A 144,179-nucleotide genomic window follows, 5' to 3' on the forward strand; every position below is an offset into this window, starting at 1 on the left:
CACAGATGGAGAATTTGCAGGGAGGACTCTACCACAGGTTGGCTGCTCTGCTTTGGTTGCAAAGCAGTACATCAGCAGAGAAGTTACACAAATGCTAAAGGTAGAGTGTACTCCAAAAAATGCCAGAATTTAACAGGATCTGGCTACACTCACCCAGCACTGGAAGTGACTCAGCACAGACCACAGCACAGCTGTGCAGCTGCATTCTGCAGCCTGGGGCTTTTGCCTGGAGCAGCCACAAATCTACACGGGGTGGGGGTGGGGGTGGGAATTCTGCCTGGGGCAGCCACAATTCTACATTTGGGGAGGACGGGGAGGGCTCTGCCTGGGGTAGTGTAACTTACATAGTGCGACCATACTTGCCAGGGCAAAGACACTTTCACTGTAGGGCTCTTCCCAGGGCTTTATGTATGTACATAACAGAAATACAGTTCTCAAGAGTTCTTTTTACCTTTTCCGTAGGTCTGCCATTTTTTGCAGAACAACTACTGTCCATCTATCTATCCCTGTTCTGTAGAGGAAGCTGGTAACTTCCTTGCCCTGAGGGCAGACCCTAAGGGCTTTTAAAAAATGAGTAAAAAAAACCAAAAGAACTCTAACCATTGATAGCTTCTATACAGAAAGAGAACAGGTTTTCAACCTCCAGGAGACTAATAGCAGTCTCCAGACAAAACCCCAAAGGGGGATGTAATCCAGTCCCCATCACACAAGGCTTTCCTAGAAGAAATTATAAAAGATCTTAAAAAGAGAGCTAGAAGTAAAATGGGGAAAGAAAAGAGAAACTCTGCAAGAGAGTATGAAAAAGGCATATAATTCACTTAAAGAAAAATTTGATAAAGTGGAAAAAGAAAACAACTTCCTGAAATGTGAATTGGAAAAGGTAAAGAACTTCCAGGGAAACAGAATTTGTGAATTGGAAAAGATAAAGCACTCCCAGGAAAGTAGAATTTGTGAATTGGAAAAAGAAAATCACTCAGTTAAGAAAAATTAGTGAAATGAAAAAAAAATTCCATAGAGCAAAAACAACTCATTTAAAAACTCAATTGGACATATACAAAAAGAAGTTAAAAAAGCTAATGGAGAAAAGAACTCATTAAAAATCAGAACTGAACAAATAGAAATGATTTGTTAAGACATCAAGAATCAGTCAAACAAAACAAAAAAAATGAAAAAATAGAACAAAATGTCAAATATCTACTTGAAAAAAATAACAGACCCAGAGAACAGATCTACTAGAGATAATCTGAGGATTATTGGACTTCCTGAAAATTATGATGAAAAAAAGTCTAGACACTATTTTACAGGAAATCATCAAAGAAATTCAATAATCAGGTTCTTTGGCAAAAGATATGTTTATTTATTTATTTGGCATTTTAAATTCTTTTAAAAAATTTTTTAAATAACTTTTTATTGACAGAACCCATGCCAGGGTAATTTTTTTAATAACATTATCCCTTGCACTCTCTTCGGTTCCGATTTTTCCCCTCCATCCCTCCACCCTCTCCCCTAGATGGCAAGCAGTCTTATATATGTTAAATATGTTGCAGTATATCCTAGATAAAATATATGTTTGCAGAACCAAACAGTTCTCTTGTTGCACAGGGAGAATTGGATTCAGAAGGTAAAAATAACCTGGGAAGAGAAACAAAAATGTAAATAGTTTACAATCATTTCCCAGTGTTCTTTCTTTGGGTGTAGCTGCTTCTGTCCATCATTTATCAGTTGAAATGGAGTTAGGTCGCTTTGTCAAAAAAAAAATCCACTTCCATCAGAATACATCCTCATATAGTATCATTGCTGAAGGGTATAATGATCTCCTGGTTCTGCTCATTTCACTTAGCATCAGTTCAAGTAAGTCTCTCCAAGCCTCTCTGTATTCATCCTGCTGGTCATTTCTTACAGAACAATAATATTCCATAACATTCATATACCACAATTTACCCAGCCATTCCAATTGATGGGCATCCATTCAATTTCCAGTTTCTAGCCACTACAAACAGGGCTGCCACAAACGTTTTGGCACATACAGGTCCCTTTCCCTTCTTTAGTATTTCGTTGGGATATAAGCCCAGTAGTAGCATTGCTGGATCAAAGGGTATGCACAGTTTGATAACCTTTTGGGCATAATTCCAGATTGCTCTCCAGAATGGTTGGATTCGTTCACAACTCCACCAACAGTGCATCAGTGTCCCAGTTTTCCCACATCCCCTCCAACATTCCACATTATTTTTTCCTGTCATCTTAGCCAATCTGACAGGTGTGTAGTGGTATCTCAGAGTTGTCTTAATTTGCATTTCTCTGATCAATAATGATTTGGAACACTCTTTCATATGAGTGGTAATAGTTTCAATTTCATCCTCTGAAAATTGTCTGTTCATATCCTTTGACCATTTATCAATTGGAGAATGGCTTGATTTCTTATAAATTAGAGTCAGTTCTCTATATATTTTGGAAATGAGGCCTTTATCAGAACCTTTAACTGTAAAGATGTTTTCCCAGTTTGTTGCTTCCCTTCTAATCTTGTTTGCATTAGTTTTGTTTGTACAAAGGCTTTTTAATTTGATATAATCAAAATTTTCTATTTTGTGATCAGTAATGGTCTCTAGTTCATCTTTGGTCACAAATTTCTTTCTCCTCCACAAGTCTGAGAGATAAACTATCCTATGTTCCTCTAATTTATTTATAATCTCATTCTTTATGCCTAGATCATGGACCCATTTTGATCTTATCTCGGTATATGGTATTAAGTGTGGGTCCATGCCTAATTTCTGCCATACTAATTTCCAGTTATCCCAGAAGTTTTTATCAAATAATGAATTCTTATCCCAAAAGTTAGGATCTTTGGGTTTGTCAAACACTAGATTGTTATAGTTGACTATTCTGTCTTGTGAACCTAACCTTTTCAACTGATCAACTAATCTATTTCTTAGCCAATACCAAATGGTTTTGGTGACTGCTGCTTTATAATATAATTTTAGATCAGGTACAACTAGGCCACCTTCATTTGATTTTTTTTTTCATTAATTCCCTTGAGATTCTCGAGTTTTTATTGTTCCATATGAATTTTGTTGTTATTTTTTCTAGATCATTAAAATACTTTCTTGGAAGTCTGATTGGTATAGCACTAAATAAATAGATTAGTTTAGGGAGTCTTGTCATCTTTATTATATTCGCTGGGCATATCCAAGAGCACTTAATATTTTTCCAATTATTTAAATCTGACTTTATTTGTGTGGAAACTTTTTTGTAATTTTGCTCATATAATTCCTGACTTTCCTTTGGTAGATAGATTCCCAAATATTTTATGCTGTCAACAGTTATTCTGAATGGAATTTCTCTTTGTATCTTTTGCTGTTGGATTTTGTTGGTGATGTATAAAAATGCTGAGGATTTATGGGGATTTATTTCGTATCCTGCTACTTTGCTAAAGTTATGAATTATTTCTAATAGCTTTTTAGTAGACTCTCTGGGGTTCTCTAGGCATACCATCATATCATCTGCAAAGAGTCATAGTTTGGTTTCCTCATTGCCTACTCTAATTCCTTTAATATCTTTCTCAACTCTTATTGCAGAGGCTAGTGTTTCTAATACAATATTGAATAATAATGGTGATAGTGGGCAACCTTGCTTCACTCCAGATCTTACTGGGAAAGGTTTCAGTTTTTCCCCATTGCATATGATGCTTACTGACGGTTTTAAATATATGCTCCTGACTATTTTAAGGAAGAGTCCATTTATTCCTATCCTCTCAAGTGTTTTTATTAGGAATGGATGTTGGATTTTATGAAATGCTTTTTTTTTTCATCTATTGAGATGATCATATGGTTTTTGTTTGGTTGGTTATTGATATAGTCAATTATGCTAATAGTTTTCCTAATATTGAACCAGCCCTGCATTCCTGGTATAAATCCTCCTTGGTCATAGTGTATTATCCTGGGGATGATTTTCTGTAATCTTTTTGCTAATATTTTATTTAAGATTTTAGCATCAATATTCATTAGGGAGATTAGTCTATAATTTTCTTTCTCTGTTTTCAATCTACCTGGTTTAGGTATCAGTACCATGTCTGTGTTGTAAAAGGAGTTTGGTAGGACTCCTGCAATCCCTATTTTTTCAAATAGTTTATTTAGCATTGGAGTTAATTATTCTTTAAATGTTTGGTAGAATTCACATGTAAATCCATCTGGTCCTGGGGATTTTTTCTTAGGGAGTTGGTTAATAGTTTGTTCTATTTCTTTTTCTGAGATGGGACTGTTTAGGATATTTACTTCTTCCTCTGCTAGTTTGGGGAAGCTATACTTTTGGAGGTATTTTTCTATTTCATTTAAGTTGTCGAATTTATTGGCATAAAGTTGGGCAAAGTAACTCCTAATTATTGCTCTAATTTCCTCTTTGTTAGTGGTGACTTCTCCCTTTTCATTTTTAAGACTAACAATTTGATTTTCCTCTTTCCTTTTTTACATCAGATTTACTAAGGGTTTGTCTATTTTGTTGGTTTTTTCATAAAACCAACTCTTAGTTTTATTAATTAATTCAATAGTTTTTTTTTTTTTACTTTCAATTTTATTGATCTCTCCTTTTATTTTTAGAATTTCAAGTTTAGTGTTTGACTGGGTATTTTTAATTTGTTCCTTTTCTAGCATTTTTAGTTGCAAGCCCAATTCATTGAGCTTCTCTTTCTCTATTTTATACAAATAGGCCTCTAAAGATATGAAATTTCCCCTTATTACTACTTTGGCTGCATCCCATACATTTTAGTATGATGCGTCATTATTATCGTTTTCTTGGGTGAAGTTATTAATCATGTGTATGATTTGTTGTTTCACCCAATCATTCTTTAGCATGAGATTATTTAGTTTCCAATTATTTTTTGGTCTACTTCCTCCTGGCTTTTTGTTGAATGTAATATTCATTGCATCGTGGTCTGAAAAGGATGCATTTACTATTTCTGCCTTAGTGCATTTGAGTTTGAGGTTTTTATGTCCTAATATATGGTCAATTTTTGTATAGGTTCCATGAACTGCTGAAAAGAATGTGTACTCCTTTCTGTCTCCATTACGTTTTTTCCAGAGATCTATCATATCTAATTTTTCTAGTATTCTATTTACCTCTTTGACTTCTTTCTTATTTATTTTGTGGTTTGATTTATCTAATTCTGAGAGTGCAAGGTTGAGATCTCCCACTATTATAGTTTTACTGTCTATTTCTTCTTGCAGCTCTCTTAATTTCTCTTTTAAGAATTTAGATGCTACACCACTTGGTGCATATATGTTTAATATTGATAGTGCTTCATTATCCATGCTACCCTTTAGCAAGATATAGTGCCCTTCCTTATCTCTTTTAATTAGATAAATTTTTGCTTTAGCTTGATCTGAGATCAGGATGACTACCCCTGCTTTTTTTGACTCCATCTGACGCATAGTAGATTTTGCTCCAAGCTTTTACCTTTAACCTGCATGTGTCTCCCTGCTTCAGGTGTGTTTCCTGTAAACAACATATTGTAGGATTCTGGCTTTTAATCCATTCTGCTAACCGCTTCCTCTTTATGGGGGAGTTTACCCCGTTCACATTTATGGTTAAAATTACCAATTCTATATTGCTTGCCATCTTGTTAACCCCTGTTTATGCTTTTCTCCCTTCTTTCCTCCTTCTCCCCCCCTTCCCAGTATTTAGCTTGTGAGCACCACTTGCTTCTCACAGCCCTTCCTTTTTAGTATCCCTCCCCCCACCTTAGAATTCCTCCCCCTATCTTACCCCTTTCCCTCACAGTTTCTGTATTCCCTTCCGCTCAGCTTATTCCTTCCCTTTTCACTTTTCCCTTCTCACTTTTCAATGAGGTGGGAGAAGTTTCACCATAAATTGAATATGTCTAAAATTTTTCTCTTAAAGCCAATTCTGAAGGCAGTAAGATATTCACTATATTCATCCCCCTCCATTCTTTCTCTCAGATATAATAGGTTTCCTTTGCCTCTTTATGAGATGTAGTACCCCCACTTTACCCTTTTTCTGGTACAATGTCCTTTCCACATCTAGTTTCTAGAACAAGGTATACATGTATTCTTTATACATCTTTATAGCAGAAATATAGTTCCCAAGATTTCTTTTCATCTTTTTAGGTTTCTCTTGAGTTCTATATTTGTAGATCAAACTTTTTGTTAAGTTCTGGCTTTTTCATCAAAAATAGGTGAAATTTGCTTACTTCGTTGAATGTCCATCTTCTTCCCTGGAAAAAGATGCTCATTCTGGCTGGGTAAGTTATTTTTGGTTGCATACCATGTTCCTTAGCCTTTCAGAATACCATATTCCAGTACCTTTGATCTTTTAATGTGGATGCTGCTAGATCCTGGGTGATCCTTATTGTGGCTCCTCTATATTTGAATTGGGTTTTTCTAGCTACTTGCAGTATTTTTTCCTTCATCTGAGGGTTCTGGCATTTGGCCACTACATTTCTTGGTGTTTTGATTTTAGGATCCCTTTCAGTAAATGATCGATGAATTCTTTCAATGTCTATTTTATCCTCTGTTTCTATGACTTCTGGGCAGTTCTCTTTGATAATTTTCTGGAAAATAGTGTCCAGGCTCTTTTTTTCATCATACTTTTCTGGGAGTCCAATAATTCTCAGATTATCTCTCCTGGATCTATTTTTCCAGGTCTGTTGTTTTCCCAAGAAAGTATTTCACATTCTTTTCCATTGTTTGATTTTTTTGCTTTTGCTTGACTGATTCTTCTTGTCTCCTCAAGTCATTCAATTCCATTTGTTCGATTCTGATTTTCAATGAAGTATTTTCTTCACTCACTTTTTTAGTATCTTTTTTCTAATTGTCCAATTGAGTTGTTTTGTTCTATGGAATTTTTTTCCATTTCGCCTATTTTATTTTTTAGAGAGCTATTTTCTGTTTCCAGTTCACTAATCCTATTTTTCAAGGATTTGATTTCTTTATCCACTCTGTCTTTAAATGAGTGGGATGACTTCTCCAGACTCTCTTGCCAACCCTCCCTCTCCTTTTCCCATTTTTCTTCTAGCTCTCTTGTGAGAGCCTTTTTAATTTCTTCTATGAGGTTCATCTGTGCTGAGGGCCAGATGAGCTCCTCCTTTGGGGATTCACCTGGAGACAGTCTGTTTTTAGTCTCCTCAGGGTTTAGAGTCTGCTCTCTATCCATAAAAGCTGTCAAGGGTTAAGGTCCTTTTCAATTTTTGCTCATTTTGCCAGAGAAGAATCAAAGACAAACTAGCAAAGAAAAAAAGGAAAAAACCCCTAAATGGAGCCTGCTTTTTTGGGGGGAGGGGCTGGGTGGTGTTACCGAGCTTCCTCTACAGACTGCTGGGGCAGCAGCGAGGCACCAGAAGGACTGTGCTGTGCCTGCGTTCTGAGACTCCAAGAGCATGCTGAGATACTTTTGAGGAGGGGTGGCCAGGTCTCAAGAGACTCCAGCTGTTTGGGGTTGTATTCTTCATTCTCCCCACCCCCACCCCCCCTTGTTTTAAGCTTCTCTGCTGGGCTATTGACTTGCTGCCAGAACAAAGTGTCCAATCCTGTAGCAAAGCTCCCCCCCGCAGAGACGGCGGAGATCGCATTCCACCCCGCTCCAGTCTGCTCCGCTGTGAGCTACCTGCCATGCTCTCGCTGCTGCTGCTGCCTGTCCTCAGACTGCACCTGATCTAAAACCGTCCCAAAACAGACCTTTCCTCGTGGAATTTCAAGGATGTCTTTTCTTGGTTACTATTTGTGGGGGTTTTTTCAGTCAAGCATTAATTGAGAGGCTTGTAATGAAATGGATTCTGAGAGGAAACACTAAGCTTACACAGCTGTGTGCCTCCTCTCCGCCATCTTGGCTGGAAGTCAAGATATCCTGATTCAATTTCTAAGGAAGCATTCTATATGTACAATTTAATACAATTATCCTTAAAGAATCCTGCAAGTTCTAGAAAAAAGAAGTTTTAAGAACAGCCAGATGAGAAGTGTGAGGAGAAAGAAGAAGAGAAGGGAGAGATTAATGGAAATCTAGCTGGAGCATATGGGGAACTAAGTGAACTTAAAGAATGTGATTCCCACTCTCACAGCCCAGCTTCAACTCCACCTACACCCAAGCAGGTTCTTGATGCTTCCCCATCAACTTCACCTTCCTGATGGAGGGAGGAGGAAGAGTGAGAGGGGCAGTGATATCACCAGCACCTCTCCCCCCAACAATCACAGTCTCCTATGACTCAGTTGCAAAAGGTACTACTTAAAGCTTAAGAGAAAAGGCACAATATTGTTGATTTGAGAATAGAAATGTATCCTGTGATTGAATAGCTTAACTCTTCAGGTCAAGAAAGTAGAAGATATATCCTTTTTGATCTTGAAATAATCAAAGACCTGAAAAAGGCTTGCACTCTTTATGGGGCTATGTTGGAATCCTTATTAACTGTTAACTAATTAGAGTTGATCTAATCTTACAAGAAGATGTTTTGGGCAGAACCTGAAACAAGGTACTAAGTAGAACTAATTAATACAAGGCTTGTGTTCACACCTTTACTCATTGGAGTTCAATGAGTTCATACCTCCCTTGAAGCTCTTTGGGCCAGAGAGCACTATGGGAGAAAACCCATAATCCCTCTCTCTGGAAGGAGCATAAATAGGCCAATGGGCCAGTCGAAGAAGTTCTTCAGAGTGAAGACGCTACAAGTCGAGATTTCACCGGAATGACATGAAGAGTTGGAGCTGGCTGGAGGCTGAAGAAAGCAGAGGCAGAGGCTGAAGGACCAGACCTTTGGATTTGGCAACATTCGGAGAGAACTCTTGGAACCAAGCAGAGAGATAGGCCTCTAAGCTAACCGGGCTATATTGGAAATAATAAAAGATCTGAACTTTTATCACCTGGCTGCTTTTTGAGAAGAAAAAGCTCACCACATTTTGGCGCCTGAACAGGGACCGACAAAATCCTGATTCCAGGCACCCAGAGAGAACTCCAACATTTGAACTCCTAACATCTGAACTAGATCACAACAGGGCTACATCATCTTATGTTAAGATGTTATTACAGAATTTAGCTTATGAAATTTTAACCCCTAATGACTGGAAATCTATAGCAAGGACATACTTAGAACCTGGACAAAACTTGTTGTGGCTTTCTAAATATAGTGAGCTCTGTAGGATACAAACCCAGTGAAATAGGCAAACTGAAGTTAATACTCCAATCACCTGTGATGAACTAACAGTTATAGGTTCTCATGGAGACATTTCAGCACAGATTAATCACCCCATAGCAGCCTATGAGCAAATTGCTTCTGCTGCTATCAAAGCATTGGGTTTATCCCAAGTAAACAGGACAAAGGAAAGGCCTTCACAAAAATAGCACAAGGGCCAAATGAATACTTTGCTGATTTTGTGGGATGTCTGCAGACAGCTGTCATACAAATTATTGGTGAAAATGCAGCAACAGAAATTATGATAAGGCAACATACTAAAGAAAATGCTAATGAGCTTTGTAGAAGAATTATGCTAGGACTAAACAAGGATTCTCCTTTAAGACGCTGTGCCACAGTGGGCACAAATACCTTTTATAGCCATGCTATGATGCAGACTTTCCAAGATCTGAACATGGGAAGACAGGATCCCTTTTGGCAAGGGACTTCCAGAGAGACTTGTCAATGCTTTCAATGTGGTAAAGTAGGGCATTTGAAAGCTCAATGTTGGCATAGAGACAGAGTGAGAAAAGGACTGGAGAAGAAGACCCAAAACCCCATGTCCAAAGTGCAACAGAGGCTTCCATTGGGCCTCAAAATGTAGACTGATTCTGGGAAATGGGATGAGGGGCCCAGCCTCAGGGTCCAAAACAAAAAATACCTGGGCCATGATGGCAGTCGAGGCTACACCCAGAGAGTTTTTAGAAATTCAGTACTCGGACATGACCAATCAGCCAAGAAGCAATCTGATGGGAGGAAGGGATTACAGTTGGGGAGAATAGAGTTGTATGCAGCTGGGACTACTGAGATATCACTTGGAGAGGTGAAATCTGTTCCTCTCCAGCCTATGGATCCCTTGCCTCCAAGCAGAGTAGGCTTGACCATTTCACCTCCTTAGAGTACTTACAAAACAATGTTCATCCATTAGGATGCTTACAAGGTGTTAAGTAAATAGAATTGAGGAGACAATGGTTAAATCTAATTTAGCATTGATTTAACCCACAACAAATAATGGTATCCTAGTGATGTAATGATTGATGGATACTCAGTGTACAGCATATAAACAAGAAGCTCTGGGGCCAGCCCACTAGAAGCTCTTGCAGGAGGAGACAGATTAATTGCATCTTCTATCTTTGTGCTGGCTGGAGGCTAAGCTGACAGAGGTAAAGGACTAACAGCAGGAGCTCTCAGAACCAAAGAGAGAGATAGGCTTCTAAGAAAGCTAACTGATGTGTGTGGAATATGTAGATAATATCCCAGTTACTAATACAGATAGACAATGTGTGACTCATCAACCAGGAGAAGTAGTAGCATCAGGTTTATTGATACAGACTCCTAATAGGTAATCTGGTGATCATTGCCCAGAATCTGACTCCAAGCAATAAGTCACAGAAGCTGTGACAGCTGACTATCCTATGCTCACTATCTATATAAATGACATACCATTAGAAGGATTGGTAGACACAGATGCAGATCATACAGTCATTAGAGGTGCCAGCTGGCCCAGTCACTGGCCAAAGATTAAGGCAGACATCTACATGTCTGGTGTAGGAGGATCAATAGCAGCTGAAGTTAGTGCTGCCCCTTTGAGATGGACATTTGAAGGCAAAATAGGAGTTTTTACACTTTTATAGTTGAAAAAATCCCCATCAGTCTGTGGGGAAGAGACATTTTAAAACAATTAGGATTACAAATGAGTACTTTGGTTTTTTAGGCAGGGCTGCTGTTGAAGGCCTGCCAACACTTTCACCTGTTCCTATTCAATGGAAAACTGATATACCAGTGTGTATAGAACAGTGGCCCTTAGCTAATGATAAAATTCAGGCCTTATTAGATATAGTACAGGAGCAACTTGACTAAGGACCTTCTCTAAGTCCTTAGAATTCACCTGTATTTGTTGTAAGAAAGAAATCTGGAAAATGGAGGATGTTGACTGATTTAAGAAAAGTAAATGAACAGATGGAAACTATGGGAACTCTTCAGCCTGGACTTTTATCTCCTACTTAATTGCCTAGAGAATGGCCTCTTTGAGTTATAGACATTAAAGATTATTTCTATTCTATCCCTCTAGATAAGGAAGATATGAAAAGATTTGCCTTTTCAGTGCCCAGCATTAACTTAGCTGAGTCTAATGAAAGATGTGAATGGACAGTTTTGCCACAAGGGAATGAAAAATAGCTCTACTATATATCAAATGTATATTGCTACTGCTCTTACTCTAGTAAGAAAAGCATTTCCAAAAGTAATGTTATCACATTACATGGATGATATACTGGGATGTGCACCTGAGGAGCAAATGTTAGAAGCATGTCTACAAAAGACCATAGAAATACTAAGGAATTACAAATTGTATATAGCTCCAGAAAAATTCAAAGACATGCTCCTTTTCAATATTTAGGACATGAAGTTATCCTAAGGTGCTTATAATACAAAAACTTTCATTAAGAATAGAGAAGTTGAACACCTTAAATGATTTCCAAAAATTGATAGGAGATATCCAATGGATGTGTCCAGTGTTAGCCTCAACTACCCATCAATTACAACCATTATATTACATTTTAATTGGAGTGCTTTAAACTCACCATGCCAGCTTACAAAAGAAGCTCAAGAGGCTTTGAGAGACATTGAACTGGCTTTATCCAATATGGTTGAACGAGTCACTCAAAAACCCTTGGAAATATCAGTTTTTGCTACAAAAGAGGCACCCACAGCAGTTCTTCTTCAAGGACACAGTGTGATAGAGTGGATGAACTTCTCAGCACAACCAGAACAAAGCCTTACTCCTTACCCAGTGCTTGGGGCTAGAATTTTATTAAAGGCCATTAAGCCAGAGTACAATTATCTGGGATAAGATCTGACAAGATATACACATTTTATACTATTGCACAAATTAATGTATGCTCTGAAACCATCCCAAAGTGGCAAATTTTATTGGCCACAGCTCCAAATTTTACACATAGATCTCCACACAGATCTCCATTAAAGATAACCAGACTATTACATAATTGGCATTGGATTCTTGAAGAAAAGGTTTCTAAAAGTTCCTCTTAAAGAAGCAACTATCTTTACAGATGCATCCAGACATAATATTTGTGCTGTATACTCTCGTGACTTAACTATAAAGAGAGTAGTCAGAACTCCTTTTCAATCCACTCAGCAGAATGAATTGTATGCAATCATTCTAGTTTTACTTATTATCCAGGAGATATAAATATAATATCTGATTAGGACTATTGAGTAGGTGTGGTACAAAGAATTGTCACAGCCCAAATAAAACTTGTAGCTTCCAATATATATCAGCTCTTTAAGGAACTTCAAGAGCAAGTGAGAAAGCGTCCAGGTAAGATTTATATCTTGCATGTCCTCTCTTATAGTGGACTTTCAGTCCTATTTTTGATAGCAAGTGAAAGGCAGATAGCCTTCTAACTATGTTGTTCAATACTCCTTTATTTCAGAAAGCCAAGAATCTCATTCTAAATATCATCTGGCTGCCTGAGCTTTATGTTTACAACTTGGAATAACCGAAGAGGAAAGTAAGAGCATAGTAAAAGCCTGTACACCTTGCCTTTTTTTCCATGCTTCTATGCTCCCTCCAGGGAAGAAGCCAATGAAATTTGACAAATGGATGTGACCCATTATAAGTCTTTTGGTTGCCTGTCTTTTATCCATGTTGTAGTAGACATCTTTTCAGGATTCACTTTTGCTATACCAGCAGCAAAAGAGACAGCCCAAGTGGTCACTGAATTCTTTATACAAGCATTTGCAATTATGGGTGTGCCACAAGCAATAAAAACAGATACTGGACCTTCATATACTTCTAAACATTTTGCATACTTTTGTGCAAGTATAAGATTTTACACACCACTGTCATACCCTTTAATCCTCAAGGACAGGCGATAGTAGAGAAGAGAAACAGAGACATCAAGACACAAAAACTCCAAAAACAAAAGAAAGGGAGAGCCACAGGTAACCCTAGAGAACTTCTAAATTTATACAATTAACTTCTTGATTTTTGACAAAGATGCACTGGCTTCAGCAGACAGGTTTTATAATCCACCAAAAGAGCAGTGTCCAGTGCAATGAACTCCACTATCTTTAGATAATCGCCAGGTGATGTGGAGAGCTCCAGAAAGTGGTAAATGGAAGGAACCAGATAGATTAACTGCTTGGGGAAGAGGGTTTGCTTATATTTCTACAGTGGAGAAAGAATCAGATGGGTGCCAACGAGATGTATTTGCTTTGTCCATTGAAGAGAGACAGAGCAGACTCTTGAAACGAAGGAGAAGACACAAGAAACATAGGGTGGTTCCATTGCTGATTGTGCCCACCACTGAAAGAGCTTGACAATTATGGCAATTTACTCATGGAAATCAAAAGTTGTTCATGAGACTGATGCAAGATTTCAAAATCCTCAGGAATCATTGGAATCCCTGAGACATGATAAGACTGTTGGAGGACTTGGAAAACCATCAGGAATCACTGGGTTCTCTGAGACATGATAAGACTGTTGTAGGACTTGAAAACCCTTAGGAATCATTGGATTCCCTGACATGTAATGAAACTGTTGTAGGACTTTAAAATTTGCAGGAATCATTGGATTTCCTAACACATAAAAAGACTGTTGCAATACTTCAAAAACTTGCAAGGATCATTGGATTCCCTGACACGTGAAGTAATGGACAATAGATTGGTTTTGGACTATCTCTTGGTTGTGGAAGGAGGCTTGTGTGATTGTTATTTACATACCCTCCTTCTAGGACTTCTAGAAATCTTTTACAATACCATGTTGATTGATATTGTTTGTTATATCACTATTTACATGTATAATTCATGTTTATTACACCACATTGAGCTTGCACTGGCTATGGGGAGAGTCATCACTACTAGCCTATACTTTATTGCTATGTACTTCTGTAACACCTCCCATGCTGATGGATTTGTGTATACCTGTTTCTAGGAAGACCCTTCAGCCCAGAAATCCGCTAACAATATCTGGCTTGAATCCCCACTTCCATTTGGTGTTTTTCATCTCTTTTTTGGAGAAGTCACTGGGGATGTGATCATCTCCCTTTTAATGCTTTCACCTCCCTTCCTGAGAAGTCAGGGATGGTGTGACCACCTGTGTTCTAAAACAAAGGAAAACAGGAGTTGTAAAGAGCTGAAACTCTGAAAAAGGTATGCTTGAACCAGACAACCTAGCCCTTAAAGCTAATTACCTATTTGATATGAGACAATGACTCTATTAGCATATATATGGGAAAATGGCTCTTCTTACAGTGTATGCTGGCTCAATGCTTGATGTTAAGATAATTGTAGGCAAGAATTAAAAGGTGGGGCCAGAGACTCTCTTTGTAGTAGGACAAGGAGGAGAGAAGTTGGTGACTTTGGATTCTAGAATCAAGTCTTTGGCATCTTTGGCAAGCCTATGGCAGTTTGTCTGTCTCCTTCACTTCTCCCCCTAAAGACCAAGGACTTTAATTTATCCTCACTCTGGCTGACCCTAAGGTCTCCAGGGAGCTAGCTTGGACTTAACAAAATTCTCTTGGAAGAGTTCAAAAAGGATCTGAAAACAGAGAAGAAAAATGGGGAAAACAAAAGAGAGCATTTCAGAAGAGTTATGAACATTTTGGAGGAAAGCCACCACCTTGAAAAAGAAGCACAGAAATTGACTGAAGAAAACAACTCCTTAAAAATGAAATTGATGAAACGGGGAAAAAAAATTCACTGAGCAAAACAATTACTTTAAGAGCATGATTAACCAAATGCAAAAGAAGATAAAAAAAAAAAAACTAACTGAAGAAAACAATTCACTAAAAATTAGAATTGGACAAATGAAAGTGAATGAGTCAATGAGAAATCGAGAATCAGCCAAACAAAATTAACAAAAAGAAAATGTAAAATGCCTCATTGGAAAAACAACTAATCTGGAAAATAGATACAGGGAGACAATCTAAGAATTATTAGACTACCTGAAAGCCATGATGAAAAAAACCTACACAAAATCTTTTAAGAATAATCAAGGCAAACAACTCTGAGATACCACTACACACCTGTCAGACTGGCTAGAATGACAGGGAAACATAATGTGGAATGTTGGAGGGGATGTGGGAAAACAGGGACACTAATACATTGCTGGTGGAATTGTGAATACATCCAACCATCCTGGAGAGCAATTTGGAATTATTCTCAAAAAGTTATCAAACTGTGCACACCCTTTGATCCAGCAGTGTTACTACTGGGCTTATATCCCAAAGAGATCATAAAGAAGGGAAAAGGATCTGTATGTGCAAGAATGTTTGTGGCAGCCCTCTTTGTAATGGCCAGAAACTGGAAACTGAGTAAATGCCCGTCAATTGGAGAATGGTTGAATAAATTGTGGTATATGAATATTATGGAATATTATTGTTCGGTAAGAAATGACCAAGAGGATGATTTCAGAAAGGCCTGGAGAGAGTTACACGAACTGATGCTCAGTGAAATGAGCAGAGCCAGGAGATCATTATATACTTCAACAATAATACTATATGATCAATTCTGATGGACCTGGCCATTCTCAGCAATGAGATGAACCAAATCAGTTCCAATGGAGCAGGAATGAACTGAACCAGCTACACCCAGTGAAAGAACTCTGAGAGATGACTAAGATCAATTACATTGAATTCCCAATCCCTATATTTTTGCCTGCCTGCATTTTGTATTTCCTTCACAAGCTAATTGTACAATATTTCAGAGTCCGATTCTTTTTGTACAGCAAAATAATGGTTTGGTCATGTATACTTATTGTGTATCTAATTTATACTTTAATATATTTAACATCTACTGGTCATCCTGCCATCTAGGGGAGGGGGTGGGGGGAAGGAGGGAAAAAATTGGAACAAAAGGTTTGGCAATTATCAATGCTGTAAAATTACCCATACATATAACTTGTAAATAAAAAGCTATTAAAAAAAAAAAAAGAATCATCAAGGCAATTTATCTGATATCTTAGGACCAGAAGGCAAAATAATCATTGGAAGAATTTACTGATCACCTCCTAAAAAAGACCCCAAAATGAAAACTCTAGGGAATATTATTGCTAAATTCCAGAATTATCAGATCAATACTGCAAGCAACCAGAAAGAAACAATTCAAATATCCAGCGACCACTATCAAAATTACTTAAGACCTATCAGCTTCCACATTAAAGAATTAGAGATTCTGGAATATGATATACTGTAAGGCAAAAAAGCTTGGATTACAGCCAAGAATGAACTATCCAGCAAAATTATGCATTATCTTTCAGGAAAAACAATGGATATTCATTGAAATAGATGATTTTCAATAATTTCTAATAAAAAGACCAGAGCTGAACAGAAAATTTTATTTCCCAATACAATACTCAAAAGAAGCATAAAAAGTTAAATGGAAGAAAAAATGTGTTTTTTTAAAGTTGCAAAGAAGACATATATAACTTTTGTGAACTGTATCTTTGTCAGGGCAGTTAGAAGGGTTAACTTAGTTATAAATTCATTTTAATGTGATCTTATTAAAAAGAAATTAGCAATAGAAAAAGAGATTATGCTGAGATAAGAGGAAAGGGAAAACAAAATGGGGCAAATTATGCTACATGAAGAGGCACAAAAGACCTTTTATAGTTGAGGGAAAGAAAGTTGGAGAATAATCATTGTTTGAATCTTAATTTAACCTCATCAGATTTGGCTCAAAGAGGAAATACATGCATGCATTATTTGGTGTAGAAATTTGTCTCACCCTAAAAAAGTAGGAGGAGGACAAATGGGAAAAGAAAAGGCTAACAGAAAGGAGGGCAGAACTAAAAGAGGAAAGGGATAAGAAAAGGGTGAAGACTGAAAAAGGGAAGGGCTAATTGAGGGAAGTGGTGGTCATAAGCAATGCATTGTTGAGGAGAGAAAGGGTGAAAGAAGAGGGAAATAATTTAGGAAAAATAGGATGGTGGGAAATACAGGATTAGTATTCTTAATTGTGAATGTAAACGGGATGAACTCTCCCCTAAAATAGAATTTTAGAAAAGTTAGATACGATAGCACTTTGAAGAAAATTGAATGGGGAGAGAAAGGAATATACCTTTTTTTCTCAGCAATACATGGCACCTATACAAAAACTGACCATGTATTAGGGTAAAATTTTTCACAATCATATGCAGAAATGTATAAATAGTAAAGATATTCTTTTCAGATCATGATGGAATAAAAAATTATGTGGAATAAAGAGCCATGGAAAAACAGACCAAAAATTAATTGGCAACTAAAGAATGAGTGGGTGAAACAACAAATCACATAAACAATTGATAATTTCATCCAAGGGAATGACAATAATGAGACAAAATGTAAAATTTATGGGATGCAGTCAAAATAATTCCTAGGGGGACTTTTATATCAGTAGATGCTTACATGAGTAAAATAGAGAAAGAGAAAATCAATAAATTGGGCATGCAACTAAAAAAAGGTAAAAAAAGAACAAATTAACCCCCTCAATTAAATGTCAAATTAGAAATTCCAAAAATCAAAGGAGAGATTAATAAAATTGAAAGTAAGTAAACTATTGAACTAATAAAACTGAGTTGATTTTATGAAAAATCAACAAAATAGATAAATTGCTAATTTGATGAGAAAAAGGAAAGAAGAAAACCAAATTACTATTTTCAAAAATGAAAAGGGTGACCTTACTACCAATGAAAAGAAAATTAAAACAATAATTAGGAGCTATTTTGCCCAACTATTTATCAATGAATCTGATAATCTAAATAAAATGGATGAATACTTATAAAAATATAGATTGCCCAGATCAACAGATGATGAAATAAATTACTTAAATAGTTGCATTTTCTAAAAAGAAATTAATTAATGAACTCCCTAAGAAAAAGTCTCCAAGCTAGGTAGACTTACAAGAGAATTCTAGCAGTTCATTTAAAGAACAATCAATTCCAATGCTATATAAAGTATTTGGAAAAATTGGGGAAGAGTCCTACCACAGCTAAATCAGAAACAACCAAAACAGAATAAGAAAATTATAAACCAATTTCTTAATGTATATTGATGAAAAAATCTTAAATAAAATGTTAGTAAACAGATCACAGCAACTTATTTCTAGGATAATACACTTGACCAAGAAGGATTTATGCCAGGAATGCAGGGCTGGTTCAATATCAGGAAAACTTTCAACATAATTGACCATATCAGTAACCAAACTAACAGAAATCATAAGATTATCTCAATTGATGCAGAAAAAGCATTTGATAAAATACAAGAGTCATTCTTATTTTAAAATGCTAGAAAGCATAGGAATAAATGGAACTTTTCTTAGAACATTAAGTAGCATCTATCTAAAACCATTAGCAAGCATTATATTTAATGGGAACACATTTGAACCATTCCCGATCATATGGGGTGAAATAAATAGTATTTGGGAGTTGACCTGCCAAGACAAAGCCAAAAACTTACATGAACATGATTACAAAACCTATTCACACAAATAAAATTATATCTAAACAATTGGAAGAATATCAACTGTTCATGGGTAGATCCAGCTAATAAAATATAAATGACAATTCTCTTTAAATTAATCTACTTACTCAGTGCCATACCAGCCAAATTGCCAAGAATTCACTTTATAGAGCTAGAAACGATAATAACAAAATTCATCTGGAAGAACAAAAATATCAAGAATATCAAGGGAATAAATGAAAAAAAAATCACAAAGGAAGGTAGCCTAGCTGTACCAGACCTAAAACTATATTATAAAGTGGCAGTCATCAAAACCATTTGGTACTGGCTAAGAATTAGAGTAATGGATAATGGAATAGGTTAGATTCATACAATACAATAGGCAATGATTATAGTAATTTATTGTTTGATAAACCCAAAGACTCCTGCTTCTGGAATAAGAACTCACTATTTGACAAAAATGGATGAGAAAACTGAAAAAATAATATTGCAGAATTATTTGTGGGAAGGTCTAAGGTGCATTTCTTCCCAGTCTGGTATAATGATTGGTTTCCCCACTTTTTTCATTACTTTTCTTTGAGATTCTTGACTTTTTGTTCCTCTAAATGCATTTTATTATTTTTTTGTCTAGTTCTTTAATGCAATGAAAGTTATTATCTAGGGGAAATAAATTGTCCAGAGTCACCTAAATTTAAAATTTAAGAGCTGAAATTGGCATCCTTGCACATCAAGTCCAAATTAAGTCATCTTTCACTGTATTATATTGAATAAAATTCAATGACTTAATATTTTGTTTTCTTTTATCTTAGTATGACTATTACATCTTTTAAATCAAAGCTACATATCATGCTACATGATTTAGCATTTTTTTCTGCTTCTAATGTAAACATTTCAAAGAGCAGTAAATATTTAGTTTTGTAAAGTTTGGAAAAACCTCTATGATTATAGTGAAATATATATGTTGCACAACATTGTGTGGAAGAAGAGGAGTGTGAATATAAAGAAAAACCTTATAAATGTAATAAATTTGGGAAAGACTTCAACTACTGCTTATACCTTATTATACATCAGAGGATATATGCTTGAAAGAAATCATAGAACTAAAATGTAATAAACACAAGGGATGAGGAAGTTGACCTCTATTTGGTAGGTAAGAGAAAAGTGTTGAAAGCTCCTGAATTGAGAAGAATGAGGTGAAGATGTTATTTTGAGATTTGTTTGACTCTGACACAAATACTGAGCTTCAGGGGAATGACTCATGTTAGAGACAGAGTATGTGAAAATTCATTTAAAATTTGTATTTATAGGTTTTCTTGAAGATTAATCTATAGGCCTCAAGTATTCCACAAAGATCAGATCACAAGTATGTGACCTTAGTATGCAGTGATGAAGAAAGGATATGGATTTCTAATGAGACTAATGAGAAAATGAGGAGAACATCATAACTTTATTTCATTTTCAATTTCTATACAAAATACATTGTATTTATGATATACACTTTGATTCACTCAACACTATAATCTGAATTTTATTTTTAGAAATTCATCAATTCCTCTTCATATGATAAACATAAATGACAAAATAACAACAAAAAGTAATCTAAGTTCAAAAATTGGCAAAGGTCTTTGAGTTGATCAAGAGAAGAAATCCATATTTTCCATTTTCTCTGATCTCTAAATCAAACAGATTATTTTAAGAAAATCAGCCTGAGCCACAAGTTGCTTTGTATGTGAATGGGATAACCTGAATAGAAGTAGCAACTCTGCTTTCAGGGTGGAAGGGTGTTATTAGTTCTTCATCTGTTTTCAGTCCAAGAAAAGAAAAAAAAAAAACACTATTTCTGTGACTTTAACTCACCACCAATTTTGTAAAGATAATGACTGGATGGAGGATGATGTGGAGGCAAGCTGATCAACACTCTGGAAACTATTTCAACTTGTGAAGGGGGATAGAGGTTTCACAGGAAGATCTCATTTCTTTTAATCTCTCCTTTCCAGAGATTGTCAATTCAAATTTTCTGTGCATGGTTTTGTTCTTTTTTCTTTCCCCCAGCCCTCACTTTATCTACTTAGCCTATATCTGAGACTTGTAGCATTTGCTCTACTTCTTTAATAATTGTCTCTGACATCATAATGGATATAGCGTCAGCAAATTCCTTTTGTAAATCTGTCTGCACAATACCATAGTTAAAAATAATCTAAGTATGATGTGAGAATAATTTTTAGAACATATTTATTTTGCTGGCAGTGTGGTGATTCAGAGGATAGAGTATTGTGCTTGGTGTCAAGATTACTGAATTTAAAATTTATTAGCCTATGACTATGTATGACCATGGGCAAATCATAAAACTTTTTTCTGCCTAAATTTCATGAGGTGTAAGATGGGAATGATAATAGTGCTAATCTCACAGTATTGTAGTAAAAATTAAATGAGAGAACATGTAAGTGAGTTGGATATAATAAAGAACCATATAAATGCTATTATTTTTGTTATATTTGCTGAGAGGGAATAAAACATTATTTGGTCTCATCATACCTCCCTTCACCCCCCCCCCAAAAGTCTATTTCATCATAGATATTTAGGACACTATATAGTAGTTGATTGGTTTTGTAACTTTATGCAGTCAGTAACAGAATATAAGGTCAAATTTCCACATGTTTTTATATGGTCTGAGAGCAGAGTGGTTTGTTTTGTTTTGTTTTGTTCTTTTGCAATGCAATAACATTTTATTCTATTATCAAAAAAAAAAAAACTTTTGGTTCTACACTTTCTGTTCTACAGGTTGCTATTGGCTGCATTTGGGTTTTAGAATGAGGAGTTTCTAAACTTACTTCCACTCTTACTAGCTGTGTGACCATTTGTAAGTTGTTTAATGTTTCTGAGTTCTAGTTTATTTATCCTCAAAAAGCAGCTTATAGGATCACTGATTTAGAGATGGAAGAGATCTTAGAGGTCATATTCTATACCAGTACCTCATTTTGCAGACAGGAACTTGAGTCTTTGAGAGGAAAAGTGATTTTTTCCCCCAAGGCTATATAGGAAGAAAATGGAAAAATCAGTATTCAAAATTAACTGCACTGATTTCACAGTGGATACTCCTACTGTCCTTTACTGCTGAATTTACTGAGGTTTTAGGAAAGCATTTCTTAAAACTTCAAGAGCATGTAGTTGTTACTTATTACTAGTGTAATGCCAGAGAAACTGAGGCAAGATTGAGATTAGAGAATTTTTAATATTATATTTGAAAGGGAAGATTGTGTGCTGGGACTAATGTGCTGGGATCCATGGTTTGATCCCGGTGCTGAATGAGACTGTCATCTCCAAGAATCCAGCAACCAATGTGAGTTCTCATTGACATATATATGCACGTGGCTCCAAGCTACCAAGGGGTAGACCGAGGCAGGGGCGGAGTCATAACACTGAGAGCAGGAATGGACTATCGATCTGGTTCTGACTGGCTGGGGGGAGGGAGTCAATATTCTGATAAATAGAGAAAGTCTGGAGTCATGATATCTGAGATAGAAGGTCTTTCTCCTTATCTGGATCATGATGATTAGGATGGAATGTTGCAGGATTGAGCAGAATAATTAGGAACTGAGGCAGAACAATTCAGGGAAACTGAGGCAGGACAATTTAGCAAAATTGAATCAGGACAATAAAAAGGACCTATGGCACAATACTAGTATTCAGTTAAGCATTCAAAGGCTTAGCTAGCTAGACTGAGTCAATCAAAAGTGTAAACTAGATGTGAAAAAAATCCTAAATCTATCTGAGAGAAATAAATATTTTGCTCACTGGTTAAAAATAACTAAAACTATATATAGAATATTTTGTGATTGGTTGATAGAATCACAACTAGATTGATCTATTTGTGAAAACAGCTTTGTTAGATAAGGAATGTTTAAAAATCATATGGAAGAAGAAAATCTCCCTCTCTTCCTCCTTGTGTTCCCTTCTTGATCAGGTGAGAATTTTATCATTTTCAAAAAGTAGAAAGATCAGAAGCCCCATTAGTGTCTACAGCAGTATTCCTTAAAAAGCAGGGGTTATTGGTAGCTTCTGCATTAAGAGTTGAGATTCATTATTGTTTTTCTCTTTAACCATTTCAGTCATGTGTAACTCTTTGAGACTCCATTTGGGATTTCTTTGACAAAGATACTGGAGTGATTTGCCATATCCTTCTCCAGCTCATTTTATAGATAAGAAAATTGAGGTAAATAGAGTTAACCAACTTTCCAAGAGTCACACAGCTAATAACTGCCTGAGGCCGGATTTGAACTAAAGTTTTCTTGATTCCAGGATGGGCAAAATATTCACTACACCTGAAAACAAAATAGATATATTGAGAAAAGAAAGTCAGGGAATATGACTCTGTGGGCAAAGAGAAGAACACATTATAGATTCTACAAAAGCACAGAACAATGAAGCCCCACAGAAAGCCAACCCCCCCCAAAAAAAAAAAAACAAAAAAAACTAAGGAGAACTGTGTAAGTACATTACAAAAGGGGGAAGGGGTTCTCAGTCATCAAAGGCTGTAACTTGTCCCTATGTCACTTGTGTTCTCTGCACACATACCTTAAGTTTAAAGGTAACTTCCCAGGAATCTTGTGAATACAAGGGGAGAGAGTAAAACCCTATTTAGGGAGATTGTATTGTAAAAATAGATCTTGCTCTACCAACTTAGTGTCTTTTGAAAGATGGAATTAATGGAAAATATACTGATGGAAGATGTAAGTGACAGTATTTGAAAAGTCCAGCCCTCCTTGTTTACCCAACAAGAATGCAGCACCTTAGTAGTTAACAACCTTCTGGCCACTTAAGGTACCAATGTGAGTGGGAGTTGGAGAAGTAGTCTTAGAAGGAAGGATTTTTTAATAGTACCAAGTCTTTCAAATTCTTGATGTAAAGTTTCCTTACTTTACAAGAAGGAATGAAAATGAAAACCACAACAAAAGCATATGTTAAGTACTTCTTTGAGGGTAAAGCTTTATGTTAAACTCTGGGGATACAAATACAAGAACAAAAGACATTTCCTGCCCTCAAGGACTTTATATTCCAGTTAGGAAGAAAATACAGATTATAGAATGATGGCCTGGGACCAGAACTTTGGTTCTAAAGGGTAGTAGAGTAATACAGTCCATCCAGGAGTAATGGCAGAGTAGATGATGAGTGCAGATCTGGAGAGTCAGGTGTAGGGCAAATAAGGAGAGGAAGGAAAACTCTTTTGCTACCAAAAAGTTCCTCCATAAAATATTCTTTCATTTGGGAAGTGAGGAAGTTCATGAGGAAAATATAGTAAGGTGGAGAGAAGAGAGAGAGAAGACCAGGTTCTTCAACCCTAATTTTCTTCTTGAAATAATTTGTATTTGCTGCTTTTTCTTATGTTCCTGAATTCCAACAAAGTAAAATTTATTTTTTTTAGGGTTGAAATTTTTAAATTTATTTATTTTAATACACATTGCTTTATGAATAATGTCGAAAGAGAAAAATCAGAGCAAAAGGGAAAAATCATGGGCGAGAGAAAAAAAATAGAAAAAAGAAGTGAACAAGGAATGTATTGATTTACATTCAGTCTCTAGTTCTTTTTCCAGCGCAAATGGCAGATTCTATCTATCTATTGTAATTGGGATTGCTTTGAATCACTGAACCACTGAGAAGAATTACATCTTTCATAGTTGATCCTCACACATTTTTTCTGTTACTGACAAAGGGACCCTAAAACTCTCTGAAAACTCCTTGAAGGACAGATTTTCCTTAAATCCTGCCATTGTAAAGGCCCCACCTGAGGATAAACAGCTTTCATCTGTTATCTAGGTGGGTCTGGTTGAGTCTTAAGCTGGAGAATTCCAACTCTATTCAATTGAAGATTTTCTATTCAATTCCAGCTCAAGCTGAAACCCAGCTTGTAGATAAAAAGAGCCAACTTGGAACTCACTCTTTGCAAAGGAGCTAATATGCCATGCCAATGAAACTCTCTCTCTTCCTAGTATAACAGTCTCTGCCCACTAAAATAATATTCCCTTTCACTGTTACCCTCTCTTTATCTTCCTCACCTTTTTCCCTAATAAGACTATATCTCTTTGTCAGGATTTCTCTACTAGAAATTTTACTCCCATGTTGGAATCTTACCACTAAGGAATTCAGCCTTTCTATTCATGCATAGCAAAGGCTGACTTCCCAATGCCTATTCTTAAACCTTCTGTTTATCAGTCTAGTTATTCGGGTTCTTAAATTCCTTTACAAAGGACCTCTGTGCCAACCAGAAGGGGGTTCCCCAAAACCCTCTACCTTGCACCAATACCCAAGGGTATTTAGGGGAGCCAAACATCTTCATTTGGTTCCCTGAACTCTGAACCTGCCACTAACCTCATCATTTAACTCTCTGACTACCAGGAACCCTAATCTCATCATTTGGTTCCCTGAATCTAATCTCATCAGTATTATGTACAATATTTTCCTGGTTCTGCTTGTTTCGTTCAGCATCGATTGATGTAAATCTTTCCAGGATTTTCTAAAATCAGCTTGTTCATCATTTTTATAGAATATTAGTTTTAAGAGGGGTATGGCATGAAGCATTTTTTTCTTAATATGATATACTTTCCTTCTTCTTACTTGTCATGTTCCTTGTTTACTTTCCCCAATTGTTCTCTCTTTATATGTGTGTCTATGTGCATGTGTATGTGTATGTGTATACATACATAGATATATGTGTATATATATATATATATATAGTAATGTTCTTCTCTAAAGTGTAATCTTTTCTGGGAGCAGGTTTCTTGGGGGCTTTTGGAGGCAGTCTTCTTTTCAGTTCACCTCAAATTCAGCCAGGAGTTAAAGTCCAGATCCTTTATTGTCTCCTTCAAAATCTTATCTCTTTCACTTGGGGCTTGGCTAGTTTTCTGGAGGCCTTCTGGATCTTGGTTTCAGTGTTCTCCACAGGACAGCCTGCTACCACTTCTCTGTCTTCCTCCATTCTGCCCGACTTGTGAATCTCCTAGACTGAATCCTGGAATCTACCGAAGTGCATTCTGGTGGAGGCTCCTAACTTATATATGCTCTCTTAAAGGTGTGAACTCTAATAAGTACTAAGTACATTTAGAGAATTTTTAAGCACCCTGCTGAACAACCATTGTCTCTATCGATTCCACTGTCTTAGCATCTTGTAAGAATTCTGACATATACATATACATACACACACACACACACACACACACATATACACACATATATACATATCGATATGGATGGATGGACAGCTCAATGTATTCTATAGGCCTCATTCATTCATCTAGTTAGGTTTTCCTTTCTGGATTATCCTGCTTTAGTTCCTCATTGTGGAATAAATTATATTTATTTTTAAGTTTATATTATATGTGATATAATATATTATTTTATTTATTGTATTTATAAATATAATATTAATAATAATATAAATTTATGTTCTAAAAGATTGTACCATTAGCATATATGTGTGCCGTGGAATTCTATTAAGTTGGAAAGACTTTGAATATGAAAGTGATCACATTCTGAGTCTATTGTCCTGAGATCAGTCTACAGAAGTAATTCAACCATGACTATGAAAAATAGATTGACCTAATAATGCTGTCATAGGATAACATATGCCTGGGAGGATAAATATCGCCTACTATATCAGCTATATGCAGCTATATTGGCACGTCCATTTAGTTAGTCTTTTAGTACTATAAATATCCTTCCATTTAATAAAGAAACAAAATTGAGTATTCTTCATGAAGCTTTTCTTGGCTCAAAATATGATAAATTTCTCTTTCATTAACTAAAAGAATAAATCACACAGTTCAGAATATCAAAAGCATGCACATGTTTTTTTTTTACATAACATTAAAACAAAAGGCTAAAAAGTAAATAATGCCACAAATGGATTACTCTCAAGGTGCCAGCAGCTAAAGAAAGATAAGTTAATACCTCTGATTTCCACCAAATAAAAAGTTTGAGTGATTTTTGTTTTTCACCAAATGACGAATTTATCTATTTGTTTTGCTAGATAAGCAATGATATATCTATGATAACAAGCTAATTGATCAATTAAGTTTTAAACCCCACAAAACCATTTAAAATTGCTGTTTTTTGTCATGTGGACATAAAACATGTAGAACTGTTGGCTGACGGGAGATTTTTCAGTTTTAATCAGTTGTCTGGGTGTCTTATTTATACAGTTACAATATAAACATTTATTTTTTCTAATGCAGATCTTATCATTTCTTAGGCTAGTTCTTTACATGATTGTTTTCTGGTTGTGTCTTTTCTGGCTGCCTAACTCTTTTTATTTCCTTTGTATGCTACAAGATAGCTTGAATTTAAAAAAAATCTTTATTCTTGAAATTCATTTTCATGTAGTTGTTATTCATCTTCTTCTTCCTTTTTCTTCTTCCTCCTCCTTCTCTTTTTTCTTCTTCTTCGTCACCTCTTCCCACTTCTTCCCTATTAAATATTAGAATCCATCCTTGTTTCACTCATTTTCCAAATTTCCAAGAAGGAAACAAAATTAAGTTTCCCATCTCACATATACAAACAATTATTCAATATTTTTGAGGGCCTTTTTTGCACAATGCAATGTGCTGTATTAATGAGTACACAAAATTATGTCACATAGTCACTATTCATATTCAATTAAAGGAGATAAAATGCCTGCAAAGATAGTTACATTACAAGTAGTCCTTGTTAAGTGCCACATGGGAAGGAAAGAATATTATAGCAGTTCAGGAAAGGGAAAGAGTATGTTCACCTGATGTGATAGGGAAAGTTTCTGACCAGATTTCTTCTGAATGGAACCTGGAAAAATGGAAAAGAATTCAATAAGTTGAAGTGTGAAAGGAGGACATCCCAGAGAAAACAGACAATCTTAACAGGGGCATGGAAGCAAGAAAGTGAAAAGTTGTTAAGGGTCACAGACAATAGGAAAACTCTGGGTGAGGTATAAGATCCTTCAGCCCAGAGAAAACCTGCTGACAGTGTCTGGTTCTGCTCCCCATCTCCCTTAAGAACTCTCGGCCTTACTGAGAAGACAGGGGGCAGTGACAACCTGTGTTGTGATTGAAGCAGAGTGATAACAGGTGGAAGAGTGATACCAGGTAGCAAACTACATAAAATAGCAAGTTGTTTATGTGGTCCCATGTGCCAATACATACTGGGCACATGCCCCGTGTTTTTGTTACAAAAGAATATGAGGGTATTAAAAGGGGAAAGTCCTCGTAATAAATGAACTCTATTTTCTCACTATCCTCAGGAATCCTGCCTCATCACTTCTCCACTAGGAAGGTATATTTTAATCACTCTGATGTGGGAGCTCTAGAAAGCAATGGTACATTTTGCCATTCCAATTTTGGGGCTCTAGAAAGCAGGATACAATAAAAGGTGTATTAATAAACCTCACTAAGTAACCTGTTTCAAAATTTAGTAAGAATATATTTTTCATTATTTCAAAATAATTATATGAAATCATTTTCTCCATTTAAATAAATTATTATTATAATCAATATGAGGCTACTGTTTCCAAAATGCTAAAATAGGGAAACAGAGATTCTATTTCTGCTCTCATTCTTAAAGCCTGCACTCTAGTTTGGGAATCAGAGTATCTACATAGAATATCCAAAATAGCATCTGACTTATTTTGTATTTTCCACATTAAAGTATTGTGCTGGCCTAGAAGGGGAAACAAAGATAAACTTAAATGTTGCCTTGTCTTTAAAAAAAAGAAAAAAAGAAAGAAAGTAAAAGGTATATTTGGAGAACCAAGAGTAAACTAGTTTGGCTCAAGTGTAATTTCCTTATGATGAAGAGTAATAAAGTTGTATAAAAAGGATGCTACTAGATACTAGAGGATTTCAACATTGTCAGGTTAAAGAGTTTGGATTTTATTGTCTAGACCATATGGGATCACTGAAGGTTTTGTAATAGAATATGTCATGATTTTGATGTTTTGAAAATATATATTTTGATTCTACTGTACAGGATAGCTTAGAACATTATTGTTTTTTGTCCTTCATTCTCAAAGAGGACCATGATATCACGGAAGTGACATGCAAGTGAACTGGATTTAAGTGAGAGAGGGCTGTGCAAGATAATCTCCCTCACTTTCTTCGCCAGAGCCATTTGGGTCCTGTAACAAGATATAGATTAGTACCTTGGGTATAGTGGGAGTCCTTGACCTTTTTAGGATAAGGTCTTTAACAAGTCTCAGTTTGACTGAGGCAATCCCAATAAATGATTAAGGCTAGATTTTAAAAAATTAAAACTGGAAAAATGACATCAATTAAGGATTTATTACAATATTCTAATCACGACATAGGGACCTGACAAAGTGTCAGTGGTGACAACAGGAAAACAAAGGAGAGGAGAAAGGAAGAATTAAGATCAGAGACTGAGTGGTTATGGTAGACCAAGGAAAATAAGGAGACAAAAACTGCACTAAAGTTTAAACCTAGAGATTGGGTAAATGATTATCATTAGCAATCATTGAGAAGTTAGGAGGATTGGCAGGGATGCTAGTTTGGAAGAATCAGAAAGGAATCAAATGATTTTAATTTCAGATATGTTGAATGGGAATTGCTGTTGCAGAGAGGTGGAATTATCTCTCAAGCAGTCAGAAATTTGGGCTTCCTCAGGAGCTGCAAAATGGGGATAATAACAACACCTATTTCCCATGACTTTTGTGAGGATAAAATGAACTAACATTTGCAAAGTGCCCTTCCCAGTGCCCACACATAGTCAGTACTTCATAAAAGATTGTTGCCTTTATTGTCTCTGAAGCATCCCTCTCCCAGGCCTGTGGTTCAGTAGAAAAGTCAGAGCAGATGACTGATATTTGAGGGCTGCATAATTTATGCAAGAGCCGAAGCTTGCTATCCAACTTGCCAGAATATTCTTCATACTTTTGCGCAAATGTGCTCTATGCTTTTTCACTGCCGATTTTGCTTATATTAATTACACTCACCCGAAATGGTCTGCACTCTCTTCTCACTTTCTCCCAATCTTATTTGATACATAGCTCCCCTTTACTAGTTCCATAAAACTTTTTCTGTCTTCATTTGAAAAAATTTCTCCCGTGTCTTAATTCACATAGTGACCATCACATATGCAATTATTCTGATAACTAGATGAAGAGGTCCATCATCCTGTGGAAATAAATGTAAATTATAAATTTATTTTATAAGCAAGGGTACAGAAAAATCAAATGGCTTGCTGAAGATCATGTAATAAGTGTATGTAAAATAGGGATTATACTCCAAGTGCTTTAAATTCCATTTCAGTCCCTTTTCTACAATATTGCCTTGTGGCATCTCTTCTATCATCAGTTTGAACTGATTTAAATCTTATTTAAGTTTTGTATTTCTTATTTAAGTTTTGTGTCTTATTTTACCCATCAATTTGTAAATTTGTTGAGGGTAGAGATCATGTGCTGAACTTAATTACATAGTATAGTTATGAACACATAGGAAAAACTCAATTTCTTGAGTTCAACAAAACTTATTGAATTGCTTTACCTCTAAAAGTTTCTTCAACCTTCTGGTCTTTTTCTATTGTTTCCCAATTTTCTTTTGGCTCTATTATGCTTCCTTTATTTATGTGAAGAAAAACTTCCATTGGATCTCTTGGAGTAAGCAGTTCCAAACTTTCTTAAATTAGTCTAGCTTTTTTCCTGTCCTTAAAGAAATCTGAACTGTGAGTAAAAAAGAAATAAAATAGACACTCTATGGAAGAAGCCTACAGAAATGAATAATAAACCAAAAGTTGTTCAACACAGAAAAAAATAAGGAATTGAACTTTATTGACTTTTATTAATTATTTTAAACTTTGCTTCAAGTAAAACTTCAATTTTTAAATTTATGTTATATCATTGAGCAAAAGTGACCTAAAGAAATAATAACTAAGAGAAACTTTAAAAATGTATTTTATACAACATAAACTATATGTATGTACTACAGAATATAATACATGCATAATTGACAGTTAATTGTATGAGGAAGGGAGAGAAAAGAGTCAAGGCTGACTCTGAGGTTGACAACTTCAATGTCTGGAAGAATAAGACAAAAATAATGGATTTAGGAAGAGGGTTGAGTCTGAAGAAGGGATGGGAAGGAAAGAGAATAATGATTTATATTTTGGACTTGTTGAGGTGCCTGTAGAATATGTAGTTAGAGAAGACCAACCAATAGGTTCGTGGATTGGAGCTTAGGAAAGAGATGATGAATATATAGAAAGAGGAATCATCTAATGCGATAAAAAAAAAGAGAGAAGATACAGAGATAGACATTAGAGACCTTTGACAAATATTTATTACACTGTTTTCTTTTATGTGCTATCTTAATATAAGAATACAAGCTTCTTGAGAGCAAGGACTGTTTTTCTTTCTGCTTATTTGTGTCAGGCCTAGTCTATTCTTCTCAGACCTCTGTCTATTCTTGGACTTACTCCCATCAATACTTTTTATCATATCATGTGCATTGTAGATTATATGTAATGTCTTTTGTTTTTCTGTTATGCCTTCTTACTCCCTTACAAAATAGTACTTCTTGGAGTCAAAGGAACTGATTAACTCATGCCTAGTGAAGTAAAACTGTGTGTGAGGGGGCAACTTCTTAATCTTCAAATATAGGGACAAGAAGAAACACAAAAGGAACATTTTTCTCATGGCAACCACCAAGGTAGAGATTATCAGATCTCTTTACTTTTTTCCACACATAATAAATTGTCAAATTGAATCAACCTCTGAATCTTAGAATTCACCTAATCCATCTCTTTTAATTTTTGAATGGTTTTTGGTAACAACAGACAATTGATGCCTGGAAGAGACTTGCTGTAATGCCTAAGGCAATGAAATTAGGATTCTAAAAAATTTCAACAACAGAGATTTCAAGAAAGAGAGAAAACTGAGGGAGGAATTAGAAGGAAAATTAAAAGAGAAGAAATACAAAGAAGCAGTCAACCTTAGTTGTTGCTGTGATAATTTGCTTTTTAGTTGTATAAATAATCCACACTATCTTAGTTGCTTTATAAGGAAATATCTCAAATTAGTTTGCTAAAATGTAATACATTTCTTCTAAAATATTAAAGTTTAAAGCATTCAATGTCTGTCATTATGTCATCTCTTTGGCCTCTTTTATACCCATGTATTGGAGTGAGTATTTTTTCTTTTCATTTATGAGAGATTTCAAATGCAAATTTGAAAGCTTACTAATTAAATCAGAAGTTGAATTGAAAATACTGGACATAATTGGATTCATGATTAATTAGATCAGAACATAAGAAGACCTATGTTCTATATACAAAGTACTATGTTAAAGCCTCATTGTGGTGTAGAGATAAACCTAGGATCTTAAAGTTTACAGCAAGTTCATTGGATGAGCTTTTTAATAGTCATCTGAGGACCACCCTGTTAAATTTAAAGAGGTTTGTCATAAAGCTGGCCATAGGGTAATTTTTTTTGACTAAACTAAACTCTTGAGAACTATTTTTGTTTGTGCTACTCTTATTAAATTGAATTTTATAATTTTTTTTTGTTTTTAGGTTTTCTCCAGCATTTTTCTGTTGCTTTTCTAGAGATTATATCTTTTAGTAAATAATTCTTAAAAGAAAAGAGGAAGAAAAAAATTTAGATCAATAAAACCAACTAACGAATCAAAAAACTTCTTATGCTATTTACAATGTGTCATACTCATGTACCTACTACACTTATAAAGGAGTGAAAATGGATATCTTTTTACATTCTTTCTTTTAAGCGAAAGTTATTTATAATTTTGCAACTTTTTTGTCATTTGTTGTTCTAATTTACATTATAGTAGTCATTTTGAATATTTTTTCTGACTCAGCTTACTTTGCATTAAATCAGGAAAGTTTTCATCATATTTATCATTTCTTACAGCACAATATTATTTTATTGCGTTCATGTACCACAATTTGTCAAGCCAAACCCCAATCAACTTTACTTCATCTAATTTACAGCTTACATTTACTTCAGTTCTTCATTATCACAAAGAGTTATTTTGTATGTTTATACATATATATGTACATACCCCGCTCTTCCCCTCCCCCCACACACACATACTAGAGATGATGGGGGATTTTTCTATCTCATGAGACAGTTCATTCTTTTTAGGATGGTTGGAGAAAATTGTAAGAAATTTCTTAAATCAAACAAGAATCTGGCTCTAAACATTTTCACTGGTTGCTCCAAGTTATGACCTCTAGGGATAAGCAAAACTAGTCTAATCCTTTTTCCATGTGACAAGTCTTAAAATATTTGAAGACAATTAGCAAGCCTCCATGAAGTCTTTTCTTCATGCTAAAAGGTTCTTACTAAATTGCATTCCAGATTACACTGTGCCTCCAAATCCTCTTCATCCTGGAAGGTCATGTCAACTCTGGAATTTACATCTTGGAAGTGTCCTCCTTCCCTAAGTCTCTTCCCTAGGATTGGATACCCTTTCCCAGAACTTCCTTTAAGAAAAAAAAAAAAAAAAACATGCTAGCCATTTCTTCCTTTCTCACCAGGTTGTAATCCAGAATTCCCCAGAGAAAATGCCATGACTAGTCAATTCCTTTTCTCATTCCTTTTAACTTCCTTTTATGTATTATCTTCCCACATTAAAATATAAACTCTTTGATGGCAAGGACTCTTTTTGGCTTATATCGTTATTATTATTATTTATTTCTAGCTTTTAGCATAGTGTTTGGCACATACTACATGCTTAATAAATACTTGCTATTAAAATGATCCTTGTATGACATGATTTGGCAGTCCCCTTATTATACTGGTCACATTTCTCTAGCTGTGCTCTAATTTCTCATTGTCATTAATATAGTGCTCAGAATTAAACCCATCATTTTGGATACTGTCTAAGCATAGTGCAATGAAACATTACTCTAAATCTTTTTATTTTGGATTATAACTTTCTATAAATGCATCCCACATTTATATTAGCTTTTTTCTGCAACCCTAGAGATCATTACTTGGAGCAATGGGTGAAAATGTTTAGAGTCAGATTCTGGTTTGATTTGAGAAATTTTTTTTATAATCCTGTCCAACCATTCTAAAAAGAATGAATTGTCTCATGTAGTAGAGAATTCTCCCATTATCTCTGGAGTTCTTCAAGTGAGACTTCTCAGGGATTTTCTTATAGCAGACACAGGTTGAAATAGATGATTCTTTCCAACAATATGATTCTGTATTTGTTTTATAGTCTTACTTAGAAAGTGCTACATTGACTTGGGGCTACATTGAAAATATCCTCAATATTTTCACTGGGCCTTTGATTGAAGAAAGAAAATTTAGTTGCTAATCACTCCTCAGAAATTTGTTCTTTTGGCAATTACTCTTATCTAGTTGGGAATACCCATCACTTTAAAATAATGTCTTTAGCTAGCTACATGAATCCCCATTATACTGCATTGACCCTCTGTCCTGAGTACCAAAACAACAATTTGTCAAAACAATGTGAAGCACAGCAGTTCCTAATCATACTCATTAACCATATTTCATAATAGCATCCCAGCTGCTTCAGCTGATATTATTTAAACCTAGGTCTCTTTGGGGACCAACAACTTGAAAATTCTTCTTTTATAAAATTAAGTACTTTTACAATCCAAACTTTTTCAAACAATAAATTCAACTCCATTTTTGGCAGCTTTCTATCTGAAGAAATGATTTAGTGCATTTATATCATTGTTTTCATGATAAAGTGGCCTTTACAAGCTGACGATTGTACTTTTAAAGTAATTTGGAATCTCCACTTAAAGGTTCAAACTCAAAATGCCAAAAATAAGATTATCTATGGAAAATATTAGCAATTACTTAACTACCATAATAGACATTCTGGTCTATTGCAAATACCTTCATGTTTGGCACACAAAGCAGGCCAAAAATTAAAATGTTATTTGGACTGCAACCACTAGATCCAACATGAAAAAAACTAAAGGCACATTCTATTGGGTCATGTTTTCTGTGAAGCATGCACACAGGGTGACAAGTTAGTTATACTCCTTCATGAAAAAAAATTAGATGAATAGCAATTTCTTTCTTTAAATTTCAGTATTTTCAGAGATTTGAGACTGCATAATGAACTTAACTAATAATGAAGATAGTTAGTTTTCCACTAAATGATCTTCATAATTTTGCAGGGCCTACAAATTCCTCTCTAAGCAACCTATAGCATCTAATTCCATAAGCAATTCTGAACTTGATCTGACTCTTCCATAGATACATACTCTGCTGCTAGAGTCAGAACCTTTCCCACTTGGTAGATTCAATCAGAATTTTTGTTTTGTTTACATAACCTTAGAAATTCCAGAGTTATTTGAACCTATGAGGCATCATTGCAAAAACATATTAATAGAAACTGTCTATTCCACATATGGAAATCCAAAAGGATTTTTGTAATTTCTTAAATACAGTAATGTTTTGGAGGCAGTATTTTTTCTAGATATTCTCTAAGGACAATCTTTTTTTTTTAAGATCCTTTTTTTCTTGATAGAAGCTCTAGACTAATAATAAAAATAATTTTACTAGGGTTTATTTTTTAAATAATAACAGTAATAACAGAAAAGAACTTTAAGATTTACAAAGCACTTTAAATAATGTCTCATTTGATCTTCAGAATAACTCTGGGAGATAGATGAAATTATTATCTCCACTTTATAGATAAGGAATCAGAGACCTGACTAGGTTCATAGAGCTAGTTAAGTGTCTGAGGACATATTTGAACTCAGATTTTCCTGACTCTAGATCTCCTGCTCTGTCCATTGTGCCCACTTCTTGTATTTATCACAAGAGATAAGAAATCTTGGAGCTGATAAGGTCAGACACCAAATGATGAGATTGGGGTATTGTTGGAATCCTTACTAACTGCTAAGTAATTAGAGTTGATCTAATCTTACAAGAAGTTGTTTTGGCCAGAACCTGAAACAAGGTACTAAGTAGAACTAATCAAGACAAGGCTTGTGTTCCCACCTTTACTCAAAGTCCACACCTTAAAGCTCTTTGGGCCAGAGAGCACTATGGGAGAAAACCCATAGTCCCATTCTCTCAGAAGGTTCACATATAAGGCGAGACAGCCATTCCAGAATACATTTTTCCTCTTGGCTGGCTGATCGCGCTAGACTCGAGAGAAACGACTCTGCTGCAGAGAACACTTTTGGGATTTCAGTGGAGCTACGCCAGAAGCCCTCTCTCCGCGGCAAGTTGGTGCTGGGCTCCCCAGAAGGAGATAAGAGAGATCTTCCATCTCTGTTGGAGGCAGAAGAAAGCAGAGGCAGAGGCTGAAGGGCAGAACCTTTGGATTTGGAGACATCCGAAGGGCTCTAAGCCTCTAAACCGGCTGTGCCCTGAGAAGAACAAACTCCAACATTTGAACTCTTAACAGGGTATCAATTCCTAGTTCAAAATATGGGGCACAAACATAAGACACATGTGAAACATTTGCAATGGTTTTCTCTTTGCCAAAAATTACCTTTAAGAGAAGAGGTTATAGACAAAATAGAGAGATAGAATAGACACTAGAAGTAGCAAATATGACAGAGAGGACATATTTAGCAAGGACAGCATTTTAACAATTAACAAAGAAGAGACAAATTCTTTAATAGAGCTCACAATTAACAAGAGAAAGAGAATAAACCATGCCATTGACTGGCAGGCAAAGTTCATAGAGGAATATAGCACCCTAAAAGAGTTAGTTAACTATAACTGGGAGAGACACCACAAGGCATGGGGGAAGGGAGTGAGAATGCTGTGTGGCACACTAACCCCAAAAGGGATTCAACAAAGATGGCAGAGGCTATCAGTAATTTTAAAGGGATAAGTGTCTGAGGTCAAATTTGCACAGGCCTGGTGCTCTATCCATTGGGACACCTAGCTGACATTCCTTCTTTTCTCTCTCCTTCCCTCCTTCTCTCCCTTCTTCCCTGCCTCCTTCTCTTCCTCCCTCCTTCCCTCTCTTCCTTCCTTCCTTCTTTCCTTCCCTGCCTCCCTTCCTTACTCCTTTTCTTCCTTTGTTCCTTCCTCTTTTCTTCTCTGTTCTCATAAATACTATGCTCTCACCAGTGAATGCTCTTAAAGTTTTACTTTATTTATTTATTTGTTCGCTGAATCCTATCAAGAAAACAGGGTGAGATTTAGGTTAGATTTCTTTCTTAATAACTATGTGTTAAACCCAAATCACTGTGACTCTCATGTATTGGCCAACTAGATTCTAGGCCAAGCCCCAGCTGGTCATTGTTTGGGTCTTGCTTGACTCAGAATGAATGTAAATAGAAATCCTGGGGTGGGGGTCTTCCCTCTATCTATCTATCTATCTTTCTATCTATCTAATGAAAATCTCATCTATATAGAGCAGAGCAAAGAAACAGAAAGAAGCAAAAATGAAGAACCTTCATAGAGCCAAAACAGATGTTAGAAAGCTTATTCACTTCCATGATAAAAGAACATAATCCATCCCTCATTTTACACACAATTCTAATAAGTTTAATGATCTTGTCTTCAAAATTATATAATACATTGGAGTCTTGAAATTAATGGTGTAGAGAGAAAGGGCCGCTAAAAACCAATAGATCAACAGCATTTAGAAGGAAAGCAACATATTCTCAATAAGGAAGAGCATACAAAAACCATTTTTGAAAAAGACACTGGAAGTAAAAAATAATAATAATAGGAATCCACTTAGATTAAGGTCTAACCAAAACAACTCTATAATGCTCTGAATTATACCAATTTGTAGGCAATTTATGTTCATAATAATTATCACCTGTTATTGAAAAAAGTTAAATTATTTTATTAATCTCTGATTAATAAGAAAGGAAAATATATAATGCATTTTAAGGAAATACTACATCAAAAGTGATTTTTTAAATATTCATCTAATTCTAATCATCTAATTCTCTAATAATTTCAGGGAAATTATTTAGTTCTGAATTTAATAAATACATTTTTATAGTTGATCTTGTGGGAGCCATAAAAATGACATAGTTATACAAAATGAAGAGAGAGTGATGGGTTTCTGATTTTTTTCTAAAGCTGTTTCAGTTGTTTTTCAGTCACTTCTGACTCTTCATAATCCCATTTGGAATTTTCTTGGCAAAGACACTGGCCATTTTCTTCTCCAATTCATTTTACAGATGAGGAAACTGAGACAAATAGGCTTAAATGACTTCTCAGAGACACATAGGTAAGTGGCTGGGGCCAGATGTAAACTCATTAACATCCTTCTGGATTCCAAATCTAGCACTCTATCCGCTTCACAACCTGGCTGTCCCCAAAAGAATCATATACTTAAGTCTCTTCATTTTACAGATAAGGAAATTGGGATATCCAGATAAAAAATGACTTGTCCAAACTAAGTAGTAAGAGGCAAAATTGAGATTTGAATTTGTCTCTTGGCTCCAAATGAGAAGAAAGGATGTACAATTTTCAGGTTTTTGTGGGAGTTTAGTGTTGGGGGAAAATAATTTTTAATATTTTCATGTAGAATATCTAAGGACATGTATACATTTTTATGCATAAACTGTTATGATTATTTCTTGTGAGGGCAGCTTTAGGCTTTATTGACAAAAACTAGCTATTCTAGAGTACAATTCTAAAAGCTGAAGCAAAGCATTGCATTAAATCCAGGCTTCCCGTCTATACTCTGATAAAGAAGGACCACTTCTTCCCTTTTATTCTGAGGAATCATATGTTATGCTGGCAAAATCTACCTTTGTATCAACTCTTATAAGCCCTTGTAACCTGAATGGAGACTAGGCAGTAGAATACAGTTCCACTGAAGGTATACTTCTTATAATTCTTATTGTGAGCAAATTCTAGAAGGCTGTAGGCAATTTTTTAAAAAGTTTTATTATTTTTTTTATTTTTATTTTCCTTTGGGAAAAATACCCAAAATAATCCTGAGAAAGAGTCCCCATTATCCATTATTCTGCTTGTTCTTCCATCCAATCTAATTCAGGTATCTCAAGGATAAATGTGGAGGTAAATGGCTTCTTCATAGAAGCATTATTTGGCTTTCTATCAGTTCTTATTGCCATCTACCTGTGCATTCAAGACTTTCCTCTCATTAACCAATTCAACCCTTTAAAAGGCCTAATGAGGTAAAACATATCACAGAAACAATAACAGATGAGAGCATTCCACATCTGGTTCTAACCAGTAACATAAAGAGGACTTAGATGGTGAAGCATAAAAGATGAAAATCTTGAGAGGCAATAATTAGAGTATGTTAGCTTTTGTCATTGATAGGGGAACCTAGGTCATATTTTGCCATGAAGAACTATTTATCATTTAATATCAAGAACCAACTCATCATTGACTTTACTATGACATATTTGAAATGTCAGTTATCTCTGAAATCAGAAGACCTGGCTGGATTCAAGTGCCATTTCCAATATTTGGTAACTCAATCTCTCTGGGTTTTAGCTTTCTCATCTGTAAAATGTAAAGACTGGATTAAAGAACTTCTGAAATCCTTTCTAGTTCTAGAGCTAAGGTTTTCCATGTGCTAGAGTTTAGAAAAATCCAAATTTGAATAGTTCAGAAATGGCCTGAGAAATTAACTTGAAAGAATAGGAAGCTTTTAGAGAGGAAAATTGTTTAACATAACTTATTCTTAGAAGAAAGAAAAATGGCATTATATAAGGAGGCTGAAAAAGCTACATGGGGAGCTCTTGTTATTTTAGAAAGGACATATAAAAAATTTAAGTGAAAGAATTGAAATAAAGATGAATACAATATGGTGACATGGTCCTATAAGAATCATAACAGGAATGATAAAGTAGGGATGAGTTGGTTCTTGCTGCTAAATATTTATTCCAAAAAAGACTTAAAAAACTCAAGTACCTTAGAGCAATAAAAGATCAAGGTAAAGTTGGTGAGAATATTGTCTAGGACAAGTGGAAAAATAGTAATGGATGCAGAAAAAGTGGAGCAAATTTTCTATTGTTTTTCTCTATCAAAGTAAATGAGTTTTGAATTGAGTGTAGAATTAAATAGTTTAAAGAAAATTGAAAATGAGGATCACCAAAGAGATAGAAAAGAATATTATTGTCCTTAGTAAATTCAAATCATCTAAGTGAGACAAATTATATTCCAGGACAGTGAATAAACTTGTGGATATAATTGCTGGATCTCTCAGTGATCTCTGGGTTAAAAAAAATGTGTGAACAGAAGAGCTGAAGTTGGAAATATGAACAAATGTTAATGTTTTCAAAAGAGGGATAAAGGTTAATATTGCAAGCTATATGTTAGTGAATTGTATTTATTATTTGATAAAATTGTAAAATGCATTGTTAAAGGGTTGGACATCCTTTACTTAGAGAAATGATCACCAAGAGATAATAGGACTGCTTTAAACTAAACTTATGTAGGAATAGCCTCCATTCCTTTTTTTCAGAGTTAATAAACTGTAGATAAGGAGAATGTTATGGACATAACAAGATATGTAATTAAGTCTTCCAATCCTCATGTACAAGGTAGAGTGAAATATATTTGATAATTGTAGCATTTGAATTTGAAGTTTATCTCATAATAGTTAACATGGAGAGAGTTCTCTAGTCAACATGGTATGAATTCAGTCATAATACTCTACTTCATTATTTTTACCAATGATTGTATAAAATTATAAATGATATGCCTATAATTGCAAATGAAAGGAATCTGGAAAAGATGACTGAAGAATTGGATGATAGAATCAGAAAGTAGAAATATTTCAATGACCTGGAACATAGACTAAAAATAGTAAGATAATATTCAATGGGGATAAATGTAAAATACTCTACTATGAAAATACATTAACTGTAGAACACATAGGATAAATATGACTAGAAAGCAGAACATATGGAATTCTGATGAAAAAGGAAGTAAGATTTTAGTGGAATGAAAACTCAATGAGTTAATAGTGTGATATGGCCACCAAGAATCTAATTGAAACTTATTCTTTTGTTCAAATTAGAATAATCTATTTTAATTGTTATTTATGTAATGGAATAGAATAATACAGAATAATTTTAGAACTGTATTTTTTTAGGCTTATTCTCTTAGAACTATACATTTTTAAGCTTATTCTTTGTTTATTTTCCCCCTAATAAAAATACAAGAAATCACTGAAGGAAGATCTTCATCCTCTGAGAAATAAATTATCATAATAAATGAAGTGTGAGAAATAGGAAGCAGCTTGGAATAGGAGAAAGCTGTCTGGGTTTTGTGTCAGATGGCCTGAGTCACAATTCTGGCTTTGCCCCTTACTAGCTGTATGACTTTATAGGCAGAGACCTCTTCACCTCCTTGGATTCCTTCATCTTTTTAGGCTTTAGTTTCATTATCTGTGAAGTCAAAGTTTTAGACTACAACATTTCTAGAATTCTTTCCAGCTTGAAAGAGCCAGTGAAAGAGCAAAATGAAATGATCAATTTCTCATGTACTTCTTTACTCTTAGTAGGGTTAGAGGTTTCTCTTCATATCATTTATTTACAGGAAGATTGAATACAAAGGTTACAAAACTGGTCAAAGATAATCCTCAAAGATGCAATAGATCCCTAAAATTATAGAATTTTGCCTAATTTTCTCATTTGTCAAGTTTGGTGATAGATTTGGCAGCTTACAAACTCACATTCTGAACAACCCCCTTGAGAAAGAGGGGTTCCTTTATGCATTTTTCTTTGTTTCCAGATGTCACTAAGGTATCTCCCTGTAAAACAAAACCAAGAATGTTTCACAAGGCTTGGAATATCTAGCTCCCTGGGGATTTAAAGAATGACTCTTCTTATGTTAGAAGTAAATTGATACACCTACTCTTCACATCAACACTTCACATTTTTCAAAGTCTCTTTTCCATGTATTGTTTCATCTGTTCTTCGCAACATTCCTGTGGGATGAAGGTATATTATCTCCATTTTACAGATGAAACAACTGAGGCCTAAGATGAAATGAGTAGATCTAAGTCATATAAATAGGGATTGGCAGAAATAATATTGGAATTGAGAATGTACTCTGCACTCTGGGATTCATTCAACTCCCCTGTCCTTTCTAATATTTAATATGGAAAGTTTTATTTACAATTCTTCTTTATATTTAAAATCAATAATGATGTGAATATTATGATTAAAGACAATTAAAAACCTTATACAGATATATATATATATATATATATATATATATATATATATATATAATCCTTCAAATATATAGATACATGTATTTATTTGTGGAATGATTTCTGTTTTAGTAAGAATGCAAATATATTTGCATATTGACATACATACATGTGCAGAAGCATATTTACATTTTGTTGTAGTTGAAAAGTGTCTAACTCTTTGTATCTTTATTTGGGGTTTTCTTGGCAGAGATATAAAGTAATTTGCCATTTGCTTTTCCAGATCATTTTACAGATGAGAAAACTGAGGCAAAGAGGGTTAAGTAACTTGCTTGGAATCACAAAGCTAGTGTTGAGACCAGATTTGAATTAATATCTTCCTGAATTCAGACTCAACATTCTAATTGCTGCATTTTTATATATACCTCCACAACATCTCTCATAACATATATATATATATATATATATGTCTTCTCTACCTTCTCCACTCACACAGTCATTTGTTCAGGCCCTTGTCAACTCTTCACTACATTCTGATAATACTCCCTCTGTCTTTAGTGTGTCCTCTCTTAAATTTATTCTTTACTAATCTACTAATGATTTCCCTATAATGTATATCTATCCATTTTTCTTCTCTGTTTCCACTCAGTGGACCAGCTCCAGTGATTCATTATTATATCCAGCATCAAATATAAATCCTCTGTTTGGTATTTAAATTCCTTCACAAACTGCTCTCTTACTGCCTTTCCAGTCTTAAAAATTTTAAATTTTAATTTATGAAATAAAATAAGCATTTCTATAACAATATAATTTTTTTAAAAAGATGATTATACATGAAACTACAAACCTATTATGTATAACTTGCTATTTATTTTAAATATCTAATGAAGCTATCATGGAAATTTCTTTTTTTTCCCTTTTTTATCCTTCCCTTCTCCTTCCCTAGAGATAGCTACCATTAGACACAAATGTGAGTGTGTGTACATAACTATATAGCATTATTCTATACATATATCTAATAGTTCTTTCTCTGGATGCAGATAGCATCTTCCTCCATAAGTTCTTTGTAATTAATTTGGGTATTTATAATAGTCAAAATGAGTTACTTGCTCAAAATTTTTCTTAAAACAATACCACTATTACTATATACAATATTCTCTTGGTTCTCCTTATTTTGCTCTTTATTATTTCATACAAAGTCTATTCATGTTTTTCTAAAATCACTGAGTTCATTATTTCTAATAGTACAGTATTCTATCACAATCATATATCACTTCTTTAGCCATTCCCTTATTGACTAGCATCCCTGCAATTTCTAGCTCTTTGTCATCACAAAGAGAACTTTCTACTCTTCCTACATTTTTACTGCCTTATGCACATCCTATGATCTAGATACACTGGTCTATATTAGTCAGTTTTGCTGTCCCAAATAGCATTTTATGGACCAAATATAATTTTCCTAGATATGATTATTTTCTCAAAGCTTAAACATTATACAAAAATGTTAAAATGGTGGGAAAACAAATTACTTCCAAATGATTTCATGGACTTTTCAACAAAACTATCATTGGAACTATTTTCTTTCTTTTTGCAATTCTTTTCCCCATTTCTTATAATTCTTCTGGGATATAATAGGACTTTTCATTCAGAAAACATTATTCGGAAGCTCCTCCCTGTATAAAAGTGACATTATTCACAACCTTAGTACTCCAATTTTCTACTGGATCAGTTATCTTAAAAATGTGGGTATTTTTTTCCAACTATGCAGAGTGTATCCCAACAATGCTTGCCCACACCCTTGTCTTCCCATTAATTCACCATGATGGTGGTGGGAAGGGATTTCTATTCAATATGTGGAAGTCTTCCTTTTTTATTTTTATTTTTTAATAGTCTTAATGACTAAGAGGAATGAAAGCATGGCTAATGAATAAAGAGTCTGCTTGGGAGTCAGAAAGATCCAAATTTCAGTTTGACCATTGTTACACACTTCCTTTTTGATCCCAGGCAAGTCATTTAACCTTTCACTGATCCAAGAAACTCTTAAGACTCTAAATTACAGTGCTGGCACCCATCTACATTCATAGAGGGGATTTTCTCAAAGGGAATCCCCTATGCCAATAAAACAGCATGTTTGGAGAAAAATAACACCAATTACTATTGTAAAAACTCAAGGAATATTTTCATCATGATCTTTTGATTTCAGATTTATAAGACAATTGAGTAATAATAGTTCACATGTGTTTAGCATAAACAGTCACAATACAGTACAGTTTTACTTCGGAGCATATTAAATGGATTAGAAAAGATCTATAATCATGCCTCAAAAAGATCTGTGAATGACAATGTCGGTGACATGGTGGTTCAGAAATGTGGTCTGATTGCTATACTGTTAAAAAAAAAAAAAAAAAAAAAACATCAGTAGCCCAATCATTCAGTAAGTATAAAGTGATTTAAAAACTACACAGACTTAAGCAAAGTTGAATATAATAGTCTATCATCACTAAAAATAGTATGAATTTTTATGTATGTGTTTTTTAGCAACATATGCTTTCTTTCCAGTCCCTTATCTATGAAATAGATGATGTGATTATTTAATTACTATTTTATGGATAAAGAATGTCTTACTGGGGTTAAGCTTTTTGAGGAAGGTCCATCTTCTAGTTAGTATCAGATGCATCTTGAATTTAGGCCTTTTGACTCTAAACCCTTTGCTTTTCCCTATTAATCTTATTGTACATTTTTTAGGAGACAGCATGTTATAGCAGACAGATTTCTAAACTTAGAATCAGTAGCCCTCAGTTCAAATTCTCATCCTGTTTCATGTGTGAATTTGGGTAAGTAACATCCTTTTGGATCCTCAGTTTTGTCATTTGTAAAATGAAAGGTTAAGTTAAGATAGTCTCTAAGGTCCACACCTTCTCTACTTCTATGATTTGGCTCATTCTAAGTTTGTGGGATACTTGCTTAAAAAGCTATAGTTTGAGTTAAGGAATAATAAAGTTAGAAACATGAATAATTTTATTTTTTAATGGATTTCATGTTGAAGAAACTCCTTCTACCAATTTAAATAGACTCTTGTTTTATAATTTATACTCTTAGAAAATTGTCTGAGGGCACTAAGAATTTGAGAAACTTGGGTCATCCAGTCAGTATGGATCAAAGGAGAAATTCAAAGCCAGGTTTTTTGGACATCAAGATTGGCCCTCTACATGATACAAGATAATACTTGATCATTTTATGTTGTTTTATTTTATTTTATTTTAAAATTTTAATGATTTTTAATTAAAGCTTTTATTTTTAAAACAATCATTTTATATTGTTAATTATTTCATTCTCTATTCTTAATATGGTAAAATCATCTGAGTCAGTTCTTTCTCTATGTTCTTTCATGATATGCTTTTCTTACCCCCAAAGTGTCACCTTTTATCTTTTTTTTTTCTTCTGGACTTATGCAAAAAAGCAGGTGAAAGAAAAAAAAAAAAAAAGAGCACCATATAATTTGATTTCCCCAGGTTTGCACCTTACAGGTTCCCTCTTGAGATATACTTTGTCTGGAGGACAACTTAAAAATTCTTTATTTGTTCAGTTTATATATTGTTAGATTGATAAATTCAGAGATCTCAGGCTTACTGAGATCTGAAAACAGAGGTACTTTGTCTACCTTCCCTTCATTTGAATCTTTTGATCTTTAGGTGTCCAGGTCTCTGCACTCTTCCACATTCAACTCAGGATTACCCATTCCCATATTATCAAGCATATAATAGTATACACTTAACTTCAACTTTCTTTGCCCAGGAATGTGTAAAATTTCATAGATTATGTAGGAGAAGAATCCTATTTCTCCCCTCTCCTTGAACTCTCTCTTTTATTTGGAATTATGTTGAGCAAAAGGGAAACACTGCTGCCTGTCCTCATGAAATCACATTCAAGTGACCCATTCTCAGCCTTGATTGCTAGCCTATCAATACAACAGTAAACACATACATATTCATATATATATATATATAGCAATAACTCATTTTTAATTGTTTTCTTTCCTCACTGAGTACCCTGTCAGGATGTCAGCCAGGTCAATGATGATGAAAACCCAAATCACTCTGGCCAGTCATAAGTCCCAGCCCAAATCCCACTTGGTCATTTTTGGGGCCTAGTTTGGCTCAGTTTTGGTTCTGTTCTGGCCACATATCAAAAGGGTTTGTTAATTTGTTTTTCTCTTTTCTTGACTAGGTAAAACAGAACATTCTCAGAGAAGAAAAAGAGACTAAAGTAATTCCTAGAGTAGGTAATGAGGAAACCAAATTATTACTCTTTGCAGATGATATGATGGTATACTTAAAGAATCCTAAAGAATAAACTAAAAAAAACTATTAGAAACAATCCACAACTTTAGCAAAGTTGCAGGATACAAAATAAATCAACATAAATCATAAATATATACTTCACTAACAAAACCCAACTGCAAGTGATACAATGAGAAATTCCATTTAAAATAACTGTCAATAGTATAAAATACTACATAAATTAATATGTTTATTTAGTGCTATACCAATCAAGCTCCCAAGAAATTATTTTACTGATTTACTGGTTATTGATATAGTTACTTATGCTAATAGTTTTCCTAATATTGAACCAACCCTGCATTCCTGGTATAAATCCTACTTGGTCATGGTGTATTATTCTGGGGATGATTTTCTGTAATCTCTTTGCTAATACTTTATTTAAGATTTTTGCATCAATATTCATTAGGGAGATTGGTCTATAGTTTTTTTTTTTTTTCTCTGTTTCCATCTTACCTTAATTAGGTATCAGTAAGATGTCTGTGTAATAAAAGGAATTTGGTAGGAGTCCTTCATTTCCTATTTTTCCAAATACCTTATATAATATTGGAGTTAATTGTTCTTTAAATGTTTTGTAGAATTCACATGTAAATCTATTTGGTCCTGGGGATTTTTTCTTGAGGAGTTGATTAATTGCATGTTCTATTTCTTTTTCTAAAATGGGACTATTTAAGTAATTTGTTTCCTCTTCTGTTAATCTGGGCAATCTATATTTTTATAGGTATTCCTCCATTTCATTTCTTTTGTCAAATTTATTGGCGTAAAATTGGGCAAAGTAACTCTTAATAATTGCTCTAATTTCCTCTTCATTGGTGGATAGTTCTCCCTTTACATTTTTGAGACTAACAATTTGATTTTCCTCTTTCCTTTTTCTAATCAAATTAACTAAAGGTTTATCTATTTTGTTGGTTTTTTCATAAAACCAACTCTTAGTTTTATTTATTAATTCAATAGGTTTTTTTTTTAGTTTCAATTTTATTGATCTCTCCTTTTATTTTTAGAATTTCAAGTTTGATATTTGATTAGGTATTTTTAATTTTTTTTTTTTTAGCTTTTTTAGTTGCAAGTCCAATTCATTGATCTTCCCTTTCTCTATTTTATGCAAGTAAGCATCTAGAGATATAAAATTTCCCCTTTTTACCACTTTGGCTGCATCCCACAAATTTTGGTATGTTGTCTCATTATTGTCATGCTCTTGGATGAAATTATTGATTGTATCTATGATTTGCTGTTTTACCCATTCATTCTTTAGAATGAGAATATTTAGTTTCCAATTATTTTTTGGTCTATTTTCTCCTGGTCTTTTATTGAATGTCATTTTTATTGCATCATGATCTGAAAAAAAAAAAAAAAAACATTTACTATTTCTGCATTTGACCTTGAGGTCTTTATATCCTAATATATGGTCAATTTTCGTATAGGTTCAATGAACTGCTGAGAAGAAAGTGTGCTCCTTTCTTTCTCCATTCAATTTTCTCCAAACATCTATATATCTAGCTTTTCTAGTATTCTACTTACCTCTTTAATTCTTTCTTATTTATTTTGTGATTTCATTTATCTAGTTCTAAGAGAGGAAGGTTGAGATCCCCCATTATTATAGTTTTGCTGTCTATTTCTTCTTGCAACTCTCTTAGCTTCTTCTTTAGGCATTTAGATGCTACACCACTTAGTACATATATATTTAATATTGATATTTCTTCATTGTCTATGCTACCCTTTAGCAAGATATACTTTCATTTTTTATCTCTTTTAATTAGCTCAATTTTGCTTTTGCTTGATCTGAGATCAAAATGGCTGCTCCTGCTTTTTAAAATTCATTTGAAGTATAATGCTCCTGCTTTTTAAAATTCATTTGAAGTATAATAGATTCTGCTCCAGCTTTTTACCTTTAGTCTGTATGTATCACTCTTTTAAATGTGTTTCTTGTAAATAACACAAAAAATTATTGTAGGATTCTAGCTTTTAATGCAGTCTGCAATGCCTTCCATTTTATGGGAGAGTTCACCCCATCCACATTTACAATTAAAACTACTGATTCTGTATTTCCTGCCATATTATTAACCCCAAAATATACTTTTCTCTTTCCTTTTCCCCCTTCCCTCTTCCTCAGTATTTTACTTATGAGCACTACTTGCCTCAAGCAGTCCTCCCTCTTTGGAGACCCTCCTCCTTTCTTATACTTTTCCCCTATTTTTTTCTGTTTTCCCTTCTATTTAGCCTACTCATTCTCTTTTTTTCCCATTCCCCTCTTACTTTTATATAAGGTGAGAGAAGTTTCTCGGTGAAACCAAATATATCTAATATTCTTTTTTTGAGCCAAATCTGATGAGAGTAAGCATCACACAATATTCGTCACCCTCCCTTTTTCCCCTTAATTATGATAGGTTTTCTTTGCCTCTTCTTGAGATATAATTTCCTTCATTTTATCTTCACTTTCCCCTTTTTTCTATTATAATTCCTTTTCCACCTCTAGTTTCTTTTTAATATTATAATAGTAAAATCAGATTATACATATATTCTTTATGTATAGGAATATTGCTTTCTTTTTACATTTTATCAAATCTATCTTTTAATGAATTATATGCCTTTTCTAAACACTCTTGCAGGGTTTTCATTTCTTTTCCCCATTTTTCTTCTAGCTCTCTCTTAAGTACCTTTTTCAATTTCTTCTGGGAGAGCCTTGATAGATGGGGACCAGGTTATATCACCTTTTTGGACTTTATCTGTAGACAATCTGCCTTTAGTCTCCTCAGGGTTTGAAATCTGTTCTTCTCTTTCACCATAGAAGCTATTTATTATCAGAGTCCAATTTACTTTTTTACTCATTTTTTAAAAAAAGTTAAGGTCTGCTTTTAGGGCAGGGGAGGTTTTCCAAGCTGCTGTGGCTGCATTAGACCACTGCTGATTTACTCCTGGTGCTGGGTGGGTATAGCCAGGTTCCATGAGATTCTGGTATTTTGGAGTTCACTATTAACATTTGTGTTTGAGTTGGATGTTTTCTAACTTCTCTACTGATCTACTGATTTGCAGCCAGGGCAGAGTAGCCAACACTGCTGTAGATTTCTCCCTTTAGATTTTCTGCTAATGGAAGGAGAGAAAAACTAGAGTTCAAGAGAGATATCCAAAAGAGAAAGCATGAATGGAAACCCCTCCAGTGACAGACATGTGGGGGAAACCATCCCCTTTTCAATAAATCCCTTGTTTCTCAGAAAATGTTTGCCATAGCCTGGAGAGAACAAACTTATTGAATATGTCCCTTTCTCTTTGGGCCACTGAGATTTTATCTTTTTCATGAATCAAAGAGCCCAAAGCAAGGCATCTTTACACTTCTTTATTCTATAGCACACAGTATAATCCAAGTTTGAACTTCAGCTCTCATAGTTAGTATCATGTGATCATGTGGAAGCCATGGCATAGATAATACTGAATTTAAGGTAAGCTTAGTAATTGATTCTAATTTCATAATTTTATGGAGACACCAAGGCTAGAAGAATTTAAGTGATTTGCACAGGAATACTAGTAATTTGATATTAAAGCAGAGATTAGAACTCAGAATCTCTGACTACTAGATCAGTAATTCCTCTATAATATCATCAGATCCTTACTTTCCCACTTCCTGTTTTGACTACTTGTCACCTTGGGAAAGTAAGTCACTTTTCCATTTTAGATCCAAATTTCCTCATTTATCAAATGAAAGTGTTGGATTAGATGAGCTGAGGGACCTCTCTGATCCCTTTTCAGCTCTCTTTCTTCTTTTCCATGATCGTAGCCATGACAGACAGTGTAATTCCAGATTCTTTGGAAAATTTGATAGATTTTATTTTTATACTATTGAATATTATGTCCTTAATTCACACACTACTGTATTCTCCACATTGCACACTTCCTTTTTTGTCTGTTTTTACATAGCTAATTACACAATTTTAACAGTTCTTTTGCTCTAAAATCTGTTTGCTGTTAAGTTTGAATTCTCAGATATCAAGACCTCATAATAACCTTATCTATCTCATTCTTGTTGGTATTCTGTGCTGCTAAAATTCTGTTCAATGATGTCCATAATTTACATTCAGCTTTTTAAATCTTATGCTCTTATTTTAGAAGATAAAACATATGAGATCCACTTTTATTGTTTATATTTCAGTTATGTTTGCCTCTTAGTGATCCTATTTGGGGTTTTCTTGTTACAAACATTGGAATTTCCATTCTCCTTTCTATTTCCAAGTTGCTCTCTTCTTTAAGTCTATTTCAGCTGATCCCTTTCCCTTGAACCCTTTCTTGACCTTGCTATCTCACCACCTAGGTGTTAGTGAAATTTTTCACATTGTTTTGCCTAGGAATATGCTTTGCATTTATATTATTTTATTTTGAATTACAATTATTTGTACATGAATGCATATATACTTTATTTTGTATTAGATTATAAGACTATTAGACTGGAATGCAGTGAAAAAGTATTTATCACTATTTGCCAAGATAAAAATATAAGAAAGTGTTCACATTTTAATTGGGAAAGGCATGTAATGGTAGAGAATTTAGTTTTAGGAAATATGGAAAGGCCCAGTGATTTTTATTGTATTGCAGCAAGGGAGATGGCAAGACTAGAACTCATAAGGCTAGAAGTTGTAACTGAATTATGGAGGGTTCCGAGACAGTATAGATAATAAAACCTAATCATCATTAGGATCCTATGGCAGGGCTAATGTTAGAGCCAGAAAGAATAATTCTAACCTGAACGAATTATAATCAATGGCTTCCTCATTGAAAAAAATCTGGGCACTTGTATTTGTAGAACAACCAGGATTCTGGAACAATCCAAGACCAAGTCATCTTGAAAAGGAAAACTTGTTAAGATCTGGGTAACAAACTTTGGGGCCATTAGAGGAAAGGATTCCATGTTGGTCCATTAAATTCTCTGATACCCATACAAACATTCATTGTGTATGCATACATGCACCTACATGCATGTGTGTATATTTCTTTGTTTCCTTGGTCTGACATAGTAAGTTACACAAAGAAGATGCTTAATAAATCTTGAGTAAATGAATGATAACCCAAGGTTCACATAAGTAGGAAGTATTTGAACCAAAGCTCAGTTCAAGACTTTTGAGTGAGGGATTAGTTTTCTTCCCATTATTTTATGTTAATGTCAATGGCTATCTCTAGCCAATGTTAAAGTAACCAATTTACTCTCTATTCCATAGTTGTAACATAATTAGAATGATGTTTAGTAAAATTTTACTAAGTCTGAATTTATTTTTCACTTTAATCTTAAATGACACATTTATCTCAATATTGGCTATATGTTCTCCCCTACCCTCTAAATCTGTCTTAAATCAAATCTTAATATGACCTATAATTGGTGTCATAAGTAGGATTTTTAGTGAACACACACACATACATACACACACCATTAAATACTCCACCACACTTGGACACATACATTCCTCCTAAAATAGTAGTTAATACTTGTAAGAATACACTCTAATTAGTATTTAATGGTTATGATGATGATAGCTATCATTTTTCTAGTACTTTAGTTTGTAAACATTTACAATGTTCATTATTATTATTATCTATTTTTAACGAGAGAACTGAGGCTGAGAAGCTACATAACTTCTCTTAGGTTATGCAGGTAATAAATATCTGAGGGAGAATTAGTACTCAGAGTTGTAATTTGCACAGGTACTTTGCCCACTATTCCATTTTTCTAAGGTGCTGAATTGAGAGGGTCCTGGAAACAAATGAGAATCTCTGAGTATCACAGACAGAGCAGATCTTAGCATTTAATATAGATAGAGCTAATTAGCATGGAAAACAATCAGATGTCTAGCTATTGTAACCATTCCATGTATTCCATCCTTATTCATGCTCATCTGTTTCTTTTCTCCTGAACAATATTAGTAGCACTTGTCCTGGACACAAAAATTTCCAATTACGTTTATGAGCATGTTTCAATGTTTTGAATCTTATGAAATATAGATAGATAGATAGATAATTTTGCCTGTTAGTTGCCTAGAAAAATATAAGGTAGCTGACCTAATGGTATTTCACTAGTGAAATCCCCTGGCTAATAGGTTCTCAGAGTTTGGGAACTGCTTAAGAAATGGAGTATTAACAGGAATGAATATCCCATCTCAATAAGCTTTCCTGAATCTTCAGGGATCTTGTCCCTAGCTACATCTTTCAAAAGCCTCATCTTTGCTGTGATTAGATTTCCTGTTTCCTAGTCCCTTAATCTTTACTCTTTTTCTGACAGTGGCATCTGATTCGTGACTTTGGTCAAACTTTTTAACCCCATATTCCTCAACTTATTGCTTTTTGACTGATTGTTTGGAATTATTTATGTTTTTTAAAGAAAATTCGAATCTCATGATGAAAGGTGCTTGATAATGAAAAATTATTTACTTGAATCTAATCCTACCTTATAATAACAATCTCATGGAACCTGGGGTTAGGACCAAGGAGAGCGGCAGGCAATCTGTGAAAGAGATTAGTTTCACACTGATTACTCATGTTCCTTGTGGTATGTGCAAGGACCCCTAACTTGATCAATGGTGAATGGATTGGGACTTACTCCTCCCCTTGACTTGCTCTTTTTACATACAAAACAAACAGTAACCCCATCTTCTGTATTTGCTTTGGCTGACAGATATAGAGTAGAGCTAAATTGCAGATACATTTGGGTTGCAGTGACTCAGAGCTGTCAGAAAGGGAAAACCCCAATTGCCTTCCAATGACCCTTGAAAACTCTGCTTCTTCTAAGTGATGCTAAATTAACCAAGGAAGAAAGCATTTCCCTTAGGAAATCACTAATTCTCAGCTTGATGTGATTCTCAATAGCCCAGTGGAACTCTATCTCCTTTTAGCTTACTAGTATATTCCTGCTACATCAACCACTCATGTTTGGTTATAATTTTGCATAGCATTTCAATGTAACATATGAATTGTAATGTAACATATCATATTTTACTTTTAGAGGAGAAAAAGTCAATAACAAAATCTCACTCTGACTATTCATGGAAGAAGTAAAATGTTTGAGTAAAGCCTTATTAGCAGTTACTTAAAGCAAAAAGGAAAGGTTTGAAAGGTGAATGACTATCTGGTATTTGATATTTAAGTTTCTTCACTTAAGGTATACTGTACATTTCATGTGTAGTATACCTTACTATACTTTTATGTATGTATGTTATACATTTCATAAATACTTTCTAAGGTATCATGGTGCAAAGGAAAGAATATTTAACTTGTAGTCAAAGTCTTCAGTTCAAACCCCAGATGTGTCTCATTCTACCTGTGTGACAATGGAAGTGTCATGGAACTTCTCTGGCCTTCAGTTACCTCAATTATAAAATGAAAAAAAAATTAAATGCTGTTTCATTTTTCCAAGTATATAGAAAGACAGTTTTCAATATTCATCTTTGCACAACCTTGTGTTCCAAATTTTTCTCACTCTTTTTCCCCCTTCTCAAGATAGCAAGCAATCTGATATAGGTTAAACAATTCAGTTCTCCTAAACATATTTATATATCCATTATAGGTATGTATATACCTATATATACATTTTTATATACACATGCTCACTTAAGGAATGACCCTAACTACATATTTCCTAAAAATCCTTGATTCAGGTAAATCAGAACTCTGTGGGACTTCCATGATGTAAGAGAAAAACTTGGGAACAATCTTTTAAGAAATATTTCTTGTTTCTAAGTATTATTTGATTATTGTTACATATTTAAAAACAATTGTATGCAGAAATTGAACATGTCTGATGTTACAGAGAGCTAACTCTATTATGAAAATGTTTTTATGACTATGATTCATTAGAATAGAGAATGCCTAGGAAGCAAGTGAGTATAGCCAGTGTGTAGTGACTCATAATCTAATTTTTTTGAGCAAATGCATAAATCCACACAATTCTTAATAAAGATTCTTGTTGCTTGGAAGAAAGACTTGAAGCTGAGGAAAATAGAGTTTCTGACTAAAAACCAAAGAGAACTTTTCAATTTACTTTGCACTATGGACAATAATGGATACAAAAACTAGTGAAAAAGCAATAAGAGACTGCCCAGGATGCAGATTCTTTTGCTAGGCCAGATGTGGTTGGTGAATGACTTTCAGTGTCTCCTGGTATTTAAGAATAATCTCAGATAAACACATTGTAGAATACCATTTTTTCAAAAAATAGATTAAAATATCTACTGAAGGAAATATAGTATTCATAAATTTCATATTAAAATATTTCTGTAACATTTTTAAGAATATACATCACATTTCTAAGACTAGGAAAATTACCAGGCTACCTAAACTTTCACTTAATGAATAATCCCTAAAAGTAAGAAAATTAAGAGGATTTTTAAATGTATTATGGAACACAAACCACAATTTTATTTTTTCATCATTAGGTTAAGTTGATTTAAAATTTAATACTTTCAGAAAAGAGTTGACATGTAACTAAATAATAAATAAATAAACTAAATAATATAGGATCATAAGTTTAAAGTTGAAATAATAAAATGAGGCTTTCTAGTTCAACTCCTTCCATTTACAAAGTCAAGACAAATTAATTGACTTGTCCATGGCCACTCTGCTAATTATTGCAGAAGTGGCCTCAAATCCACATTGTCTGAATTCAAATCCATCACTGAATTTTCATAGAATTCATAGATTTAGTTATTGGAAAAATTCTGAAGATAATCAAGACTTTCCATAAGTATTTGCAGCCTCACTTTTCTTTACTCTTTACTTTTAATATATATTTATATTTTCATTTCTCTTAAGTCACTGCTAGTCCTCATTCTCTCCCTTCTCCTTTATCAAAACCAATTCTCAGGAAAGTATTATCTCATATATTTATATGTATCTCAGAATTTAAATAAAAAGGTAATCTCTCCTCTCTGATATTTGCATTTAAGTTTTATGCCTAACTACAGAATAAAATCTTCTAAAAGGAATTTCAAACATATAAAAAAGGTAAGAGAGGTACTTTTAATATCAAGATCTTCTTGATATACCTGGATTAGCATTGAGTAGTAACCACCTACCTACAAGAGCACTTAAAAATAAGTAATTACATACATTTATTTATTTTAAAATATATTTAATTAATATTTTAAAAATTATATTTCCCAGACTATTCTTTATCCCTTTCCCTACCAATCAGCCCTAAAAATAAATTTAAAAATGAGAGGAAATCAACAAAACAATTTATTGAAAAAGTTTAATTTCAATGCATTATTCCATACTAATAGAGCTTCACTTTTTCAAGAAGTGAGGAAGAGGTATTACTTTCCTTATCTCTTCTTTGGGGCCATAATGTTTCAAGATGTCATTTTGATTGTTAACTGTTACTTTGTATAGTACTACTTGCTTCACTTTGTATCAATTCCACTAACTTTCCACACTTCTCTGAATTCCTCACATTCATCATTTCTTAAAGCACAATCATATTCCATTTCCTTCACATACCACAAATTTGCTTATATATTCCTTTGGGTGATGGCCATCTTACTTTATTTTCAATTCTTTTATTACAAAAAATTACTTCTATTAGCATTTTGGTGGATATGATGGAAAGGGGGGAGAGGAAAGAAGATGCTTTTTGTTTGTCATTGACCTGTATGACGTATGTAAATATCAGTGGAATTTCTGAGTCAAAAGACATAATATTTGTATGACTTCCTTCACATTAATTTCCACAATGTTTTCCCAGCTTTTCACAACTCTCCACTATTGACTATTCTTTTATTTTCTCATCTTTCCCAATGAATTCCATTCCTTCACTCATATTTTTATCACTTTCAATATGGATATAATAACCAGAGATTTTCTTAAAAAACAAAAAAACAAAAACAAAACAAAACTCACATTATTAGAGAAACACAAAGTAAATTTAATGCTCATGTCCTTTTGAAATATACTCAATCATAGTGAAATTTTAGAACTGAATTGAAGTGACCTTATTGATCCCAAATTATAAGGAGATGAAGATTTAAATTCTCTTCCTTTGGACTAAGGATAACACTATTCATTCCTACTTGAGAAAGAAAAGAGCTTCCTTCTGTCCCTCTGTCACATTCATAGTTGTGCTGTTGGCTATGATTGACATAGATATAAATTATAAGCTCAATCAGGCTTGTCATTGTACTCAAGTAGATTATAATTCTTCATGTTTCAAATCTGTAGCTTCAAATTCTTTTGTGACCTAGACAGTCCTATATCTTGAATTGAAGAGGCACTTGCAGGCCATCTGATATAAAAACAAGAGAATTATATCTCTTGAAGAAATGGAGAAACCAGAGATGAATGAGGTGAAGTGGTTTGCTTAAGGTTATACTCACCCAAATACTCACCAATTGGACCAAAGAAATCTATATGATTCCAGAACCATTGTACTTCTCAATGTACTTTACTGCCTTCAATATGGAAATGATATATGAAGAGGTAGTTAGGAAAGAGAGAATTCAAATCCCACTCTCAATATTTACTATCTATGTGACCATGGGCAGGTCACTGAGCCCTCTCAGCCTAATTTTCCTTAGTTATAATGAAATTAAGTAGTTGCAACAAGTAACTTTGATGTGTGTTTCAGTTCTTTATCTTTGGTCTAATAAATAGGCATTCAGTACAACATTTATTGATACAGCTAGATACAAGGTATATGCAAGCTTACAGGGAACTTAAAAGTATAAAAATGAAAAATGTCTGTTAATGCTCTATGTGTTATAAACAGAAGCAACATCACAGTGGAAATGATATTAGACTGAAAGACATAAGAACTAGGTTGCCATTTTGGCATTACTAATTATCAGCAATTCTCAAAGACAGATAATTGGCACAGCAAGTTGTATACTAGCCCTCGAGTTTAAAAGACCTGAATTTAAATCTGACTATAGTTCCTTTCTAGCTTTGTGATTCTGGGCATGTCATTTAAGTACTAGTTCCCCAAGATACAAAAGAAGGATAAAAATAACACCTATTTTCCAGGGTTGTTGGTAAGGATATAATGAGATATTTGCAAAATGCTTAATAGAGAAGTTGGCACGCTGTAAATGCTTAATAAATGCTTGTCTTCCTTCCTTTCATGTGATCCTTAGAAAAGTCACTTCACCTGTTCATTCTTCCATTTTTTGGTCTGGAAATAATATCAAAATAATCTATTCCAGTCCATCACTGGGTTGTTATTAGTAGTAGTTGGTGAAAGCTTACTCAGGGGATCTGAAACAGCTATTTTCCTGATAACGCTAGTAGAAATTTCCAAGACTTCAAAACAGATAGCATCTGTCCACTTCTGATGATTCACATGAGAATACATGATATAGCCAGAAGGAATATGAAAAATATTACCAATGATTTCCAAAGTCTTGGGCAAGAAACTTAAGATTATGGGGGATAGATTATGTTTTCTTCACTTGTACATTGGAGAGAAGAGATACAGAAAATAAAAATTGATTTGGAAAATAAAGAGTTAAAAAGATTGTATGTGAGAGTGAAAGTTGATCTTCTGGACCAGGGCTTACAATACAGTGTTGATAATCTACTGGCAAGAGATGGCAAGAATATGTTGGCTAGATGTCTATCCAACCTAATCAAACTGGCTTTAAACTACAAGAAATGAAGGGATAGGAAAGAGAGGGAGAAAAAAGTTATCTATGTATATTTTCTTAGGTACAATAGAGCAAAGAGAGAGAAGAATGTACTTAGATGCCCATAAATTCACATAAGATAAAATTCAAGGAAAAGGTCACTTGTAAATTCCATGGCTTCAAATGTGTGTTTATATACAAATGCTCCAAGAGGAATGAGTGTAAAGAAATAAATTAGACTTCAAAGACAACACTGAAACTAGAAGGGATGAAGCTTGTGACTAGATCATGGATCATTATCAATTTTAAACAGTAGCAATGTATCCTTAAAAGTAATGGAAGATTAGTTTTTAAGACTTAAGACTTTTATTCCTTTCTTAGAATATTATCTGTTCTTAAAAAAACTCTTGATGGCTTAATTAAAATAGATAGGACTAATAAAAGAGAACAGGTGTAGTATATTTGATATGGCTGATCCCCTTTCATTATAGGTAATGGTACACTGATAAATGTTTAAGAGTTAGCTTCTCCCCCAAAAGTTTAAACACAGACACACAACTTAGACCTTCAAGTTTTATTAATCATGTGGTTTTTCCAAACTCTTTGCTATACAATAACCATCAAATATTTCCTTAAGATGAAAACATAACATTTAGTATCATATGGAAAGTGTCCGTTCTAAAGCATGGAAATTGTGTGTGTCTCTTTCTGTGTTTCTCTGACTCTATCTATCTGTATGTGTGTGTGTGTGTGTGTGTGTGTGTGTGTGTGTGTGTGTGTGTGTATCTATAGCTATCTATCTATAATTCTGTTGATCTTTTTTGCACAGAAAATTATCTTGATTTTTAAAACATACTTTTACCTCAGCTCATTTCAGGTTCATTTTCTGTGTTGAGTAATATTTCTTCCCCAACTTGTTTGTTCAGCTTTCCTCTAAATATCTTCTTTATGCCCCCTTTCCCTTCGAACTCCTATTAAACATTTTTAAATAGCCTTTAGATAGTTAAGCATCCTAGGATACTTAGGAAATGACACATAATATTGCTTCATTTTGTGATCTATACATTTTCATTTAATTGAATTACATCATAACATTTGCACTTTAATCTTTAATCTTTAGCACTTTAATGAGCTCATTGGTGTGAAAATTTCACCTATCAACATAAAGAATAATCCATATGTAACCTAGAGAATGGAATTTGTTTTGGACAACTTGACTAAGTTGAATTCAGCTAAGTAAGATATACTCAAGTAAGAGATATACACCATTCATCCATGAAGCTATTCTAGCTAGCTTGGTAGAATATACCAAAGCAAGGCCTTGATTTCACCTTTGTCACGATTTGACTCAGATGGATCTAGTATCTCCTGAAGGTGGATTAAATCTACCCTCCTACACGCATGAAGCATAATATAACTCATCCATGTCTTTTCATTTTTATGCATTTCTTGTTAATGTTCTACCATAAATTTACTGGCAGAATTCACCCAAAATACTCATGGAGTCCTGATATTATAAGACTACCCATGGAGCATACAAATTGCTACACATTATTCTTAACATGTGACTAGTCCATTTTTTCTTTTCATATATTTATTTTATAACCTTAACACCATTTTTTCTCAATTTCTCAATTTCTCATATATTGCTGTCTGCTTATAACCATCATGTGCCTTTCCATTGTCCATTGAGTTATCCTTAGCCTTCTTTTTCTAAAAATAGAGGAAAATTATTTCTATATTTTTTTTTAAATGTAGTTCTGCCACCTTAAACTAAAGTTTTCTAAAGTCTAAATCCTGCTTTATTGTAATGAATTATTTCTCAATTCCAATATGTATTTCATACCTTCTGTTGTATTTTATCAACCACTGACTAACTTTGAAGGGTGCAAATAAGTTGATAACAATTGCCTCACAGATGCAGATGATATTTTCCTTTATGTCTCTTTTTTCTTCTACTAATGCAAACAATAAAATCCTGAAAATGAAAAAAAACAACAACAAATTTCTTGAAAACATAGCTTCCTTAGGTACAAAGTGTCTGACAATAATCTAGTTTCATCCTGCTTCTGTACCTTGGCTACTGTAAACATTTCTATTTAAAAACAATTCCTGTATTCTTTAGAAGACAGGTTTAAATATATATACATTTGCATGTTTATTTTAAAGTAAATTGCAGTGTAGTGAGAAATTATAACATATGGGGCAAAAAAACACATTTTTGAGCATTGCTTAAAAAATTTAGACAACTTTTTCTTCAAAGCCACACTGATTCTAATACTTAACCTGTTTGACTTTCCTTGACTTTAACGATCAAGATAAATACCACCTGTTTATTCTAGCTACATCAGACCTTTTGAACTCCACAGTGCCATTCAATGGCTCAGTGCAGTTTATGGTCTCACAAGCCAAAACTGTGCGTGTCATTCAGGAAAATATAGGGATGTACATGGTCTTATAAATGTCACAGTCTGATAACTTCAGGATAAGGTTAATGTGAGGCAAAGAAATATCTCTTTAAATAGTTCACTTCAAAGAATTAATTGCCTATCAATGGTAGAATAAAACAAGAATATATTAGTTCTTTTGATATTTTGTTGTTGTTAAATATAAGGTTAGATTAACTGTATCATTAAATCTATAACTCCTATGGTTTGCTTGGATAAGTAATGTCACCAAAAAAACAAACAAACAAAAAAAACTTCCTCTCCCATCTGCTTTGTTATTTAAAGAATCCTAGGGATGAAATAAGCAGAATTTTAGATTTGGAGTCAGAGAGCCTCAGATTAGAAAACAAGTCTGCCACTGATTACCTGTGTGATCTTTGAGAGGTCACATAACCTTTTTAGATTATAGTATTTTCATCTTAATAATAAGAGGTCTGGACTAGAAGGATCCAGTTCTGAATATATGATTCTAAAAAAAAAAAAATTAGGAGACAGGCTGTAATGTAATGGTCTTTAAAGCGGATGTTGTATAGAATGACTACATGGGATAGGTCACCCTTGAAGGTCCACCTTTTAGGTGGAGTCTCCCATGCAGTCTCCCAACCAGACAAGGTCTTGTCTCCAACACAACTAAACCACTTTCTTCAACATTTCCCTAGTTCATCCTCTCTCACTTCTGGACTTGTCTAACTATTTCAGGGAAGGCATTCTCAAGAGAGTTATAACCTAATCTGACTCCTTTTCAGAAGCTCCTTATTTCTTAGGAGAACTTCCAATTTGTAACGTGCTTAACACAGTATCTGTAACATATTTGGAACTACATAAATGCTTATTCCCTTCCCCTCCTCCAGGTTCTCAATTTCTGCTTTATCCTTGTTGTTATTACTATTTACTACTTTGTTCTTAAAGAAGGTTAATGACACAACAAAGGTGAGGTCTTGAATCATGCCTGATTTTTAAAAAAATAATCAATACTTAAAATGCTAAGATAAAATATCTAATTAATGAAAAGCACACATCTGCTTCTTGGCTGATACAAATTTTTATATTTCTTTACACACACACACATATATGTACACTTTAATTTTTTCATAATCACTCTTACCTTCTTTTCCCTTTATCTCTATTCTAATGAATTTGAGTAAACTTTTTTTTTTACTATTTCAGTGAAAGTCATTCTTTTGCTCTGGAACTCTATTCCCTTGATGCTTTCATAAAAAATGTCAGACCAAACAGAAACTCTTCAGGAAATTCCTCAACCCTAACCTTTCAGGGTCAAAGAAGGCAGCAGACAGTTTGTTGTCTTGGAAAGTGACCTCGGTTCAGTTCTACTCCAAACAAACTTTCAGATGTTATCTATGCATTGTCACTGGAGAAAGCAGTGCTAACCCTTAAAGAGCAACAGTAGCACTTCTTGTACCTTTTAAAAAAAAATGACTTCATAGGAAAATGACATGGTAATAAGTAAATATATATGTGTATATATATATATATATGTATATATATATATATGTGCGTACATATTATAATAATGACTTAGTGTTTACTAGAGCAACTTGATACCTATAAATCTCCTACTCTAGATATCCTGAAAAATTGCAAGAAATATTCTGTTATTGCAATGAAACACTCAGATTGTGTAATGTGATACTTCTAAATTTTGTTGACTTCACATTTTCTTATAGATATGTTCAATTTGGACAGTTAACAATACAAAACTTCAAAAAACAAATATGAATGAATTATCCGATTCAGATTTGACTGATAATTGTGTTGATTTTATAATTCATGTATTAATCTAGTCTACACCATAAATTGAACTTGTAAGCATTATTTGACAGATTTAAGAAGGCTCTCATATAAGCAATTCAACAATTACAGACAAGTTGTAAGGAAATTTAACTTCCTTTGTCTTTGCCATTAATAATATAAGGATTTGTTTAAGGGCTAGAGTAAAGTCTTGGAGATTTATTATAAAAACAACTTCTTCACTTCTATCTATCCAAGAAAGTAATTTGATGAAGGTAGTTGCTGTTTTAATGCATCATTTTCCTCCCAAGAGTCCACACTTAAAGATGTTCAGTATAGGTCCAGCTGTAAAAGCATATCTGTCAGTTTTAATGAGATTGGCAGCTTCCTATAGTTAAGGAGGCAACCTTTAAACCTTATAAGAATATTTTGGACATTTTAATATTCAAATATAATCTACCTAGTAAGTAAATTTAGAAACAATGAATAAAATATTTTTAGAAATTAACTTGTTAATTACTAATAAATCCAAGTCTGAAGTAAGTAGGAAATGCTAGTTTAATGCCCTGTGCTAGCTAAATGCTGAGTGTAAACCCTCTCCCCCCAAAAAATAAACAAATAAAAACCAAAAAACCTCACAATGTTTCCTGTCTTCAAGGAGCTCATCTTTTGCTATAAGATAACATGTACACATAATTTTTTTTAAAATTCAAGATAACACATAAAGTAAATGCTTATTATCTCTCTGCAACTGTAGATTCTCTCTTTACTCTCACTCCCTACAAGCAGGGACTTTGAGTTGGAAGAGGGAGAAGGAGAAGAGGCATGACACAGTTGTTGCTCAACTACCTGGTAAGGTGAAGAGGAAACAAAGGAACTAGCAATAGCAGTATCAGTTATCTTCTGTTATTTAGAGTGGATACTAAATAAACTCACCCTCTTCTGTGGTAGATTATTTGTATTTGGAATTTTTGTGTTTTAAAATATTATTCTGAGAAAGTCTTCATAAGCTTCACCAGACTGCCAAAGGAGTCCATGACAAAAAAAAAAAAAAAAAAAAAAAAAAAAGCATGCACAAGAGTGGGAATGAGGTTAAGAACTCAAGCTCTAGAGTTTCTAGAATTTTAATAACTACTAGAAGTTTGAATTGAACATTTTGGGAAAACTTTTGATCATACTATTTTTGGCTATTCACAGTTGGCGCAGTCATGAGCAACTAAAATTCAAACTGTATATTTCCTAGACCTTCTGCTGCTAGTTTGATTTTATGTCTGGGAAACTAAAGGAGATTAAGACAGTCAAAGACTTAGAATCTTTTGTGGTAGATTTTTAAAATTATTATTTGTTTTCCACTTTATTAATTATTAAACATTTGTTTATTGAGAATCTATTTTTTTTTTTTTGGGGGGGAAACTATACACATCATTTAAGTATGTAAATTAACTTTTATATAGAAAAGATTCCACTAATCAACATCTATGAAATACAATTGGGAAAAGGAGGGTTTTCATCAGTGGCTGGAAATTCCTGGGTAAGTTCTAGTTGACGAGATACACAAATTTACATAGCCTTGGCATAGAGACAATAGAACTGAGAAACACAAAGCCATTGATTCTTTGAAAAAATAATACAGAAGTATAGCCTTTATTTAATACTTCAACTCATCAAAGGATCTGCATAGGTGAGCTTAGAATTGCCTATCCCATGAGTGGCTAAAAACAGACTATGTTGAGAAGAAGGAACAGAGAGAGAGAGAGCATGAATAGTTAGAATGATCAGGGAAGGTCTTTTGAGGAAATGATATCTCTGGTGGACTTCAACGAGAACTATGGATTTCAAGAGGTGAAGCTAAGGGGGAAGGGCATTCTATGCAGAGGGAACAACTAATTCAATAATATGGAAATAGAAAATGGGCTATTATTTAAGGAGAACAACAAATGGGCTAGTTGGCTGGAACATAATCTATTGCAGGGAATCAATTTGGAAAGATAAACTGGATCCAATTGTGAAGAACTTTAACTGTCAAATAGAAGAGTTTGTATGTTCTCTTGGAGGCTAAAGGACGATTTTAAAGATTCTTCCTCAGGTTACTGATATAGTAAAATCTCTATTTTAGGAATATTAATTCAGCAGTTGGATGGAGGTTAGAGAGAAGATAATGGAAATTGGAATTTCAACTGAGAGGAAACCATAATAGTAGTTCAGATAAAAGGCAGTGGTGGCCTAAACTATGGTTATAATAATGTAATTTAAGAGAAGGGCAGGGAATAATAATCACAAACATCTGTATAACTTCATAAAATATTTTATATGTATTATTTTATCCTCATAACAACTCTTTAAGATAAGTGTGATTAAGTGACTTTCCAAGGTCACACATCTAGTGTCTGAGGCAAGTTTTGAATACAGTGCTATTCCAGCTCCAAGTCTAATACTAGATATTATACAACCTAGTTACCTCTAATGCTTTGCAGATGTGTAAACAGTGTTGTGGAGTCAGAATTAAAAAATAATAATAAACCAAAAACTTTGATAATTGATTGGATAAAAATAGGTGGTAGTCTTGGGTTAAATAACTTAAAATTAGACTCTTTAAAAGATGTCTTTGTATGTCATCTTAAAGCTTATTTGGTTAGGTAACTAGCCTCCTTATAATTATGTACAATTTCAAAGAGAGCATGACTTATTTGATTTTGCCTTTCACATTTAGAAAGGAGAACATTTAGATGTGCCAAAGAATTGTGGGTATAATTTGTTCTTTTATGGCACATATACCACAGAGTTCAACCCCACGGAATAGCCTTTGTGATTCAAAATTAAATTCTTCAAAATTAGATATCAGGAGACCAAATCCTTGGGTGTTGTTTCAGAAATTGCTGCCAATCTCTCCTGCCTCTTTTATTCACTTAATACTACTGTCATGTTCTTAATGAAGCATTAATAATATCATACTGTTTCTCTCTCTGACTTGTTATTCCCAAGTACAATGCTTGATCCTACTGCGGAACTCTTAGTTGATAGCCCTAGATTAATGAGAATAGGTGGGATAAAGTTGGAAACTAAAATGACTCAAAAACACCATGGTGCTCAGTTTTCATAGCATGAAGCAACCTGATGATGAATACTATTTGTTTTAAAGTATTTATAATTAAAATACATTTCTGAACCCCTTCCAAAATCAAAGGAGAATTTATTCTTCTGAATCAGTCAAGAAGCAAATGATGATCATTTGAACTTGAAAATCTCTTGACTACTTTATTTCATCAGTATATTTTTCTGGTCCTTTCCGATTTCCTTCTCTTTTCCTCCCTTTGAATGAATATATTTTCATGATCTGCCTCCTCCATTTAGGAAGCAGGAATTGCGACAACAGCGTCCTCCCTCCACTCTGCAAAACATTCTCATTATAGCCTGCTGAGATGATTTTGTAGCAGAAATAATTTGCAAGGCCTCACCTCTAGTCAAGAGGTCATTGCAAAAAAAGTTCCTTTCTTTTCAGCTTTACACATGGAGCAGGATATTCTGACAGTGTCCTCAAAACTGAAAAGTTATAAATTAGCTCTTATTTTTAGAAATACTTATTCTTTTCTTTCTTTTTATTCCTTTTAAAATCATTGAAGTAAAATTATATCCCAAGTACTTTAGAGTATGTCAAATTGCAAGGCCTACTCAGATCATTGAAAAACGAAAAAAAAAAAAATCAATCACATGAATGTCTTAAATTTGGAAGCAGTGTGAGGCTATATCATACAAATAACTGGCTTGACCATTTCCCCCTCCCATTCAAATTTCTGCTTGCCTAATTTAACTAGTTAATTTTCCCCATTATTCTCCTTCTTGCAGATTCCAGTCTAACTTGTCTCTAGTTGCTCATGTATATCCAATTTCTCATGTTCCTACATTGGTATTGGTCATTCCCTACACCTTGAATGAACTCCTTCCTACCTCTGACTTGATAGAATACCTTACACCTTCTTGGATTCAGCTCAAGTTCTAAAAGGAAGTTTTTCTCAAATCCTCCAGTTACTTGTGCCTTCCTTCCCTAACTACTTTGGGTTTATTTTTATATTTGTTTTCTCTTATGTATGCTTATATTATCTCTTCTGACAGAATGTAAGCTCTATAAGGGCAAGGACTCTCTCACTTTAAAAAGAATAACCCAGTACAGTGAGCAAAGCCAGACCCAGAATAGATATTAAGATATTTGTTGTTTCAGTAATTGATTAAGACAGGCAATGAAACCAAATATATGTAACTGAATTCCTCTCTCGAGCCTCTGATCCCAGAGTAGCAGGATGACCTGTAATATCCAGGCTACCTTTCTGAAGGTGTGGGGACCAGCCTTGGGTTCAGCAGAATAATCACCATGAGAATAGTCAGGGATAAAGTCCAAAGCCTTTATTGTCTTCTTCAGTCTTCCAGTCTACATCAGCAGTCTGCACATCTCAATGTAATGTCCTGCTGTTTAGAGCCCCCAGGTTAGGGTGACAAAATGTACTGTTGCTTTCTAGAGCCCCCACACTGGGGTGGATTAAAATATAATGTCCAGACTAGCTCTCTGGAAGATCTCTGGACCAGCCTGAGTCATTGGTCTTACTGGAGAAGTGATGAAGGCTGAGAAGCCCCTGATGACTTTTCAGGGAGATAAGAACCCCCAAAAGGAAATGATCATACTCTCTCTGTCTTCTAAGAAAGGGGAGTGAAAACACCAAAAAAGGAGGTATCATGCCTTCCCTGAAGTCTCAGGAAAGAAGGTGAAAACACCAAAGGGAAATGGGAAGTCAAACTAGATTTTGTTAGAGGGTTTCTGAAGGATCTCACTTGAAACAGGTATATATAAATCCATCAGCATGGGAGGTATTACCTATAGTAATATAACACAAACTAGTAATGATGATTCTCCCCACAGCCAGCACAGGCTCAATGTGGTATAACAAATATGAAATATACATGCAAGTAGTAATATAACAAACAATATGAATCAACATGGTGTTGTAAAAGATTTCCAGAAATCCTAGAAGGAGTAAATATAAATAACCATCACATATATGCCTCCTTCAGCAGCCAAAAGATAGTCCAAAACCAATCTATTGTCCATTACTTCATGTGTCAGGGAATCCAATAATTCCTGCAAGTTTTGAAGTCCTACAATAGTCTCATCATGTGTCAGGGAATCCAATGATTCCTGCTGGTTTTAAAGTCCTGCAACAATCTCATTATATGTCACGCTCCTTCAGTGTCAGAAGTTTCTTAGGTCTTCTTTTTTGTTTTGAGGATTTTTCTCTTTTTCTGTCTTTCTCTGATGGACAAGGCAAATATGGCTCCTTGGCACTCATCTGATTCCTTCTCCATCTGTAGAGATACAAGAAAACCATCTCCCCAAAGCAGTTAACCTATCTGGTCCCTTCCATTCACCACTTTCTAGATCTCTCCATATCACCTGGCAATTATCTAAAGATAGTGGAACTGCTCACACTGGACTGTCCTTCTGGTGGGTTATAAAACCTGTCTGCTGGAGCCAGTGCATCTTTATCAAAAATTAAGAAGTTAATTGTATAAAGAGCTAAATTTAGAAGTTCTCTAGGGTTACCTGTGGCTCCCCCTTTCTTTTGTTTTTGAAGAAGTGAATTGATGTTTGTTTCTCCTCTCTATACTATTGCCTGTCCTTGAAGATTAAAGGGTATGCCAGTGGAATGTAAAATCTTATACTGTGCACAAAAGTGTGCAACATGTTTAGAAGTATATGCAGATCCATTATCTGTTTTTATTGCTTGTGGCACACCCATAATTGCAAAATATTGTAGAAAGGACTCAATAATCACTCAGGCAGTCTCTTTTGCTGTTGGTATTGTAAAAAGTAAATCCTGAAAAGGTATCTATAACAACATGGATAAAAGACAGAAGACCAAAAGATTTATAATGGATCACATTCACTTGCCAAATTTCACTGGGTCCCAAACCATGAGGGTTCTTTCCTGGAGGAATCATAGGAGTGTGGAAAGGAAGGCAAGCTGTACAGCCTTTTACTATGCTCCTAGCTTCCCCTTTTGTTATCCCAAATAGCAAACTTAAAGCTTGAAGAACCTGATAATATGAGATTCTTGAGCTGCCTGAAATAAAGGAATATTGACTAACATGGTTAAAAAAATGATCTGCCTCTGAATTTCCATGAAAAATAGGATCTGGAAGTCTACTATGTGAGTGGACATGCAAGATATAAATCTTACTTGGATGCTTTCTCACTTGCTCTTGAAGTTTCTTAAAGAGCTGATGTGTGTGTGTATATATATATATATATATATATATATATATATATATATAATGTATAAATTAGAAGCTACAAATTTTATTTGGGTGATGGAACTTCTTTGTACCATACCTACTGAATAAGCCAAATCAAATATTATATTTATATCTCCTGGATAATAAGAGCTAGCATGATTGCATACAATTTATTCTGCTAAGTGGACTGAAAAGGATTTCTGATTACTGTCTATATAGTTAAGACTTGAGAATAGATAGTACAAATGTTATGTTTGAATGCATCTGTAAAGATAGTTGGTCCTTTAAGAGGCACCTTAGAAACCTTGTCTTCAAAAATCCATTGCCAATTATGTAATAGCCAGATTATTTTTAATGGGGACCTGTGTGTAAAATTTGGAGCTGTGGCCAATAAAATTTGCCACTCTGGGATGATTTCACAGCATACAATAATTTGTGCATTGGTACAAAAGGTATATATCTTGTTAGATCTTATCCCAGATAATTATATTGCTTGCTTAATGGCCTTTGATAAAATTCTAGCCACAAACACTAGGTATGGAGGAAGGCTTTGTTCTGGTTGTGCTGGGAGGTTCGCCCACTCTAATACACTGTGTCCTTGATGAAGGACTGCTGTGGATATCTTGTGTATAGCAAAAACTGATATTTCCAAAGGTTTTTGAGTGACTCTTTCAACCACATTGGATAAAGTCAGTTCAACTTCTCTCAAAGCCTCTTGAGCTTCTTTTGTAAGTTGGCATGGTGAGTTTAAAGCACTGTTTCCCCTTAAAATGTAAAATAATTGTTGTAATTGATGGGTAGTTAAGCCTAACATTGGACACATCCATTGGATAGCTCCTATCAATTTTTGGAAATCATTTAAGGTGTTCAACTTCTCTGTTCTCAAAGAAAGTTTTTGCATTGTAAGTAATGTAGTATATACTTCATATCCTAAATACTGAAAAGGAGTGTGTCTTTGAATTTTTTCTGGAGCTATATGCAATTTGTAGTTCCTTAGTGTTTCTATGGTCTTTTGTAGACATGCTTCTAGCATTCGCTCCTCAGGTGCACACCCCAAGATATCATCTATGTAATCTAATTCCAAGAACTTAAAGAAGGTTGTAAGTTCCTTGGTCAAGCTGCTCCTGTACTATATATAATAAGACCCATTTTTTTTTTCACTTGCTAAGGGCCACTGGTCTGTCTATACTAGTGTATCAGTCAAGCAAACACAAATGATTATGGCAGCTGGTATATAGCACTTTAAGATTTTCAATGCACTAGACATGAATTATATCATTTAATCCTCCTAACAACCTGTCATCTTATTAGGTGAAATTATTATTCCCATTTTACAGATAGGGAAAGTGTGACTCAGAGAGGTTAAATGACTTCTGTGACTCAAGATCACATAGGTTCTATCAAAAATAGACCAAATTTTTTGAACTTATGTACATATAGCCATATGCACATGTGCACATATACTATATATAGCCACAAGCATGGGCACACACCCTGCATCTGTGCATATGCAGTATAGATACACATGTGTGCATGCATCATGGATGTGCATAAAACACACTGTATTTTCATACATGTACATATATGTAGCTGTGTACTTATGTACACACATAACTATATACATAAGTATATGTACCCTATATGTGCATATATAGTGATGCATATGAATCACATGTGCACTTATATAAATGTAGTGGTATACATATGTACATACACCATAGGTGTACACATCTATATGACTTGGGTTTGATACCTGCTTTTGATCCATACTGACTGGGTGACAGTGGACAAGTTACTTAGTCCCTCAGTGTCCACAGAAAATTCTCTGCTTAGGAGCTGGCCTGTTTTAGTAGAGGTAATTTCCTTACTTTGTAATTCTTCCTAATAATAAAATATAATAATAACAGTACAGATCCAATTCTATACCAACTCAAATAAATGTATATACACAGATAGCAGATGTAGTAGTTTATTATTTATAAATAATAATTCATTTCTTCTTAAATACATAGGTATTTTTACTCTGGCATGGATATACCTAGGAATGTAGAATAGACTTCAAGAATCTATGAATTTATGTGTGTGTTTTTATAATATTTTGATAACTACATGCCAATATAACTGATTTCCTTTGCAACCCTATGGATTTGATTTATTTATTTAAAGACTTTATTCTAAGCCTAACAATGGCATCTATGCCTACACACAAAAGATTAAAAACTCTCATACTACTTGACCATAGTGCCATTAGAATTCTCTAATTATTTGATATCATCAGATTTTACATGTTTATTTCCAGCTGTTTCTCTTTAATAAAATATTATTTTTAAATGAAAACATCTTCTTGCCAGGTAGACAATTAATGATAGACCTTGTTTAGTTAAGGAAAGAAAGTTTCAAGTTTTGAGATGCTGTTGCTTAATGGGAATGGAATTTTTATGAATCTCTTAGAAAATATTGATGATACTGGATGGAATATGTCTGTGGTCATATTACCCACAATTCAGAGGCAACAGACAATGTCTTTTGCCTTCTTTCTCAATAGCTTACTGCTTTAAAATCATTAATGCTGTTAATGAGGCTTCAGAGATTCCTTGCATTAGGTCAGACAATGATGTATGCCTGGAGTTGGTATCTCATTAAAGGTTATTCATTGATTACTCTCAAGTCTCATTTAATTTTCCACCTAAGCAACTAGGGCTTGAAAAGGATCGAAACCTAGGAAAAAAAGTGGAAAAGTTTTTATCATTAGCATACCCTGTAAATGAGAAATTGCAGCTAAACATGGTCCCTTTGGGCTGAATCAGTGTGTGTAGGAAACAAAGGCTGATAACCATCAAAGGAAAAAGTTGAGATCATTTTGAAGGCTATTGTTACAAATGGAATGATAGAATAAATGGTCAAAAGGAATTTTTGGTGATGTGATATAGCGTACTGAACATGTGCATTTATTATTGTTGTTGTTTGGGGCCTTTTGGTTACCAGATCTTGCCCAGGCTAAAAGTGAAACAGCCACTTCTGGTCCTGATCCAGGGCTTTTACCATATTGGACCAAAATTAGTTCAGACACCAGATTAAGCTTTAACACAATGATATCAAACTTAAAAGAAATTTGTACAAAAGGAACCCTGTGGACTATATATTGACATGGTTTTAAAATATAGTATTGTATGTTTCATTTCATTTTTATTTAATATTTAAAATATTATATTTAATTTTGATTCAGGTTACAGGTAGATATGTTGCAAGGGCATGTTGTAAACTTTTGCCAGAACCAATTGCAGTGAGCTGAAGAGACCTAAAAGCCTCAGCAGTGATTACTGCATATGCCATCATAAAATTTACTTTAAAAACATAACATAAAATGTTGTGATAGATATGATAGAATCTTTATTTTCATCGTATCCCCATTTCAAAATTAAAAAATAAGGTCTCCAACAGATGATTTCAGAAAGGCCTGGAGAGACTTATACGAACTGATGCTGAGTGAAATGAGCAGGGCCAGGAGATCATTATATACTTCAACAACAGTACTATATGATGACCAATACTGATGGGCCTAACCATCCTTGGCAATGAGATGAACCAAACCAATTCCAATGAAGCAATAATGAACTGAACCAGCTACGCCCAGCGAAAGAACTCTGGGAGATGACTAAGAACCATTACATTAAATTCCCAATCCCTATATTTTTGCCTGCCAGCATTTTGGATTTCTTTCACAGGCTAATTGTACAATATTTCAGAGTCTGATTCTTTTTGTACAGCAAAATAACAGTTTAATCATGTATATTTATTGTGTACCTAATTTATACTTTAATATATTTAACATCTACTGGTCATCCTGCCATCTAGGGGAGGAGGTGGGGGGAAGGAGGGGAAAAATTGGAACAAAAGGTTTGGCAATTGTCAATGCTCTACAATTACCCATACATATAACTTGTAAATAAAAGGCTATTAAAAAAAAGAAAATTAAAAAAAATAAGGTCTCTTAATACATTAAATTCCTTTCCCATTTCCCAGGCTTTAACATCCAAACCAAAGGTGTGTCTATATTATAAACATATGTGAAAAAATCTAGAAATACAATTGATAAGTCTGCTTTGTTGACCATCTTGTACAAGAAATAATGCTACTTGAGAAATAACTAGTTTCTCTGAATAAAAATTCATTTTTTTTCTATTTAAAGCTTTTTCCAGATTGTTATGTGTACTGTGGGAATCTAACATTAAAATGAGCTTGGATTCCATTGAGTCCAACCTCTTTATTTTGTATAATAAGAAACTGAGGCACAATGAGCCTGTGATTTGTCTAAACACACAGCCAATAAGTGACTGAGTAAGAATTTGAACTCCAAGCTTTCTGATTTTTTCCTCTGGTTCCATTCCACTATACCCCTTTACTCTGTGTGTGTATGTGTCTTTCTGGCTTTCTCTTTGAGGAGATACTTTGCTAAATTGGTATCTATTTGTAGTAGGTTATAAAAGGCATAATCTTCATGAAAGGAGTTAGCAGAGAACCAAATGTTGCCCTAATAGATTATGCAATAATATTTTGTTTTCACATAAAATCCAACCTAGGGATCTAGGTGGTGCAGTGGGCAGAGTGCTGAGTCTAAAATCAGGAAGACTCATCTTCATAAGTTTAAATCTAATCCCAGACAATTCCTAGCTATGTGCCACTGGGAAAGTCATTTACCTCTGTTTATGTCAGTTTCCTCATTTGTAAAATGAGCTTAAGAAGGAAACCACCCCAAGAAATCCCAAATAAGGTTATGAAGAGTCTGAAATGACTTAACTATAAGAAGTTTTCTGTAGAAATAGAGAAGTTCCCTCTCTTATAAAACCACACCCATAAGATTACAATCATAAAATAATCACACAAGAACACTTTGTTATAATAATCAGCTCACTTTAAGCCTAGGCAGCAAGAGAGTATGTCTTAAACTCTCCTCAGCTTCTTTATGGAGTTTATTTTAGAAGTTCTAATTACTTCTTTTATTTACTTTACTTTATTTTTACTTTAAACTACCTGTTAAGGAAATTTCTAACTACTAAGTTTGGACTCTTTGCCTAAGTTTACAATCATTCACATATGTCTATGTAAAATGCATGTCTATTTTTATCTAATCAATGCTATCAATTACATTATGTCTATATCCAAATCTATATCTATAATCTCCATTCTTTCTATCTGTATCATCTGTAGCTATATCTATATTTATCTATATCTACAGTATCTTAATCACTACATCATCTCTATCATTTATAGATATGTGTTGAACAATCTATCCATATGCTTTTTTCCTATCTCTCCAGTTCTATCATCTACCTTTATGTCATCTACAAATATAAATATTTACTGATGAAATAGGCATAGATCATTCCTTCTTTTCTTCTTTGTGGGTAAGGCAAAATTCATTTGGCTAGAAACAGTTGGCTAAGAAAACAGCAGATTATCTTATAAAAATCTATATTATATGCATACATACATGTAGAGAGAGGAAGGGACAGAGACAGAGAGAGAGAGAAAGACAGAGAGACAGAGAGAGAGAAAAAGAGAGAGATACACACAGAGATTATAATGTCTATAGATAGCTTGGCATCATGAAAGGAAGTTGGGGAACGTTGGGGAAAGAATTTTCTTGGTACTTTCCAAATCCTGTGTTCTCATTTTCTAGATATTTAGAAAGTTAATAATTCTTTTATCTGTTCTTTACCATAGCTCAGTTCTCCCTTTGCTCCATATTTGCTCCATCCTCACAACTCTAAATACCCAGAATCTCTTTTTCATCCTGATTCTCTGATAGTTTCTCCCTTTTATGTAAATTGCTTAGTGCATGACCCAGTCTCTCATATAATAGCTTTGTTTGATGAAAGGTAGTATACATGTCTTATTCACATTTAGTTCTGATATTTTTAATGAAAAAAAAAGATGAAAAAATTGTTCTTGATCAGTTAAGGTATTAGAGCCAAATGGGAGTGGTTTCAATCCCATCTTTACTCTAGACAAAAAAAAAAAAAAAAAAAACCTCATAGTTTTACTTTCTTATTAGTACAAATATTGTAATCTTTCTTTTTAATGTTTTTTTTCTTTGATTTGATTACAAGGGCAGTTTTGGGAGAAGAGAGTCAAGGAATAAAGAAGAACAATAGGAACTTCTGAGGGCAACATATTTTTTCTGTCTCCTAACATAAAAAATGAAAAGGTTGGAGATTCTTTCCATTTCAGTCTATGAGCCTAAACTACCCATTTATATAGGACTGTGATTTAACAGTGTTAAAAAACACAATGGGAGGAACTCTTTGCATTGTTTGATCTTAAAATATGACAATCATGCTGTAGATTATTTAATAAAGTTAACAAAGTGCCAAATAATGTGGTATACAATGACAACCACTATATCATGTCACTGTCTGACATAGTTAAAAGTAGATGGTGTTGGCTCAGTATGTTCTTGTTTCATGAAAGTGAGAGGAAGTTTATACATTACAACCACTTGACATGTTATTTCAGCTGGGGATACTGCCGTGTTTGATGAATGTGGATTTTCTCAGCTGACAAGGTCGATAAACTGCAGTTTCATAAATGAGTTTTTAACAGAGAGGATGAATGTATGACTTACTTAGATTGTTGGATCCCTGCTCCTTTAGGAAGGCATGGTGGTGTGGAATGGGCTTGACAGGTACTGGTGATTAAGGGCAACCCTAAGGCCTGAGGGAAAATATTTTTTAAGGAAAAGAGAAGTGGTCAAAGCAGTGATGCAATAGGGGAGAATAACATAATGGTCATTCTGGGTCAAGCCAACATTCATCAATAATCCCATATCCTAAAAGGGGGGGGAAGGAGTGGAGAGGCATGAAATGGCATATAAATAGCAGCTATTTGAAGAGTGGGGAATTAGCATAGGGTCAAGGAGAACACCTTGTTCCAAAGAGGAATAGTAAGTGAGATAGAATATTAATTTGCCTGATGTATGTTCCTTGCTCAAGCTCACATTTCTTTATAGGGATGGGAAGGAGTATGGCATGCCCTCTATGACCTATTTTTGGCAATACTTTTTCACTGCTGTTAGGGGCCCAGATATCAATAACTCTTGGTGGCATATTAGGTAGAGTATTGGCCTTGAGGTCAGAAAAACTTAAGTTTAAATCTTGACTCAGATTGACTAGATACAGAGCTTTAAGACAAGTTGTTTAACCTCTCTGAGCCTCAGTTTCTCCATTTATAAGATAAAGAATTATAATATTGCCTACCTCACAGAAATATTGTAAGAGCCAAATGAAATAATATGTGTAAAGTTCTTTGCTCTTTAATATGCTTCATTATTAGTTACTATTATTATTACGAGGTACATCTTGGAAACTTCAAGACTATGTAAGTATAAGATTAATAAGGTAAATTTGCAATGCTATAACAATTCAGAATTATTTACTACTTAATGCAAAATATTATAGATCACTTAAATATTGTGAACATTTAAAATAAGATCAATCTATACAGAAGATGGCTCATAAATTTAAAAAATATTGGTTATTTTAAAAAATGTGAATAGTTAATAAATCTAGAATATTTATATTTTAAAAAAATAAAATTTGGAGCCTAAATGAACATTAATCTAGTTGACAACATTGTTATCAGTGATAGTGATTTACAAACATAATTCTTCAACAATGACAATGTTTTAAAAACTTGCTATGTGTGATGTACAATGCCACACACACTGGGGGAGATAGATTTATGACATGGAGCCTGCACTCTTTGGACTAGATTCCACCATGATCATGCCCTCAGGAAACTTTATCACCAGGAAATTTATCATGCTGTGAGTTTGTATCAGCTTTAGTATTTATTCCTTCCCATATCATCATTACTACTCTCTGCTTCTCTGGTTGGAAGGCTAAAAGACAGAGCAAGGAATTCCTCCCCAATCCTCTATTTAAAGAGAGTTCTCAGACTAGTTATTTCTTCACTTTCCACTATCTTTTGCTCCTTGGACTGAACTCTACTCCATTCAATATTGGGTAATCCCTCAACCTCTTTCAATTTCCATTTTTATGTTGCCTTCTCCCATTAGACTATAAGTTCTTTGAGGATCACAAGTATGCTACTTTTTATTTCTTTACCAATAAAACTAATTGGACTTTTAATACCCTGAGAAAAAATGCTACTGAAATGACAGTGGACGTGAAGGTCTCTCTAAGTAATTAACCTATTTCCTCTATAATTGTAGTAAAATTCTTTAAATATCATTACTTCAAGGTACTCAATTTCATATTTATGCTAAAATTTTATTTTTCCAAATCTCTTTAAAAGTTTCATTTATACTGAAAGTTCTATTCTTTTATTCATAAATTGAAATGTTAAATGGAAAAGAGTAAAAAAAAAAAGATGACAAGTCAAATTACAAAGATGCTGGGTTTTTTGTAATATTTTAGCTCAGAAAGAAAGAGATCCAAGATTTCATTTCTAAGAAGCCTGTTTGTATTAGTTGTAAAAGTTGTAAAGGTCAAAATTTCAAGTTCAACAAAAATTATTATTATGTTGATTTTGGTTAAAAATTTCTAAATGACAAATTCTTATGATCTTTCTTTTTAACTCTTTAATAAAAGAAAATAATATATTTTAAATTATGTGAATATCATTAAGTTTGAAGTTTTGATATCTTACATGAAAAGGTTGTTAAATCACGAAGATTTGAAGGATGGGATGGATGGATGGCTATTATTTCTTCTCCTTCCCTTATTTTGTGATTATCCTTCTCACAGTTTATAAAGAAAACACTGTAAAACACACATATACATATATTCGTGTACATCCACACACATATATCTATCTATGCATGCACACATATGTTTTGCATAAAAAAGTTCATATATATATATATATATACACATATATTGACTTTAATGCTATAGTCATAAGAAACATACAAACATTTTCCTCTTTTAATATCTCAAGACATATATTCCTCTATAGTATCTTGGTCTCTGAGAAAATAGCACCCCTCCAAAAAAAAGAAAATAGGCCCAAAACTTAGCTTATAAGCATATATACATATGTAGATGTGTATATATATATGTATATATTGCTGTGAGTTTGTATCAGCTTTAGTATTTAGTATTTATTTCTTCTCATATCATCATTACTACTCTCTGCTTCTCTGGTTGGAAGGCTAAAAGAGAGAGCATGGAATTCCTCCCCAATGTTATATATATATAACATTGGTGCTATGAAGTTCATACCTAGATGTGGCATCTGGGATCAACTGCTGGATTAGCCTGTGCCTCAGTAATTATTGGGCTGAGATCCCAAAGGACCTTTTAAAAGGTCACTCTTTGTATTTCAGGACATTGAACTGAAACTGTAACTACACCGGTTACAAAATTGAACTCTGGAGTGATTGGCTGTAAAAGGAGCCTCACTAAATGTCAAATGTAGAGAATACTGAGGCAAGAGTGAGGTTGAAGCTTATTGAACTTTTGTGAATGAATTGTTCCACTCAAAGAGTCTCATGGAAGAGAGGTGGCAGAAGGAATTAAATTTGTTTTTTTTTTCTTTTTTAATGGGGTATGGTGGGAGGTTAAAAAAAGGTATTTAAATAGAGAAATGGGTATGATTACAGATATAAAATGTTATATACACTTCCTGATGAGGCCATTGCATTGTTTTACTTAAAAATTTTACTTTGTTACAAGACAGCTCCCCTGAAATGTGAATGTAAATTTTAATTTTAATATTATTTTATTTACATGTGAATACATGTAAAGATAGTTTTCAACATTCATTTTTGTAAAACTTTGTTAAAGATTTGTGTTAAAGATTTTTCTCTTCTTTTCTTACCTTCTCCCTCCCCAAGACAGCAAGCATTCTGATATGCATTAAATATATGCAATTCTTTCAAACATATTTTCATATTTGATATGTTGTGTAAGAAAAATCAGGCCAACAGGAAAAAAAACAGTAAAAAGAAAAAATAAAACAAACAAAAGATGAAAGTACTAAGTTTTGATCCACATTCAGTTTCCATAGCTCTCCTGTTGGAGGCTGATGATATTTTCCATCCTGAATCTATATGAATTGCCTTTCACCCCATTGTTCAGAAGAATCAAGTCCATCACAGTTGATCATCAATGTTTGTATTTTTTCAATAAAACACACCTATAAAACTTTAAAAAAAGATGAGATCTGCAGGCTTGAATATAGAGCCTCAGTGTATAATATTTCTTTGGATCAGAGGACCTGGCCAGCCATGGTAAAAGATAGAGATTCCTCTACCTTTATAGGTAAAGTCTGACTAGTTCTATTCATTCCCCAATTCCTACTGCACCAAATGTCATATAATAAATATGGAACTTTACCTTGACCAACATCTGAATTTTGCTTGGAAAAGGGGGTGTGAGAAGGTTTGAAACTTTTACATTGTCATATTGCTATCATATTTATTAAATTTCTACAATTTTTTAATGTGTACAATTTTGAGCTATCTACTTCAACTCCATTTTCCCCATAAATTTTGGGCCTTTTATTGTGCAATTTTGCAAGAAAAGTATATCAGGAATAACTCCCTCTATCTCTCTCCCTTTCTCTATCTCACCTTCTCCATTCTCCTCTCTTTCTATCCTCTCTTTTTTCTATTTCTCTCCCTTCCTTCCTCCATCTTTTCTTTTCTTTTTCTGTTTTTCTCTGTCTCTCTTCTTCCTTCCTTCTCTCCCTTTCTGTCTTTCTATATATATGCACATATATCATATTTATGTATGATGCAAGATGATATCCATGATAGAAAATTGATAGATTCAGGTGCAGAATGTTATATTCATGCATGCATATATGTATGCTTCATATATATATACATAAATATGTATATATATATATATACTCATGTCATCAAAAATATTCATTTTGAAGAATAAAACTATAAATCAATATTCCTAATGAACACAGTTGCAAAAAAAAAAAACAAAACCTTAAATAAAATGTTAGCAGAGACTAAAGCAAATATGTGATAAAAATTATACATTATGAGCAGGTTGGATTTATACCAGGAATTCAGGGTGGTTTAATATTTGAAAAGCTATGAACTTGATTAATCACATTAATAACAAAACTAACAAAAATATATAATTATATCAATAGATGCATAAAAAAGTTTTTGACAAAATAAATCCATTTTTGTTTTAAAATGCTAGAAAACAAAAGAATAAATGAACTGTTCCTTAAAATGATAACCAAGATATATCAAAAACCAAGAGCTACTATTATTTATAACAGATATAAATTAGACATCTTTCCAATATATTCAGGGATGAAACAAAGATTTTCACTGTTACTGCTTCTATTTGTCATAGTATCAGAAATGTTGACTATAATAAAAAGATAAGAAAAAGACCTGATAGAATAGCTACAGGAGAGAAGAAGCAAAACTACCATTTATTTATTTTTTTTTACAGATGATATGATGATGTGCTTAATTAAAGAATCCTTAGATCACCTAAAATTAAGCAAATATCGAGTGTTTTCACTAAATGTTCCCCATTCCTGGAATACTCTCCTCCTCTCCTCTACCTCTTAGAGTCCCATGTCTTCCTCAAAGTCAACTCATCTTCTGCAGTCTTTCTTAATCCCTCTTAATGTCAGTACATTATTACTATTGATTAAATCTGATTTACATGTATATGTGTTATTTGTTCATAGGTATTTACATAGCCTCACCTGTTAGACTGTGAAGAAGCAATGTTTTATACTTTTCTTTGTAGCTCCAATGAATAATGTAATGCACAACACATACGAATTTTATAAGTGCCATTTATTTAATTGTTTGATTATGTTGTCAATACATAATTGTAGGCTATAAATACATAAAATGTAGGCTATAAGGTCTTTGAAGATAGTGACCTATTTTTTTGCCATTGTATCCCCTGTAGTCAGTAGCCTATCTTATTGTAGTTAGCAATCAATAAATATCTGATAATTTATTGATGAAGAAACCACACACACTAATGTTGTTTCTATAGGATGATAATCCAGCAGCATGGTAAAATGGGGGGAAAGACCTAGATTTGGAATTATAGGATTTAGGTTTAAATCTTTGCTCTGTTACTTCCTATCCTTGGGATTAACCTCTCTGGGTCTCAGTTTCCTCATCAATAAGAGGAGGGTGTTGGACTAGAGAGTCTCTTCAGTCATCTAAATCTATGATTCAGTAAGAAAGACAAAAGAATGACCAATTTAACTAATCTCATTGTCAAAATGGAGAGATTGATGAGTTCACTCTTTATGAGCTTTCATGACTAGCTCCTAAATCATCAAGTTCACAAAGAGTCCCATTGTACTAAATATATTCTACAATTCCTGTAGGTTTTTAGGAGCAACAAGTTTATTCTGGTAAAGTTGCCAAGGCATCTCTACTTACTTATGACTGGGGTGAAAAGGGGACAATTGGAATGGCCAAGTATTTTTTTTTCTTTTCTCTAGAAAATTGGGCTATAATAAATCATGTGTTATTTGTGTGTCTGTTTCATATATTGCATCAATTTTTTAAAAATGTAACTCAAAAATGGATGCAAGTATTTAGACAAATGAGCTTAAGGTATGGTTTCTGATAGAGTCTTTAATAAATCAATTCTTTTCTATATGCCCCTTTAGAAAGAAACATCATTTAACTTCTTATTTTAGACATAGTGAAAGAGACAATATATCACAACACATTTACCTTTGAATGAAATACTTTGAGTGAATAAATCTACCCAAATAGTCTAACACCATACTGGGGAATGAGATAAATCATAGTGTAGTCTATATTGAGTTATCTTACTCAAAGAGACCTCAAATAAGTCTAATACATTTCCTGTGCTTGTCAGTTAGAAAACTTTCTTTTGCATTTAATAACGTTCCTAAAATCTCTTTAAGACACCCAGGGATGCCTTCATTGTTAAACCAAGTGCATCACCCAGCATGGGCAGGATCATATTAGATGCTACTTATTCACCTACTCAGCCTTAAATTTTATATTCTTTTTAGTGATTATATGAAAACCACTAACAAGATAAATATTCCTCTCAGATATCAGAACTCAAACAGTTCCAACTGATTGCTTTTCCTGATGTCTTTAGCATTAGGAGTTGTTGCTTAGAAGTTGTAGCTTACACCTTGTTTTTAGAATAAAAATTTTGTCTCACATCTGCCTAGTACTGCACAATTTTAAAATAAAAAAAAATACTAAATATTTTTGTTGTTGTTATGACTGGCTGTGCCTCAATGTCAGTGAGTATATGTAAAAATCATTATAGCTTTTGTAACCAATAATCTGAATCTTATTTTTCAACAACATTTTGTATAAGATAGTATATATTTCTCAATTTTCATTTTTAAATGGGAATAATAATAGCCCCTATTGGCAAAAAAAAGTCATTTTGATTATCAAAAGAGACCATAATTGTAGAACCCTTAAGCACAATAGCAGCATATAGTAAGTGGTATATAAATTTTATAAGCAAGTATAAGCACAGAGATAAAAAAATTCAAAAGTCAAAATAAAGGCTAAAGTGGCATGTACATAGTGTACATTTGATCAAACAGAAAAAAATGCAGATAAAATTAGCAATGGTAACAGTCAACCACTGTTGAACATAAATATAGAATAGAAATGACTGACAATTTGGTTTAATACCCAATACCAAAGAGTATACTTGATGGAAGGATGAGAGGCAGTGTTAATGGAGTGCTTCCCTTGGCCTCAGGAATACCAGGGTTTAAGGCAACCAGTGGTGTGGGACCCCTGAGCAAATCTTTTAATTTCTCAGGATAGGATTATAAATAACAGAAAAAGTGGTGATCTGCGCTGACAGAGGGAATTTCCTCACTGGAAGTTCTTTGTATCCATAAAATCACAAGGATCATTTGACAGAAAAAAAAAAATGTATAAGGTACCATAGCAGGAGTGCGAGTGTGTGTATTTCTAAGGTGAAATGTGAACTTCTTGGCATCTATATTTACAAGTTTAGTTTTTGAATCCTAGCAATCCAATTCTTTTAATAGGTGAGAAAAATTACAAGTGAGACCTATTAACTTATTATTTAAAGGAAGTTATGCAATGTACCAGGCAGTGTAATTCTGGGCAAGTCACTTCATCTCTGTAAGTCTGTTTCTTCATCTATAAAATCGAGATAATAATAGTATCTCCTTTCTAGGGTTTTGAAAAGAATAAATGGGATGATAAACATAAAGCTCTTTGCAAATCTTAAAGAATCATTTAAATTCCAAGTATTACTATTATTATTTCAGCATAATTTGGTTCCTCTGGTTCATCTGCTGAACTGCTCCCTCCCTCCTTAACATTTAGCTCTACCTTTGTTGCATTCAGCATTTGTCTCTAGTTCCTTTAACAGATTTGATATCCTTAACATCAATTCTGAGTTATCACTTTGGCACAAACATTCTTCAGTGCCTGATTATAATTGATGTCTTTGGTATCTTTTTCCCTCTATTGTTCCTGAATTACCTGACAATCACTGCTTACGTGGGCCAATCAGTGGGTCCTAGCAGGTAGAATACTCTATGCTGTTAACTTTGATTTGTACTATGTAATGGTAGAGTATAATTTGTGATGATCAGCCAGTTTTCATGGATAAGATCTTTGGCATAATTATATTTTAAGACATTCTTATTTTATGCCATTGGTTGCACATGCATGATGTGATCTGCATCAAAATACAAATAAAAACCAAGAGTAGAAATCCACAATTAGAAATTTCATATCTATTTCACATCATATCATAGAAATATCATAAAATATGTTAACTTCTCAGTAATAATAGTATCATGGTGGAAAGAATAATGAATTTTGAGTCAAGGTCTCATGTTTGAATACCTGGTTTTGACTCACTGGTTTTGTGACAGTGGGCCTTTTAATTTTTAACCTCTTTAAATGTTTTAATTTCTCTGGAACTCAGAGAATCATAAAATTTAAGAACTGAGGGACCTCAGCATCTAAATCTATTTAATTATCTAAATCATATTTAATGAAGAGTACTTTTGATGAAATCCTTCATAAATGGTCATCACTTTTCTTTTAAAGACTTTCAAAAAGAGGAAATCCAGTAGCTCTTAAGTCATTACATTCTACTTTTGTCTAGCTCTAAATTTTCAGGATTTTTTTCTCACATCATCTGAAACTAAATTTTCCCCAAATATTTTACTTTTGTTCTGCTGAAACAAAAGAACAAGATCAATTCATCTTGCTTGTGTTAATCTTTCTAATGTTTAAAGATGGATAATATGTACATTTCAAGTCTCCTTTCCTCTAGATTAAGCATCTTTAAATTCTTTAACTGATAATTGTATAATGAATTCTAAAATCCCCTCACCAGCTAGATGATTTCAGAAAGGCCAGGAGAGACTTATATGAACTGATGCTGAGTGCAATGAGTAGAACTAGGAGATCATTATATACTTCAACAACAATATGATATGATGATCAATTCTAATGGATGTGGCTCTCTTCAACAATGAGATGAACCAAATCAGTTCCATTTGTTCAATAATGAATAGAACCAGCTACACTCAGCAAAAGAATTCTGGGAAATGAGTGTGAACCACTACATAGCATTTTCCCTCTGTTTTTGTCTGCCTGCATTTTTGATTTCCTTCACAGATTAATTGTACATTATTTCAAAGTCCGATTCTTCTTGTGCAACAAAATAACTGTATAGATATGTATACATATGCTGTATTTAACATATACTTTAACATATTTAACATGTATTGGTCTACCTATCATCTGAGAGAAGGGGTCGGGGTAGGGGGAGGAAATTGGAACAAAAGGTTTTGCAATTGTCAATGGTGAAAAATTACCCATGCATATATCTTGTAAATAAAAAGCTATAATAAAAAATAAATAAATTAGCACATTTGTCAAAAAAAAAATCCCCTCACTATCCTGGTTATGTATCATTTTGTATATGTATATTTTTCTTCGAATGTGCACTCAGAAATGAACACAGCAATCAGATCAGACCTGAGCAGAGGATAGCAGAATAATACCTTTCTTATTTTAGCCATTATGAAAATTGTTTCTCTTCTTAAAATTGATGTCTTCTATTTTTACATTGCATTTATTTCCAAACACATCCCTTCCCCTTTCTTCCCTATCAAAACTGTTCCTTGTAACAAAAGATTAAAAATAAAAGAGTGGGAAAAAACAAGACAAGAAAACCAGACACTGCATAGATGATTTCTGACAGTCTATCCTTGCTCCCGAACCTCTGTAATGAAGGTGATTGTAATATAACATTTGAGATCTCCTGATTTTAGCAGGGGAGAAAGGGGAACTTCTGTTCTAATGATAAGTCAATAATCCTCAAGGATTTCCCACACTTCCAATCTAAGAACAGCAATCTGTCTGATTCTGAATAGACCATTCCTCAATTCATTGCTGATTGATAATTTGGTCAGTAAGAACCAAATTCTGGAGCCACTCCTCAGGTTGTTGCTGACTGTCAGATAGATAATCTGTTGGTAAGTAATAATCAAATTCCAAAGACCACTTCCTTGGGCCATAGAATTAGCATGTCAATGATAGAAAGTCAGATAAAGGGATTTTCTCTCTCTTAGGACTTTGCTAATTTTTTTTGGAACTTAACTCACTTGTAATGTCATTACAATTACAATAAATTTTGCACCTTGACTAGGAAGTGGGCCTGAAAATTCTTTTGAAATACCTCATGACACTGGCCTGTGACCCCAAACTTTTGGGATCCCCCTTCCCAACCTCAGCATTTGGTGGCCCAGTATGGCGAGAATCTGACTTCCCCTGGTTTGATTCCCTCCTTGTCAAGGTAAACCCCCATTTTCTCCCCACAATTCTATAGCAGGACACCCCAAGCAACTAGGAGAAGGCTTGTCTGGGTCATCATAAGCTCCATGCTCAGCAAGTTTTTCTTGACAGGGGCTGCCCAGACTGGGAAATTCTTGCAATTTTCTGCAAAGTTCCTAGGGAACCTTTGCCACCCTTTCATCTTCTCTGGGACATCAGAGAAGACGGAAGTGCTATAGGATGGCTTTTGGCAAAATTTTATGACTTTTGACAAAGATGGGACAATTCTCTTTCATGTTATTTTGTCAGTGTCTGTATCTTTTGCAGAATGTCTGTGTCAAGTTTGTTCTGTGAGCTAGATTTTGTTACCTGGAAAGATTTAAAATGCAACCAGAAAAAACAAAACAAATAAAACAACAACAATAACAACAACAATAAACACTCTTTGCTGTAGAAAATTTCTTAAAAAGTCTAACTTTTTCAGTGGACTTCAGCTCTGGCCAAGTTGGGGGGACTACACAGAAAAAAATAGCTAATTAAAATTGAAATAACATCTTAGCAGATTCTCAAAATTTTGAAAACAATGATTAAGAAATTTGGCAATTAGTCATTTTAAGACTGCAAGAAAAAATTCCTGAAACATTAGTGACAGTTCCAGGAATTTACCCCATTATGGAAGAAAGGAAAAAGGGAAAAAACAAAGCAAGTAAATAGTAACTTTTTGCTAACCCTTCCTTGACTCCTATTTCATCTGGAGTCCCCCTTCTGCTCCTTTGGGAAAGCACCCCAGAAGGTATTAAAAGACCCTCTTCACTCCACTCCTCAGAATGGTCCTGAGTGTCCTGGCAGATGGATTTTACACATATGTCCCCTCTCAGGGACTTCAAACTGCTTTTTGGTTTTTGTCATCTTTACCAAATTGGATAAAAACCTTCCCTTGTAAGATTGAAAAGGCTCAGAGGTTTTTGGTGAAAGAGATCAAATGCATTTAAGATTAATTATTATCTCCACTCTGCATGTCATCCTCTTTCCCCAATGTTTAACACCTTTTAAACATTATGGTGCCTGCACCCTGGTCATCTGAGTGCTCCTTTCCTTGTATATAATGCCACTTCTTCAGACACTGCCTCTACCCTTTCAAAGAAACAAAAGTGAGGGATTTTGAGGAAAATTTTCTTTGGTATTTCCTAGGATAAATACCTATTTTGGTATTTTATAATAAATTTTGGTACTTATCCTAGGAAAAGCTGCTTGGATGAGAGGCATTCATGATAGCCTCATCTCTGCCTCTCTCACCTCCGCCAGCCTTCCTCTGGGTGGAGTTCCTATCTATTGTCTCTACTATCCCCTAAACTAACTCCACTTTTGATTATTATTTTTTGCTCATATTTGGCCCTTGCATTTTTAAACAATTTTTGAGATTTGTTTCTTCCAGGCTCCAAGCTAAACATTTCCAACTATTTCTTCACTCTGAATACCATTGGCTAACTGATTCTGACACCTGGCACTCCTCTGAATGCTGCTGCCACCATCTTCCAGTTGTGCCCCACTAGGCAGAGACAACTTTATGCTCCTTGTCAACTTGAAGCAGCTCCAGAAGATGAGATCTCCATTCCTTTGTCTTAAATGAATTTGGGGTATAAACAGCTTGAGAGGTGAAAATTATGCAATATAGCATTTGAGGTCCCCTGATTTTAGGTGGGGGAGCTTCTGTTCTAACAATAAGTCAGTAATCCTCAGGGACTTCCCACACTCCCAATCTAAGAATAACAATCTGTCTGATTCTGAATAACCACTCCTCGATTCATTGCTGACTAATAATCTGGTCAGTAAGAACCAAATTCTGGAGCCACTCCTGACTTCATTGCTGACTGTCAGATAATCTGTTGCTCAGTGATAACCAAATTCCAGAAACCATTTCTCTGGGTCATAGAATTGGCATGTAAATGATAGAAAGCTGGATGGGGGGAGGGGGAGGGGAGTCTCCTCTCTCTTAAGACTTTGCTAATTTTTTAGAAACTTAAGATGCTTGTAACAGCATTACAATTACAATAAACTTTGGCCCTAGACTACAAATCAGTAATGATCAAAATGGTGCAGGTAGGTAGCTTAGTGGATAAAACTCTTGGCCTAGATACAGTGGTCCTCAAACTTTTGTTCTCAACTATTAAAAATGATTGAGGATCTGTCCAAAGAATTTTTGTTTATGTGGGTTATAGTTACAGATATTGATCACATTAAAAATAAAAACTAATTATGAATTTGTAGATAGACTCTCTGAAAGGATTTCAGAGATTTCCAGGCTGCTCTGGACCATACTTTGAGAACCACTGGTCAGCAAGCCCTCAATTCATATTTAGTCTCAGACATTGTCTAACTGTGTGACCCTAGTTTGCCTCAGTTGCTCATTTGTAAAATAAACTGGAGGAGAAAAGGGCAAACTATTCCAGTTACTTTGCCTACAAAATACCAAAAAGGGATCACAAAGAGTGGAATACAACTGAACAACAAAATCATCAAAAATTTTTATTACTCCTGTTTATTTGTTTTAATGATTACCTCTCCCTATTTTGTCTATTAGTGAAGGAGCTATTATTCACAGGCCCTAGCTCTCTTATTGACAAGTAAGTTTTAATTTACTGTTTCCAACCTGGGATGCTTTGCTCCTCCTTAGACAACTTCTCCCTTCCCTGATGGGGTTTACTGTATTAATGTTGAACTTAAGGGAGATACTGGAATAGCTTTTTCCAAAATACCTGGGTTTACTCCACTGAGAAAGGAGTATCATAAAAACTTCTGGCTTGCATCAATATCTTAAACCATATGTCACAATAAACTCAGAATGAACACATGAATATCAAAAATTATATCAAAAAATTAGGAGGGAACCAAAGGTCCCTTTTGCAGTTATGGCTAGGGAGTGCATTCTCAACCAAAAGGAATGGATATGATTTACAAAAGATAACATAAACTATTTTAATTTGATGAAATTGTAAAGCTTTTGCATGAACAAAATTAATTCAACTAAGATGAAGAAAGCAGTAAATTCAGAAAATATCAAATATTTTGGGGAAGGATTCTGATATCTAAGATAGATAAGTAGCTATTTTAATATTTAAATATTTAAAGAGAAATATTTAAGACCAAGAGCCATTCTCCACTATATATGTAGTTAAAAGATAGGAAAAAATAGTTCTCAAAATAATTACAATCCATTATCAGCCATGTGAAAAATTTCTCTGAATCACTGACAATAAAATATAAATCAAAACTTTTTTCATATAATATCTGACAAATTGAAAAGATGACAAAATAAAGAACTGCTTTTGAAGGGACTGCAGGAGGAAAGGCATAAAAATGCATTGTGAATGAAGCTACAATTTAATCTTACCATTTTGGAAAACAATATGGAATTAATTTTTTAAAGTATGCTTTTTTAAAAGGAAGGTAATGGAAGATGATCTAAAATGTCTATACCATTTTACCTAGAGCAGAGGAAGCATTTATTTAAAGGAGGTTAAAGACTAAGAAAAACATATCATATATAGTAAAGCATTCCCAGCAATACCTTTTGTATAAATAAATAAAAAAAACTTCAAATAAAGTAGGTACCCATCTATTAAAATACATCTAAAAGATTACTTATGTTGCCTATCCCTGGGCTATCTGTAGAGAGCACACACAAAAAAATTTCAAGGCTCCTGCCTTAAATCAATTGAAATCTCATGCATTCCTTTAACAAATATCTATTATTTACAAGATACTAGACTTGCCCATTGCCTACCAAGATCTGTTCCTTACTATTACTTCCTAGACTTTGACCCTTTTGCATTTCTGCATTGGATTATTTCTGTTAAAATAAATTGTCAACTCTACCTCTTCCTGGTCTGCCCTGATCTATTGCTGTCCATCTTCTTGTGTGACAATGTTTACAGCATTATTAGGTAAATGAAAACTTTCTGTTTAAGATCATTGTGATAGAGATTAGACCTATTACTTTATCAGTAGAGTCAGCAGTAAATTGTGTCTAATATATTGTTGTAGATTTGGGGGAGGTTTAAGCTGAGAGGTTGCCCTAAGTATATTCTCTGGCTTTATTTCATGAGATAGTACATTGTTCTTGATTTATTTTCTTGTAGATTTAGCTGTTACTTATATTCTATTAGAATGTCTTTAATGACTTTTTTTCAAATTATTGATTAAAAAGTAGAACAGCATAGGATCAAAGACCTGGGACCTTTCAAGAAAAATTTCCATCTAATGTAACATTATTCTATTAAGATATCTCCTTTAGACTGATCATTCAACTAATTCTCAAGACACTGAACCATACCCTCTTTTAATATGTTTCTTCGACTATCCCTGAAAGATATCACAAAAGATTTTCCCAAATGCTAGGCATAAATTTGTTTTCTCATCTATAAAATGAAGTTAGTTCAGCTGATCTCTAAATTTTCTCCTATCTCTTAATAGTATAATTATAACTAGTCAGTGAATGTTATTAAAGACCTTCCTTTTGTTGTTCCACTTCCCCATCATCACCACCACTATGTGGCATATTTTAGGCCTATTGTACTTACCTCAGAATGGGCTCTAGTGTCACTGGTGTCTATCTTTGAGATAGAAAATTTGTAATCTGTTCATTAAAACATTCTTAGCAGTTTCATTCTATGCCATTTAATAATAGTTTATATTTAGAGAGGTTATAAAGTTTGTGATACTTTTCAGATATATTATCTCATTTATTTTAACAACCATGTAAATAAAGTGAAAAATAATGAAGAGATTTGCCTAAACTCATAAAGCCAAGATTCAAATCCTGACCTCCCAATCCCAAATCTAAAGCTTTTTTTCTAATGATTCATACATCAAGGAAATATTCAAGTTACCTGGACATCTATCTGAAATGATATAGATACCTGACATCCCAAGTATCTACACCATCTTTACTAGAAAAGGAGATGAATTGAAGGTGTATTGTACAATAGCTACATTGTCTGGAGAAAAATATAAGTTGTTTTTAGTTGTGTCTAACTCTTCATCACCCCATATGGCGTTTTCTTTGCTATTTACTTTTCCAGCTCGTTTTTTGGATCAAGAAACTGAGGCAAACAGAAGTTAGGTGACTTGTGAATGATCCACATCCAGCAAATATTGGGAGTCACATTTGAACTCAGGTCTTTCTGACTCTAGGCCAATGCTCTATCCACTGCACTATCCAGCTGCTCTCTGGGAAATCAAAATCATATCCACTTCCTGTTTTCTTAATAAAAAGTTCCTTAATTGCTTAAAGTACTACAGGGAAACAATAAGAGGATGGCTCTCATACACTATTATATCAAATATATATATGTATATACATATATATAGATAGATAGATATTCCATACTTATAATACTCAGCTAAGTGTTAAAGTGGTTGGAGCACTGGACAGGAGGTCAAAAAGATATGAGTTCAGATCATTTCTGATTATCTCTTTCCTCAGCTATAAACTAGAGAACGTAATAACAATCACCTACCAGATTGAGAATTAAATGAGATAATAATAACAGAGCACTTAGCACAATGACTGGTACATAGAAAGCATTTTATAAGTGTTAGGTAAAATAAACTCTGAAACATACTAGTTGTGTGACTCAGGGAAATCCTTTAATCCCTCAGTGATTTAGTTAAATCTCTAATACTGTGAAATTACAGAGAATACAACCCACATTGAGAGAATCTCCTCAAATCTATGAGATTCTAGAAGAATCAATGAAAAAATGAAATCCTAGAAGAGTGTATGGCATACAGTAGGTGCTTAATAACTATTCATTGACTAACTATGCCCAACTATTTTCAAAATCCTTATTTGATTTACTTCACAATGTCTTTGACATTCCCACTTGAGAACTTGAACAATAACCAGTGCAGAGTAAGGGCAATTTGGGATAAGAATTTACCCAAGCAGAAATAATCTAGCATTTACAAAAAAGGTCAAGTTTAGGAAGAAAGAGAGAAAAGCTGATCCTGGTAGATAAAGGTCAAGTCTAGTACCTTCCAGTCACTTACTACCCAACAGATAACTGTTGAATGAATATAATTCCAATAGCTTTAAAGGGATACTGAGTACTAACTGGAATATCTAATTAGTGAATGTTGTCTTCAGAATAGGTTCCAAAATTAGAAAATAAATTGTAAAAAGTTTTACAGAAGTAATCAAATGGGAGAAATACACATTTAAATACTGTAAACAACTAGATGGCTTCAAAGGGGTAAATGAAATGGTGGTAATTAATTTTAATAGCATTCAGTAGCCATGTGGATAAGATAAGTCTTAGAGAATTTCTTGAAGCTCATTTTATTGATGCTTTATGTAGGGGACATTAAGCCCTAGCTCCAGCCTCAGCTATAAAATATGTGTTTATGACCGTTTAAATAGATATAAACCATAAACTATGCTCCTGGGTGCAACATCCTGTTTACTGATGAAAGCACAGCAGGACTAACTGGACAGGATTACAATCCGTTATGTCATCAGATTGACCACAGGGATTTTGGATGCTGAATTTCTTGGAAAAGAGCAGATCACTGTTAGATGATGCCCTTTAGGGCAGTCAGGGCAAGTTCTGTAGTGGAGGAGCAGATTAGGCAATGGATCTTTTCTTTAAAAAAAAGAAGAAGAAGAAAAAGAAGAGCAGAGGCTGAAGCAGTGATTTCAATATCATCACATAGGCTGGCTTTGGTTGCTCTTCCTCAAAGGGATACACTTGGAAAGTTGGAGGTTTGTAAATCATCTGAGCATTTTCTGAGTCAATTCTATATATCATGGCCATTTTTTCCATTTTTTTGGCATAAAATATAGATCCCAAAAGGTTTTGATGCTGTCAGTATAGGCTATAAATAGCTACATTGTCAGGGTTTCTTTTTTTTATTAAAGTTTTTTATTTTCAAAACATATGTATGGATAGTCCTTGTGTTCCAATTTTTTCCCTCCCTTTCCTTCATCCCTTCCCCTAAATGGCAAGTAATCCATTATGTGTTAAACATGTGCATTTCTTCTATACATATTTCCACAATTATCATGCTACACAAGAAAAATCAGATCAAAAAGAAAAAAATGATAAAGAAAACAAAATTCAAGTAAACATCAACAAAAAAAGTGAAAATGCTATGTTGTGAACCACATTCAGTTCCCACAGTTCTCTCTTTGGGTGCAGATGACTCCATTCATCACAAGACCATCAAAATTGATCATCATATATAGTCTTTTTGTTGCTGTGTACAATGATCTCCTGGTTCTGCTCACTTCACTCTGCATTAGTTCATATAAGCCTCTTCATCCCTCTCTGATATCATTCTGTTGATCATTTCTTATAAAACAATAATAGTCCATTGCATTCATATACCATAACTTATTCAGCCATTCTCCAACTGATGGGCATCCACTCAGTTTCCAATTTCTTACCACTATAAAAAGGGCTGCCACAAACATTTTTGCACATGTGAGTTCCTTTCCCTCCTTTATGATCTCTTTGGGAAGGGTTTCTTTCTGTGTTTTAGATAAAATGTGAATATCATAGAATTATCACATGACTTGGAAGAATGAAAAGGACACTAGTTGGAGGACACGAGTTCAAGTCTTAGTTCTGCCACTGGCAACTTAATGACCATGGGAAAGTCTCCATTCTTCTCATCTGCAAAATAAGGGGGGTAGATTAGAAAGCTTTTAAAATTTCCTCCTTCATTGGGACAAGGATCTTTTAAAAAGGAGTCAAACTTAAAGATAGAGTTTAAATTCTAGGATTCATTTTTGTAAATGAAATGAAAATAATTACAAACCACTATGCTATGATTTGCAAAACCTCTAGGGGAATATAACATTAATCTCATGATTTTTGTAAGATACTTTACATTTATAAAAATAAGTCCTCTAAATTCATAGTATTACTCTTTTCTTCTCATGAGAATAAGACTCACCAGAAAAATTGACATCTTTTTCACTCCTAAAATAAGATCCTATAACCTCTTAATTATCAAAAATAAACATTGCACATCACTACTAGGAACTTTCTCTTTCCTTCTGAAGGGTATCTAATCTGGGTAGATTTTATAAAGTCAGCAGACATAATAAAAGGGAAGTTTCTGATTTTAGTGGAAAATTTGGTGGCCACATTGTTAAACCCATTAGGACTAAGCCCTTTTGTTACATTCTACCAAATTAATTTTGTGATATTTCATGGACCTACTGACTCTTCCAAATTTCCATCTGGTTTCAACTAGTACCAATTAAGCTATCCCCCAAAGCTGGGACAATTGCAAATATAATAGGGTAATTTTCTAAGTCTTAAAACAATAAGGTACTCTAAAAATTTTTATCCAAGTAAAAATTGCAGTAATATCCTAATTTTCCCTTCCCTTGTCTTCATCCTCATTGAAACAATAGACTGTGACAGTAAGAATAATCATCCTGATTCATGTCTTTTGTAACTGTATGAAGAAAGGCCCTGCTTATATAGGATATGAATCATTCTCACAAGAGAACATTGTGTAGTTATTGTAAACAGTTGTTCTCTTCCTAACTTGGGAGACTTTTTTTTTTGCCACTTTGACCAAACAAGTCTGATTGGATTGTTCTAATATGAGCAGTGAAATGTATGCTAGGCTTTGTCTGGGCATGTGCAATAGAGTTTTATATTGCAGAAACAAATTTAATAATTGTAGTTTTCTATGGCCCATTAATATATCTTTATGAGGACAGAGGACTCAAAAATGTTATTAATAGTAATCTCTTTATAAACTATGAGGATTCAGAAGACAAATTAATTTGTTTGCCAGTAAATATGTCTACTAAGCAATTGGACAAATAGTTCAATTTGTTTCTACATAGATTGTGTGCTAATAATGTGATATGGAGAACTCATGAAAATTATCTTGATTTTCCAAATTTTTAAAAAATTTTTACTCCTAATAAATTTTATTTATTTATTTACTTCTAATAAAATATTACTTTGGCTTGTATGGCCAGTGCCCTATGCAGAATAAGTACTGAATAAAAACCTTTATTATGCTGCATTATAACTCTTTAGGCTTAAGAACTTGATTTAAAACAACATTGTCAAGTAAATAGTATAGATATTAACACATCTTTTATAGATGATGAAACTGAATCTTGGTGAAATGAAGAGATTTTTCAAGGTGATAATATTAATAGGTGTCATCTGTAATTTGAACTTGGATAATTGACTCCAATACTAGCATACTTACTAGTATGTCACATTGTCAGTCCCAAGAGTTGCCTCAATTCACATCTGTTAACACAGAGAAAGCTAGAATGGCTCATAATTTTTTTGGGGGGGGAGAATTCAGATGTCAACAAAGGCTCTTTAAAAAGGAGTTTATAACAATATGAACATTACTATTGTTTAGTTTTTAAAGTTTTTGATAAGATAAATTACCTTTTCACTGTGTGAATTAAACTGAATCAGGAGCAACTGGCAAAGATAGTCTTTTATTTTATTTTTTTAAAGATTCCTTACCTGTTATACATAGATCAAGATAAAAGAGTATGAAGAGTTATTATTTATTATTGTTCAAGTCCAGTAATCATCTTAATAGTAGAAAATAATGTCCAGAAAAAAGATGAATAAAGGGAAAGACAAATTTCTAAGGTTCTGTGCACAGAAATTTGGCTTTCTAATTTTAACATCTTCACATTATTTTGTTAAAGCAATGCATATTTTGTTTAACTTTTCTTTTCTTTGATCATTTGCTTGTGGATTCTGAAACTGTGATTATTCTACAACTCAGTTCCTTGAAGGCAGAATGAAGAGTAATTAATTAATTAGCAACTTCTATGATTGTTCCAGTTTCTTTGAGGCTAAATAATCTTAGGGTTAGAGACACAAGGGAATTTAACTGCCAAGAGGATCCCAGTCTCAAATCCTAGCTATTCTATTAGTACCCTATATAACTTGGACCCTGTCATCTGACTTTCTTTTGGTGGTATTAGCATATCTGTAAATTTACACAAAAGTTGCAGAATCATGGAAAATTAAGACAATGACTCAAAGCTTAATTCTTTTTAAAATAGTTTATTATTTTTTCAAGTTATAAGATTTTATTAATTTATCCTTTCCACTACAATAACACCTCTTATCCCCATGAACAAATATTTTTAAATGAATTTTTCAATACTTATATACATAGTCTAGTGAAACAAATTTCCACATCAATAATTTCCAAAAACATGTCACTATTTTTATTTTAGGTTCATAACCTCTCTGTCAGGAGGGGAGAGATATTTCATCTTCATTCTACTGGACATATAGCCTAATATTGTGTTGAGCAGAGTTGTCAAGTCTTTGCTTTTATCCCTAATATTATTATCATTATATAAAGCATTCTAGTTCTGCTCATTTTGCTCTGTAGCAATTCATAAAGGTCTTGCTAGTTTTATCTTACACTATCCATTTCAGCAATTCTTATGGCCCAATAATATTCCATTACATCACATATCACAATTTGTATAACAGTTCTCTAATAAGAGGACACCTTCTTTATTTTTGTTTGGGTTACTATGAAAATAACTGTTATATGTATGTCTGTATGTACATCATGCCACAAAAAGAATTATTATAAATCTGCGCTATACACATGCATATACAAATTTACATGTATTATACATATGTATTCATATATAGATATAGATATATAGATTTTTGTATGTATGTTTCCTTTTTCTCTTTGATTTCTTTGCCATTCAGATCTAGAAGTAGTTTAGTTGGTGTGAAGGCTATGCACAATTTAGTAAATTTCTAGGCATATTTAGATATTGCAAAGCTGAATTTTTACTGAATTTAAAAAATAGAATTGAATATAGTTTCAGGACATCTGGAAGTGAAAATAATTAAAGACATATTATAATGAAGGGAGCAATGAATTTTCAGGTGAAACACAAATTTAAATTCAAGTACAAGATATGAGATATACTTGTTACATAACCTTGGACAAGTTCCTAAATCTCTGATTCTTGTCTCCTTTATAAAATGAGTATAATTTAGAAATCACTTACCTCATAGAATTATTATGAAGTAGCTTTGCAAACGGGAAAGTACTCTATATATGGGAGTTACTATTATATAAGACAAATGTGGCTAAGAATTATTCAGAAATGTATACACTTATTTTACCTTAAATGTGTTAGATTCATGGTTGAACTTAATGTATTTGCCATTTTTTGTCAAATGCATATACATATGGCATATATGCCATAGATTAGTGAAAAAGACTCAAGTTCATTTAAGGGATCAATAAGCTACCATGTTCTATTGATTCTTCCTTCTAAATGCATTTTCCATTTCCTACTTTCTAATCTCACCATTGAATAGGCCCTCAGAATCTAATTTCTTACAATACTCTTCTAGCTGATTTTTGTGACCATGAACTCTTCTTCCTATATATTGGGGCCAGACTCATCTTATTTTCACATCACTTTTAAGGGTCATAAACTTTACTTAAAAAAAAAAAACTAGTATTGTTTCTATTGCTGAACATCAAAGACATCCAAATTCTGGCCCTAATGTACCAATTAAAGATACCTTTAATTGTCTTAGTAGTCCCCTTTATACGCTGTTTTAATTCATTGACCCTTGTTTAGGTTTCTGAAATTTGTATCTATGTATGCATATGTATATATATATGCACATGTTTGCATAGATATATATATATAGATGTATGTGAGAATATATGTATGTTGTGACCATGAACTCTTCTTCCTATATATTGGGGCCAGACTCATCTTATTTTCACATCACTTTTAAGGGTCATAAACTTTACTTAAAAAAAAAAAACTAGTATTGTTTCTATTGCTGAACATCAAAGACATCCAAATTCTGGCCCTAATGTACCAATTAAAGATACCTTTAATTGTCTTAGTAGTCCCCTTTATACGCTGTTTTAATTCATTGACCCTTGTTTAGGTTTTTGAAATTTGTATCTATGTATGCATATGTATATATATGCACATGTTTACATAGATATATATAGATGTATGTGAGAATATATGTATGTTATATATGTGTGTGTGTGTGTGTGTGTGTTCAATTATTTCACCTTTTTTCTTCAGTGATTAAGTTGGCAAACTATCTATGTCTACATCCCCTCACCTCCTGGAATACTGTCATGCATTTCTTTGCAAAAGTTCATCATAGGAATTGCACCCAATATAATGGAGGCGTCTCACTTTCTTTTGATGTAACTTTGCCATTGCAGTATCACCACTCATTCTTTCCATGTGACAAATCATATGATTCTTTGATGACATACATCCTTTACTTCTATTCCTCTTCTGAGTTTTTTGTTGCCATTTGCCCACACCTACTATATAGCTTTCCATCACTCTCTGAGTGATTTTCATTACTAGTTCTTCAGAGGCAATGGTACTCTGAGTTTGTGACACAGAAATACTTGTTAAATATCTATATATATATTTTTAAATGGACCTTTGTTATTATGAGAAATTTGTGGTTAATAAAGCTGCTTCTTAGTTTTCCCAAACACTCTAGCCTGTTTTTATTTTCCTTTTCCAAATCTGGGTCCAATTCATCATGCATTTGTATTGATTGTACCAGATATAGATATTATTCCATTATAGACAGCCTTCTATACTATTGCATTTACACACTACAATTTGTTTAGCAATTTCCCAATAGAAGACATCCTGTTTGTCTAACTATTGGCTACTATAAAAACAATTGATATAAAAAATATGTCTATAGAGGCATATGAATGTACATGTGTACATTTTTGGGTATATTTCATAGGATGTTCATTAAGATGCATTTTGAAATTGGGCAATAGCCAATTTTTATCCACTTTTTTCCTATGTGGATAAACATGCCAGATTCCTATAACAGATCTCTTCCAGAAGGTTCTGCAATGTCTTGCAACCTGATGCAATCAACTCAGTATTTTCTGTAAATAGCAGCATGTGGAGGAATTCATCATCTGCAGAGAATCCTTCTTGACTTTGAATCTACTCCACCACAATTGCAAATATTTGGGGAAATGCAACTCTCTATTTTTTTTTATGCCTCTTCAGATATGTGTTATCAGCAAGTCATTGAATGTGGCTATTTCTATTGCTTTACTCTCTGAGAAATCTAGAAAGATGAATAGATTGCTTGATGGATAAAAGATTCCTATTTTTGCTTTATTCTACTGAGTTATTTCTTTTCCAATCACATGAGATGTTATTTGTAAATACTTAGCAAACCTTAAAGGACTTAAGATTTAAATTATAATCTTAAAATTTCACTAAGACTTTTGGGATAGCCTATATAAATGCTGGTGAATAAATAATTAACATACAATAAAGGCAATATATAGCTTGTATTTTCTACATCTTTTAATCAATTATGAAATAATAAAGTTGCAGTTCATTGTTGATTGTAATTTGTGAAAAGCTGTTTGTTCTATATATGCACATTAGGAATGCCCTCAATTCATGTATAAATGATGTCAATATAGATTTGCATAGAAGAGTAAATATTGATATTTGTAGCTATTGAAATTGCTTCAGTCACCTTGTCATTTTGGGAGAAAATAAGAGTTTTGAAAATTTTCCACTTTTGGTATCTTTCCTTTCAAGATGCCGTGTAAATCAGTCCCTTGGTGCCTTCCCAATTTTGTTGCCTCTGGCACATATTTCCTCTCTGTATACTTGACACAGTAGAGTTGTTTTTCCCCATCTTTCTTCTCCTTGGTGAAATTTTTACTTTTCCTTTGATTGTTAGGGCCCAAGTCTGGTAGTTTCACTATCTTTAATAAAGAAAAATATTTATTATAATAACTTTTTCATGTCTTTTCCAGTTTTCTTTTGTTTGTGGTCCTTTTTATTCATGTTCATCTTTGAATTTCCTCAAGATAACTCTACTTAATTGAATCTTACCCAGCTTTCTTTACTTTTGTTCTACTGTACACTGTTCATCTATGCTTTATGATATTATACTGCTCATGATTACATATTATCCTTCTTTTTAAGATTTTATAGATGAATTTATGTTCCGTTCTGATGGTTTTGCCTTTGACACTTTTCTCTCCATTTGTCAAGTAAGAAAATTTCTGGGCTCTTTTAATATCTTTTTCATTGCAATTTTATTTACATTGATTTAACTTCTGCATTAAATTAATAGCCAATGTTGATATCATTTCTATTGTTCCTTTCCCATTAAAATTTTTGGATGATTTGTGTAAATAACTCAGTGTCAAATAGTATTCATAGTATGCCACTTTATTAATATTCTTATTTTTTAACTTTAAATTATGCTCTTACTCTGTCCAAATGAATGAATTCAGTCAGATAACTCAGAAATAACAACCACTTTCATTATAACTTGGAGTCTATATCTGACTTTCTTCTGAGAGAATTATTATATCTCTTTCATATTTTTAATTTATATTTAATGTTGAAATTGGCAATAGAAAACTATCAATAAAAGAATGAAATTATGTGCATTATCTCACATCTAAGACAACAGTTTTTCAAAAAGTCCTCATCAAGTTTCTTCCATGGCCTTCTCTCAGATTATACTTTGCCTGTGTCTGAAGGTTAATTTTGGTTTAATTGAAGATCAAGGCCAAGTGTCATATTTTCTAAGTGAATCTGTTACTGAGATGAATGCTTTTATAATTCTCCTAAAACCAATAGCAAGAGACAATTATTGTGTTTTCCTCATTTTCTGACAATCTCCATACTTGGAACTTGGAAATTAGGAAGTCCAATATTGTAACTAACCACAATAAGCATATTGGTCACTTTAACAAAGTGTTTTCTTTACAAGTCTTATGCAGTAAGCAGTTCATATGTAATTATCTCCTTTCTACATATGAGAAATAAAAGAGCAGAGAATAAAAGAACTTTCCCAGTGTTACATAGTTAGATCAAGGTTGAATGGAGAAATTATTATAAATAATGCCTTTATCATGAGCTTTATCATTACTGACTTAGACTGACTATCTGATGCTTTGATTAGCTGCTTAGTGTTATGAGAGCACCCTGCTATTAGCTGCTGGGTGTTACAGGAGCCATCTGCTAGTGGCTGCTGGGGATCTAATTCTGACCAGCAGAATTGATCACTTCCTGTGAGAGGATGATAACAATACAAGGAGACTTGGAGACAGTTACATTCTGTGACCTCTTTCCTCTTCCCTCTTTCCTCTGATTTATTTCATTCCCAATTCATAAGCAACATCTGTGTCAGTAAAGGCTGATTTGTAATTCATTAAAGTATGTTATGATTCACAGCTCTGGGGGCTTTTGGAGAATTGACTTTTCCTTAATGGTACAGTCCCCTTTAAGCCTTTACAATCTTTCTGGGTTTTGCATTTAAGCATGATCCTTAAAAGCTTAGCAACACATGGCCATGACAATTTAAAGCATTCTGAAGATGTTTCATTTATTTTAATAACTTATACAATTACACATGGAATATATAATTTCCTTATAATGATCAAATAAGGAAATTTTATCATTCCATGTGTAATTGTATATCTATAATTTCCTTATTTAATCATTATCTTTGAATTTACTCTATTTCTCTATAAATGAAGGGCAGTTTGATAGTACACTAGGTAAAGCGTCAGGCCTGAAATCAGAAGACCTAGAGTTCACAGCCTGTCTCGGACAGTTACTAGTCTGGGCAAGTCATTTAATTTCTGCTTGCTTCAGTTTTTTCATCAGTTAAATGGAGATGGTAATAGCTTCTACCTCTCAGGATTATTGTGAGGGTAAAACAAGATGGTAATTATAAAGCTCTTAGCACAGCGTCTAGAACAAAGTAAGTGGTATATAAATATTAGCTATTATATTTAGCTGCTAAATTTGCATTTCTCCATATATTCACACAGTGGTAGCCTACTTTAATGCTACATATTTAATCCTTTTTATCTGTTCTTTCAAAGTATATGTATAAATCTATAATGTAAATTGCTACACACACACACACACACACACACACACACACATATATATATACATGTATAAATGCATATATGTATTTCACAAATTCAGGTTCAAAAAAGATTTATTAAGTAATTGCTGTGAGCATAAGCCTTGTACTAAGCACTAGGAAAGGTGCAAAGTTTAGGTAATATATAGGCCTTGTCCATAAGGAAAAGGTAATATATAGGTCTTTTCCTTAAGGACCTTGCCATCTTGTAGATGATACTGATGACATCAGTCTAGAAGATAAAGTTCTCATAGGGTTTTTGTACATGACAACAAAACATCATAAGAACGGAGATGTCACTATCTTGATTTGTAATCTCACTGACATCTTTGTTGCTCAGTAGAACAGCCTCAAGCTGGAATAGTAATGTGACATACTTGGAAAGTCCAACACTAATGTAAAAATGATGTCCTCTCCCATTGTCTCTCTAGGAGATTGTTGTTAAAGATTTAGTCCTCAGGGTTAAGATAGTTTTCTTGTTAAATTGCAAATCCTCTGAAAGGGTCATACCCTAAGGTTTTAAATAATAATGTCCTTGTGTGATTTGGTTTAATGTATCTTTTCCAAATGACATACAGATAGAGTTCTAAAGCAGTGGAATTTTCAACTGCAGAAGGTGAGTGGAAGAACTCATTCAAGACACAGAAGGTTGCCAGAAGGGAAGACCTAAATAGAGTTTTGGGTATCTAAGGAAACAACCATTCTTTAGAGGAAAATAATAGTGCTGAAGAGGAGGTAGAAGGAATATAAAGGCCAATGTTTCCTTGCCTCTTAATCTTGCAAAGGGGTACCATGATCACCAGTCAGGGCTTTATGTTGCTGTGTTTTCTCTGAAGACCACGAGTTTTTTTTTTTTTTTTTTAAATGAGTAATGCTTTTGTATATTAACAAGTCAATTTTAAGGGAACATTATATAACCTACTTTCCTCTTCACCCTGGGTTTTAAATTGCTGGGTTTGGTGTGTAGTACTTTGGAAATAAATGTACTTTAATTAACTCAAGCCCCCATTCCAACTTGGATACTAGAAAATAATGTGAACTATAAGACCTGAACAGAATACTAGTTTTAAAAATAATCATCCGATTAAAATTTTCCAAAAAAATGGTAAAAAAAAAAATAGAGAAAACCTTCAAATTCTCCATATGCACATCATCAGAAGATAAAAGTCTCCTTCCTGACAAAATATTTGGGGAAAATCCAATGACACCATTCCAAGAAACACTCTTTGGAGAAAGAAGAAACTGTCATATGTGTGGGTAGATGGAGTAGGAAAGATTCAGTCATGCTTTGTTTCCTTTTAGCTTATTCCCAGCAAGTAGTCATCTCAGTAATAGCAAGAAATTATCTTTCATTTTATTCAGTTTATTCTCAGCAGTTGGCAAGCAGGCATTGTAGGGCACTGCTATTCCCCTAAGCACTGCCTTAAATGTTTCTTTCACATGGCCTTTCCTGTCCCCCAAAGATCCCTTCATCTCAATACTCTTTTTTTCCCCTATTTTCTGGTTTCTGTTCTTGATACAATCACTTAGTGCCATAGGAGCATTCTTGAGAAATGAAGTATTGATCTGATGGACTTGTGACTTTTATACCATGTGCTGGTGAACATGATGATGTTCTGGTTTAGCTAGTTTATTTCTGAGATGTGTGTGTGTGTGTGTGTGTGTAAATGTGGTTCTAAAAATCTTAGTGCAATTTTAAACAATAACTTCAGAAATATGCAAACATAAAATGATATTTGAAAGGCCAATTATTTAATACTAATTGTTTAATAGTTCAGAATATTTATCTGGTTCTTATTAAAATTCGTCATCTTATATTACATACATAGCTCTAATAAATTTTTGAGCTTTAATCCACCACTGCTCCATACCTGAAGGACTGCATGTATAATCCTAACCTTAACACCATTCAAAGAATGAGGTTTTGATGTAAACAGAACAGTTTTTATATGACCCCTCAAAAAAAGTCCAATAATGATAGATCAGGTGACTAAGATGGTCAAGAAAAAAAGACCTCATATATCAGTTTACAATCTAAGGGAGTTATTTAGAAATGTTGCAAAGCAACACATAATTATATTATTACTTGAATTTTAACATTTTTAATTAAAATATATTATTCAAAATTATAAAATAAATATATACATATATAAAATAATTTATATAATTAAAACTTTAAAACGATTTCCTGAGCATACTAATTTATTAAGCAATGAATGCTAATTATATGACATATTAGGACCAGGCCTCTTCAGCGTAGCAATGAACCTCAAATACAGGGGAAGACAGATCAGATGTAGCATTTGTAGTTTGTAACATTTATACTTTTAAAGTTACTAAAACTTAACTGTACTAAGACTTTGGGGATATAATATATATTTTTTAAATATGTTAATATACACAGCTATTTGTCACATATATATGTTTATCCATACGTATTCCATGTTATATTGAAAATATCTGTTATTGATGACCATTAACAAATCAATTTAGAGAAATATAGGAATTTAAGCAGAAGAAGGGGTTTATTATGGCAAATCTTCACAATGTTTGGAATGGAGTCCTTATTAGAATCAGGATGGTATGAAGTTTGTGAGGTTTTTTCCCTTGTGTAAGACAGTTTATTTTCTAAATGAAGATATTACAAAAATGGTGGTATGTGTCATTCCTCAATCCTAAGACTAGACCTTGAAATAATGTTATGGCATATGCAGCCAATGTCACAGGCTCCTTTATTGCTATCATCATTATTATATTATATATCATATTATATTCTTATATATGTATACATATTATATAATAGTATATATTATGTTATAATTATATTATTCTATTATAACATTGCTATTATCATTATCACAAAGTAGTTTTTAATTTTAAAATTTGCTCACTTATTCATTTATCTAAAATTTTATGTTTCAAATTTTCTCTTTCCCTTTTGTTTCTGCCCCAGCCACTGAAAATCCGAGAATTATTATATGAATTATACATGTGAAGTCATGCAAAACATATTTCCAGATTGGTCATATAAAAAGGAAATTAATAAAAAGTAAGAAACATAATGTGAAAAAAAGAATGCATCAATCTACTCTCAGAAGTAATCAATCTCCTCTCTGAAGGTCAACAGCATTTTTCATCATGGGTCTTTGGATTTGTTTTGGATTATTCTGTGGTCAGATAGGAGCAACTAAATCTTTCACAGTTGAACATCATACAATATTGCTATTACTATGTTCATTGTCCTCCTGGGTCTGCTTATTTCACTTTGAAGGAGTTCATGGAAGACTTCCCATGTTTTTCAGTATCATTTCCTAAAACACAATAGTACTCTATCATAATTATCTATTATAACTTGTTCAGTCATTCCCCAATTAATGGGCATGCCCTCAATTTACAATTCTTTGTCACTGCAAAAAAGAGCTGCTATAAATGTTTTGTTTTTGTTTTCTTTTTTATTTATAGGTTCTTTTATTTTTTCTTTGGTCTCCAGGATACAGACTTAAAACTGTTATTGCTTGATTTAAGAATGTATACAATTTTGTAGCCTTTTGGTCATAATTCCTAGTTGTTCTCCAGAATTGTTGAATGAGTTTACAACTTCAACAAATGTAAAATAGTGTCCTAATTGCTACAAATCTCCTCCAACATTTGCTATTTTCCTCCCTGCCTCCAACATTTGCCAATAGGATAGGTGTAAAATGGCACTTCAGAGTTGTTTTTAATTTGTGTTTCTCTAATTAATAATTATTTATGGACACTATAAAATATCTGGGAGTCTAACTGCCAAGACAAACCCCAAAACTATATTAACACAATTGTAAAAAAATTTTTACACAAATAAAGTCAGATCTAAAAATATTGAAAAAATATCAGTTTCTGAAGGTTAGGCTGAGCTTATATAATAAAAATGACCATTGTACTTAAATCGGTTTACTTATTAAGTGCAATAATCAAAATGTGAAAAAAAATTTATAGCTAGAAAAAATAATAAAAATCATCTGAAAGAACAAAAAATCAATAATATCAAAGAAATTAGTGAAAAAAATTCAAAGAAAGGTGGCCTAACCACATTAGATTTAAAACTGTATTATAAATTAGCAATCATCAAAACTGATACTAGCTAAGAAATAAATTGGTTGATCAATGGAATAGTTTAGGTACACAAGACACTGTAGCAAGTTGCTATAGTATAGTGTTTGATAAACTCAAAGACTTGAACTTCTGGGATAAGAGCCCTCTATTTGACAAAAACTACTGAGAAAAATGGAAAATAGCATGGAAGAAATTAGCTATAGACCAACTTATCACACTGTATACCAAGATAAGGTCAAAATGAGCACATAATTTAGATATAAAGGGAGATATCATAAGTAAATTAGTAACAAGGGATAATTTACCTATCAAGTCTATGGAGAAGAGAAAAATTTATGACTAAACAAGAAATAGAGAATATTATGAAATGCAGGATGGATAATTTTGGTTACATTAAATTAAAAGGGTTTTGTACAAAGCCAGTGCAACCAAGATTAGTAGAAAAGCAGAAAGCTGAGAACAATGTTTACAGTCAGTGTTTCTGATAAAACCTTATTTCTCAAATATATAGAGAACTGAGTCAAATTTATAAGAATATAATTGATTGATAAACTGTGAAAGGATACGAACAAGCAATTTTCAGATAAAAATTAAAACAATCAATAGTCATGAAAACCACTCTAAATCACTTTTAAGTAGAGAAATAAAAATAAGAATATTATGTGTTATCATCACACACCTTTCACATAGGCTACTATAACAGAGGAAAATGACAAATATTGGAGAATATGTTGGAAAATTAAAACACTAATGCATTATTTGTGGATTTGTGAACTAATTTAGCCATTCTAGAGAGCAATTTGAAACTGTGCACTAAGCACTATAAAAACTGTGCATACTCTTTGATATAGCAATATCACTACTAGGTTTGTATCCCAAAGAGATCATCAAAAGGGGAAAAGGACCAACTTGTACAAAAATATAGCAGCTTTTTTTCTGTTGTCAAAGAATTTGAAATTGAGGGGATGTCCATCAGCTGGGGAATAGCTAAATAAGTTGTGGCATATGGATGTAATGTAATACTATTATGATGATGAGTAGGCAGATTTAAAAAAAAATTCTGGAAAGACTTACCATGAATTAATGCTGAGTGAAGTGAGCAGGATCAGGAGCACATTGTCGACAGTAACTGCAACATTGCATGATGATCAAGTCTGATAGACTTAACTCTTCTCAGCAATGCAATGATTCAAGATAATTCCAAAAGACTCATGAAATAAAATGCTATCCACATTCAGAAAAAAAAAAACTATAGAGTCTGAATGTATATTAAAGCATACTGTTTTCACTTTCTTCCTTTTTCATGGTTTTTCCCTTTTGTTCTGATTCTTCTTTCACAACATGACTAATGTGGAAATATGATTAATATGATTGTACATGTATAACCTACATCAGATTGCTTGCTGTGTTCAAGAGAAGAGAGAGGAGGGAGAAAAATCTGGAACTCAGGATCTTATAAAAATGAATGTGGAAAACTATCTTTATATATAATTGGGAAAATACTATTAAGTGGAAGGGAATAAAAGTAAGATTTAAAAAAAAAGAAAAATGATTTAGGGCATTTTCCCTTTGATTATAAATAGCTTTGTTTTATTCTGAAAACTGCTTACTCATATCCTTTCACGTTTATAACTTGGGGAATGAGTCATAGTATTATAATTTTGATTCAATTCTCTATGTATTTAGAAATGAGGACTTTATTAGAAAGAGGAGGTATTTTTTTTCTAAATTTCTTGCCTCCCTTCTAATCTTGGCTGAATTGGATTTGTTTGTATTTAATTCTTATAATCAAAATAATCCAGATTACATTCCCTGATTCTATAATTTAATTGGTCAAAATTTTTTCTTTACCCATAAATCTGAAAGATAAAATATTCCATGCTCCCTTAATTTGCTTATAATATCTCCTTTTATGTCTAATTCACATACCCAATTCAACCTGTTGTCCAAATAAGCTATTATTTTTCCTAATATTGAGCCAGTTTTGCATTATTACTATAAATCCTATCTGGTCACATTATAAGATCTTTGTGATTTATTGCTGTAATCTCTGTCATATTTTAATTAAAAGTTTTGCATAAACATTCATTAGGAAAATTGTTTTGTAGTTTTCTTTGTTTTTGCTCTTTGTTGTTTAGATGACAACATTACGTTTTTGTCATAAAAATAATTTGGTTGAATTCACTTTTTGCCTCTTTTTTGGATTATATATAATATTGGAATTAATTGTTCTTTAAAATTTAACAGAATTCACCTGTATATCCATCTGGTACTGCTTACTTCTCTACTCTGCCATCTGGGCTCCACCTTTGCATTTATTTAATATATACTTATTTGCATTTATTTGAGAGGTTTTATGCATAATACATGGGCAATATTTTGAAGATGTACTGCTGAGAAAAATATATATTCCTTTCTATTCCCATTCAATTTTCTCCAGAGTTCTGTCATATGTAACTCTTGTAAAATGCTATCCATTTCCTTAATGGCTATCCTCTGTGTGTGTGTGTGTGTGTGTGTGTGTGTGTGTATGTGTGCGTGTATGTAGTTAATTGTTATTTAACTTCAAGAGGAGAAATTTGAGGTCCCCCACTATTATCAACTCACTGTTTATTTCTTTCTATAACTCATTTAACATTTAAGAATTTGATTATCATTTGTCTGTTGCATAAATATTTAGTATTGATATTGCTTCATTGTCAATGATGCTCTTTAATAAAATGTAGTTGTAAGTAGACTTAAGCACAGTATTCAGAATTTCTCCATTTTACTGTGACCAATGGTTCTATTTTTGGATAACATGGTGCTGTCTTGTAGAGGATCTCTGTTTTTTTTTTGTTGTTGTTGATTTTCTGATCAAAATTAGTACAAATAGCAAAGAATCAAGATTGAGTTAAAACTGGAAGATCATTTAGTCTAACATCTCATTTTACATATTATAAAACTGTGATTGAGAGCATAAGAGACTTGCTCAAAGCCACATGGTTATGTGAAAAAGATGGATTTAATGATAAGTTCAGAGAATGAAAAAGTGCATAATTTTTTCTACTTCTGGTGATACTTGTGAAATAATGCTTTACAATCAATTTACCTTCAGAATTATATTTCACTTTAGTTCAGAAGTGAGGGGGAACGAAGCCCTGAATAATATTAGTGGGGAATAGGCCACTGTCTTGGGAGTTAAGCCACAGATATTTTATATATTGAAGAGATTTGTTTTTAATTGATTAATTGACCTTATTTTATTTTTATAATAGCTTTTTATTTTTCCAAATATAGAAAAAGATATATTTTTAGTATTTAAAAGTATTTAAAACTTACTTTTTCAAAACCTTATGTTCCAAATTTTTTCTCCTTCCTTTCCCCTTTTCCCCCTTCCTTACACAGCAAGCAAGTGATTTGTTTTAATAAGCCATTTAAAAAACACTCAAAAAACATTAAATAGCATAAGTTCTTATTGAGACATCACCATACCCAAACTTAAAATACGATTTATTTTCATTTTGCTGTGCGTCACATGAAATAAATAGGCTGAGTACAAAAAAAAATAGTCTAAGTTTAAGACTTTCATTCCACTTAAACTACATTGAGACTGAACTGATTTACCCTGTTATTCCTCTGTCATGTGCTCCAATCTTTCAAGTGGCACCTGGTAACTGTAAGAGACTATTGGCACTTAAAACCTTTCATCAGTACTTCTCTCATCTTTCTTTTGAAACAGTCTGCAGCATGACTGCTATTTAAACTATTGACCTCATCTCCCAATAATGACCACAAAACTTCACGTCACCACTTCAGGACATCAAGTCTCTCAGCAGCTGTTCTGGAGATTGCCATTTTCAAAATCTCCCAACTCAAGTTTGTTGTCCCTACATCAAAAATCAAGTAATGCAAACAAATATCTTCCTTTTCCATAGGGACTGTGCTGTGTGATGAACCCCATTATCAAAAAGGCAGGACCAGCTTAATGATAACAATAATTAATAGTTCATCCAAGAATCAATGGGACAGCCAGTACCTCTGTGCTTATAAGCCAGAGAAAGAAAAAAGAATGAATTTGGCTTTGGTCTTGAAATTCATTTTTTTAGGAAGATGAAAACAAGTATTTGTTAAGTATGTATTATATACCACACCCTACACTAAGTGCATTACAAATATCTCATCAATTATCTTATTACCTAATTTAAAAACATTTAATTTATACAGTGCTAGGCTTAAAGTTATAGCAAATGAAAAATTAAAAAAAATTTCTTAAATAACCTTAAAAAGTTAGTAGGAATCAGAGAGAGTTATCACTCTGTTGGAACAACCTTTGAAAATTCAGGATTACTTTTATCATGATGAAGTATAAAAATAAGGAAGATATACAAAATAATAAATAGAATCAAGTAAGAAAGAAGTAAACAGGCGATTCATTGTTACAGTGAAGAAAAGCCTAATAAGTCATTCATTCTACAAACATAAATACCTAAATACAGAAATATGAGATAGCCAAAGAGAACCAAAGTCTCGTCAATGATATGGTCCAAATATATGCAAATGTTAGGGTGTAATGACCTAATTAATGGAAAGAAGCTGTAAGTGGAAGGCTTGGAATTGCCTATAATCATTAATTATTTCATAGACTATAAAATAATTTTAAGATAGCTTCTTGATGCTGATGATCATATTGCATGATGTGTACATGGTAGTGGTGCCTTAAATGTTTGGGGCAGAATGCATTAAGAGTGGGTCATAGCAATACAGAAAATGGATTGTGATTGTAGTCATCACTACTGTTGAAGTTAATGAAAGGAAAACAATTCCTTTCGGCCAGCATACAATACTTTGCTTCAGAAACAGAGTATGGCATAAAGGGTTCCATTTTTTTCTTTCCAAAATAGCAATGGGATATTTTCACTGGATAACACATAGTTGGAAATAGACTCAGTACTCTTCCTGAGAATCTGCTGTTTTACTAGTGGATAATGAAAGGGAAAAGAAATTTTAAAAAGAAGGGAGAATATTCCTTAGCCAAATATAATAAAAACTATTATTTTGCACCAAATGCTAAATAAAGACATGGATAAAAATAATAAGACAGATTTGCCTTCTGTTAAAATTCCACTACCGAAAGAACCCTCCTTTCAGAACATTTTAGCTTCTAAAAACTATCTCCTCATCAATATTTTCCTTGGAACTCTAACAGATTAAAGACAATTCCTAAGATATAATACACATGACAGAACACTTTCTCATCAAAAATAATTGTCTTTGGCCAATACCTCTGACAATAAGAATTCATAGGAATTTTCCCTAGAGATCCAAATACCATTCTGAGAGAACCTCTATTTATACTATCTCTTGCTCCTTGGATTGTAATAATAATAGATGATACTTTTTATTATTTCTACATACTTTCACATACATTATCTCATTTGAGCCTCATTTAAAATAAAAAAAAAACAATTTTACAATTTTAAAAATTATGTGAATGCTAATGATTTCCTAAATATATAAGCAACTTATTTCACCTATTTCACAACATTATTGTTAGGACCAAATGAGAGAGAAGATAATTATATTTGGGGATATGGGTGTAGATTGGGAACAATGCTGACTGAGGATTAAAAAGTTTGATTTGAATCCTGACTCCCCCAAGTTGTGTGACCTTCATTTAATCTCTCTCACTTTTAATATCTTCATTTACAAAGAAGAGATAAATAACAAACAGACTTATAAAACCATCTTGTACTGGCTAAAAAAATAGAGTAGTAGATCAGTGGAATAGGTCAGGTATTCAAGACATGATAATCAACAAAAATAGTAATGTACTGGTTGATAAACCCAAATACTCTAGCTTCTAGGATAATAATTCTCTATTTGACAAAATTTTGACAAAAAAATTTTCTAGTAATACTGAAAAATAGTGTGTCAGAAACTTGGCATAGACCTATATGTCATATCCCATACCAAAATAAAATCAAAATGGATACATGATTTAGAAGCAAAGGTTAAGCAAATTAGGAGAGCAAGAGATAGTGTACTTATCAGATCTTTGGAGAAGAAAGGGATTTATGAGCAAACGAGAAATAGAGAACATTATGAAATGCACAATGGATTGTTTTGATTACATTAAATAAAAAAAGTTTTTGTACAAAGAAAATCTTTCTTATAGTACAATAATATTCCATAACATTCATATAGCATAATTTATTCAGCCATTTTCCAATTGATGGGCATCCACTCAGTTTCCAGTTTCTTGCCACAACAAAAAAGGCTGCTTTTTTTTTTTTTTTTTTGCATCTGTGGGTCCTTTCCCCTTTATTATGATCTCCTTGGGACCAGTAGAGACACTGCCCTTTGGGCATACTTCCAAATTACTCTACAGAATAGTTGGATCAGTTCACAACTTCACCAACAATACATTAGTGTTCCAGTTTTCCCACTTCCCCTCCAACATTAGTCGTTATCTTTACCTGTCATCTTAGTCAATCTGAGAGGTGTGTAGTAGAACCCAAGACTTGTCTTAATTTGCATTTCTCTGATCAATAGTGATTTACAGCATTTTTTCCTATGATTAGAAATAATTTTAATTTCTTTATCTGAAAATTGTTTATTCATATCCTTTGACAATTTATTAATTGAAGAATGGTGATAATGGGCAACCTCGTTTTACCCCTGATCTTATTGGGAATGATTGGGAATGAATGATCTTCATTACATATGATCCTTGCTGATAGCTTTAAATAGATGTTATTGATAATGTAAGAAAAATTCCATTTATTCCTATACTCTCTAGTGTTTTTAATAGAAGTGGATATTGGATTTTATGAAATGCTTTTTCTGCATCTATTGAGATAATCATATGGTTTCTGTTACTTTGGTTCTTGATATAATCAATTATGCTAATACTTTTCCTAATACTGAACCAGCCCTGCATTCCTAGTATATACATCCTATTTGGTCACAGTGTATTGCCCTGGGGATAACTTGCTATAATCTCTTTCCTATTATTTTATTTAAGATTTTTGCATCAATATTCATTAGGGAAATTGGTCTATAAGTGTCTTTCTCTGTTTTCACCCTACTTCATTTAGGTATGAGTACCATATCTGTGTCATAAAAGGAATTTGATAGGAATTTGATATTTCCCTATTTTTTCAAATAGGTTTCACAGTATTTGCAACCAATTGTTCTTTAAATGTTTGGTAGAATTCACATGTAAATCAATCTGTCCCTGGAGATTTTTTTTTTTTATGGAACCATTAATAGGTTGTTCAATTTCTTTTTCTAAAATGGGACTATTTAAGTAATTTATTTCCTCTGTTAATTTGAGCAATCTATATTTTTATAAGTATTCATTCATTTCACTTAGATTATCAATTTTGTTGGCACATGCTTGGGCAAAATAGCTCCTAATTATTGCTATAATTTCCCTTTCATTGGTTCAAAATTCACTCTTTTCTTTTTTGATATTAACAATTTGATTTTCTTTCCTTTTTCTAATCAAATTAACAAAAGTTTTATTTATTTTCATAAAACTCAGTTTTTGTTCATTAGTTCTATAGTTTTTTACTTTCAGTTTTATTAATCTCTCCTTTTATTTTTAGAATTTCAAATTTGATATTTAATTGAGAGTTTTTAATTTGTCTTTTTATAGTGTTTTCAGTTTGATTCCCCAATTCATTAACCTTCTCTTTTTCTATTTTATGCAAGTAGACATCTAGAGATATAAAACTTCCCTTAAGAAGTTTTTGGCAGCATTCCATACATTTTGTTATGCTGTCTCGTGATTGTCATTCTCTTGGATAAAATTATCAACTGCTTTTATGGTTTCTATGTTGTTTCACCCATTCATTCTTTAGTATTAGATTATTTAGTTTCCAATTGATTTTTGGTTGATTTTTGCCTGACCCTTTATTATATGTAATTTTTATTGCCTCATGATCTGGAAAAGACTCATTTACCATTTCTCTCTTTCTGCATTTGATTTTGAGGTTTTTAGGTTTCATGTACTATCAAGAAAAATTATATTCATTTCTCTTTCCATTCAACTTTCTCCAAAGGTCTATAATACCTAACATTTCTAAAACTCTTTTTACCTCCTTAAATTTTTTCTAATTTATTTTGTGGATTGATTTATCTAGTTCTGAGAGAGCTAGGTTGAAATTCTTCTATGCATATTTCCACAATTATCATGCTACACACAAAAAAATCAGATTAAAAAGGGAAAACATGAGAAAGAAAACAAAATGCAAGCAAACAACAACAAAAAAGTGAAAATACTATATTGTGATCCATACTCAGTCCCCAAAGTCCTCTCTCTAGCTGCAAATGGCTCTTTTCATCACAAGACCATTGGAACTGACCTGAATCATCTCATAAACTGAAAACTGCCACATCTATTAGAATTGATCATCATATAATCTTGAAGTTGCTATGTACAATGTTCTCTTGGTTCTACTTATTTCACTTAGCATCAGTTCATGTAAGTCTCTTCAGACCTCTCTGAAATCATCTTGCTGACCATTTCTTATAGAGCAATAATATTCCATTGCATTCATATGCCATAACATATTCAGTCTTTCTCCAAAATATGAACATCCACTCAGTTTCCAGTTTCTTGCCACAACAAAAAAGGCTGCTTCTGTTCTGATTTTTCCCCTCCCTCCCTCCACCCCCTCCCCTAGATGGCAAGCAGTCCTATATATGTTAGATATGTTGCAGTATATCCTAGATACAATATATGTTTGCAGAACCAAACAGTTCTCTTGTTGCACAGGGAGAATTGGATTCAGAAGGTAAAAATAACCCAGGAAGAAAAACAAAAATGCAGATAGTTCACATTCTTTTCCCAGTGTTCTTTCTTTGGGTGTAGCTGCTTCTGTCCATCATTTATCAATTGAAACTCAGGTCTCTTTGTCAAAGAAATCCACTTCCATCAGAATACATCCTCATATAATATCATTGTTGAAGTGTATAATGATCTCCTGGTTCTGCTCATTTCACTTAGCATCAGTTCATGTAAGTCTCTCCAAGCCTCTCTGTATTCATCCTGCTGGTCACTTATTACAGAACAATAATATTCCATAACATTCATATACCACAATTTACCCAGTCATTCTCCAATTGATGGGCATCCATTCAATTTCCAGTTTCTAGCCACTACAAACAGGGCTGCCACAAACATTTTGGCACATACAGGTCCCTTTTCTTTTTTAGTATCTCTTTGGGGTATAAGCCCAATAGTAGCATTGCTGAAAAAAATCATCCTGCTCAAAGGTTATGCACAGTTTGGTAACTTTTGGCGCATAATTCCAGATTGCTCTCCAGAATGGTTGATCCAGACATTCTAGAGAGCAACTTGGAATTATGCTTTAAAAAGTTATCAAACTGTGCATACCCTTTGAATGAATTGAATGAATGCCCATCAATTGGAGAATTGTAGAAAGCCAGAACTCTGGAGAAATATACTTGAAAGAAGGTGTTAACTCAGAGGAATTGATGAGACAATGGCTAGTTTACATATACTTAGTACTTACCATGGTGATATAATAGTTCGCTAGTTCACACATATTCAGTATGCTGTAATGATGTAATTGTAATAGAGTATATAAGAACTGGGGACAGGAAGTCAGAAGTTAGACTGCCAGACTGCTGGAGGAGACTGATCAAACTATGACAGACACAGACTGTGTAAGAGAAAATAATGACTTTGGACTCTCTTCTTGTCCATTCTCATGGTGTCTATCCTGCTGAGACCAAGGCCCTTCCAGAGGACCTCCAGAAAGCTAGCCCGAACATTACAGAGAATAGCTGAATAAATTATGATATATGAACATTATGGAATATTATTGTTCTGTAAATGATCAGCAGGATGATTTCAGAGAGGCTTGGAGATACTTATATGAACTGATGCTAAGTGAAATGAGCAGAACCAGGAGATAATTGTACATGTCAACAAGAAGACTATATACAATAAGCAGTTCTGATGGACATGGTTCAAGAAGACCATATAATGATCAGTTCTGATGGACATGGCTTTCTTCAACAATGAGATGATTCAAACCAGTTCCAATTGTTCAGTGATGAAGGGTGCCATTTACACCCAGAGAGAGACTATGGGAACTGAATGTGGTTCACAACATAGAATTTTCACTTTTTTCATTGTTGCTTGCTTCTTTTTTTTTTTTTTACTGCTTTGATATGATTTTTCTTCTGCAGTACAATAATTGTATAAATATATATGCATATATTGGATTTAACTTATATTTCTACCCTGCTTAACAAATATTGGACTACTTGCCATCTAGGGAAGGGTGTGGGGGAAGGGAGGGAAAATTGGAACAAAAGGTTTTGCAAGGTCTAATGTTAAAGAATTGCCCATGCATATGTTTTGAAAAATAAAAAGCTTTAATAAAAAATAAAAGATAAATGTGTTTCTTGTAAACAATATATTGTAGGATTCTGGTTTTCAATCCAGTCTGCTATCTGCTTCCATTTTATTGAAGAATCCATTACATTCCCATTCAGTGTTAAAATGACTAATTCTGCATTTCCAGCCATCTTATTTTTCCCAAGTAGTATTTTTCTCTTTCCTTTCTCCCTTTCCCCCCTCCCTTTCTGACCATCACCTCTCTCAAACAGCCCTCCCTTCCCCTTTTACAGCCCCTCCATCTTTCTTATCCCTTTCCCCAGAACTTCTGTTCTCCTTTCTATTACCCTCCTTTTTCCTTTCCCTTTCTTCTCCTACTTCCCTCTGGGGTGAAACAAGTTTCTCTGTGAGTTAAATATATCTTATACTTTCTCTTTGAGCCAAATCCAATGGCAGTAAGGTTCACACAATGTTCATCCCCTTTCCTTCTTTCCCTCAATTGTAATAGGTCTTTTTTGTCTCTTCATGAGATATAGTTTACCCTACTTTACTTCCCCTTTCCTCTTCTTCCAATACAATTCCTTTCTAGCTATAGTTTCTTTTTGATATCCTTACAATAAAATCAAATTATACCTATACCCTCTAATTGTACCCATAACAGGGATACAGTTCTTAAGTTGAATATATTATCTTCCTCTGTAGGGTTGCAAACTTCTTAACTTTTAAAAGAAAGTTATTTTTTTCTTTCCTTTTAAACTTATTATGCTTCTCTTGAATTCTGTATTATAGATTTAAATTTTCTCTTCTGCTCTGCTTTTTTATCAGAAATAAATGAAATTTACCTGTTTCATTGAATGTCCATCTTTTTCTCTGAAAGATAATGTTTAATTTTGCTGGGTAGTTGATTCTTGGCTGCAATCCAATTTCCTTTGCCTTTCAGAATATCATATACCAGGCCTCTCTAAGCTTTAAATTGTGAAGCTTTTAAAAACTGGGTGATCCTGATTGTGGCTCCTCAATATTTAAATTGATTCTTTCTGACTACTTGAAATATTTTCTCCGTGGTCTGATAATTCTAAAATTTAGTTACAATATTTCTTGGAGTTTTCATTTTAGGTCTCTTTCAGGAGGAGAATGGTAAATTCTTTCAATGGCTATTTTACCCTTTGCTTCTAGGACATTGGGGTAGTTTTCCTTAATGATTTCCTGAAAGATATTGTTTAGGCTGTTTTTTTCATCATGTTTTCAGAAAATCCAATAATTCTTAGATTGTCTTTCCTGGATCTATTTTCTGGGTAAGTTGTTTTTCCAATGAGGTATTTCAAATTTCCTTCCATTTTTTCTTTTCTTTTTTTTTCTTTTTGGTTTTGTTTGACTAATTTTTGTTGTCTTATTGAGTCATTCATTTCCATTTGTTCAATTCTAATTTTTAGTAAATTATTTTCTTCAGATAGCTTTTAATTTCCTTTTGCATTTGGTCAATTGAACTTTTAAATGAGTAGGTTTGTTCTTTTTTTCCATTTCACAAATTCTGTTTTTAACAAGTTGGTTTCTTTTTCTATTTTATCAAATCTATTTTGTAAGGAGTTATATGATTTTTCCATCTCATCAGATCTATTTTGTAAGGAGTTTTATGCTTTTCCCCTGTCTCTAAATCTATTTTAAAGAGTTTTCTTCAAATCATTTCTGTGTTTCATTTTCCAAATTCTCCTGAAAAAAAGAGCCTTCCTAACTCATATCAACCTTTGGGGCTTCATCTACAGATTATTTATCTTTAGTGTTCTCAGAGTTGGAGATGTGTTCTTTTCTGTCTCCATAAAATCTATCTATGATCAGAATTCTTTTTGACTTTTTGCTCACTTTTAAAGGTTGAGGTCTGCTCTAAGGACAAAGGGGAGATTGTTTCAACCTTCCTCTACAGGCAATACCAACTTCATGCTATTGAGACCAGTGCTGCTAACTTCCTTTCCTGAGCTCAGTGGGTGTGGCCTATTCCCATATTATTCTGGGGTTTAGGGGCTCAGTATTTGCCTTTTGTAGTTGTGGATGTCTCACAGCTAATCTATTGATTATTAGAAGCATTGGCTTCTGAACCAGCACAGAGTATCCAATGCTACTATATTTTGGCTAAGAGCTTCCCAATAGATTCCCCTGGAGTATGGACATACACGGTGCTATGTCTCTGTGCTGCACTTGTGCTCAGCTGTCAAGTTGGCTCAGCTCAACTTGAGCCCATGCCTGATTGAAATAGACCTTTTCTGAAGTTCTTCCAAAATATCTTCTGCTGGAAATTTATTGCACTCAAAACATTTGTGAGTTCTGTCACTCCAAAACCAGTTCAGAGGCTTGATCTGGTGTTGATCTAAGAGAAAACAGGAAGAGCTCAAAGATCTATCTACTCTTATCTATTTTGACTCCACCCTTACAAAAATATAGTGACCAATAACTACAAATGAAAGGCTTCCCCTTCTATTGCAGAATGGCCAGATTATGGTATAAAAGCTTAATAACATAAATGTGCTACAAACATTAATCAGAAAAATATTTTTTAGTAAAACCTGAAAGACTTAAATGAATTTATGCAGAATGAAGTGAGCAGAAATGGAACAACTAATATATTAAATACTATTAAAAGGAACAACTTTAGAAAGTGATAAATACAATGAGCCCTTATGATGCCAAAAAAAACATGCTAAAGAATCCTACCCACTTTCTGAAAGACATCAATTAATAGTTTATACATAAATATAAATATATATGTATATATATTTGAACATGACCAATATAAGATCATATTGTGTTCAACTATGCATATTTGTTATACATGCTTTGTTTTGTTTTCCCCAATGTAGAAGAAAGGTTGTTAGGGGAAAGGAAGACTTATCATTAATAAAGTTTAAAAATAAAAAGAAAGTGATATATATATAAGATCACATGAGGAATCAATTTATAGGTGGGTTGAAATCTATGCTAGTGAAAGGAATGCCCAGATTATCAAATTGAATCTTTAGTGATATTTATGGAGCAAAAAAAATCAATATTAAGCCATCAAAAAGTGGTCACAGAAAATCTTAGATAATCTTGCACAAAAAAGAATGGCTAGCATAAAACTTTTAACTCTCAGAACAGATATTAATGTTAATTATTCCCTAACTTAGGGAATATCACTGACATTTTGTTCTCTGAAACTAGAATAATGGAAGATAAACTATACTAAAACATGCAAACCACTTCTTCTCCCAACTCCCCACATGCCATCCATCATTGCCATTATGGAAAGCATAATAATTGATTTGTGGCATTAAATCTGGCCCAGGTTGGTAATACAAAACCATGCAGTTATAGTCCTTGCTTATTTCTGAGCAAAGAAAAGTTGGTCTTAAGGGATCTGAATCATACAGAAAAATGAGAGACATTGAACTAGAGAATATAAGTTACTGAAGGTTAAGGATCTTTTTCTTCCTAACTATATAAATTTTATTGTGTCCAATTTGGAAATCTTATGTCACTTTTTTACCTCAAAAGACCAAAATTTATGTGAATGATGACCATGCAATTATAGCTATATATCTAAAAGTAAAGGTAGTGAATAACAGTATAATATTATCTTTTTCTGAAAAAGAATATCGATTTAGTTATATAAAGGTCAGTAGGGAGAACTATAAAAATAATAATTCAATACTTCCAAACTTGGTGATCTCTTCACATTTAAAACAAAGAAATAAAGTTATAATTAACACAGACAAATGGAGCTAACCTCAAAAAGAATGAGAAGTGGAGGCTGTCTCCTTAAATGGGTGCTTTACCACCCCCACAGTGTTTTGCAGCTCAATGACATAATTTTTGGCATTTTGCTTTTAGGTCACAACTATTCCAGAGAAATCCTTTTCATGCTTCCTCTACCACAACACTCTTCTCATGGAGTACACCTTACCTTTGCCATCTATATTGCCACTGTGCTGCCTCTCAATAAACAAATAAAGTCAATAGTTATTTTTATCTGAGATGAAAATACTTTCGCCAAATCTTGTCATTTATATCTTTGCTATATCCCCTCTTTTCTGCATCTTCATTCTACTCCTCACATATATCCCCTCCTTTCTGCTTACATAGACATCACCTCGGTTTACTTCATCATCACCTAATTCCTAGACAAATGCAATAATTTGTGATTTGATTTCTCTTAACTCTCTTCGCACTCTAGTCGATGTTTAACATGGCTGCCATTCATGTCATTCTTCCCCACTTGCTAAATCCATTGGTTACCAAAAGCTTATTTAAGCTGGTAAATATTTAAAGCTCTTCATAACTAACTTGCAAAAGGTAGCTCTCTCTACTTTTCTTTTTCTTTTTTTAACATATCATTTTTATTCTCTGTAAAGAGCTGAAACTCTTGAGTTGATGCACTGAGGTTGGGCAAATGAGCACTTAAGGCTAACTACTGATTGAACAATACTCTATTAGCATGTGTTTGGAAAATGGCCCTTCCCACTATTCTATGCTGGTTCAATCTTTTGGTGTATACAGAGAATTGTGGGAAGGATTAGGGGATGGAGTAAGACAAGTCAGAGTCACTTGGGCAGTGGAGGTGGAAAAGGAAGGTCGCAAAGATCCTGTGTCCATTCTCTTCACTTCTACCTCTAAAGACCAAGAATAAAGAACAAGGACTTTTACTTATCCTGACTCTGGCTGATTCTAAGATATCCAGGGTGCCAACTGCGTCTTCACAATTCTCACCTTATATGATCCAATCAAACTGATTTGCTTACTCTCTGTTCTTTACATATACCATCACTGTGGTATTTTACACCAGCTGTGATTTTAGGCTCATGCCTAAAAAGCATATCCTCTTCCCTTTTTCTAGAAATCTCAGGTTTTCTGCAAGATTCAGCTCAAGTGGTATTTTTTACATAAAGTTTTCAAATAACCCTCATCTGCTAGTGTTTCTCCTACCAAAACTATTCTATGTTTAAGAAAAGTTATGTATGCATTATATCAAGATAATATTTGTGAAGAAAAAAAGTGCTTAGTGCAGTTCCTGGCACAAAGTGGACATCATATTTACTTCACCTTTTCTTTCTTCCTCATAACCACAGGTACCTGGCACACAGTAGACTCCATAGAGATGCTTATTCTCTTCTTCCCTCTTATATCTACATGCCCTTAGATATATACATGTTGCTCCTCTTTAAGCACATAAGCTCTTTGAAAGTAAAGGCTTTTGCATTTGTTAATTCACATATTAAAAGTTCAATATATACATTTTGGTTGATGGATTGACTTATTCTTATTTATTGCTCCACCTCCTGTGCTTATTTCTGTTTACATGGTTTGTAAAAGGTAGTTCTGCTAGCATATAAACTGCTAAAATATTTTTTATCATTTAAATTATGCTTGTAATTGTTCCTATACCAAATATTTGGGAAAATACTATTAATATACTCTGATTGGAATGAAAATGTAATGTGCTAAAAATAAAAACATGCTTTTAAACTTCTTTTAAGATAGTTTTTTCCCACACAAATCTTACTTTGATGCTTTATCATTGTATAAGATGTATCATTGTACCATATGTGTTGACCACAATTCCTGAAGACTATCTTTTAGTTAATCACATCATGAAAACTTTTTCAGCTATTTGAATTGAGAGTCTACCTATATCAACAAAACAATGCATAATATTCAATATGAAGCTGAAAATCTTTACAAATCCAAGAACTTTAACTAAATTTGAGTCAGAATTTTAAAATTCATAGATTTCTAATTCCTTCACCAGTCTGGGGAGTGCGCAGGGAACCATAATTCTGCAGTATGTTTGTAAGATTTAATTAGTATAGAATGTTACAATGTGACTTACTTTCTCTTCAGTGAGTGTGGCCTGGCCCACTGTCCTCTAATCTACTACTGACAACTTCCTATTATCTTGCAAGTTACTATCTTCACCAGTAGTGTCTTTTGTCCCTGCATTGGCCCCTTTCAACTTAATAGTATTTTTTCCAATTACATATAAAGACAGTTTTCAATATGCATTTTTATAAGTTCCAAATCTGATATGTTATATGTGAGTTATATTTTTAAAAATGTCCTCATTAATCATGTTGTAAAAGAATGAGGAAAAAAAGGGTAAAATCATGAAAAAAAAGAAGAAAAAACAAGTAAAAATAGAATACTTTGATCTGCATTCAGATTCCCTAGCTTTTTTTCCAGGTCTGGACTCATTCCATCATGAGTCTTTTGGAATTGTTTTGGATCATTATATTGCTGAAAAAAACTAAGTCTATCAGAGTTGATCATCATACAATCTTGCTGTTTCTGTGTACAATGTTCTCCTGGTTCTGCTTAATTCACTTAGCATCAGTTCATGTAAGTTTTTCCAGGTTTTTTTTCTGAGTCTGCTTGCTCATCATTTCTTATAGGGCAATAGTATTCCATTACATTTGTATGTCACAACTGGGAAGCCCCTCAATTTCCAATTCTTTGACATCAGAAAAAGAGCTGCTATAAATATCTTTGTATATGTGGTTTTTCCCTCCTTTTTAATGAACTCTTTGAGAAATAGACTTAGTAATGTTATTGCTGTATTAGAGGGAATGAGCAGTTTTCAAAGCCCTTTGGGCATAGTATCAAATTAATCTTCAGAATAGTTAAATCAGTCCACAAATCCATCAAAAATGCATAGTGTTTCAATTTTCCAACATGTTCTTCAATAGTTATCATTTTCCTTTTCTGTCATATTAGCTCATTTGAAAGAGGTAGTACCTCAAAGTTGTTTGCATTTGCATTAATCTAATCAAAAATGCTTTAGAAAATTATTTTTCATATGACTATAGATAGCTTTAAATTCTTCATCTGAAAAATGTCTGTTCATATCCTTTGACCAGTTATCAATCTGGGAATGACTTATATTCTTATAAATTTGGCTAGGTTCTGTAAGAAATGAGGCTTTTATCAGAAACACTGTAAAAATCAGCTTCCTACTTTCCTTCTAATTTGGGTTGCATTGTTTTTGTTTGGGCAGAAACAATTAATATAATCAAAATTATCCATTTTTATTTCATAATGTTTTCTATCTCTTATTTAGTCATAAATTATTGCCTTCTTTATGGATCTGACAAGTAAACTATCCCTTGTTCTCCTAATTTGCTTGTCACATTATCCTTTATGTCTAAATAATTTTCACTCTATGTTGGTGTATGGTGTGAGATGTTGGTCCAAACCTAGTTTCTACGATACTGTTTTCCAGTTTTCTCAGCAGTTTTTGTCAAACAGTGAGTTCTTATCCCAGAAACTAGAGTCTTTGGGTTTATCAAACAATAGATTGCTATAGTTTACTATTGTATCTTGAGTATCTGATACATTCTATGGATTCACCACTATTTCTTAGCAAGTAGAAAATAATTTTGATGATTGCTGCTTTATTATATAATTTTCCATATAGTACAGCTAGATTATCTTCCTTTGCATTTTTTTTCCTATTGATTCCCTTCATATTCTTGATCTTTTGTTCTTTCAGATGGATTTTGTTATTTTTTTCTAGTTCTATAAAATAATTCTTGGTGGGTTGATTGATTGCTGTGGCACTAAATAAATAAATAAATTTTGGTAGAATTGTCCTTTTTTATTATATTAGCTTGGCCTATCTATGAACAATTTGTATCTTTCCAATTGTTTAGTTCTGATTTTATTTGTGTGAAAAGTTTTTTTTTGTAATTGTGTTCATCTAATTCCTAAGTTTCTTTTAGCAAGTAGACCCAGAAATATTTTATATTGTCTACAGTTATTTTAACTATATTTTTATTTATTTTAACTATATTTAACTGGAATTTCTCTTTTCATGACTTGTTGGTAATATGTAGAAATGCTGATGACACAAGTCATCTTATATCCTGCAACTTTGCTAACGTTGTTAATTGTTTCAAATAGTTTTTTAGATGATACTTTAACGTTCTCTAAGTATCAGTTCTGTTTCCTCATTGTCTATTTTAATTCTCTTAATTTCTATTTCTTCTCTTATTGCTAAAACTTACATTTGTGGTAAAATATTAAATACGAGAGGAGATAATGAGCATCCTTTGTTTCAACTCTGATCTTTTTGGGAAAGATTCTATTTTCTCCCTATTACATATACTGTGTATTGATGGTTTTAGATGGATACTATTTATCATTTTAAGGAAAACTTAGTGTTTTATATGATGACCATGTTAGCACCCAGGATACTTTAGAATCAGTCAGAGTCAAGATAAGCAAAAGTCCTTGATCTTTATACTTTGTGGATGTGAGAGGAATGGCGACATGAATCCGGCCAGGAGTCACTCTGGCTTTTTCACTCCACTCTTGAATCCCTCCTCCCAGTCCTTCTATACACCAACAGATTGAGCCCGCACAGAATGTTGGAGCAGGCCATTTTCAAGCAAATGCTAATATTGTCCAATTGGTAATTAGCCTTAAGTGCTTGCTTGTCTGAACCTCAGTGCATCTGCTCAGTTTCAGCCCATTACAGTTTATAATAGAAATTGATAATGTATCTTGTTAAAAGTTTTTCTGCATCTATAGAAATATTCATAACACTTTTGTTAGTTTTGTTATGCCATGGTCAGTTATGATGATATTTTTTTTTTAGTATTGAGCCAGCTGTGCTTGATATAACTCCCACCTGGTCATAGTATATGATAGATTATAATGTCTTTGCTAGTTTTTTTTTTTATTTAGCATATTTGTATCACTATTCATTAAATAAATTGGCCTATTATTTCTTTTGTTGTTTTGGCTCTTCCTGTTTGGGGTATTAGCACCATATTTGTGACATAAAAAATTTTGGTATGACTCCTTCTTTGCCTATTTTTCCAAATAGTTGATACTATACTGGATTAATTGTTCTTTAAATGTTTGCTAGAGTCAACTTGTAAATTCATGTGTTTCTCTTTTTTTTTTTTCTTTGTAAATTCATTGATGGCTTATTCAATTTCAAGATTGGGTTGCTTAAGTATTTTTTTTCTTCTGGTAATCTGGATAATTTATATTTTTATAGATATCCATTTGATTTAGATTATTAAATTTGTTGGCATACAGTTGGCAAAATAGCTCCAAGTTATGGCTTTATTTTTAGGGGATTCACCCTTTTTATTTTTGATACTGGCAATTTGTTTTCTTTCTTCTTTAAAATAAAATAAACCAAATATTATAATTTTTATTTTTTACTATAGTAATGCTTAATTTTATTTAAATTTATTAATTTAATTTTATTTATTAGTTCAATAGTTTTATTACTTTCAATTTTATTACTCTCTCTTTTGAGTTTCAGAACTTCTAATACTCAATTTGCTCTTTTTCTAGCTTTTAAAAAGTTGCATACCCAATTCACTGATCTTCTCTTTCCCTATTTTATTCATGTGAGCATTTAGAAATAAAAAAATTTCCCTAAGGACTGCTTTGGTTGCATCCCATAAGTTTTAGTATATTGTCTCATTATCTGCATTCTCCTTGATGAAATTATTGGTTCTTTCTATGATTTGTTGTTTGACTCACTCATTCTTTAGGATTAGGTTATTTAATTCATAATTAATTTTCAATCTATATTTTCCTGGTCCTTTATTGCATGTAAATGTTAATGCATCATGATCTGAATAAGATGCATGCAATATTTCTTCCTTTCTGAATTTTATACTGAGGTTTTAATGCCATAATACACAATCACTTTTTCTACAGGTATATTCTTTCCCCCCTTGCTCATTCAGTTTTCTTCAAAGTTCTATCATATCTAACTTTTTAAAAAATTATATTCACTTCTTTAACTTCTTTCTGTTTTATTATGTAATTAGATTTAATAGTTCAAAGTTCAAAGAAGAGAAATTTGAGATTATCTGCTAATATGGTTTTCTGCCTTTTCCTTTTTGTAATTTAATTCTCCTCTAAAAATTTGAAGGCTATGCCACATGATGGTATTTACGTTTAGTATTAATATTACTTCATTATCTATGGTACCTTTTAGCAAAATATAGGTTCTTTCCTTTTAATTAGCTCTATTTTTGCTTTTGTTTTGAAATCAAGATTTTGCCCCTTTGTCTGAGATCAGGATTGTTATCCCTACTTTTTTTTTTTTTTACTTCACCTGAAGCACAACATATTCTGGTCCAGCATTTTATTTTCATTCTGTTTGTATTTCTCTGCTTCAAATGTGTTTTGTAAATTGCATATTGTAGAATTCTAATTTTTAATTGATTGTGTTATCCATTACTTCTTTACCAAAGAATTCATTCTATTCACATTAACAGTTATGATTACTAACTGTATACTTCCCTCAATCCCATTTTCTCCCTTTTTATATTTATCTCTCTCATTTTGCTCTGACCCTTCTCACCAGTGTTTGCTTCTGACAACTACTTTCCTCAATCTGCTCGTCCTTCTATCAACTCCTCTTCCTTTTCTTTCCCCTTTTCCTTTGTCCTTCCTTGTAGAAAAAGATAAATTTCTATACACAACTGAGTTCTCTTTGAGTCAAATCCAATGAGAGTAAGGTTCAAACAATGCTCACCCTTTCCCTTACTGTAATGGGTCTTTTGTATTTCTTTCTGTGATATAATTTACCCTATTCTGCCACCCCCTTTTCTCTTCATTGAGTCCAAGCCTTTTTTTTTACCCCCTAAATTTTTATATCATCACATCAAAGTTAACCTATATTTATAGCACTTTGTGTTTCTTCTAACTGCTCTAACAAACAGTTCTCAAAGTAACAAGTATCTTCCTATGTAGGATGAAAACATATGTTTGCCTTTTTATGTTTCTCCTGAATATTTGAAAATCAAATATTCTGTTCAGCTCTAGGCTTCTTATCAGCAAGTTTGAAAGTCTCCTATTTCATTGAATATCCATCTTTCTCCTTGGAAGATTATGCTCAATTTTACTGAATAGTTGATTCTTGATTGTAATCCAAACTCCTTTGCCTCTAAAAACAGCATATTCCAAACCCTCTGATTCTTTAATAGAGAGACTGCTAAGTACTTCCTGTGGATCAGTGATATTTGAATTGTTTCTTTCTGCCATAGTATTTTCTTTTTGACCTGATAATTCTGGAATTTGGCTACAATATTCCCTGTGGTTTTCTCTTTCAGTATCTCTTTCAGAAGGTAATTGGTAAATTTTCTCAATTTTATCTCTGTTTCTATGATATATGGGGAAATTTCCTTGATAATTTCTTGAAAGATACAACCCATATCTTTTGTTTTTATCGTGATGTTGAGATAGTCCAGTAGTTTTAAAATTATCTTTCCAAGATCTGTCTCTGATCAAATGTTTTCCTAATGATGTATTTTTTTTCTATTTTGTCAATCATTTGATTTTATTTGAATAATTTTTTTGTGTCTCTTAGAGTCACTGATTTTTACTTGTCCAACTCTAATTTTTAAGGAATTATTTTGTTCAGTTAACTTTTGTACCTTCTTTTTTACTTAACAATTCTATTTTTTTAAAGAACTGTTTTCTTCTGTCAATTTTTGTCTTTACTTGTTAAGCAATTGACTCTTTTGTGCATAACATTTCCTTTCCCAATTTTTTTCTACTTCTCTTATTTGAATTTAAAAATTTTTTCTGAGTTCTTTTAAGATTTCTTTGGGCTTGAGACCAATTCATACTTCCCCATATTTTGACATTGTTATCCTATTTTGAGTTTGTGTTTTCATTTTCCTTGTCACCATAGTCAAATTTCAATTTTTTGCTCATTTTTAGTCTATTTTCTAACTTTTAAAGCTAGCTCTGATCTTGGGGCAGAGGCAACTAACTTAAACTTCTTTTCTAAGGAGGTAAGAGACTGGCCACAGTTTTCTGTGTGAGAATATCAGGTGCTGGTAGCTTGCCCACTGATGTGGGGTGGCCTAGCCTAGTTGTACCTGTTGTGCCAGAAACTCTTTGCTGGAGTTGGCACCCACAGCTGGCCTGCTCTGCCACTGGCCTTGGCTGTTGATTTGTATTGTGAGTAAGAGCTTCCCACTAGCTTGCCTACATACTCTCTGCTCCCCTTTTATCCAAGTGAGATAGACTTTTCTTGACGTCTTTCTAAGTTATCTTGACCTGGAAAATTGTTTTGCTCCATTTTTTTGTAGCTTGTCTCACTCCAGATTCTGTTTAAAAGCTTAATTTAATATTATTTTTGAGGGTAGTCCTCAGGCCACTTTGTAGTTTTTCTTTGCCATTTTGGCTCCCCAACAAAAAGTTGTAAGGGTGTTTTTTTTACCCTGAAAATATTCTTGTCATTTCATTGTCAAATAAAAAACTAATAAGTAGACTTTAGTACCATTCATAAATATTTCATATGATGCTATCTTTTTCATCTATGGACTTCCTCTTTTGAAAAATGACGTTACATTAGATTAAAATCTCTTTACAATTATTGTTATCATCCAACTTGTGCATATCAACTTTACAAAAGAGTTATTTCTCTAAAAAGTGACCCTGAAATTATTTTATTGTATCATAGGTCTTAAGTCAGTAGGGACCTCAGAGGCCACATAATCCAACTTCATACTACAAATAAAGATATAGTATTTCATCAGTAAAAACTGATGAAGTTGTGATTTGCCCAATATCGATTATATTAAAGTTTATGATATTTCAGTCATTCATCCATTGAAAAAGCTATTTACTGAATGTCTACTATGTATCAGGAGCAGTAAGAATTTGTATTTTCCAATATTGAGCCACACCACAATAAAGTTTATGAATTTTTCTATAGGGTGACTGATTTGGACAAGATCACAAGAACCAAAAAACAAGTTTAATTAAGTTCAAATCTCTTATTTGGGAATGGAAATTCCCCCAAATCCAATAGTCACTTATCTGAATTTCTCACTTTTCTAAATACTTTTCTTCTAGAATATTCATATATATGATAAATACTTCATTGGAAAAACAACTGACGTAGAAAATAGATCTAGGAGAGACGATCTATGAATTAATAGACTTCCTGAAAGCCATGATAAAAAAAAAAAAAAAGATCTTAGACAGCATCTTTCAGAAAATAATCAAAGAAAACTGTTCAGATATCCTAGAACCAGATTGTAAAATAGCCATTGAAAAAATGCACCATTCACTTCCTGAAAGAGACCCCAAAATGAAAACTTCAAGGAACAACATAGCTAAATTTCAGAACTATCAAATCAAAGAGAAAATATTACAAGCAGCCAAAAGGAAACAACTGAAATATTGAGAAACTTCAATCAGGATTACCAAGGCTAAGCAGCTTCCACTTTTTTGATTAAATAATTAAGTTTTATTTTTTATTATGGCTTTTTCTTTACAAGACATATGAATGGGTAATTTTTCAGCATTAACTTTTGCAAAATCTTCTGTTCCAACTTTTCCCTTCTGCCCCCTGCCCAGATGGCAGGTAGTCCAAAACATGTTATATATAATAACATACATGTTAAATATAATATATATGTGTATATATATATTTATACAGTTATCTTGTATTATTGTATATTAAATAATATTTAGAAACAAGGTAAAAATAACCTGAGAAGAAAAACAAAAATGCAAGCGGACAATAAAAGAAGTGATGGAAATGCTATGTGGTTGTCCACACTCATTTCCCATAATTCTTTCATGCATGTAGCTGATTCTCTTTATTATTGGACAATTGGATCTGATTTGAATCATCTCATTGTTGAAGAGAGCCACATCCATCAGGATCGATCATCATATAGTACTGTTGAAATGTATAATGATCTCCTGGTTCTGGTCATTTCACTTAGCATGAGTTCATGTAAGTCTCTCTAGGCCTCTCTGAAATCATCCTGCTGGTCAATTTTTTTACAGAATAATAATATTCTATAACATTCATATGCCACAATTTATTTGGCCATTCTCCAATTGATGGGCATCCATTCAATTTCCAGTTTCTAGCCACTACAAAAAGGGCTACCACAAACATTTTTGCATAGATGGGTCCCTTTCCCTTTTTTAAAATCTCTTTGGAATATAAGCCCAGTAGAAACACTGCTGGATCAAAGGGTATGCATAGTTTGATAACTTTCTGAACATAGTTCCAAATTGTTCTCCAGAATGGTTGGATGGATTCACAATTCCACCAACAATGTATCAATGTCCTAGTTTTCCCACATCCCCTCCAACATTTGTCATTATCTTTTCCTGTCATCCTAGCCAATCTGACAGGTATGTAGTGGTATCTCAGAGTTGTCTTAATTTGCATTTCTCTGATCAATAATGATTTGGAGCACCTTTTCATATGACTAGAAAAAGTTTCAATTTCTTCATCTGAAAATTGTCTGTTCATATCCTTTGACCATTTATCAATTGGAGAATGGCTTGATTTCTTATAAATTAGAATCAATTCTCTATATATTTTGGAAATGAGTCCTTTATCAGAACCTTTGACTGTAAAAATGGTCTATAATTTTCTTTCTCTATTGTCATCCTAACTGGTTTAGGTATCAGTACCATGTCTGTGTCATAAGAAGAATTTGGTAGAACTACTTCAACCCGTATTTTTTCAAATACTTTATATAGTATTGGAGTTAATTGTTCTTTAAACATTACATAGAATTCATATGTAAATCTATCTGGTCCTAGAGATTTTTTCTTAGGGAGTTGATTAATAGCTTGTTCTATTTCTTTTTCTAAAAGCAATTTACTTCCTTCTCTGTTAATCTGTTATTAATTTCTCCTTTTATTTTTAGAATTTCAAATTTAGTATTTGATGGAGGATTTTTAATTTCCTTTTTCTAGCTTTTTAAGTTGCAAGTTCAATTCATTGATCTTCTCTTTCTCTATTTTATGCAAGTAAGCCTATAGTGTTATATAATTTATCCTTATGATTGCTTTGGCTGAAACCAAAATTTTTATTCATTATTGCCATTCTCTTGGGTGAAATTATTAATTGTGTCTGTGATTTGCTGTTTCACCCATTCATTCTTTAGGATGAGAGTATTTACTTTCCCATTCTTTTTGGTCTATATTCCCCTGGCTTTTTGGTGGATGTGGTTTTTATTGCATCATGATCTGAAAAAGAATGCATTTACTATTTCTGCCTTTCTGCATTTGATTTTGAGGTCCTTATGTCCTAATATATGGTCAATTTTTTTATAGGTTCCATGAACTGCCAAGAAGAAAGTGTATTCCTTTCTATTTCCATTCAGTTTTCTCCAAAGATCTATCACACCTAACTTTTCTGATATTTTATTTACCTCTTTAGCTTCTTTCTTATTTGTTTTTTGGTTTGATTTATTTAATTCTAAGAGTGTAAAGTTGAGATCTCCCACTATTATAGTTTTGATGTCTATTTTTCTTGCAGCTCTCTTAACTTCTCCTTTAGGAATTTAGATGCTATACTACTTGGTGCATATATATTTAGTATTGATATTGCTTCATAATCTATGGTACCCTTAGCAAGATATAATTTCCTTCCTTATCTCTTTTAATTAGATCAATTTTTGCTTTTGCTTTATCTGAGATAAGGATGCCTACCCATGCTTTTTTTTTTTTTTTTTTTTTAGCTTCACATGAAGCATAATAGATTCTGCTCCAGCCTTTTACCTTTACTCTGTATGTATTACCCTGCTTTAAATGTGTTTCCTGTAAACAACGTATTATAGGATTCTGGCTTTTGATCCAATCTGCTATCTGCCTCTGCTTTATGGAGAGTTCATCCCGTTCACATTTACAGTTAAAAATACTAATTCTGTATTTCCTGCCATCTTATTATCCCCAGATTATACTTTTCTGTTTCTTTTCCTCCTTACCCTCCTCTGCAGTATTAAACCACTTGCCTCACTCAGCTCTCCCTCTTTAGAATCCCTCCCTCCTCCTTAGAGTTCCTCTACTTTTCTTAAATCTTTCCCTTACAATTTCTGTATTCCTTTCTATTTACCTTACTCCTTCCCTTTTTTGCCTTTCCCCTCCACTTTTCAATGAGGTGAGAGAAGTTTCTCTGTAAACCAAATATGTCTAATATTTTCTCTTTGAGCCAAATCTGATGAGAGTAAGGTTCACACAATATTCCTCCCCCTCCCTTTATTCCCTCAGATACTATAGGTTTCCTTTGCTTTTTCATGAGATATAGTTTTCCTCTTTTTACCTCTACTTTTCCCTTTTACTGATACAATCCCCTTTCCATTTCTAATTCCTTTTTTATTTTTATATTTTATTTTATACATATTTCATAACAGTAAAATCAAATTATACGTGTGCTTTCTATCTATGCCTGTAACAGAAATACAGTTCTTAAGAGTTCTTTTTATCTTTTTATGCTTCCCTTGAGTCCTCTATTTGGAGGTCACATTTTTTGTTTAGCTCTGTTTTTTTTTTTCATTAGAAGTAAATGGAATTCACCTGTTTTGTTGAATGTCCATCTTTTTGCCTGGAAGAAAGTGCTCAGCTTAGCTGTGAAGTTTATTTTTGGCTGCATTCTAAGCTCCTTTGCCTATCGGAATATCAGAGCCCAGGCCCTTTGATCCTTTAATGTGGAAGCAGCTAGATCCTGAGTGATCCTTATTGTGGCTTCTTGATTTTTGGATTATTTTTTTTCTGGCTGCTTGTAATATTTTTTTCTTAATGTGATAGATAGATATTTAGCCACAATATTCCTTGGAGTTTTTATTTTGAGGTTTCTTTCAGGAGGTGTTTGATGAATTCTTTCAATGGCTATTTTAACTTCTGATTCTATAACATCTGGGCAGTTCCCTTTTATGGTTTCCTGAAAAATGGTGTCTTGGCTCTTTTTTTAAATCATGATTTTGAGGGAGTCCAATAATCCTTAGAATATCTCTCCTAGATCTATTTTCCAGGTCTATTGTTTTTCCAAGTAGATTTAATATTTTTTCCTATTTTTTCATTTTTTGGTTTTGCTTGACTGATTCTCATCAAATTATTTATTTCCATTTGTTCAGTTCTGATTTTTAATGAGTTATTTTATTCATTTACTTTTTTTAAAACTTCTTTTTGTATATGTCCAAATGAGTTGTTTTGTTCTATGGAATTTTTTTTTCCATTTCACAAATTATTTTAAGGAGTTATTTTCTTTTTTCAATTCACAAATTCTGCTTTCCAGGGAGTTCTTTATCTTTTCCAATTCACAAATTCTGTTTCCCTGGGAGTTCTTTACTGTTTCCATTTCAAGGAGTTGTTTTCTTTTTCAAACCTTTCTTTTAATGAATTACATGCCTTTTCCATACTCTCTTTCAGAACTTTCCTTTCGTCATTTTTCTTCTAGCTCTCTTTTAAGATCCCTGTAAATTTCTTCTAGGAGAGCCTTGTGTGGTGGGGATCAGGTTATAACCCCCTTTGGGCCTTCATTTAGGAACTGCTATTACTCTCCTCAGGGTTGAAAAAAAAAATACGGAAAGAAGTAGTCCAAGTAAATTCCTTTTACAACACACATATACTGCTGATACCTAAACCAGGTAAGATGAAAACAGAGAAAGACAATTTCCCTAATGAATATTGATAAAAAATGGTAAGTAAAATGTTAGTAGAGAGATTACAGAAAATCATCCCCAGAATAATATACCATTACCAAGTAGGATTTATTACAGGAATGCAGGGCTGGTTCAATATTAGGAAAACTATTAGTATATATATCAAAAACCAAATTAACAAAAACCATAAGATCATCTCAATAGATGAAGAAAAAACATTTGATAAAATCCAACATCCATTCCTATTAAAAACACTAGAAAGTATAGGAATAAATAGTCGTAACATCTATTGAAAACCCATCAGTAAGCACCATATATAATGGGGATAAACTGGAACCATTTCCAGAAAGATCAGAAGTGAAACAAGATTGCCCACTTTCACTATTACTATTCAATATTGTCTTAGAAATGGTAGCTTTGGCAATAAGAGATGAAAAAGAGATTAAAGGAATTAGAATTGGTAATGAGGAAACTAAATTATCACTCTTTGCGGATATGATGATATACTTAGAGAACCCTAGAGAATCAACTAAAAACCTACCAAAATAACTCTCAACTTTAGCAAAGTTGCAGGATACAAAATAAATCCACATCAATCATCAGATTTTTTTTTATGTTACAAAGTCTAACAGCAAGAGATCCAAAGAGAAATTCCATTTAAAGTAACTACTGATAATATAAAATATTTGGGAGTCTATCTGCCAAGACCAAGTCAGTATATATATAAACAAAACTACAAAACACTTTCCACACAGATGAAGTCAGATCTAATTGAGTGGGAAAATATAAAGTGTTCATGGGTAGGGTAAACAAATATAATAAAAATGACAATACTACCTAAATTATTCTACTTATTTGGTGCCATACCAATCAAACTCCCAAGAAATTATTTTCCAGATCTTAAAAAAAAAAAATAGCAAAGTTCATCTGGAAGAAAAAAAGTCAAGAATTTCAAGGGAATTGATGATGAAAAAATTGTATATGGAGATTCCCTAGCAGTGCCAGACATGAAACCATCCTAACGGAATAAACATAGCACTTTGTGCATAGTGAACACCAACACCAAATGAATATTTCAAGAATGAATCATGAAAGATAACTGGACAAAAAATCCTGGCAGATGTAATTCTTATCTTTAAACATAGGCTTATGTAGAGGGTTGAAACTCTGAATCAGATAAGAGAGCACTTCAAGGCTACCTATTTGATGTGAGACAATGGCTCTATTAGCATATTTTTGGATGATGGCTCTCCTCACCATTGGTGCTTGCTGAAAGTTTGGTAATAAGTTGGTAAGCAAGGAGTGGAGGGTGGAGGGAGAGATGTGAGAGACACTTGGTGGCAGGACGAGGAGGAGAGAGGCTGGAGACTCAGGACTCCAGAATCCAAGATACATTTTTGGCAAGCCAAATGGCAGCTTGCCTGCCTCTTTCATTTCTCTTCCTAAAGATCAAGGACTCTGATTTATCCTGGCTCTGGCTGACCCTGAGGTCCTTCAAGGAGCTAACCCCTATTTAAATTTGGCACCCAACATGGACCAAGGACACTAATTTCAGTGGAGAAGTTCCTGTGACCAGGAAATAGAGTGAGTATTAAAACAGATAAAGAGGGAACTTACTTTGTTAAGGACTAAACTAGTAACTTTCCTTTTCTAGTTGAAATGGGGCAGATATTAGGAAAAGATTCTCCCCCACTCCCACCACACCCTTACCCTGAGGGAGCTCTATAGAAAGCATATTTAGACTAATAAAAAGGCAAGGTTTGCTTGTAATTTGGGAGCAGATTGATGGATTCTTGGAAACATTAGAATGCACATCACCTTGATTCTTCAAGGAAGAAGAAATAGAGGCAGATAATTGGAAACTAGTAGGACATCAACTATGTGAATATTACAATGATAAAGATACTGATTCAATTTCTAAGGAAACATTCTATATGTATAAGATAATAAAATTGGCCTTAAAGAATCATGAAAGTTCTAGAAAAAAGAAAAGCTCTAAGGAGAACTGGTTTCTAAGGAAACCTGTGGAGAAAAAGGAAGAGAAGGGGAAAAAAAAAAGGAAAAAGGAAGAAAATACCACTCAAAAGGCATGGGGAACTTAAAGGGCCTGGTGATTCTCACTCTCACAGCCCAGCTTCAACTCCACCTACACCTACACAAGAGCAGCCTCTTGACCCTCCCCCATCAAATTCAAGGAGGAAGAAGAGTGGGAGGGGCAGTGATATCACCAGCACTTCCCCCCCAGCAATGACCCTACCCCCCATGACTCAATTGCAAAAGGCACTACTTAAAGCAAAAGAGGAAGGGCAGAATAAGCTGATTTGAGAATAGAAATGTATCCTGTGATTGAACAGCCTAACTCTTCAGGTCAAGAAAAGAGAAACTACACTCCTTTTAATCTAGAAATTATTAAAGACCTAAAAAGGCTTACATTATTTACAAGTCTACATCATCTTATGTTAAGATGTTATTACAGAATTTGGCTTATGAAATTTTAACACCTAGTGACGGGAAATCTATAGCAAGGAAATGCTTAGAACCTGGACAAAACTTGTTGTGGTTTTCTGAATATAGTGAACTCCATAGGATATAAGCCCAATGAAATAGGCAAATTGGAGTTAATACACCGATCACCTGTGACCATCTAACAGTTGTAGGTTCTTATGGAGACATTTCAGCACAGATTAATTACCCCAAAGCAGCATATGAGCAAATTGCTTCTGCTACTATTAAAGCATGGGGTTTTGTCCCAGGTCAATAAGAGGAGAAGCCTTCATGAATATAAAGCAAAATCCAAATGAATCTTTTGCTGATTTTGTGACAGCTATCATATGAATTATTGGTGAAAATGTAGTGACATAAATTATGATGACAATTTGCTAAAGAAAATGTTATTTAGGTTTGTAAGAGAATTATACTAGGACTATGCAAGGATGCTCCTTCAGAGGAGATCCTAAGACAGTGGGCACAAATATCTTTTATAGCCAGGTTATGATGCAGACTTCCCAAGATCTGAACATGGGAAGACAGGATACCTTTTAGCAAGGGACTTTCAGAGAGACTCATCGATGCTCTCTATGTGGTAAAGTAGGACATCTGAAAGGTCAATGTTGGCATAAAGACAGGGTGAGAAAACAGGGTAGGAGAACAAGGCCCAAAACCCCATGTCCAAAATGCAACAGAAACTTCCCTTGGGCATCAGAATGTAGACTGATTCAGAAAACAGGATGAGGGACCCACTCCGAGGGCCCAAAACAAAAAATACTTGGAGCATGATGGCAGCTGATGCTACACCCAGAGAATCTTTAGAAGTTCAGTACTCAGGCATAACCAATCAGCCAAGAAGCAATCTAATGGGAGAAAGCGATTACATAATCAGAGAGGAAGCAACCTAACAGGAGAAAGGGATTACAATTGGGGAGAATAGAGTTGTATGTAGCTGGGACAACTGAGATTACCCCCTGGAGAGGTGAAATCTATTCCTCTCCAGCCTATGGATCCCTTGCTGCCAGGCACAGTAGGCTTGACCATTTCAACTGCTGAGAGTACTTGCAAAACAGTGTTCATCCATATACTGATGTGGGAAACTGGAGAATGTGTAAATAATATCCCAGTCTGAGTGACATCTCAATCAGGAGAAGTAGTAGCATCAGGTTTACTAATACAGACTCCTACTAGGCAATCTGGTGATCATTGTCCAGATTCTGACTCCAAGCAACAGAATCCAGGAATATACTAGATAGCAGCTATAACAGCTGACCATCTTATGCTCATTATCTATATAAATGACATACCATTAGAAGGATTGGTAGACACAGATGCAGATCATACAGTCATTAGAGGTGCCAGCTGGCCCAGTCACTGGCCAAAGATTAAGGTGGACACCATATGTCTGGCATAGGAGGATCAATAGCAGCTGAAGTTAGTGCTGCCCCTTTGAGATGGACATTTGAAGGCAAAATAGGAGTTTTTACCCTTTTATAGTTGAAAAAATCCCATCAATCTGTGGGGAAGAGACATTTTAAAACAATTAGGATTACAAATGAGTACTTTGGTTTTTTAGGCAGGGCTGCTGTTGAAGACCTGCCAACACTTTCACCTGTTCCTATTCAATTGAAAACCGATACACCAGTGCGGATAGAATAGTGGCCCTTAGATAATGATAAAATTCAGGCCTTATTAGATATACTATAGGAGCAACTTGACCAAGGACCTTCTCTAAGTCCTTAGAATTCACCTGTATTTGTTGTAAGAAAGAAATCTGGAAAATGGACGATGTTGATTGATTTAAGAAAAGTAAATGAACAGATGGAAACTATGGGAACTCTTCAGCCTGGACTTTTATCTCCTACTTAATTGCCTAGAGAATGGCTTCTTTGGGTTATAGACATTAAGGATTATTTTTATTCTATCCCTCTAGATAAGGAGGATATGAAAAAATTTGCCTTTTCAGTGCCCAGCATTAACTTAGTTGAGTCTAATGAAAGATGTGAATGGACAGTTTTGCCACAGGGAATGAAAAACAGACCTACTATGTATCAGATGTATGTTGCTGCTGCTCTTAGTCCAGTAAGAAAAGCATGTCCAAAATAATGTTATTACATTACATGGATGATATCTTGGGATGTGCGCCTGAGGAGCAAATGTTAGAAGCATGTCGGCAAAAGACTATAGAAACACTAAGGAACTATAAATTGCATATAGATAGCTCCAGAAAAAAATTCAAAGACATGCTCCTTTTCAATATTTAGGATATGAAGTATACTCTAAGGTGCTTACAATACAAAAACTTTCCTTAAGAACTGAGAAGCTAAACAACTTAAATGACTTTCAGAAATTGATAGGAAATATCCAATGGATGCATCCAGTGTTAGGCTTGACTACCTATCAATAACAACCATTATATGACATTTTAAGGGGAGACAGTGCTTTAAACTCACCACGCCAATTTACAAAAGAAGCTCAAGAGGCTTTGAGAGAAGTTGAATTGGCTTTATCCAATGTGGTTGAATGAGTCACTCAAAAAAACTTGGAAATATCAGTTTTTGCTACAAAAGAGGAACCCACAGCAGTCCTTCATCAAGGAGGCAGTATGATAGAGTGGGTAAATCTTCCAGCACAATCAGAACAAAGCCTTACTCCTTACCCAGTACTTGTGTCTAGAAGTTTATTAAGGGCCATTAAACAAGCAGTACAATTATCTGGGATGAGCCCTGACAAGATATATACCTTTTATACCAATGCACAAATTAATATATGCTGGGAAACTATCCCATAGTGGCAAATTTTATTGGCCACGGCTCCAAATTTTACACATGGATCTCCGTTAAAGATAACCAGACTATTACAATTGATTCTTGAAGAAAAGATTTCTAAAGTTCCTCTTAAAGGACCAACTATCTTGATAGATGCATCCACACATAACATTTGTCCTATGTACTCTTGTGACTATAGAGTAGTCAGAACTCCTTTTCAGTCCATTCAGCAGAATGAATTGTATGCAATCATGCTAGCTCTTACTTATTATCCAGGAGATATAAATATAATATCTTATTTCGCCTATTCAGTAGGTATGGTACAAAGAATTTCCATCACCCAAATAAAATTTGTGGTCACTTGTAGAGGGCTGAAACTATTGGGTTGATGCACTGAGGTTGGGACTGCTGAGCACTTGAGGCTAATTTCTGATTGGACAATACTCTATGGGCATGTGCTTGGAAAATGGTCCTTTCTACTATCTGTGCTGGCTCAATGATTGGTGTATAGAGGATTGTAGGAGGGACTAGGGGGTGGAGTAAAGTTAGCCAGGGTCATACTCTTGGCGGTAGACAAGGGAGAAAGCAGTCGCAGAGAACCTGCTTCCATCCTGTTCAATCCTGCATCTAAAACCAAGAATAAAGACTGAGGACTTTTGCTTATCCTAACTCCGGCTGATTCTGGGGTGTCCTGGGTGCTAGGGTAGTTGTTACATTTGGCGCCCAAGCGTGGGAACCGAGGACCCTAACTTCACTGAAGAAGTCTCTGGTGACCAGGAAATAGAGTGAGTATTTAAATAGACAAACAGGGAACTTACTTTGTTAAGGGCTAAAATAGTAACCTTTTCTAACTACTATGGGGCAGATATTGGGAAAAGATTCTCCCCCAACCCCAGCCCCAGCCCCACACCCACACCCACCCCAAGCGGGTCCTATAGAAAGCATGCTTAAGCTGATCAAGGGACAAGGATTAATTGTAACTTGGTTGCAGATGGCTAGACTGTTGGGTACATTAAAATGCACATCCCCTTGGTTCTTAAAGGAAGAAGAGATAGGGCTAGATAATTGGAAGCTGGTAGGAGAGCAATTATGCGAATACCACAATGATAAAGGTCCTTGTTCAATTTCCAAGGAGACATTCTATACATACAACATAATACAATTGGCCTTAAAAAATCCTGCTAGTTATAGAAAAAAGGAAAATTCTAAAAATGGCCAGATGAGGAAGTGTGAGGAAAATGTGGAGGACAAAGGAGGGATTAATAGTGGTATTGCCAGAGGGCATGAGGAGTTAAGTGAGGATGATTAAGAGTGTGGTGAAGGGTGGGGTGAAGGGTGTGTGATTCTCACTCTCACAAAGCAGCTTCAAACCCGCCTACACTGAAACTGGTTCTTGACATGCCCCCATCAACTTCACCTTCCAGGATGGAGGGGGGAGGAGTAGTAAGAGAGGCAGTAACACCATCAGCACTTCTCTCCCCCTCCCCCCAATCACCTCCTCCTATGACTAGATTGCAAAAGGCAGTAGTTAAAGCCAGGGAAGAAGGCCAGAATTTAAGTGATTTACAACCGGAAATGTATCCAGTGATTCAAAAGTTTGACTGTACAGGTCAAGAAAGTAGAAGATATGCTCCTTTTGATATAGAAATCCTCAAAGACCTGAAAAAGGTTTGCACTCTTTATGGGGCTACATCAGCTTATGTTAAGATGTTATTACAGAATTTGGCTTATGAAGTCTTAACCTTTAAGGACTGGAAATCTATAGCAAGGACATGCTTAGAACCTGGACAAAACTTGTTGTGGCCTTCTGAATATAGTGAGCTCTGTAGGATACAAGCCCAACAAAATAGTCAAAGTGGAGTTCATGCTGCAATCACCTATGACCTACTAACAGGTGTAGGTTCCTATGCAGATGTTGCAGTACAGATTAATCATTCCATAGCAGCACATGAGCAAATTGCTGCTAATGCTATCAAAGCATGGGTTTCTCCACAATAAAGACGACAAGGTGAGGCCTTCACAAAAATAACACAAGGGCCTAATGAACCCTTTGCTGACTTTGTAGGACATTTGCAGACAGCTATCACAAGAACTAATGGGGAAAATGCAGTAACAGACATTTTGATAAGGCAACTTGCTAAGGAAAATGCTAATGAGGTTTGCAGAAGAATTATACTAGGACTGCACAAGGATGCTCCTTTAGAGGAGCTCATAAGACACTGTGCCACAGTGGGCACAGATGCCTTTTATAGCTAGGCTATGATGTAGACTTCTCAAAATCCAAACATGGGAAGACACGTCCCTTTTGGCAAGGGACTTCCAGAGAGACTCATCAATTCATTCAATGTGGTAAAGTAGGGCATCTGAAACTCAATATTGGCATAGAGACAGAATGAGAAAACAGGATGGGAGAACAAGACCCAACACCCCATGTCCAAAATGCAACAGAGACTTCCATTAGGACTCAGAATGTAGACTGATTCAGGGAAATGGAATGAGGGGCCCAGCCACAGGGCCCAAGACAAAAAACACTTGGGGCATGATGGCAGCCAATGCTATACCCAGAGAGTGACTAGAAGTTCAGTACCCAGACATGACCAATCAGCCAGGAAGCCATATGATGGGAGAAGGGGATTACACATTCAACCAGCCAGGAAGCAACCTGATGGGAGAAAGGGATTACAATTGGGGAGAATAGAATTGTATGCAGCTGGGACAACTGAGATATTCCCTGGAGAGGTGAAATCTGTTCTTCTTCAGCCTACGGATCCTTTGTCTTCAGGCACAATAGGTTTGATCATTTCACCTCCTGAGAGCACTTACAAAACAGTGTCCATTCACACACTGATGTGGGAAACTAGGGAATATGTAGACAATATCCCAGTCACTAATACAGGATAAGTCCTGATTGTGACTTATCAATCAGGAGAAGTAGTAGCATCGGGTTTACTAATACAGACTCCTAATAAGCAATCTAGTGATTGTTGCCCAGATTCTGACTCCAAGCAAAAAAAAAAAAAACAGGAATATACTGGACGGCAGCTATGACAGCTGACCGCCCTATGCTCACTATCTATATAAATGGCATACAATTAGAAGAATTGGTAGACACAGGTGCAGATCATACAGACATTAGAGGTGCCAACTGGCCCAGTCACTAGCCAAAGATTAAGGCAGACACTTATATGTCTGGTGTAGGGGGATCAATAGCAGCTGAAATTAGTGCTACCCCCTTGAGATGGATATTTGAAGGTGAAACAAGAGTTTTTACTCCTTTTATAGTTGAAAAAATCCCCATCAATCTGTGGGGAAGAGACATTTTGCAACAATTAGGATTAAAAATGAATACTTTGGTTTTTTAGGTAGGGCTGCTGTTGAAGACTTGCATATAGTTCTAAAAATTTTGCACACTTTTGTGCACAGTATAAGATTTTACACACCATTGGTATACCCTTTAATCCTCAAGGACAGGCAATAATAGAGAAGAGAAACAGAGACATTAAGATGCTCCTCCAAAATCAAAAGAAAGGGGAAGCCACAGGTAACCCTAGAGAACTTCTAAATCTAGCTCTTTATACTATTAATTTCTTGATTTTTGGCAAAGATGCATTGGCTTCAGCAGACAGGTTTTATAACCCACCAGAAGGGCAGTGTCCAGTGCGAGCAACTCCACTATCTTTAGATAATTGCCATGTGATGTGAAGATACCAGAAAGTCTTGAATGGAAGGGACCAGATAGGTTAACTGCTTGGGGGAGAGGGTTTGCTTGTCTCTCCACAGGTGGAGAAGGAATCAGATGGATGCCAACGAGCCATATTCGCCTTGTCCATCGGAGGGAGACAGAGCAGACCCTTGAAACAAAGGAGAAGACCCAAGAAAAATCAGATGGTTCCATTGCTGACTGTGCCCACCACTGAAAGAGCATGGCAGTTATGGTGTTTGATTCATGGACATCAAAAATTGTTAGACTTCAAAACCCTCAAGAATCGTTGGATTCTCTGAGACCTGATAAGATTCTTGTAGGACTTCAGAACCCTCAGGAATCATTGGATTCTCTGAGACATGATAAGATTGTTATAGGACTTCAAAACCTTCAGGAATCATTGGATTCTCTGAGACATGATAAGACTGTTGTAGGACCTCAAAACCCTCAGGAATCATTGGATTCTCTGAGACATGATAAGACTGTTGTAGGACTTCAGAACCCTCAGGAATCATTGGATTCTCTGAAACAAGATAAGATTGTTGTACGACCTCAGAACCCTTAGGAATTGTTGGATTCTCTGAGACATGATAAGACTGTTGTAGGACTTCAGAACCCTCAGGAATCATTGGATTCTCTGAGACATGATAAGATTGTTGTAGGACCTCAAAACCCTCAGGAATCATTGGATTCTCTGAGACATGATAAGACTGTTGTAGGAATTGAAAACTCTCAGGAATCATTGGATTTTCTGAGAAATGATAAGACTGTTGCAGGACTTCAAAAACTTGTGGGGATCATTGGATTCCCTGACACATGAAGCAATGGACAATAGATTGGTTTTAGACTATCTCTTTGCTACTGAAGAAGGCGTATGTGTGATTGTTGTTTACATACTCTCCTTTTAGGACTTCTGGAAATTTCTTATAATACCATATTGATTTATATTGTTTGTTATTTCACTACTTGCATATACAATTCATGTTTGTTGCACCATATTGAGTCTGTACTGGTTGTGGGGAGAATCATCACTGATAGCCTGTGCATTATTGCTATGTGCTTGTATAATACCTCCCATGCTGATGGGTTTGTGCATACCTGTTTTTTTTTTCTTTTTCTTTTTTTCATTTTCTTTTATTTTATTTAATACTAACTTTATATTGACAGAATCCATGCCAGGGTAATTTTGTTACAACATTATCCCTTGCACTCACTTCGGTTCTGATTTTTCCCCTCCCTCCCTTCACCCCCTCCCCTAGATGGCAAGCAGTCCTATATATATTTGCTATGTTGCAGTATATCCTAGATACAATATATGTTTGCAGAACCGAACAGTTCTCTTGTTGCACAGGGAGAATTGGATTCAGAAGGTAAAAATAACCCAGGAAGAAAAACAAAAATGCAAATAGTTCACAATCGTTTCCCACTGTTCTTTCTTTGAGTGTAGCTGCTTCTGTCCATCATTTATCAATTGAAACTCAGTTAGGTCTCTTTGTCAAAGAAATCCATTTCCATCAGAATACATTCTCATACAATATCGTTGTTGAAGTGTATAATGATCTCCTGGTTCTGCTTATTTCACTTAACATCAGTTCATGTAAGTCTCTCCAAGCCTCTCTGTATTCATCCTGCTGGTCATTTCTTACAGAACAATAATATTCCATAACATTCATATACCACAATTTACCCAATCATTCTCCAATTGATGGGCATCCATTCAATTTTCAGTTTCTAGCCACTACAAATAGGGCTGCCACAAACATTTTGGCCCATACAGGTCCCTTTCCCTTCTTTAGTATTTCTTTGGGGTATAAGCCCAGCAGTAGCACTGCTGGATCAAAGGGTATGCACAGTTTGATAACTTTTTGGGCATAATTCCAGATTGCTCTCCAGAATGGTTGGATTCGTTCACAACTCCACCAGCAATGCATTAGTGTCCTAGTTTTCCCGCATCCCCTCCAACATTCATCATTATTTTTTCCTGTAATCTTAGCCAATCTGACAGGTGTGTAGTGGTATCTCAGAGTTGTCTTAATTTGCATTTCTCTGATCAATAATGATTTGGAACACTCTTTCATATGAATGGTAATAGTTTCAATTTCATCATCTGAAAATTGTCTGTTCATATCCTTTGACTATTTATCAATTGGAGAATGGCTTGATTTCTTATAAATTAGAGTCAGTTCTCTATATATTTTGGAAATGATGCCTTTATCAGAACCTTTAACTGTAAAGATGTTTTCCCAGTTTGTTGCTTCCCTTCTAATCTTGTTTGCATTAGTTTTGTTTGTACAAAGGCTTTTTAATTTGATATAATCAAAATTTTCTATTTTGTGATCAGTAATGGTCTCTAGTTCATCTTTGGTCACAAATTTCTTTCTCCTCCACAAGTCTGAGAGATAAACTATCCTA

This window comes from Antechinus flavipes, chromosome 6 (genome assembly GCF_016432865.1).
Source record: "Antechinus flavipes isolate AdamAnt ecotype Samford, QLD, Australia chromosome 6, AdamAnt_v2, whole genome shotgun sequence".
Taxonomy (NCBI): Eukaryota; Metazoa; Chordata; class Mammalia; order Dasyuromorphia; family Dasyuridae; genus Antechinus; species Antechinus flavipes.